The sequence below is a fragment of the Onthophagus taurus genome, chromosome 6 (assembly GCF_036711975.1).
Source record: "Onthophagus taurus isolate NC chromosome 6, IU_Otau_3.0, whole genome shotgun sequence".
Lineage (NCBI taxonomy): Eukaryota > Metazoa > Arthropoda > Insecta > Coleoptera > Scarabaeidae > Onthophagus > Onthophagus taurus.
This window is the reverse complement of record NC_091971.1, coordinates 30,169,397-30,313,575: the sequence shown is the minus strand read 5'-3', so window position 1 is coordinate 30,313,575 and position 144,179 is coordinate 30,169,397. Positions and strand designations below refer to the sequence as shown.

At 33.2% G+C, this 144,179-nt stretch overlaps 1 protein-coding gene across 1 annotated transcript; it reads left to right on the top strand.

The window, feature by feature from the left end:
- Window positions 1-23,921: 23,921 nt before the first annotated feature.
- On the top strand, window positions 23,922-142,273 carry LOC111415508 (insulin-like growth factor-binding protein complex acid labile subunit). The gene is made up of 3 exons (XM_023047231.2): window positions 23,922-24,260; window positions 100,240-100,855; window positions 140,712-142,273. Exons 2-3 carry the CDS (start codon window positions 100,241-100,243, stop codon window positions 141,894-141,896), a joined length of 1,800 nt encoding a protein of 599 aa, XP_022902999.1. The 5' UTR covers window positions 23,922-24,260; window position 100,240; the 3' UTR covers window positions 141,897-142,273.
- The last annotated feature ends 1,906 nt before the right edge of the window (window positions 142,274-144,179 follow it).

The window sequence follows — 144,179 nt, the reverse complement described above, 5'->3', positions numbered from 1 at the left end:
AACAGACGTGGTATTATATGACTCTTCAAAACCTGGAACTTTTGGTCTGGCTTTAAAGGGGCTTTTTGTCAACCATTTAACAAGGTTGAATATAGTAGGCTTAGCTGATTCTGATATGGAAATATCTGCAGCTGATATCGCGGATATTGAAGAACATTTCGCTAGATTTAGTTGCATACCACGCGCATCGAAATATCTACTGATAAAGACGACGGATTCTGGGATATCTAAGTCTCGGTCTTCAAGGAGTAGTAAGTCGTCAGCGAAGGCCACAACTCGGACCTCGCAGTTGTCAGTAATTGAGCCGCCTTTAGCGTCATCGATGTTCACGACTTTAACTAGCTCGTCCAGGACGGCATTGAAGAGTATAGACTTAAGGGGTTGCTTTGTTTGCCACTCTACGGAAAAATATTTTCCCTGTATTGTTTCTGCCGACGAAGATAGGACTGTGCGCTCTGTCTAGTGTACTGCGGATATAATCGACCAAAGCCGGGTTGACACCGAGGAGATTCAATGCTCGAAAGATGGAGTGAAAGATGAATCAAAGGTCTTTCAACGTCAAGAGCTATGATAAGGTGTAAGATTTCCCTTGAAGTCTTCTCATCTTTATGTAGTGGTCGAGGAGTAAATAATTGCCTAAAGCCTGCGCCATTGCACTGCGCTGTGTGGATTCGTCTGTAATGTCGGGATTTAAAATAAAGTTCCTTTTGACAGCGTGAACAATGAAATTATTGAGGTTAATCACATGGTGTTCGTTCAACGTTCGGATGACAATTATATATTTTTTCTGCAATTCAAACGTTTATTAACCTTCGGTGCAACGACGTTCAATTCGCAATACGAAGCGTTGAAAACATCTGAATTTGCATTAATTGCAATACTTACACTATCAATACTTAATATTAACTTATTTTACCACTACACGTCCATAGATGCACGACACCGGACCAGAGTGCGTAAGAAGGCTCTATCATGTTCGTCTTGTGCCGTAGACTCAAGGCATCGCCAAGTTGGTTCAACTTGCACTTAACTGGGCGGCGCACTGGAGCAAAGCCGTCGTTAGAATTTGCGGCGACGAATTGGCACGCTGTAACGAGGACCCTCTCTGGTGTTCTGCGGTCGGCGCCGGTAGGGCCGGTAGTTCCAGCCGCGAAGCAGGACCCCGCTCGAGCGTGAGGGTCGGAGTAAGCTCTCCCCGCTTCCTCTTTGGGTTGGGTAGGGGTCGTTCCACAGGTGTTAGTGACGAAGCGACCTTAGGGCGGCTTGATGGTTTGTAGCTGCGGAGGTGAAGAGAGTCTTCTGTTGCCTGTGGGTAAACTGGAGTAGAGACATTCTGAGATTGCAGACAATGTTGGTAACTCAGAAAGTGGCTGAGATGTTGCAGCTAAGTTTGCGTGAGTGGTCGGCTTTTTGGAATCGGCTGGGACGGAGCTGCTTGCGGTTACTCCGTCGTTTTGTTTCTGGGAGCGGTCGACAGAGGTAGAGAAGCCCGCGTCCTTGGATGCGGTATCATCGCTGGACTTCCTCAACTCTCTTCGAGCTCGCTCCAGGAACACGGCATATTCGAGTTTAGGCTATCAAAGTCATGGTTTCGGCATCGGAGGGAGTAACGCTACTTTCGATGTCTTCACGAAATTGCTCAGGGTGATCTCGTTTTTCATGGAGTCGTACTCCAGTAAATGCCTCGAAAGTTAAAGACGCCAACTGTTGCATTCTGTGTCGCTTCATATTTCTCACTATTCAACATCTTATTATTGTATTGTTTGTTGTCTACTTACAAGGGAAGTATCAGAACTGTCCCTCACCGATTTTGTTGAAATTTGGTACAGCGATAGTATGGCCAAAAATAAGGTTTACGTTTTTTTTTATACCTGCTAATAAAGCCTCAGGCGAGTTATAAGGGTTATAAGGGAAATATATATATTCGCTTATAGGCTGAAAACGAAAATAGCTATTGAAATGTGGTAAATGTAAACTGATATTCATTTTCAAAGAGCTTTCCATTGATATATCACACATATATCTGAGGGCTTCAGGGGGTAAACTACCCCTAGTTTTTTGGAATATTTTAAAAACTACCCTGTCGATTTTGGCGATATTATGTGTCCTTATAGTACATTTAAAAATATTAATGACGTGTTTTTTCTTATTTGCCTCTGACCATCCCCTGCAAAATTACGGGGTATGATAGATAACCCCTTTCCTTAAGAATAATGTGATAAACTGTAACACTTTTGAATAATATTTTGAAGAAAACCATAAATTAGTTGTAAATTAAGATTTACGCAGTGAAATAAACCCTATACGCCATTAAGTGGTTGCTGGGGTTAACTACCCTAACCACCCCAAAAATTATATTTTTTTCCGAAAATTGTTTGTCGATTTTGGTGCAATTTCCCACGATGATTTTATTTATTGTGTTCTATTGTAAGAACTTACAAGGATTACAAGTTTGGGGTAGAAAATATATTTTCGCTAATAGCTTTCATACTCCTACAGAAAAATGTTTTTTATCCTTATTCTATTTAAATAACACAAAAGTTAGGATAATTATATAAATATTTATTAATAATGAGTTAAAAAGTAAGTGACAAAAGAATGGTTGACTATCACAAATTGTATTCTACATTATTAATTTAATTTCTTTTTTTTACTTTTTTTATTCAATATATTGTTGGCAATAATGAAAATCATGGAAAAAATGTTTTAAACACAACGATTGTTTACACCATGCACAAGTTATAACAGCTATATCTCCACAGATATCGCACGTAGGTTTTTCATTGGAAAGGCAAACCTCCACGGGATTTTCAAACTGTTCTGGTCTCTCCTCTATATATCCAGATGCAAGCCAGGCGTATTTAAAAACATTAATAAATCGTGGGGAAGACAACTGGTTATGCGTTAAGGAATGGAATTTTAAAATATTATCGCGCTAATGCAAATTGACATCGTACTTGTAGAAAATAACTTCTAATGAAATTTTTCCATATTCTAAAACCAAATACATCCAGGGGTTGAATTTGACCTGCAGTTGTCCCTGCAGGTATAGACAAATATTTAAACTTAACATCCCATTGAGTTACTTCACTAATAATTTCAGGGCAGTGGCCACTCCAAGAATCCAGTAATAGTAATGATTTGGGTCCGGTGTTTGGGAAATAGACATTTTGTAGCCAATTTTTCATATGAGTAGAAGTCAGTTTACCAGACATTGATGCCAATATTTGTTTTGGCGTTTTAGTTATACTTTGAACATTGTACTTATTACCCTCAGATTTAACACAACTGATAGAAACAATAATTATCAACAATACATTAAATAAAAATAAATTAAAAAAAAACTAAACTAACAATGTAGAATACAATTTGTGATATTTAACCATTTTTTTTCAGTTGCTTTTTAACTCATTATTAATAAATATTTATATAATTATCCTAACTTTTGTGTTATTTAAATAGAGTAAGGATAAAAAAGCTTTTTCTGTATGAGTATGAAAGTTATTAGCGAAAATATATTTTCTAACCCTTGTAAGTTCTTACAATAGTACTACCTAACATATCAAAAAATCATCCTGGTAAATTGCACCAAAATCGACAAACAATTTTCGAAAAAAAAAAAAAAATTTTTGGGGTGGTTAGGGTAGTTAACCCCAGCCACCCCTTAATTTCGTATAGGGTTTATTTTACTGCGTAAATCTTAATTTACATCTAATTAATGCTTTTCTTCAAAATATTGTTCAAAAGTGTAACAGTTTATCACGTTATTCTTAAGGAACGGGGTTATCTATCATACCCCGTAACTTTGCAGGGGATGGTCAGAAGCAAATAAGAAAAAACACGTCATTAACATTTTTAAACGTACTATAAGGATACATAATATCGCCAAAATCGACAGAGTAGTTTTTAATATATTCCAAAAAACTAGGGGTAGTTTACCCCCTGAAGCCCTCAGATATATGTGTGATATATCAATGGAAAGCTCTTTGAAAATGAATGTTAGTTTACATTTGCCACATTTCGATAGCTATTTTTGTTTTCAGCCTATAAGCGAATATATATATTTCGCCTCGATTTCCAACCCTTATAACTCGCCCCAAGGGCTTTATTAGCACGTGTAAAAAAATACGTAAACCTTATTTTTGGCCATACTATCGCTGTACCAAATTTCAACAAAATCGGTGAGGGACAGTTCTGATACTTCCCTTGTTAGTTTATTCATCATCATATTCTGAATATATTACTAAAAACTTTACAGGTACTATGATACTGTGCAGTCGCTATTTTTGTTTTGTTTACATAAAATTTTACTTTATGTTATTTTATTAAACAAATTCTTCGCTATGTTAAGTGTCCCCTCGGACACCTGTTTTAAGTTACGTTCATTGCTGTGTTCATTAAAGAACGATACATTATCTCCGTGTTGTGCTATTTAATACCCGGCACGTTTGTTGGTAAATCATTTGTGTGCAAAGTAAACATCAATGAACCTACTATTAACCTCTGTGGCACTCCAATCTCGACTGGCATTCTCGTTGATTGAAACATGATGACAGATAAAATATTGCCGCTACCAGATTTTTTAGTCTGTTTTGGAGCTTTACGTAAGTACGTCTGGCTCCAGCTTCATCATCATTTAATAACAATGTCATGTGTTTATCGGTTAAACGAATGGGGTATACAAATTTTATAATATTCTTTTATAAAACTTGCATCTCTAGCTTTTTCTATGTGGCGTGTATCTGAAAATATCAGGAATACTTTAGTTTTGTTTAAAGAGACGTGATATGAAATTTCAATATGTTTATAAAAATAGATAATCATAAAGGTCCTTTCTTATGTTTTTCAATTCGTTATAATCTTCATTTATTATATTGTTTAATAATTAATGTTTTTACTTTTAAAGTCGGATGTTTTAAAACCTTTTGTATTTAGTTAAAATAATAAAGCTAAATTATTTCTACTTATCTATTTATATATTTTGATTTATATTTTCTTGCAAAGCCAAACTAATTCTATTTAAATAATACATATATTAAGAAAATTTAATCAATGCCACTTTTTCAGTACCATTTTCGTTCTTGAGTGTTTGGGTGCTACTAATCTAAGATTATATATAAATAATATATTATGTGTACAAATCTTCGATATAATACCGAAACTTTTTCACAATAAATAATGAGTTGGATTTGGGTGTATAAGATGGAGTGTAAGATGAAATGAAATTGAAAGTATAGTTTTTTATCAAAGAAAAATTATAATTTTAAGGCTTATATGTATGAACGGTAAGAGATTACAAATTGAAATGATTAGATAAATACTCTCACCTCTAGGAGTTGTCACCCATAGGTCACTATAAAAAAATCACAAACTGAATAATATGATGATGATTTTAGAAAGATAATGAAAATAAGGAATGCTGCAAGAAGAAAACGTCTACAATAAAATACAACATTGAACGGAACTAAGTATGAAGAATATCGAAGAGAGATCAACATAACCTGCAGTAGAAACAAAATAGAAACCCTAAAACAGAAATTAAAACAAATTACTGAACATAACGGCAAACAAGAAAGTAGAAAGTTTTACAAGACGATCAAAGAACTTAACAATAATTATCGTCGGTCTCACCCACATCGTACGGCGGCAGTGATCCCTGCCAAACACTAACCTCACTTGTTTCCTCGAATCGCCACTCGAATGAACCCAACCCCACCCCCAGTATAATGTTTAAAATAATTTATGTATTAGATATGTAAAACTTCTTTTAAAAAATTCAGTATTACGTATAGGTGGGGTGAAGGTCTTGGACAACGTACCGGAACGGTAGTGCCAACCTTCTTAACTGCATGTTTAACCAGTTTATTTCCGACAATTTACCATTAACATGATCTTTTCGCCTTAACCCAAACAACAATCTTATACAAGAATTTTATATTTTTTTGAAGTTTGCACTTTAGTGCATGTGATGAAAACGAGTAATACAGACAATCAGCAATGTTGAAGTGCGACAGTACTATGCTATCGCATAGTAAACGTTTTGTTGTTTTATTTATGAATTATCTACTCTAATAAATAAGTTTTAATGCCGCATATGCTCTCTGTAAGCATTTGTAAATCGAAATATAAATTTTCATCCAATATTATCCCCAAATTATTGACCGATTTCTTAAATAATAGTTGCTCATTATATAGCCTGATATTAATTTTATCTTTTAATTTACCTCGAAGTGTTTTTGGACCACATAAAATTAACTCCGTTTTGTTTAGGTTGATGCAAAGACCATGTCCATCGGAAAGCTTAACCAATCGATCTAAGTCCTCATTGATTTTGGCACATGCAACGTCTACATCCGACTCAGAGAAGGAATAATATATTCGTGTATCGTCAGCGTACCAATGTGCAGAGCAATGCCTCATTGTATTCTTGAATTGACTTGTGTGTATGCTATATAAGCGGGGAGATAGTGTATATCTTTGTGGACATTTTTTTTACCAGTGCACGATCAGAATAACAACCGTTCACTGCAACCTGCTGTATTCTGTTTGATAAGTAGTCGATCAGCAGACATACTGCCGATTGACTTAATCCAATATGGATTAAAATTGAAGATGAACCAGTGCTGGATCAGAATAACAACCGTTCACTGCAACCTGCTGTATTCTGTTTGATAAGTAGTCGATCAGCAGACATACTGCCGATTGACTTAATCCAATATGGATTAAAATTGAAGATAAAAGTTTATGATTTATTCACGGTTACTTTACGGGCATCAGATGCCCTCAGGATATCATCTACGATATTCAGCAATGAAGTGGTGCAGGTAACAATTCGTTTTTGTAAATATATTCCTTTAATTGTTCACACATAACTTTTTCCAAAAAAAAAAATGCTAATCGGTCTTAAATCTGCGAAAGAGTTCTGATTTTTATTTTTGGGACGCGGTATTATCCTTGCCTTTTTCCATATGGAAGGGAAATAAATTGCAGTTCAATATGCAACAATTAACAATATCCTTTATGTGAGGAATCACGCGAGGACAACTGTTAATCATTTTGATATTAAGTCCATCTAGTCCAGTAGCATTGCTTTTTATGGAATTGACAATCCTTTCTATATCGTGACTTGTTACCAATTCAAAGTTAAACACATTTTCGGTGAGTGCATTATTAGCATAGAATTGATTTAAGCAACTACGTTTACCAAGTAATCATTAATTTGATTAGCTGTTGAGGAATTCTATTGGTGGAATGAGTTAGAATGCCACATTTACGCAATCTTAATTTGATTGTGATTTCATACAATAATTGAAATACGTTTTTCTTTCTCCGGTTATGGCTCCTTTCACGTCATCATCACATTTATCGGTCAACGCACTATTTGTTTTCGTCAGTTGTCTGATCCGGTCTTCTAGGAACTTGATTTTCTCGGAGAAAACCCGTCCCACCTCCATTGATATAGTATCTCGTAAAATATTTAAGAAATCCACATCTTTAACAATATCAATCACACACGCTTTAACGAAATCTTTCCTTTCTGCTGCAGCAGAAAAGCAGATCTTTTCTTTTACACATATTAATTCTGCGGAGCGAAACAACACGCGTTTTCACTCTGCCGCCATATAAAGTCCAAAAGAGTGGAAGTTAACTGGCCTCCAGTTTATATATAAAAAGTGAGACAACTAACCTGTACCAACCACTGAGGTATCACACTGCTAAACGCCAGCTCCAAAGTGTTAAGAACCAGATCAAGAGACCCAGAAAGTCAACATATGAAAATATACATTTGAACGAATATTAAGCTTCATATACTGTTATCTCGGAAGTTAGATGAGGTATAACGTTGGCAACATTATTTGATTGCTTGCATAATACTACATCGCTTTTGTTTTGCGATATTTCTCAAATCTGTCATAATAAGGGAGAGGAGGCCGAGGCGAGGAATTATACTACAGATGGTCGACTTCCCAATCTTATATGAATAGTGTAGTTCAGCCATTGGAAAACCGCTTGCAACATATAAGGAATAATTAATATTTACTGGTTTATTTAAATGTACTTCATATACTTCAATTTATTTACAATTTATTTTTTACAAAGTGGAAAAGTTTGATAGATATCAATTTTCTTACAAAAATTTTTATTATTTTCAACAGTCTGTACGAACCACCTAGAAAAAGTTAGTATTTTATCTTCTGGTCATAAATTTTGTACAGGTTGAAAACGATAGGGTTTCTTTAATAAATATGAACAACAACACTGTTATGTTACACGTGGAGTAGAAAATGTCTATTTACTTCCACCAAAAACGCGGTATACTATGATACAAAAAAGTACTGTTCATTTTTGTATTAAGGTCTTCAGCCATCTACCTAATAATTTGAAAATAAAGCCATCCACGGGATTCAAAAGCTATCTCAAACAACATCTTTTAGAACGAAACTTGTATTCGATAAATGATTTTTTTTCAGGAACCATTACAGTAGATTAAATCTGACTGTTTGAATATTATTTGACGTTTTCTGTGCATTTTTGTGAAGATGGAAATAAAGCTTATTATTATTATTATTATTAATAAACTATGCTTCTTTAATGTGCGTAAAGTTCTGCTTCTTGATACTCTTAAATTTTAAGCTTGAAGTAGCCTAACGACTGTTTAATGTGGTATCACGATACTGATTATTTGGTACGTCTTCTGATAGGAAACCTTCTAGCGTATTCTCTGAATGCAGCTTCTGCATTTCCATCACAAAAATCATGGCACGATATTTTATTTTTTTATGTGAAAACTATTATTTTCAAGGAAAAAACTAGCGAAATAAAAAAATAACCATGAAAGAATAAGCTTTATAACTCATATCAATAAGAATAGTTGGATCATATTAAGTTATATTTTAGGGAGGGAATAATGTGTTAGGATAAGAACTCCTCGTAGTCTTTCGATGAATTCTTTTTATAAAACCAAGATAGACGATGCCATCGAACATGACGCCTAGGTATTTTTAAGAGAACAGTGAGATTTTAACTTTATTCGTGCATTAGTAATAAATGTCCATTCAAACGACAGCAGAACATATCGATTTTAGTTTCATTAATTTTGGTTCCAAACAAATTATATAACAATTTCAACAAAAATGCGTCTATCCTGGATTTAAGCTACGATTAATAGATCAATAATACTATTTAAATCTAAATTTAAACTATTAAAAATGCGTCTAAAAGAGATGAAATAATAGATTAAAATAATGAAGAAAATAACAACAAAATGAATAAAAAACGAAATATAAAAGGTAGCCAACATAATTTAGATAATCCTATGCAAAATTGATGGGATATCGTCCTCAGCGAAGTAGAACGTCAACCAGTTCTGTTTATTATCTCGAACCCGCATATAAACTATCATTTAGCCATTTACCAGTTGACGTTGTTTGCGACCCAATTAATACAACTCTCAACTTTGTTGTTTAATTATTCTGACGAATATGGGCCGCATATGAATAACTGTATTCATTTATTATTATAACCATTTTCGAGAGCAATAAAACCTATAAAAATACTTCCAAAATTAGTCTTCTAAAATTGTTCTTCATATTGAAGAATTATTCTCAAGTGTTCTTAAATTATTCTTGTTTTGTTAATCGCATTAATGTAGTAGAAATGGAGTGTGAGTCAGCACCGAATTTCTGCCCGTTCAATTTACTCGGTATTTTAAGTGTGTTTCCATGCTGGCCGAGTACAAATTCCCAAGGTAAAACTGGCTCGGTTAATGGCTGATGGTGTTTTTTGAAATGCCCTAATTGTAGAGACGGTGCAAATTGCTCAATTATTCTGAATGATGATCCTACTCAATCCTCGTCTTCATCCGAGCCTACGAAGCCTGAACTGCTTTGTATTTTGAAATCAATCCAGTTGGATATTAATGATATGGACGCAAAGCATAATGAAATGTTAAAGTCTCTTCCTTTTTATAACGTTAAATTTCTGATTTTGGAGGTACTATTAAAAACTTTAGGGATAGGATTAACCAGGACAAGTGGTTATCTCGGATACTTAGAGCAGGATTCCAGGCTGAATAAGTTAATTTTGTTGGACACTCCCGAGAAAACAGACGAATATTTCTATTATCCTGTATTGGTGAGGTTATAAGCTGTCCGATAACCGAGAGTAATATCGAAGCTGTCCACCGAGACCCTCATCGGATTGCTTCTGGAAAGAATGTAGGTATCGGTAGTAGTAAATGTTTCAGCTGCAAATGTTTTCCGATTAAACAATAGTACGGGGCCAACGGACATCTGCACCCCGAATCCGACTGACAAATTGCTTGTAAATAAGCATCTTGCACCTTGTAATGCAGAGCTTTTTAGAATCACTAAAAAGGAAGTGTCGTGAAAAAGGCTACAAAAACTCTTGGCTTCGAGACTGCGTTATCCATGTACGTCGTGAGGACGAATCCGGTGTGATTGTTATCAGATCTGATGCCAACCTACCTATTACGGACCACTTGCCAACCGACCTAAGGAAGCTTTAGGTCTCTTGACTTTTTTTATAACATTCGAATCGGGTATTTCGATCGCTGCAATGTTTTTCACGATATATTACAAGAATGTGCGCAGATTACGCGCAAGAACTGAAATTAGCTGTTCAAACTCACAATATTTTACTTACGACTTTCTATGCCTTACTGAAACGTATTTGAATGATTCGATTTACGATCGGGAAATCCCCTGTAATGAGTACAACATGTATTGTTGTGACGGATGCTCGATGTATTCTGAAACATTGGATGGTGGAGGTGTTCTTATTACGGCACGTAGAGGGATTTCTGTTACCCCACTGTTTGTGTTTGCGATGAGAGCTGAGCATTGTGGTAATGCGCGGATGACTTTGTGCTGTGTTTATCATCTGCCAAGTGATCCTGCCCAATTCAGTGATTTTCTTTGGCAACGTCAAAATGCGCGCGATCGGTTTCCTCTAACGTCTGCCTTCTGGTTGTTGGTGATTTTAATATCCCAAGCGTTTCCTAGTTCTATGACCATTCAGAATCAAATCAGGGTCATTCTTTTTATGAAATAATATGTGATATTCCTCATATACATCCATATTTTTGGATTTTTTCATATGTTTTAAAAGGTAAATATTACAGATATCAGATGAGTGATTTTTAGCTGAAAGATGTTTGTTAAAAACTGAATCATTTTTAGTAATATGTTCTTTATATCTACATAGTTTCGATAGTACGCCCCGTTTGACCGACATAGAAACAATTGCATTCATTACATTTAAGTTTATAAATACCGCTTTTTTGATTTTGGCAATATTTATTATTGATTAGAACATAACCATCTTATGAAATCATGTCACTAGGGTTTTTTGGGATTTCTTGATCCCACAAAATGGGAGGCGCATTTTTAAAAAATTGTACACCCTTGTTAAAACTTGCGAAAAATTCTAAAAAATGTAAGAAATGAGGATAATTTTAAGGCGGATATCTAGAAAAACGGTTCATACCAAAAACTACCCCTAATAGTAATGAATCATGGAAACTCATCACTACAAGTAGTGATGCATGTAACAATCAAACCTTTCTTATTGTTTGCACTACCCAGGATGAACGACGTGAACGTGGTAGAGTTCTCATCCCATTGGGGTGCTTTTTGAACGTGAGTTCCCTTGCCCCTCACAAATCGGGGTGCTTTTGACCTATACTTTAAAATTAATACAGTAATGTGAAGAGTGGTCGTTTGTTACCGCCTCTTTTAATTATTGCAATATCATTGCAGAGTTCACACAAGTTATTGTAGTTTTTGAAACAGAAATCTGCAGGAGTTTCGCATTTGTCGGATTTTTCTGCAATATACCCCCACATCCACCAAGCGTATAGAAATTTATTCTTAAATCTCGTAGAGGAAAACCGTTTTGTATGTTAAAGACTGTATATTGAGGATGTTGTTGAGGTTGTTCCGTAAATGTAAATTTACATCATAATTATAGAGCATAACAATATCAGAAAATTTTCTAAAAAAATCCTTCCAAGGCCTAAAAGTATAAATGTGCAGCGGCTGAATGAATGTTTGTTTTGAATTGCTGAAAAACATTCTAAAATGTTAATTAACTATGTGACTGGTGAATTTTATGTACAAAAGCTTTAATCGATATATTTTGAGGAAAACATATGTAGACCATCGGTGTCGGGTCTAACTGTAGCGGACGACACGGCCTTATGGTGCGGTATGCCTAGAGCGGGCTATTTGTTTCTCATTTCAATCGCTAAGCTCACTTATTCGCTATTTCGCTACCGTCCACTGCTCTTGTTATAAGTTGAACTTTTGTGTTTTAACAATTGCTGCTGTTTTTGCTGCTTTCGATTTACGGACTTAAAGAATCCGTAAAGAAAATGTCGATGAACCCAAGAAACATGGTTCTTTTATTACAAAGAAGTTTTAATTCTCCTGAATATGATGTTGATTCAGTTATTACAGAAGAGGAAAAGTCTGTTTGCAACTAATTTAAGAAATTTGATTAATGATGCTATAGGTGCAGAGATATTTGTTGAAAGCATTGATACTTTAAATTTTAATGAAGAAAATGTATGTCCTGAAACAACATACATTTTGTTTCTTGTGTTGATGTTTCTGAAAGTGATTTCGAAGAATCACTAAAGGATTGGGAAAAAAAGGCTCTACAATTTTGGCGTTCCGGTAAGACAAAAGCTTTACCTTTAAAGTCAATTCAGCACAGATTTAGGAAAGTTCCTGATTTGAAATCATTGTATAGGTGGGAGGAGCAAATTAGAAAATGTGGCTCCAGAAATGAAAAATTATTACAAATTTCGAAATTGTGGATGTTTTGGATCAATTTAAAATGTTCTCTGAGAGATTACTTCCTGTTCATGATATTGATAAAAAATATGGGCTTTACGGGCTAGAGAAGAAGTCAATTTGCAACCGACATTATTCACTGCTTCCACATTTTGGTTACATAATTTTAAAGTGAATCATGGAGTTGTAACACGAAAAATAAATAAATTTGTGACTAAAAAACAAATGTCATCAAAGGAACAATTACTACAAGCATCAAGCGAATTTGTTTCTGTTTTCTGTTGAGAAAACTTTGTACAAAGTAGACAATATTGCCGTATTTGCAACAAAATCAGATAAATTAACATCTGATCTTGCCATTAATTGGATCAAACACGTTTTTTTACCAAACACCCGGGAAAACTTTGTTCTTTCGTTAGATTCTTGGACTGGCCAGACTGAAAAAAAATTTGACAACATTGATAAAGGCTATAAAAACTGATACAAGTGAGCAACAAGGAAATGCAACTATTCGGGGTGTACGGTCCAGGTATTAAGAAAGAACTTTTTAAAAAGCTAACATTTCGGTTATTTATTGTAACCTTCCTCAGAGCATTTTTTAGAGGTACAAGAGATTAACAAAAGTTAAAGTTAAAAATGTTCTTAATGTAATTAATACTTACTTGTCTATTTGAAACTAACAATTGTAGAATAACCGAAAACCATTATCAAAGTTAAGGGATCATAAAGGATCAAAAACTGAGCGAAACCATTAACAAAACTGGATGAATCAACGTGCGTACAAGATGTCTGACAGGTAAAACCTCCTTAATATAAAAATAATATGTGTTGTTTAAGACTTGAAAAAACTTTTTTAAGCATTGATACCAACCTAAAATTGTGAGCAATGACTGAACTGCGCAAGCGTCATATCTTTTGCGGTGAAGCCGCCTAAATTTAAACTTAAGATTTAAAATTATAGAAAATTGAATCGATTAATTAAAATTAATAAAAAATTATATTGCATGACACATCAATTCTTAACACAATTTTTAATCCTCTTCAATCATAATTCAACAAAATTTTCTGTGCAGTTCAATAGTACAAATATAAAAAGAAATACCAAATGACTCATTCTATAGGACACTTTTGTAACAAAATGACGTAATCTCCTGAAGATGCTGTAAATATATAGCGAAACCGGTTGAGAGAAAAATTTAAATAAAAATCCATTTAAGTGCAAAAACGAATTTTATTTATTAGACATAAAATGGAAAGAATATCATCAAACAAAATTAAAATTAAGACAAGAATAGATTGACAAACAGTTTAAAATCATAAATCAGTGGCTAAAACATTAGTGATCGGGTGACATCTGCATTAATTTTCTTATTTTTCTTATGAACTTTGTCGTTAGCGAACAGTAAAGGGTATATATTATTAAGGTTTTGAGTATCAGTTTTAAAATTAATAGAATCATCCGTATAATTAATATGTACCATGTCTAAAAACAGTCTATTGAAATAGTTAAGTTCAGTATCTAGTATTTTAACATCATCAAAATCAAAACGATGACCCGTGTCTGTAGCATATTGGGATAAATCACAAGTAGACTTTCTTAAATTGCAACCACTTTTATGTTTGGAGACCCTATGTTTTAGCTACTGATCCGTCTGACCAATGTATTTGCCATTACATGCACCACAAGGAATGCAGTAAATAACACCAGATTTTAATTGGTGTTCTGTCTTGTCCTTAACATTCGTGAAAAACCTTTGTAGTTTGTTATCGTAACAGTCAACAATCAACGTTTTATTTTTTTTACTTAAATTAGTGACAAAACGGACTTTTTTATACTTAACTAGTGTGTTTTGTTCATTCATCCTGCTGTTGTTAAGGTGATTATGTATATTTGATGAAAACAAAAATTTGTTAAGCAGATTGGACGGATAACCGTTGTTAATAAATGTGTCTCTTAAGAAAGTTAGGTTTTCTTTAAGAAATATAGCATCACATATCTGTGTCACTCTGTGCTTCATCGCTAAAATAGTTGAAACTTTACGTCCAAAATTATGATTTGATTGAAAATACAAATACCTTCCCGAATAAGTTGGTTTAACATACCAATTGAAAAGAATGACTATCTTCATTACGTATTAATTTAGTATCAAGAAAAGGGATACAATTGTCTTTCTCGACCTCTATGGTAAATTGAATGCTCGGATGAAAGTTGTTAAATGATTCTAAAATTATGTCGATATCATCCCTGTGTGCACCCAAAATTAAGTCATCAACATTTTTCATAATGAAATCAATTCTAAAAGTTGTGTTATTTAATTTTAAAACTTCATCAATTATCGCCGTTTGACTTGCGACGTTAATTCTGTTTTTGATTGATTTTTTTTTCAATATTTTTGATTATTAGTTTTGCTTAAGTTTCACTTTTTTGTAAAATTTTATTTCTATTGCTATTTTTTTTTGTTACTTATTGCTAAATTCTTGTTTTTAGTTTATAATATTGTATATTTTTAGTGGATGCTTCGCTGGGCTTGTCCCGTTTGCATCCCAAATAAAAAATAAAATAAAATAAAATTACAAAATCCATAACCAGTACGGCTAAGATCGGAGAAATTTTTAAGTCCATCGGGGTACCTTCAACTTGGTGATATACTACGTTATTATAAGTGAAAATGAAGGTATCAAAAATCAATTTTAAACCCGACAAAAATGTGTCCTCATTCCAACTACAATGTTGTGCAATTAACTCCCATTTATCCTTGACAATCTTATTGACCAAATCCAACGGAATAACCGTAAAAAGGCTCACGACATCAAGTGAAGTCAAAATGTGATCCTGCGGAAGTTTGTAACCCTTAAAGTCTCTAACAAAATTAAAAGTATAACTGATATCGTAGTTGAATGATAGGTCTTAATGGTATTTCGTCCTTATGGATTTTAGGTAAGAAGTAAGCCTTAGCCAGAATAGAATTGTGTTTTGTTAACCCTCTTATGTTCACCATCATTGATGAATTTCTGTTCTGGCAGATGTTTAATTAAGTTGTTAATTTTGTTTTGTATGTTATTAAGAGGGTTTTTGTTGAGGATCTTATATACTTTTGTGTCTCCCAACATTTCTGTGGCACCTCTTAGATAAGAATCTCTATCCATAAGAACTGTAGTAGCCCCCTTATCAGCTTTGGTTATTATAACTGAAGAGTTTCCTTTAATAAATTTTTTTGTGTTGATTAACATTTTATTTAGTCTACCGTGCAACCCATCACACGCTTCGCGGGAACATTGGTAATTAGTAATAATATTCGTTAATTTAGCCCTTACTAAATTACGATGTGACGGATTTACATTGTAAATAATATTTTCTAAGAACATCAGCAAACGTTTTAAATTAAAGTTAAAGCTATTTGTAGGTAGATGAAATTTAGAACCTAAAGACACATCAGCAGGAACATTAACATTAGTTAAATTAACTAACCATTTTTTATTATTAATACAAATAAATGGTTAGGTAAATAACACATTTATTAACAACGGTTATCCGTCCAATCTGCTTAACAAACTTTTGTTTTCATCAAATATACATAATCACCTTAACAATAGCAGGATCAATGAACAAAACACACTAGTTAAATATAAAAAAGTACCTTTTGACACTAATTTAAGTAAATAAATAAAACGGGTACTGAATCCCCTTGAGGATATGCAGATTGTTGACTGTTACTATAACAAATTACAAAAGCTTTTCACGAATGTTAAGGACAAGACAGAACACCAACTAAAGTCTGGTGTTATTTACTGCATTCCTGGTGGTGCATGTAATGGTAAATACGTTGGTCAGACGGATCAGTGGCTAAAACGTAGGGTCTCCAAACACAAAAGTGATTGCAATTTAGGAAAGTCTATTTGTGCTTTATCCCAACATGCTACAGACACGGGTCATCGTTTTGATTTTGATGATGTTAAAATACTAGATAATGAACCTAACTATTTCAATAGACTCTTTTTAAAAATGGTACATATTAATTATACGGATGATTCTATTAATTTTAAAACTGATACTCAACTCTACTAATTATGATGTAAATTTACATTTACGGATCAAGATCCTCAAAATACAGTCGTTAATACACAACCAGTTTTCCTCTCCGAGATTTAAGAATATATTTCGATACGCTTGGTGGAAGTGTGGGTATCAGAGATCTGCAACGAATGGCTCACATAGTGAATCAAATTCACTGATTCGTTGCTTGAGTGTTGCCTTCATTCGTCAATGGTTACTGTGAATCATGAATCATTCGTCATTGTCGACTACGAGACCTGCACCGAATGGCTGTCATGTCGAATCATATTAATCAATTCGCTGTTGCTATGGTTTATTCATTCGTCAACAGAAGTGTGAATCATGTAGTGTTGTGCTCATTCAAAAGCAGCGAATGGACATTTGAGAAGTTCCGTATAATGTAATGAAATTTAAAATTTTGCTGAAAAAGTACAAAAGTGGTAAAAAACTGTTTAAAAATTATCAAAAATATTCAAAATGAGTAAAATTATTTAAAATCACAAAATTTGTCCAAAATCACTTAATGTTGACTATGTAATGTAAACTTAACTAATTATTTAAAATCGCAAAAATTTGTAAAAACTAACTACGTAAAAACGTGTTTAATTATCTTTCATAATCTTTTACATTTTAAGATTTTTATGTTTTAATTCAAAAATTGTTAAGGGTTTTTTCGAGATGAAATTAGTAAAGTCATTTTCGATACACCATCACATTGGAAAACAAGGATTATCCAAACAAAAAAAAATATATATTTAATGAAAAAAATGTTTATTTACATTAAAAATTGTTACACAATAGAACAAGGATAAAAAATAGATTTATTAAGTAACCAAACTATTATAAACTATTTTATCAAAACTTCATAAAATCTAACCAAAAAATAGAAAATAATAGAAAAATATTCAAAAACTAAATTTATAATGTTGAATTAATTTTATATTTACATAATGAATTTACAAATAGTAAATTGTTAACATTATTTGACACCAAACGATTTCTTTTCTCGGTTATTAAATTTCCCGCCATAGAAAATACCCGTTCAGAAGCAGCACCGCTCGCAGAAATAGACAAAATTTTAATTGCAATTCTAAATAAATTGGGATATTCCGTTGAATGGTTATTGCTCCATTTCAGGACATCAAAATTTACATCTACACTAATTTTTGATGTACTATAACGTTGTACTTAAACTATTCATTGAAAGGTATACATAATTAATGGTTACATAATTTACTCCTTGCAGTTTCCTATTAATTATGTCAAATTTATCAAAAAGTTCAACCAAAATGTTTAACATTGAGAAAAGTATTTCATTTATTTTGAACCAATTTTTTAAAATTGACTTGAGACTTGAATAAATTGTAGTAAGAATTCCAACGTGTAGAGCAATAGTTCTTTAATGATGTGTTTAAGAAATGCTGCAAATTTGATTTTTTTTAAACATTTAACCAAGTTTTTACAGGCCTCAAACATTGGATGTAGCTCTTTTGTATTTTGGAGTGCAGCTTCCAATACATTGTTAAACAAATGATTAGCACAGTTAACATAATTAGATTAGCACATAATGTTGGAACCCCGATCACTTACAAATATCACATTCCTCATATCTTTAATTTCAAAATCCGATAAAAGTAATTTGATTTTTTAGAAATATTTTCCGCGGTACGGAAACGGTACGGAAAATGTAAAGTGGCGCATAGAGTTGCTTAGAGAGAATCAAGGTTTCAGAAACTGGTATATTAGTATATAAATTTGTTACGTCAAAGGAAAGTAAAGTGAAATTGCTTGGTAATTGTGTGTTTTGAATTATGTTAATTAAATCATACCTATTATTTATAGTGACAATTACAACCACTCACACAAAATAATAATTTAATATATAGATCAATTAATTTCCCTGGTAATGTTGCTTATAATATCCAGAAGATTTTCCGTAAATACGATATTAATATTTCCTATAAAAACATAAACACTTTACAGAAAAAACTATTCAACGCCAAAGATAAAATCAATTTGTTAGATCAAAATGGTGTTTATAAATTGGAATGTAGTACGTGTGGAGCTACTTATATTGGTGAAACAGGTAGATCTATCAAAACTAGAATTAAAGAACACCAACATAATGACAATTCCAATTTTGGTAGACATATGTTAATGTTTAGACATGATCTTGACATACAAGAAGGTGTTACGTTGCTACATAAACAGAACAAAGGTTTTAAACTTAGTTTATTAGAACAATATGAAATAGATAAATTTAAATATAACAACACAGAATTAGAATGCCTTAATGATCAGGTACTTTCTTTAAAAATCCCACTTTACAAATATTTAACCTTTCCTTTCCCCCAAAATGCAGAGGACTAATGCATCTGGTCCGCGTGCATTTTTCGCACTTTTTGGGGTCCCAGCGGCCAATCCCCCATTTCCTTTCTCGAACCCTAATCCTTGTACACTTCTTCCTATTTACATAATTTAAAGTTCCCATTTTAAATTCCAACATCCTTACTATCCCACTATAATATTTCAAAAATGTTTGAAATATTATATAAAATTATAAAATGTTTTAAAAACATTTTAATTACATTTAATTATATTGAACCTCGATGATTTGCTTGATATAAGTTTTCAAAATACTTTTCCAGTTTAAATTTAGAATTGAAATACGTCACCAAATATTTTGTACATGCGCATTATTTATTGTTCTCTTACGAAGAAGAAAAACCTGAATTCAAACCATCTTGTAACATCTACCACAAAAGATGTCCATGCGGAGTTGAATCTTTAAAGTTTTATAATAGAATTTTTACATGTATTTTAAGTAAATTTGTGACAGTAATAATTTTAATTCGTTCACCGCTTTATATTTTCGATGTTAATTTCCTGTAAGATATAATGACCTGTAAGTATTTTTTAAAAAACTTTTTATAAAAAACTTATTGTTAATTCACATATTTAAATTTCACTTATTGATTAAAATTGTTAATTCTTGTAGTTGTCTCTGATGATGGCTTCTGCCGAAACTAGTTAGACAACAAAAATATAAATAAACCAGTAAAAGTACAACAAAATTCGAAATTTTTTCTACCACGTTAAACAAACTGGTATAATGGATATTAACTTCAATTTCAACTCAAAAAACTTCAATTTTAAATTTAAATTGTGTCTTAAATTCAACTTAACATTAATTTATTTATGTTCGGTAGTAAAATAACAACGATTGTGTACAAAAGCACTATTGAGTAGGTGAGGCAATGAATCATTTGAAATGATTCGCTGTTTTTCGTTGCATATGAGATAGACGCCTACTGCTTGATGTTGTAGAACGACACTACACCATATTGAGAGAATCGTGTGATACATTGCAGCGCTCTCTTGATGTCTTAGTGTTGATTCACCATTCGTTTTTTTGTGAATGTTTCATTCGGGCGAATGAAACCATTCATGCAGGTCTCTGGTGGGTATATTGCAGAAAAACCCGACAAATGCGAAACACCTGCAGACTTATGTTTCAAAAACTGTAATAACTCTGCAATGATATTGCAATAATTAAATGTGCTTGGTGTTTGACATTAATGTGCATGCAGCACTTCTTTGCGGTAACAAACGACCACTCTCCACATTACTGTACTAATTTTAAACTATAGATCAAAAGCGCCCCAATTAGTGAGAGTCCCCTTGCCTCTCACGTTCAAAAAGCACCCCAATGGAATGAGAACCCTATCACGTTCACGTCGTTCATCCTGGATAGTGCAAACAATAAGAAAGGTTTGTTTGTTATCTACATCACTACTTGTAGTGATTCGTTTCCATGATTCGTTACTGTTAGGGGTAGTTTTTGATATGAACCGTTTTTCTAGAAATCCGCCTTAAAATTATCCTCATTTCTTACATTTTTTAAAGTTTTTCGCAAGAATCGAAAAAATAAAACGAAAAAAATAACAAAAATAAAATTAAAACGGCGATCGGGCGGATATGACGATAAGTTTCAAAAAAATCGACGTATGGCACTTCCCTAGTGTTACTTGTAAGATTTTGAATTAAAAAAAACAGTAAAAGGACTCTGAGAGAAAAAGTGACGTATATACAACGAATTTCTTCGTTGTAACAATGAAAATAACGATAAAATCCATCCGATGAAGAACTACGTTGACAAGGATGAACTCGTTCATGGATTAATGTAAATTTATTGCAGGAATGAATGGCGTACATGGGTTTTTACAACGAATTTTTGTTAATTATTCAATAACTACAAGAAATATACCCCACAAACTATATATATTTGTTATCAGAAGAAAATAGCAAATTATTTTAAGTCATAGCCAACTATGGTTTCCATTTAAAAAAATAAAGTTACGTCTAAAATCTCGAAAATAAAAGATGGGAAAAAAATTCTACCTACGCCACTGAATTCTTCGTAAAAAGTTGCCCATATAATGTTTTATTTATAATACTCCATCTTTGACCTGTGCGACGATAGCAACAAACCTCCCAGCAACAAACTTTTACCAGTAATTTCTTATCTACTTTCTTAGCTGATATCTTCCTTATTGTTAGAGATAGCAAAAAACTAAACGCACCACATGAAAGCTTGAATCTTTCTCTATCTAAAACCTGAAATGGGTCTAAAGATTTAACTTCTGTGCAATTTTTTGGTGTATATTTCAAATTTGTTCACCCATTTTTAACCCTTTAAAGGTTAGTGGCTTTTATAGAGACCACTTGTCAATAAGGTCAAATAGTTGCATTACCATAACTAAATCGTTTCTATCATACCTATATCTTAACCTATATCTTACCATATCTTACCTTTATCATAACTATATCTTATGACGCAATCGATGTTTTTTTCAAATGGCAATCCCCCATTTTTATTACGGAATATGAAAGAAGACTTTTTTCTGAATCTAGTACATTCAATATTAATGTTGGTTACATAAGAAAATGTTCGAGAAAAATTACTTTAAAGTTTAATTACTTCAAATTTATACAGGGTGTATCTGAATGACTGCAACAAACTTCAAGGGGTGATTCTTTAGTGAATTTTAAGGGCACTTTGATATATGAACCATGGGCGACTTCGGCTCCTCTAAGGAGCTACACCCTTCCAAAAATGGCGGAAAAGTTTACTTTAATTTTTTTTTTCTCAAAAACCATAGACGCTATGAAAATGAAATTTGGGGAATATGTTTAACTTATAATAGGGCATGTTTTGACCCTATTTGTACTTTCAACCTACCCTTCTAAATTATTAAACTACTACTGTACTAGATTCAAAAAAAAATCCTCTTTCATATTCCGTAATAAAAATGGGATTGCCATTTGAAAAAAATATGAATGACGTCATAACTCGTTTAAAAATAGCGGAAAAAATTTAAAGTCTACTATTATGTCTACTAGTAACTCTACTAGTATGGGATGTAATCACAAAGTCTCCTGATTTTTCAGCATATAATACGGTGGTGAGGGAAAAAAGTGGAGTTGCCATTTAAAAAAATAAACTTTTCCTGTATAACTTTAAAAAAAATTTTCAAATATTATGTAAGCTATCGATTATTAATAATTGTTGTTAAATTAAAGTGTATAATAGTTATTAAAAAACACCATTAGAAAGAGCAGAAAACTTTCAATAAGATAGATATAGTTCTAGTTTTGTCCTGGTCATATAAGAAAGTTATCAACCCGAACAAGGTTTAAAAATCGCAAAAACGTATAAATTTAGCAGTTTTTGGCCAAAAATGTACGTGTGCAAGCACGTGATCGCCGCGTATTATACATCACTAGAAAGAGCAGGAAATTTTCGATAAGATAGATATGGTTCTAGAGTTTTCTCCTGGTCATATAAGAAAGTTATCGACCCGAACAAGGTTTAAAAATCGCTAAATCGTATAAATTTAGCAGTTTTTGGCCAAAAATGTACGTGTGCAAGCACGTGATCGCCTAGTATTATACATCACTAGAAAGAGCAGGAAATTTTCGATAAGATAGATATGGTTCTAGAGTTTTCTCCTGGTCATATAAGAACGTTATCGACCCGAACAAGGTTTAAAAATTGCTAAAACGTATACATTTAGCAGTTTTTGGCCAAAAATGTACGTGTGCAAGCACGTGATCGCCGCGTGTTATACACCACTAGAAAGAGCAGGAAATTTTCGATAAGATAGATATGGTTCTAGAGTTTTCTCCCTATCAAATAAGAAAGTTGTTTAGAGGAAGATTATTTAAGCGTTTCTGCGTGTAGGGATGGACATTAAGGGTGATTTAAGCATGACGCCGATAGATATCGACGGACGAAAACCCGGATTAAGATAGCTGAAGGAGCGCCCTTTCTGACTGTGATAACAGTTTTTTAAAATTCGGTTTCATAACAATTGCACAAGGCCTTGAAGTTTGGTAATTTTGAGCTATTTTAAGGACAGCGCGGTGTTCTTCATTTTTTATTGATCTTAATATCAACTTATCGGCAGACGAAAACCGGTTTTAGATAGAGAAAGATTCAAGCTTTCATGTGATGCGTTTAGTTTTTCGCTATCTCTAATAATAAGGAAGATATCAGCTAAGAAAGTAGATAGGAAATTACGGGTAAAAGTTTGTTGCTCTGAGGTTTGTTGCTATCGTCGCACGGGTCCATCTTTGATAATAAATGAGATATTCGCGATTGTCGTTTTCGCAAAATTTTCAGTTTTTGCCGATAGGGCGAAAACAAAAGACGATAGCTGTTCGGAGTTTTCGGCATTTTCTCGAAAAACGAGATCATGACATGTAAGCTACTTTTTTTCTATCTCTTTTAGTTTCGGAGATGGCCTATGCGGACATCGAAATTGGGACACCCTGTACAGATTACAACTTTTCATTTTGTTACTATAAATGTTTGCTACCCTTTGTTTTATTTTAACAATTGTGATAACAAACATTTCGATTTGACCTATATTATTTGATATTTATTCATAAATTCATCGTGATTTATTTGACCGCCACGTCATATTAACCCCCATTTTTTTCATTGCATATAGGTAAATTTATAGGGGATTAATTAAGATTATATATAGAAGGTTTCCGCGCATCCGTGCCGTTTCAATTGGTGGGCTGCGCGCCACTCGCATCAAGCGCCACTTTTCAGTGAACCGCTGAGACGGCCGCGGAACGCTTCGTAATCGGAAAGCGTTAGTTCTATGTAAGCCGCGTCGCGACGCCGCACTCGAGATGCTGTTGCGCTCCGTGAGACGTAAAAGAGCGTGAGTTATCGGGTGCGGTGGGCACATGGGGAAACGTGATATGTGTGAAACTTTAGTGTCGTTGACGACCAAGGTGCGAACATCGTCCATGGAAGACATGTAACGGATCCAGAGGAATTTCATTCTTCTCTAAAAGTTGGGGCGTTCGAGGTTAGTGCATTTTCACTATTTCTTCTTTTTTCGATTTTGTTTCTAGTTTAAGTTTTTAGAGTTTCGTCTCGAATTGCACGAAAACCCGTAAAAAGTTTATTGAAAGGTAACAAACTTTATATGTCGGATGATATTTTATTTACATGGTAGCATAAAGTTGTCGTTTTTTCGACCTAGAAAATAAATTGGTACTAAAGTTTTTTTCTTTAACAAGTTTCTTTTTTAAATCCATTATCGTTAAGGCTATTTTGTGCATCATTATGTCTCTAACGAAAGGTTTAGAGTTTGACGGAAGCTCAAGTTTGTGTCGTGTTTACGGGGAACTGGCGGTCTCGAAAACACCACATAAATTATGTTAAAAGCGGCATATTGAAATATTTAGGGTACTAAACTGCAGAAGCGCCTTCGACTCGCCCCAACTCTTGGATAGTTTCTGGTTTGATAATTTATTGTTGGATGGTATATATCATGTGGCTATAGCGATAGGCGGCACCATATTGAAATAAATTGCCTTAGATTACGTTCTGTTCGATACTATATACACCCTTATTTTTACTATAACTTACCCTACCCTTATTCTTTAACAAAACTTATTTGTCTCCGGTATGTAAACTTTGTATTGAATTGAAAAATTAATTTTATCGTCGTCAAAATAAACATTCTCGATGTCATAGGTGCGGCTATAAATTATTATGTGTAACGTCGAGGAGAATTTAGGTCTCAGTTTCAGGACATATCGTTCGGGTTAGAAAATTGGGAATAGCTTCCTGCTTTAGTAATTTATGACCGTTGGTCGTGTATCACGCCTTTGGACAGGTCAGTGTACCGTTGAATTGAAAGTAAATTGACTTCGATTATGTGTCGATAGGCTGTATATGTAGTCAAGAAATTAATTATGGATTCCATAACCTGACTGTTCTTTTCGGTAAAATAAGAAATTTATTTCAGTACCCTATCGTACCATTCCTTTGATATATTAACATTGAAATCATTCAGTATTGATTTTCTACTAAAATGTGGAACTTAAAATTTTCTACGTGAAAATACGAACCGAGATTTTATGCAACTCAAATTCTATTACCCTAATGCAGTTTTGGTTTCGAAAAAACCTCCGCAACTCCAGTAACTTTTACCCGGTGTGGAACAGCTGCGTCTAACACCTTTACTGCGGAAGCAAAGCTGGACTTTAAAATCTCTGAATGTTCTCCGTTGGGATATATTAAGTATTAATCAAAACTCGATTTCCTTTCGATGTAGTTTAGTTGCAATTTATGTCTAGTGGTAGTAGGGTCTCGTACAATATTGTTTAGTCGAAATTTACGACAAAACTTGTTTTGCCAAGTGTACAATCGTTGTAATTGTATGGCAATAAAGCCGTGAGAGCAAGTCGAGGCATAACTCCATAATATCCCAGAGCGTTCACGCGGTTTACTATTGTTATGTAACAATTATATTTAATCGCAAGAGTTTCTAGCTTTACTGGTCAACCGGGATCCGGCACGCCCAACGTAAAACGAAATTAATTGCTTAAAATAATATTGCCGAAGTTAACTAATTTGCAGAAACCTTCTCTCCAAATGAACCTATACACCTCCACCGTGCTATGTTTCAATTATATTAATATTCAAACGTGTATCGTTGATAATTGTGCCGATAACAAACAACGACTTAAAATTTTATAGGATTTTGTAACTTGCATCCTAATCAAGTGTATGCGAAGACTACAACGTTGCAAAGCCAACCTCACACTTGCATAAGTAATAAGATTGGACACAGCGCCAGCGGGGCGAACAAGTACGGCATGGCATGTAGGAAAATTTATATCGGCACCTTCAAGTAAAGGTTTGAAAATTAGTGGATACGACATCACTACGTGTATAGCGATACCGCACCAACCTAATTATAGTGGGTGTAACGATTATTTTACGATCCACCGCTTATATCGTCAACCCTTAACCCATTTATTCTGGAATATTCATCGCTTCCATATACTACATTGTAACGCAATAATAACGTCATTTAAAGTATTAGGAAGAAACCACAAATTATAATTACTTGGCTTCACGTTAGAATAAACATTTCTTAAGTTTTTCGTTTCATAATTCAATTTTTTACAGTTTTACAACTTACAATTTAACAATGTATAATGATAGGCTTTGCGCCACACGCTATCGACTCATTCTTTGTTCAAGTTCCCCTTTGTTTACGTTTTGCTAGTTCTTAGTGCTTTTTTAAAGTAGCAGTTTGTGTCTTATGTTGAAGCTTTAGACTAATGTTAAGCTTAATTATCTTGCCGCGTAAGTAATATCATTGTACACGTGGGATGTCATTTATATGATCTGCAAATTACTATTTAATAGTTTGGTCTATTAATCATCGATTTCCTTTTTTGTCGCGTTCTAAAACTTTATACAGTATGTATTTTCTTTAAAAGAACTTTAAATGCTTTCTCTTTTTCCTCATTATTTATTTTACGGTAACAAGATTGGTTTTGTTTGATAAGTGTTAGTATTAGTACACTGTGATGTATATTTAATGACTGTTGATATCCATGTTGCAAGAAGACTTCTCTTCACTTCTCAAGAAGAGAAGTCTTCTTGCAACATGGATATCAATGGATATCAATTAATTTCTTAATTATAACAGGACCGGTTTCGACTAGTTATATCTAATCATCTTCAGCCGAATCTACAATTATGTGTTAATTACTTTTAATAGTTAAAAATTCTTTAGAACTTACGGTCAATAGAAGAATACATTAGAATATAAAGTTACACTTTAAAATAAAATATAACAAACTGTAAAAAGATAACTACACAAACTACATTCAAAAACAAGGATATACATTTAACCTTAAGACGTACGATCGTATGACTTATTGAACTTGTATGAAAGGCTCCTACCAAGACAAAAACAAGTGAACGAAAACGAAAAGGCGACGAACTTGAAAATTTAATAAAACTAAATGGTTTTTAGACATTGAAAAATGGTGTAAATTTTGTATCCAGTTGATCATTTAACATGATATAGTTTTTATTTTTATTGTGTTTTGCAATTTCTAATGTTTCTAAAAGATCTAAACGGAATCCTTTATCACATTTATGAATAAGTTTTATATTTTTATACTCTATTTTGTGTCCAGTTTGTACTATATGTTTATATACATTGGAATTGCATTTGTTTTTGTGTTTTATTATTCTGTTTTCGAGTTTTCGGCCTGTTTGTCCCACATATATGCTATTACAATTACAACAATTGACAGAATATTCTTTAAGTATGTTGTATTCGTTGAAATGATAATTAGATAACAGATTCAAAATGGTGTTATTATTGGAAAAGGTTAAGTTTACATTATACTCTAAAAAGAATTTTTTTAAGTGAAAAACTGATGTGACTGAAAGGAAGTGATTTGTAAATATTATTATTTGTAGATTGTTGGTGGTTCTTGTCGGATAATTATTAAATTTAGCCAATACAAAAATGAAATTGATTACTTTATTTTGATTTTCTGTGGAAAGGGGATAACTAAAGAGTCTATTGATAAAAAATCTGGAGCTTGCCATTTATTCGAAAAGGGATGATTTGATGGAATGGAAATGGATGATGATGGAATGGGATAAGTTGTAGCTAAATCTAAAAAGTTCAAAATGTTATCTCTTTCTAATTCCATAGTAAACTTTAAATTGTCGTGAAGTTGATTAATATAATTATGAAAATGTTTTAGCATGGCTAGATCTCCTTGCCAAACATAGGAAATATCATCAACATGTGTTAACCATTTGACTATATGTTTTTTATATGGATTCAAGTTGTTCAATATAATATGAGCCGTTTATTTTGAAAGTAGCCTAAGTCCAAGGACAGTAGAATCTAACAGGACTGCTACATCCATTGTTGTGACAACCTGCCCGCAAACTACGTCACACCATTTTCCACGCCCAGCTGTTGTTATGGTCTATGCGTTTGCTGTTTATTTTTAGGGGTTATATCGTAGACGTATTCATATTATTTTTGAAATTTTATGTTTTTATACGTATTAATGTCTATCATATAACCTCTAAAAACACAGACAGTTGCCAGGCGTGGCAAATAGTGTGACGTAGAGTGCGGGCAACCAACCCGTAGTGGACTACAAAAATACAATGGATGTAGCAGTCCTTTTAGATTCTACTGTCCTTGGCCTAAGTCCATTTATCTTTAATTTGACATATTTAAGGTTTTGCGATTCTACAAAATTAAAAATATATGTAGGGTATGTGGTTGACTCGCAATGCTAAATCGTATTTAAGGGAGTTAATTTTATAATTCCTATTAAAAAATTGCTATTATTAAGTGTATAATATGTCCTTGCTTACCTTGAAAGGACTTAGGTCACTTTCAAAATAAAAATTTGTTGTTATTAAATGTGAAACAGCTTAAGTCTGTTACATATAGCTTAAAAAATTAAAAAAACCATTTTATATACTTTATATTTTTAGAAGAAAAAAATTAAATTTAATATCAAGTTATTCGTTAACATTCGCAGTATGCGGAAGGGATTTAAAGTAGTTATGGTGTTCCGGAGGTATATATTGCAGTAAGTCCATCATGTGTCGCTATTTTAGTGATGTGATGCTTCTTATACTTTTGTATAATGATGGCAATACAATATTTCCAAATTTTTTAGGTCTACCCTGACGTGGCAATAAATCAAGAATTTTAAACTCTGAATGCTCATCTATGGTTGTTTTATATAAAATTTTATATGGTTCATTTCTTAAAAATCGCATCCAGCATATTTGCAGCCAGTTTATTTTTTCCCCGTTGATATTTTTAGATCTTCTGTAAACTGCTTCTTCTAAGGGTCTTGTTGATATAAAATCCTCTTGTTTCATTAAATTTAGTATGAAAGTCTTACCTTTTTTACATTTTATTATTATATTATAATAATCTTGTGGCGCATACAGTAAATGATTTCTTTTTAACGACATTTCCATAACGCCAAAATCTCTGTCATTAGGTAAAAATGAATGACCTGATATTAAAAATTTGTGGTCTATGATTTCCACATAATTTTCCATCGATTGAACAATTTTTAACCACGTTAAAGATATTTTAATGTTTCTATTTTGTCCTCCACACATGTCACTATATGCAATGATATGTTTTTCACTCTTTAGAGTTTTAAGGTGTCTGAAGAGGCATGAAACCACTTCTTGGGAACCTCTAGAAGCTTTTGTTTCATTCCAAGCGTACATTATACATTATCGTTGTGGAAATTGTGTATGCCTAAATTTAAAATGTACATGTTGCATTTATAATAAGCTACTGAAGTAGTTAGCTTTGGGAATGGCAACGCTTTCTGTAAATCGAAAGAAAAGCCAAAATAATGAGATGGATTACTTGATACTAGTTCTTGATCTTGTTTTAACGCATTTCTAGCTGATTCTGCTAGTTTTAAATGAATATCATGTTCTTCCATAAGTTTTTTCTCTTCTTCATGGTTTTCTGATGCTTTAACTTTAATGTTTAATAGATCACATTTTTGGCATGTGTCTTTGCGTGGTTGGTGGAAGTGTAGAGTAAAATTTCTTTTGAATATTTTTCTATAAGTCCATTCATTAACTGCTTTTAAATTATTTTCTATACAGTGAAACTCGTACAAATCAAACATTTTTTTTATAGTCAGTTCAGGATGCAGATATTTTCTATTGGGATTATGATCCCTCGTATAATGGGATTCAAATTTCGGGAAACTGTTAATATGGTTTTGAACAACCATATTTGCTTCATCGCATATTTTTCTCGACGATCCAGGCAAACGCCCACGTAAATCGTTGCCTACATTTTTAGATTTTAACACACGTTTCAATCGTCCTTCGCTTATTTGAAAAGTGTGTAAAAAGAATTTTTTACAAACAGAAACTTTGCCTGTTTTAGAATTTAACCAGTACGTAAAACTCTCATTTCTATATGAACCTTTTCCGTTTCTCCGACGTCTTCTTTTTACAGTACAGCGTTCGGTCTCCTAAGTTCCAAAACATTTCAAAAATACGTTTTCTTTCTGTTTCATTTAAATTTTTTAAGCAGTCTTTTCGACATTGGCAATCTTTATTTTGAAAAACTTTGGCAGGTATAATATTTCCTGCTTGTGTATCGTATCTTTTCCCCGAATTTCGTTTAATTTTACGAAGTTTCTGAATATAAGTATCACTTCTGTTTTCTCTGAATCCTTCTCTGAAGCTGTTGTTTTGTAAATTTTTATTCTCAATTAGTTCCTCTTCCTCTGTTGAAGAATGAAGTTCTAAAATTCTCTTTCTTTTTCTATATTTGTTGTATGATTCTAATTCTTCTTTATTTTCAGAATCAAGGACTCTTGTGATTTTATCCTTTCCCATGGGTTTAATAATTTCTTTAATTGGATATTATTCTTTAAAATTTAATTCAATATTATAATATAATTTAAATTACCTTCATCACTGCACTCAAGATTTTGGCCCGCACTTTTTGACATTATCAATAAAAAGTGGACAGGTCACTTTCAAAATTATGATTTTCAATATTTATATTATTATGAAAATGTACGTGTTACAAAATTTTCAAATGTATTAAATATATTTCAATGTCGATTTATTTTTTTGACAGTTCAATATAAATTATAAATGCCACCACAGTTAACTTGAAAAAAGATATAAATGGACTTGGGCCACTTTCAAAATAAACGGCTCATATATTCATTTTCAAAATGATCGACGAATATATCTGCGAGTATACCCGATAAGGACATACCCATAGGTAAACTTTATTTTATAGTTTTTATTATTGAAAGAACAATAGTTCTGGGTCACAATATGATTGAGGATTTTATTCAGGTTATTGACATTTTCTATGTCATCTATTTATGTAATTTTCAAAGATTTCAATTATTACGTTTAAAGTTAAATGTATAGGAATAAAGATCAACTATATCAAATGAAAGTAAATATTTACCTTTAGGATTTATATCTTGTATTTCATTAATAAATTGTTTGGTATTATGAATTGTATATTTCCGTCGTAAGTTTAAGGTTTTGAAAAAATGAAGCATAAAATTGGCTAGTTCTGTAGTAGCTGAATTGTTGAAAGAGTTAATTGGCCTGATGGACATATTTTGTTTATGTAATTTAGGAAGGGCGTACAGTTTCGGAATTTTAGGATTCGTATGTATAAATAGAGTACTGAAGAAAGGGAAGGAGACTATTTTACCATTAGGATCAATGTGCGAGGAATATTCAATCAAGGTATTTCTACATATGTTTATAATTTCACGGGTCTTTCTAATAACTTGTAACGGTTTATTTTTCCCTTATAACCCTTCCTCTTCCTATATAATTTTCTTTATCGAACAGTATTGATTTTTGCTTAATTTTTATTTTCCTAATATTTGCGATTAAGATTTCTGTTCTAGGTCTACAGGAGAGGCGTAATTTAGTCCTTGTCCCATAAATGTCTTGTTCCTTAATCATTTCCCCCTTCCACTAAGTTTTTGAACCCTTTATTTTCATTAATTAAGTTTAAATTTTAATTATTTTATTGTTTCCTACATATTTTGAGCCCTTTTATTTAATTTAATTGTATAATTTTCAAAATTTCAAGTTCAGTTATTGAGTTATTCCCGAGGCTGTATTTTGATACGCCTTTTTAAACAAGGGTTTTTTTAAAATTCCGCATATTATTTAAGTGAGGTTCAACCCGATTTAGCTCTCTTTTGCTGCGATTAAATTACTGATAAAAGACGTTAGTGGTATTCAGATTTTGGTAACCATTTTGGAAAGTTATATTAAATTTTGATTTTCCGTAGTTTTGAGTATTAATCTGAATATCCTTTGAATTTTATTGTTTAAAATTCGTTGGTTTTTTTTGCCGTTCAAAAGAACATTTTTTGGTACAATGGCGAACATTTAAAGCCGCATTTCAACTTAGGTATATTTTTCTTGATCAATTAACTTTCAATAAATGATGAAATTAGTCTTAGACGTATTTTTTTGTTCAGGCTTTTTATTTTGGAGTTCTAATTTTTGGCAATAATTTTTGGGCATTAACTTGTGGACAATATTTATACATTTCTTTCGACTTCAACCCGTTAAAGGAATTATCCCACTTTATCCCCGTCTGTGGATTGAAACCATAGCTTCTGAGGTTCAGGAATAAAGTCAGAAAAATTATTCTGAATCTATTCTTCATACGATTGAAGATGGCCTAAGTACCCACGTTGTGGAAAAATTTCAACCTATTGATTATTCGTTTCAATTTAAAAACAAAAATATTATTAATTCGATTTAATTTAAAAACAACAATTTAATACTTCTAAAATTTATCATTTCATTTTTTTTTAATCATCTTTTTTTCTTTGACGTTCATTTTCATTTACATCCTGTATAGGATCATTTTTTTTCTCCTTTTGAATTACTAAATAAAGAGAAGTGCATACCATTATTATTTTTTTGTATATGTGTTTATTCTTACCTTTCTGCTGCTAGCTCGCATTTTTTTGTATATATATATTTTTATATTTTATTTTTTTATTAACCCCTCACATTTCACCATTAGTGGAGTTCTTATTATTAAATGGTGTGACGCCCTTTTTCAACGAACCCAGCCGTCTCCACTGAACTGTAGGCAAAATAGGGGCTCAAGGGGGGGAATTGTCTTTTTGGTGTAATCATTATTTGAAATTTATTTTGATACGTCACAAACTGATTCTAAGGGATTCCTTCAAGCTCAACATAATGGATTTCTAACATAAATTGTTTAGTTTTGTTAATATATGTTTCTTTATTTAATATAACAATGCCGGCCTTTTTGTCAGCTTTAGTAAATATGGCGTTATTTGCTTTTAATTTACTTTTGCTGTTGTTCAGAGTTTTCCATTGTTGAGCCTAAGATAAATCAAACGTTTTTATACTTATTTACGTGTGCTATTAGGTCGTTCTCTATTTAAAAAATTTGTTTCTTCTTCCGTGAAGTTAATATCTATTAAATTCTGGAACTGGACATTGTTCTTTGGTTAGTCTGTTTGATTGGTTTTTATTATGGCCTTTGTGTTTTGATTCTTTTTCAAAATTTGTAGTTTCAGATTCTTTCGTCTTTTATCTTCTCGCTTTATGTGTAGTGCTTGTGTTATCACAAGATTTAAAACTTCCCCAATTTCTAAGAACTGCATTCGTTCTTTTAAACAACTTGATTTTTTGATTGATTTTAGCAAGTTTATCGATAAACTCACTAACTGAAGTACTGCCGTGTTTTCAAGTTACACATATACTATGGTGAGGTGTTTGACACCCCACAATTCAATTTTACTTTTTTTGCTACTATAATTTTTTTTTTAATTTTAGTTGTAGTAGGTTTTAAAGCAATCATTTATCTTACATCTTAATTAAGTAAAAATTGAACTTTATTAAAAGTTTAAAATAAAATAAAAAAAGGTATGTTCATAAAAGTGTTCAAAAAGTACAGATAAACAAAAAATAAGAGTATAAAAATATTAAAATCATGCTTCTACAAAGTTGTCGTCTGTTTCGAAGTTTTCAAAACTCTGTTCTTAAGACCTGTAAGAGAAAATTTCAGTCAGCATTACGTATAAAAATTCTTACAGGCATGTTTTCTCACAACATTTTAAAAATGCTATTTTTCAAATTAAATACTTTAGACTCTATAAATTATATATACTTCACCTTTCTAAACATGCATAGCATTTAATGATTGCTTTTTTTTGAGTGCTCTTTGCAGATGTTTTGGCAGCAGTCACTACAGACAGTTTTTACCTTATGATCATTTTTCGGTCACACATGTGGCATCTTTTGTATGTTGTAGTAGGTCCTGGTTCCCACCTTGCGTTAATGAATCAATTCTCTATAAGTTTTCTAGAATGGAACGGAGATTTCTTGACAGTGATTTTATATGATATCATCTTTCATCATGGACGTTGATAAGTTCTTTTCCTAGTTTAATAGAAAATTCTCTTCGAGTTATTTTGAACAATTCTTCTGCCGAGGCTAGTAGAAGGATGTAACTGTTCACACGTAAAATATCTAATAGTTCTCCAAATACGGCCTTTTACCATTGCTTGTTGTTCTTTGGCACGAATATGTTAAGCATTTCTGATTCAGTGCGTCGACTCCCCCTTTGTTGTTATTATAAAAATTAATTGTTTCTGTTTTTCCATTTTCTTCTATATTGCCATTATGATGCATCGAAGACACCAACAGAACACATTTATTTTTTTTCAAACACATATGAAATAAATCCAAACTTACAGGAGTTAACTGATGAGTTCTTAGATTGTGCAAAAGTCGCTTATTCTTGCGTAAGGTTCCAACATATGTCAGTAAAACTCGTTTTAGTTCATCTCTATTGAAGTGAACCAATTCTCTCCTGTGACGTTCCTGTTAGTGTTTTGAATTGGTGAAACTAACTTTAGTACACTGTGTGTTGGCACTGACAGTTTTCTAGGATTAAGTTCCGTTGTTTTCCCTGTGTCTACGAATGAGTTTAGTAAATAGTGTGTTTTTGCTTTATAATTTATTAGGTTTGCTTTTAATGTACTGCCGAAATCTGCACCGGCCCCTAAAACCAACGGCAAGTCTATCGCCATTTTGTCAATTCTATCACTCCTTGTTGTTTGATCATCAAATCTGAGTGTTGACATAAGAAACAAAAAACGGTCTTCGGACATTGTAGCTCTAAAGGTATCTTTTCCAGTATCATCTTTTGCATAAAGGTTTCTTGTATCTTTATGATTTGATTTGGACACACCAGCCAAAATTAAAAGTCCCAGAAATGCTTTCAGTTCAATTATATTCAAATGTCCTACGTAAGTAGATGTTGGTCTTGCGTCAGTGATTTTTGCATTAAACTGTACGTAATAAATTTCATTCAGAATATCTTCGGTAAACAGAACAGACCAACCATCAAAGGGTAATGTTACCGAAGCACTTGCTGCTGGACCTTTTATTCCTGACAGATAAAGAATTGTATTTGACGATCTAGTCCTTAAAGAAGCAGAGCAATTTTTAAACCACTTGTAATGATTGCGACCATAACAGTATTGTGGAGTAGTTTCACTGTCATCAACTTGACTCTGACTTTCTTCATTTGATTCAACTTTAAACTCTGAAGACGTTTCGTGATCACTATGTTCACTTGCTCCATCGCTCAAATCGTCATCATTTTCACGAGGCAACTCATCATCAGAAATGTCTAAAAATGTATGTATAAACATTTTTTGCTAAATTTGCAAGCTGTTGTTCAGTTAAAAACTTTGTCATTTTGTAAGGAATATATAACGTAATAATAATCACGAACGAAATTATGAAGACAAACGAGACGACGAGGAGAAAGATTTGAGAATAACTGACTGAGCAAAACCTTAGGATTGCTTTATATAAAGTGTAAAAGTTAGGGGAAGTACAAAATTATGAATTCCCTTACTAAAAATAAATCCGACATGCAGGGCACATGAGTAAATCCCAGACGCATAACGCTCAAATAATACCACATATAACACGCTGTGGTTCACTAAGTATGAGTAAATATTGCACTCACTTTGAATAGTCCAACACAACTACTATCGTGGGGGTACAGAGACTGCCATTTTTTTTCGAAAACGGTTAAAACCGTATTTATCTTGTATGAGAATAGCTAGAACCAATAAACTGCAAAAAAATAGTTTAATAGATATAAGGCAAAAACTAGTGTTTGGGGTGCGAAAATACCCTTTCTGAAACTTTAATAATACAAACCGCTGTTGTATTTAATTTCTTTTGTTTCTTTCCATTTTGTTTTATTAGGTTTCTTAATCCTTTTAGTTTCTTTAATATCTCCTAGTTGGCTACCATTATCTAGTCCACCATTTCATACCTAATCTAAATCGACCCTATTCTAGGGTCTAGGGTCGATTTAGATGGTAATGATTCTAATGCATAAACTGAGAAAGGTTATAAGATTATTTCACACTATGTATCTGTCGCTCAAAGTATGTAAGTATACTTGCGTTCAACTATTATCCGTACCAAAAGTCAAGGCCACTCACTTTAGAGATCAATATGGATAAAGTTGAACGCACCATCAAAAATCCGGTACTTTTTTCAAAAACCGCGGAACCGAAAATTTTCAAATTTTTTTTTATCGAGCTGTCGCGAAGATATCGATCTCTGAAGTGAGGGGCCTTGACTTGAAGTGGCACAGATGGTAGTAGTAAAATATTAATTCATACTGTTGAATTGCAGTAATTTATTATTATAATTATCTAAAATTTAAACTGGTCATTTGTAAGATTATGGCGAGACAGTTACAGGATTTGATTTTCTGTATGTTCAAGTTCCGTGTATCGCCACGTGTTCCATTATATCTCAGAGTTCACCGTTAGCACAGTAGTACACCAACCAGTTCATCCTGCCCAATGTAGTAAAAATGCTATTTTAGAAACATTTCATAATGGCATAAAATACAATGTTTGTCTTCTTGGCTTATCCGTCACACATTGAGACGTAGGACAATTGTCATACAATTGTTCGTTTTGAAGTTCAGGGGTAAACTTCACTTGTACCGTCATTCTTTGTAATCACCTTACTGATCTCAAACGAAACGTATTTTGCAAGAATATAGCATCGAGATACCAAAAAGATAGATCTTTATCGCTAATTCTTTAAATCCTTTTATGTACCGTCGATCATTGTCTTTTACACTACACACCCGTATTTGCAGTTTTACAAATTCGGTATTCAAATATTTATCACAACATGTGTCAAATATTTCTAATGTTTGCTCATGTGTATCAGCTATTTGGTGGTTAAGATTAATTAACAAAGGTCTCCTTAGTTTTTTTGGGACTCTTTGATTACATAGAATTTGGTGTTTGAGTAGTGATTTAATCTATAAAAATTATTCTTTTACGGCAAGTATTTTTAAGAACCTGAAGTCCACATACCTGATGTTCTTTTGGCATTTCTATGAATGTAACTGATGGATCTGATGCTATGTCTTGTAATTTATCTTGTGAATTTTAAATTTAATAATAAATTTAACCACATATTACCTTTAAAAGTATGGAAAAGTGTGTATAATCTGATATAATCTTTATTTTTTTGTTGGGCACTGCACAGGTTGCGTTATCCGCTGTTTTCATAATAAAGTAATGTACTAAAACTGGTTTTTATTCTAAAAGACGAGTTTTTATTGACTAAATTATATAAATAAATGATATTATAGCCTGATTAGTTTCGTCTAAGTAGGCATCTTTAGAGACTAATCTTATTTTAAGAATTTAACATTGCAGAAATTGCATTGTTGTATAAAAACATAAAAAAAATTTGACCGAAACAAACAAATATTTAGAAATATATATAGCAAATTAAAACAAGAAACACAGAAGATTTGAATCAAGTTAGCTACACCTGGGACCAAGAAACCTAAATAAGTTTGGATACGATAGAGCCCTCCTTATCACTTGGGGAATCAGTCATAGACTAATCTAAGCTTCAAAAGTTTTCCGTAGAAAAAGGACCTTACTGACATGTGAATCCTGCCAGGAACCCATTGTTACATATGAACTTAGACAGAATCCTAAGGTAATAATATTGATTAACATTGCATATGCATTGGTCTGATTTTCTGATCACTAAGAAATCTAGGAAGGCCACACCATTCTTGGATTCAATCTCAATGGTGAACCCTATATGGGGAATACTGGAATTAAATTCTCTTTGTATAAACAATAACTTCATTTCAATCAACGATAATTAGTAAATGATATAATCTATATATTTGTGGATGAAACGTAATTGAAAAAGAATACTAGATATTTAGCTAAATTGAGACGACCTTATAATTCATAAACCATCAATTTTACTTTCAACATATGATGGGGGAAAATATTTGATATCTTTAGCTGCTTCTCCATAAACAGAAACATTTCCATTCTTTTCAACAATCTTATATCTTTCCAAGCTTAATTAATAAAACGTAACTAATGAATTTGTAACTAATGGAAATTTTGACACATGAGAGTACTAAAACAACTGCCATTTGTTATGGCCGCCTTAATATTTCCAGCCTACTTGATGTTAATTGTGGTGTTCCCCTAATTTCACTTTTAACAAAGATGTCGTAGTGCTGTGTCCCTGACGAAATCCCGACTGACATTCTGGTAATATTTCATTTACTTGGACGTATTCATATAGTTGCTTAAAGATAACTTTTTCAAAAATTATAGGCAAAATGGGCAGTAAGCGAAATGGTCTAAGGTCCTTCGCCTCTACAGGGTTTGATATCTTAGCAGGAAAACATCTCTTAAGGAAAACAGAATGTTCTATATAAACATTAACTAAATGAACAATGTACGGCAACATGTGGGATAAACACAACCCCACTATCAATGTCATCACAATCAGCTACCTTGAATTATATACACAGTACTTCATTTAGCACATCAATGTCACGTTAAAATTATTGTCGGAGAATAGTCCGTGTGGTAAAGCATCATATGAGAAAGGCGGACCAGAGTAAACAACAGGGATCGAGTTAACAAAATAAACGTTTAATGTATTGGGATCGTTTAAGTGTATAATTAACTGTGACGTAGAGTGGATACCTTCCCTCTCGAGTTGCCTCCATACTATTCGCGAATTGCCTGTAGAGGTAATATGTTGGAAATAGGCTCTTCTCTCATTACGAATAACTGCTGTAGTAAAATTGCGAAGCTCCTTGTAATACCGCCAGTCCGAGTCTAGTTTCTTTCTCTTGTATTTCAGTTTAGCACTATCTCTTAGCCTTATTAGATATTTGGTGTTACTAGTAATCCAAGATTTAAATGGTTTCGTTACCCTTCTTAAGACTAAAGGAGCATGCTTTTCAAATAACTGTTGAATCATATTGTGAAAATAGACTAATTTATCATTTAAATCAGCTATTTTGAAGATAAAATGAAGTGATAAATGCTGGAAATCTAAGTCAACGAGCCGCCCATAACCATTTAAAAAAAACTTAACAATTGAAAGACACAGCTGGCGCTTCTAAAGTGCAACGAAAACCATACAGAATATTTATTTTATAAGTTTCATCTGAAACTTTGTTCCATAAAATTGATGGTTTATGAGTTATATGGGTTTGGAAATTTCAAAAAAATCGTTTTTTTATAATTTTTTTATTTGAGAGTACAATGTGTCTAGAACATTTTCCGTCGTTTCAAGTCAATCGGAGTAAAATGACCGAGTGACGCAGATCTCCCTTCTTCTCTAAGGGTCTAAGGCTATTTAAAATATTTAAAATTTCTTCGAAATATTTCTTATTCAAGAGTATAATAGGTATGTTTGGAATATTTTGTTAAAGTTTCAAGTCAGTCGGAGTAAAAGTCTGGGAGATAGAACCTTTGAAAGTTCACCTTGTTAGGCTGACTGAACGACGCAGAAACTAATGCAATGATCTTATTAAAATTTTGTACACTTATTGAAACTAAGATGAGCTAGATATTAACCGAAGGAATATTTTTTTTTATTACAACTCATTTTATAGGTCTTTACATAGTAAAGTATAGGTTTTGGCAGAGTTCTATTTAGAACTCTGCCAAAAATTTAACTTTTAATATTTGCCACAAGTCACTTTTTTTGAGGGGTCTTCGAAAACTCACTGGCTGAGTTTTGAAAAATTTACAATTAAAATTTTCTAAAATATTGTCTAAATGTTGCTCTATTCTATGCATAACATTTTTAATATCATAACTTATTTAGTATATAAAAAAGAGAAAACATGCTTTTTAAGCCTCCGAAACCCAACCCAACCCCTTAAATGCCTCACCCAGTATATTAAAAATAAGTGAGCACTGGTTGTAAATAACAAAACCTTTACAAACACGTATTTATATATAACATCATTGTACATAATACAAATTATAATGGTATTAAAACGCATAATTTTAAACATCATCCATTTCCATAATAAGTGCTTCAGATATTGTCCAGTGTCTACTGTCGTTATGTTTTTCTACTCCTTTTAGACAAATATTCAACAATGTACACCATTGTACTTTTTATTGATAAATTTCTTCGTCGTGGCTTTAGTCGTATTAGTTTTAATCTGTTCGAGTTTATAGAGGATTTGTAGGGTGTCAGACTACTAATTTATTTTAATTTGATATTATATTACTATTGTATTCGTAATACTATGTGGCTACGAATGCGCATCGTTTAGAATTATGGGCTACTTATGTATTTCATTTGTGCTAATAATTCTATTGCTCAGTGTTGTTGTAACCACGCGCCGATTGCCACAGTGCAACTTAACACTCCCGCTGGCGAGGTGCATTGGACTTTACTTAAACTCGGTGACTTAATAAAAGCTATTTAATTTGCAGTTTATATAATAATAATTTATGTTACATTGCACAATTCCATTTGATAAGGACGAAATTCACATCTTTTTAGTATACATTCATCCACATCAACCTCTGGAAAAAAAACATTTTCACAATACAGATACGTCATTATAATAGGCGACTTTAACATGAATCCAGCGAAACAAAATCAACTAAAATTATTCCTGGACAATTCCAGACTTATAAGAAGAAAAACAGAACCTACATTCCTCATGTCAAAAACAATGACTCGACGCCGGATGTAATATTACACACTAAAAATCTTCGAGATAGCATCACGAATATACATTTAAGAGGTGAGCTGTGCTCTGATCACTTTAGCATTCGTTTTAAAATAGAAACAAATATTACTCCCGTGACCAACGAATTTCCCACAAAATACGACCTAACCCGAAGCGATTTATTAAAAATAAACAGCGACATTGAAAATTTCCTAGTAAACGAAACTCAAACCCAAATGTGCATAGATCTAATTAACAGATTCCAACAACTCCTGACTCAATCCATATCTTTGCACACTCCAGTGATTCAGCGTTCTCTTTTATATATATCCTACCCAAACATATAGTAGACTTGTTGCACACAAAAAGAAAAACGTATATACCAAAAAGACAGAATATAATAATCTAAACAAAAAAATTCATGAAGCAGTAAAATAATACAGAATCAATGAGTGGTTAAAAGTTTGCAAAGAAATCGAAAACGATGAAGGCAGAACATTTTGGCAAAAAATAAAGAGAGTTACTTCTTACAAAAAAACATGGAACACACCAACTTTAAAATTCAATGATCTGGAACATGCAACAACAGACGATCAAAAAAGCGAAGCATTTGCCCAACACTTTCAAGAAGCCTTTACCCCTAAAACCGATCCAACATTTGACGACGACAATCTAGCAAAAGTAGAAGACGAATATATACAACAAGTGAAAAAAGGGAAAAGCTCAGCTACTGGAAAAGATCTAATTACTAAGCATATATTACGAAATCTAAATCCCATTGCGCACAAATTTATTCGTCAAGCTTACAACTACTGCTTAAAGTGAAGAAAATTCCCTGAAATATGGAAATATGGTTCCATTATAACAGACCAAAATCAGACCAATAACCCCCCTTCCAGTGATAGGCAAAATCTTCGAAAGTATCATTAATCAACGAATCCTCAAAGCTACACAAGAAATCATACCAACATACCAGTTTGGATTTAAACCACAAAACTCTACAGCCCATCCGTTAATAACACTAGTGATTAACATACAAGCAAATCACAAACAAAAAAGAAAATCTATCGCCCTTTGACACGGTATGGCATAAGGGTTTACTATACAAAATGGAAAAACCAGGCGTCAATCATAGACGAGTACCTAAAAAGTCAACTTCAAGTAAAGGTAGGAGCGAAATTCTCTTTCCCAGTTTCGCCAGCGCAAGGTGTCCCACAGGGATCTCCTCTGTCTCCAACTTTATACAATATATTTTGCTACGATATCTATGCAGAAACCCCGACCAGCTTTGACCCAAAACTGTACATCATACAGTATGCAGATGACACAACATTGGCCTCACACAACACTACATTAGACAAAGGAACCGAAAACCTTCAAATGCTGTACGATACAACGCTAAAATGGTTTCAAAATTGGAGATTTGTACCCAATTCCTCCAAGTTCCAACTTATGCTTCCCAACCACCGCATCCGCGAAAGATCTCCTAAAATTAATACTGGCGCGGTGAAACCTTCTAACGTTATTAAATATCTTGGTATAGATTTAGACAACTACATAAAACTATTCAAACACTTCAAATTTAAAGGAGTTGAAGCGGCCAAACGAGGAAAATATTTCAGAGCTCTGACATACATGAACGTTGAAGGCATTTCAACAAAAACTGCTACGAAGATCTATAACGCTATATGCAGACCGGTTTTAAACTACGGTCAAATTCTCACAGCCAATACATCAAAGAAAACAAAAGAAAGAATAATAAAAGCAGAAAGAATATGCCTGAGAATTATAACGAAGATACGCAATCCTCAAAATCCACTGCACAACATTAGTAACGAAAATCTATACGGATACCCATGCAGCCTAAGACATGCAGAAATCAGTAAAAAATTCATCAAAAAAACACATAATAGACGATTGCTTGACAAAATGTGCCAGAGACGAACGGTGGTAGAAAATGATAGGAACAATTGGACCCTATATGAAACTCTGACACACAACACAGAAGAAAGAACATAAAATTATTTAAGTAAAACAAAATGTATTACATAATACTGTAAGGTGGAAAGATCAGGGCTTTCAAAGCTCCTGATCGGTAGCCAATAAAGATTATTTCTCTCTCTCTCTCTAATTTATGTAATTTTGTATATTAAAATATGTCCATCACAAATTGTTAGTATGCATACATAAACATTAATAAAAACTAATTTTATCTAAAAAGACGGCAGTAATTTCATTAAAACCACATAGCTATGATATGTCCAAGTGAGTTTTCTCTTTTTATGAGACCAACCATATTAATGTTACTAATAACACTCCCTAATCAACATTAATTGATAATGATTCTTTATCTCTGCCGAGTATGTGTTAAGTTCTTGTGTATGAGATTAATTTTTCGTCGATTAATTAAATAAATCAATTTTCGAAATCTTTGATATTCCGTACAGGAAAAGCAAGTTTTTAACAGCAATTTTATAATTGATACAAACCGTATTGAAGCGAATAAATATTATGACTCGATATTGTTGAATTCATTTAGCTTGTTTAGTTACCAACTGTAAATTATAGCTTCGCAGTTGGGAAATTTAGAAGTTTATTTTGAGTTTATCTTTTTGCTGTGACTTCACTACAAAACATCCCCTACATGAAGTTGTAAAATCATGTATTTCAACGATCGTATAAGCAAAAAAATAAAAAAAGAAACACTACTGCTTGCAGCTTTGTAGTGTTCAGTTGACATATGGACTACAGCTCCCCAGTGGTTTTTGTTGCAGCGATAAATCACTTTTTCCATTATGCCCGCTTGGAAACTTCCATTAGCCTTTCGTAATAAGGCCAGGAGAGATCTTTCGTTGCAAGTATTAATGCAGGTTTTGCGTGTACTCTCCTTCCGTTTTAAATCTATTTTTGCTCATACATTTAATATCGAACATAATTCACATTGCTAAAATATATTTTTTATATTCTTTTAGCACATCCAGTAAGATAGCTATTTATCATCAATCGGGAATAGTACATAATAAATCTATCATTATAAAAGGAGTAATAGGAATCGTAAATTCTCATTGATATTCGGGTTCTATTATGTTACTCTTGTTGATGTCGAGCTCGTTTTCTTAGACTTGTACCGTACATAATATAATTCAATTTGATGGGAGTTTCGAGCGATCGTTAAAATCTCGCCGGTGGCAAGACAAAATTATATAATAAATGAGAAACGGGGTTCAGTTGCTTTGTTAAATTTTATTTGTTATTCGAATGCACCTTCTTATGGTTCGTTTCGTACCTGTCGTATTACTCTTTTCACGAGTTTAATGATGTTGTGGAAACTATTACGTATTTCTTTAATTTGTAAAATTTGCCGTATATTCTCATTTTAGGTATAAGATTTGACGTTTAGATATATACCATACACTCATCTGCATGATTGGACTATTAGTGGGTTTATAAATTTCGAGCAACCCCTTTTACGAACGACTCCGCGTTCTGGTGCCAAATCCGTTTATAATTGCTTATTTATGAGAATCAGGGAAGGTAATTTCGGAGAGTGCGGAAGCTGCGAGTAGCGAAACTGTGTCAGTTTATTGTCTGTAGGTAGTAAAATTTGTTTATTTAGAACCATTTTACGGTTGGCGTTGGATGATAAAATTTAACGGCATAGTTTAGTACCCAATTTTATATTATTATAACCAACGTAAATCTATATTATATCGTAATAAAAATATATGATTGTAAAACGTTTTATTTTTGAAGGTAATTTAAACCAAGAAGAACCATAATAGAACTAGTTTTAGTCTCATTTATAGCATCGGTAATTAAAGACGAGAATCGTTACAAGAGTTACGGTTAATTGATTCTAGATAGTAGGCGCTAACGACCTCTGGCAGTAGTAATTATCTAGAGAAGTTCGATGTAATCCGGTTCGATAAGTGGTTGCTGGAGAGGACGGCAGTAAACAGGCGAAGCTGAGCACTTCAAAAAGTACAAGTGAAGTTCACGTATAAAGCCTACCGATCGATGGTGAACAAATTTAAGGGGTTTAACGGATTATTTTTGGTTATTCTTGCTGAAAATTCATTTCTGTACCTCTTAACCGAACACAAAGTTTTATCGAAATAACACAAAATTATAATACAAAATTCTCTACAAAGTTATTCTGAACATCACATAACGAGAGGCGGCACGTAACACCACGTGTACGAAAGAGGAATTTAACTTCTTCGTATCCCTCCTTGAATATGCAGCTCCCGTCGATGCAATATCGAATTTTTCCGTTAACGTTTACATTTAAATTTAAATTCGTCGAAGTCTCGCGCGTCCTCTTGGTTTTCTTTACTACCCCTTCCCTCTTTATAAAATACTTCCTTATTCACCCTTGGGAAAGTCGAGCGACGTAGTGGAGCTATATTTCGTATTCGCCAGGTTCATTTGATGTTCCATCAAGTGATACCGGTACATATTAAGACGAAGGAATAGCATCGAGGAACCTCTCACATTAAAGTAATTACCTCTTGAAACAGTGGTAATTACTACTGTTTCAAGACGACATTGAGTCAAATTGAGAGCAATTTTTAACTATTAAGACCTTTCTTCTTTATTACAAAAAGGCCTTAAATACATTTAGAGTTTTAGGCATAAAATATTAAGTTTACTTTTTTTAAATCACTTCATTTTTTTTATTTATGTTTACTAATGTCGATGATTAAAATTGTGAATTGGCCACTTATGTCAAATTATAAAGATAAAAGGGTTTAATAATTCAACAATTACCAAAACGTATAACCAAAAAACCTTTCTATGTTCATCTTATATTTAACCCTTAACCACAGACGTTCATTTACCGAAACGCGGTCGCAGATAACCGGTATTTTTTACCTGGACTTTTAAATTATTAAAAGGTATGTGACAAAAACAATAAATGTCACTATGCTCTATAGGAGATTGTGTGATAGTTACATCTTTGATATTTTAGACAGCCCAAAACAAAATATTATTGACATTTCATTTAAAAAAAATTAAATAGTGCGCTTTTAAGCATATTCTAACATAAAATTGGAAAAGTAAAAATATTTTGCAATCAACGTAAATTAAACGCTTTTTCAAACATTAGCTTAGGAAAGGGGAGTCTTAGGAACAAAATAAAACTATTTCCAATGAATATAATACATATGAGTCTATTTCAACAAGGGTTCATTACAGCCATGAAAAAAACAAAAAATAAATAAAAAATTTTCGTATTAAGCAGCACAATCTCTACATATTCGATCAGTACATTGTAAACATATAGGTGTCTTACATATGATACAAATATGTACCGTTTTGCGTTCCTTTTTAGCTGGACATCTTCTACATGTTGTTCTTTTAACCGTTTGGCCTCTATCAGAAGGTGGATCTTCTAATTTAAGTATTCGCTTTATAGACATTTTAATTTCACGACCAATACGTGCATTCTGATATCTGCGTGTCATTTCAGAAGTTATTAACTGCATTCCCAATTTTTTACCGAAGTCGAAACGATTCATTTTTGGATTGTCTTTGTACGCTTGATGAGCAATGTATGAGTTGACAGATGGTATATCTAAAAGCCTAAAAAATATTGCCATAGTTCTTCGTCCTGAAGAGTAGACGCTACATTTTTGACCTATGCTGTCCACGCCTCCTTTTGTAAGATTGTAGTACTCTATAATTTCTGGTTTGCTACTATTATAATCATTGTTTGGGTTATGATGCATAGAGGAGATCAATAACACAGCCTTATTTTTTTTGGAACATATGATAGTAGAGTCATATCGCTGGTAAAGCCGTATAAACTACTTCCGGGATTTCTGTTTTTCTTTGGCAAAAAATCGGGTGGAATTGCTGCTTTATTTTTTTTAGGTGTTCCCACGTATGTGAGTTTTTTGGCTTTCTAAAGATTTACTAGTTTAATTGAAGAGAACCAATTATCAGCCGTTATATTTCTGTTTGTGTTCGAAATTGGCTGTACAAGTCTTAGAATCGCCTGTGTTGATTTAGAATGCTTACATTGTTGTTTGGTCAAATGGTTACCATCAGAGTTTTTTCCAGCGTATATGTAAGCATTGTAAAGGTACCCAGTTCTGGCATCTGTTAAAGCCATAAGCTTTAAGCCATACTTAGCCGGTTTATTTGGCATGAACATTTTAAATTTGCAACGACCACGGAAAGCAATCAGCATCTCATCGATACAGGCATTGGTTCCAATAGTAGCTTAAGGTTTAAGCTGTTTGACAATTGATTATGAAAGCATTAAATATCTCAGATATAGCAGCCAATGGATCTTCTTTCCATCGTTCTTGTCTTGTATCAGTATTATCAAATCTTAGACAGCAGAGAATTATTGCAAATCGATTTACATTCATCACCGATCTAAAAATATCTCGACCAGACCCATCTGTTGCAAAGATCGATCGCAAATCTTCGTGATTCGATTTGAAAATTGACGTAAGTATTAACAAACCTAGAAAACCTTTTAATTGTACTATATCTAAATCTCGAAGATCTGAGTTATTTGGGTTTTTGTATTTTTGTCGAATCTTTCCAAGTCGCATGTTAGATGATTCCAAAATAATTTTTAGAATATTGTCATCAAAGAAAAGATCCCATACCTTTTCAGGATCGGCGTTGCAAACATCTCTTGTTTTCAGACCTGGGCATTTTACAACAATATTATGTTGTAGTGTTCGCGTGTTCTTACGTATTAAAGGTTTTTTCGGCCATTTAAAATTTAAAACGGTTTTTACCATAAAAGTAATTACTTCTTACATTCGCATTGCAATCTTCATTATTTAATCCTTCATCTTCAGTAGAGTAGTTACCCTCTTCACTGATTTGTTTAATTTCAGACTCACTATCGTCATCTGATTCTATAATATAATCTTCATCAGATTCTACTTCGCTATCACACGAATCTACTTCATCGGCCCATTTTCTTAAAGTTTCTTCAAAATTCTTATCTCCGTATCGTACACTCTTTGAAGTTCCGGGAATTTCCTTCCTATTCATTTTCACAGCTATTATTATTATTATTGCTGCCGGGCAGAGGAGGGCGGCCCCTCTCGTTACCGCGACCTATAAGATCTATTGTAACTTTAGCCCTCCAAAGGTTTAGGGCAAATGTAGGTCCTTAATGAACCTTAGTATTGTCCTGAGGTCTTGAACCTTTATGTCGGTAGGTAACAGGGGAGTTTTACCGAAGACGTTGTGCCTTAGACGTCCTCTGGCGACGCAATTGCACAGTATATGTTCAGCAGTTTCTGACTCGTCGTTGCATAGTCGACAAGTTTGATCCTCAGCTTGTCCAATGTGGAAGAGGTGGTATTTTAGGGGCACATGGCCGGTTAGGTAGCCTGAGAGCGTTCTTAGATCCCCTTTGCTGAGGCCTAAAACCTCTTTGGATTTGTTTTGCGACGGAGTTATCATACTCTTCGCTTGTCTGTGACCTGGAAGTTCTTTCCAGCGTAAGGCTATCTTTGAAGCCTCCCAGTTGTTGATTATTTGTTTTAGGTGGCTTTTTTGTAGTCCACATCCAGGTTGGGGTCCAATGAAGGGCGTGTTTGCTGCCTCTTTGGCCAGCTTGTCGGCCTTCTCATTGCCCTCAATGTTGCTGTGACCTGGAACCCACCATAGGGTAACATCATTGCCCCTAGCGAGTTCTCTCAGGTTGTTGGTGCACTCTTTGATCAGTGCAGAGCCACACGTGTAGGCCTGAATTGCCTTTAAGGCGGCCCGACTGTCTGTGAAAATGTTTATGGATGCACCTTTTTGTCCCTTCTGTAGGTTCAAAGCGGTGCAGAAGTTTATAGCAAGAACTTCTGCTTGGAAAATTGTTAAGTCCGAGCTGAGGGGCAATTTGATGTGGCTATTTGGTCCACTGATGCCCATGCCTACTCCAGATCTTACTGTCTTTGAAGCATCGGTGTACCAGGCTAGGGCTGGCATTTTCACAGCTAAATATGTATGTACAAAAATCTATAAATTAATAATTCAAACAATATTTCATAAATACAGACCTCCGGTAATTTTTACCGGTAGAAATGTTTGGATTACGATATTTAGGTTATTTTTCACTAACTAAACGGTGCACACTTTAGCGTATAAAATTTACCGGGCATCTGTAATTAAAGTTAAAATCATCAACAACGATGTACTAAGGAGGTTACAAAAATAAATAAGTTTCATCTTGTACACAAATTAATACTTTTCCTCTTGACAGCATCCAAGAAAAATAGACAAGGAAGACTAAACAATGGTTTAAAATCGTCATGTAATAAGACACAAATATATGAAGATATGCTTAAACTACTAGATGATGAAAAACCTATAGAAATCAGTAAACTTTATTCTCGTATTTAGTGGTGCTAAAGAAGGCATTCGACAGAGTCCGTCTGAAGAACGTTACTCTGATTCTATAAGAACACTTGTAATACACATTGAAATACGAGATAAATACGAACAATAAAACACGCATTAAGACAAAAGAGGGTCTTGCAGCGAATGCTATACCGATTTCAAACCACAGCGGAAGAACTAAACATGGAGACATCTGAGGAGAAAACTGAAGCAATGGTTATATCGAAAGAGCTTGTCAGGTCTTGCACTGTAGGTATCTGGGCGTTGACATTTCTAGATACAGAAAATTTCATCAAGAAGTTAAGGTACAAATCAACAAATGTGCCAGAATATTTGGATATCTGAAAGACATTGCAAATACACGTGCAAGGAAAGTAAAGTGGGATTCTACAAATCGACAGTGAGGCCGGTACTGACTTATGGATTGGAAACTAGGGCGGATATGTCAAAATCCAAGGGTTACTCTGTGAGATCAGATAAGAAGCTTAATAATACGGGAGGAACTGAAGGTGCATCCGATAAGGTTTACCGATATGAAGTGGTGCGATTTGTGCGGGCGAAGCGTAGATATTGGAGAGATCACGTAGATAGGATGAACGACGAGTATTAGGCGTCTTGGGAATTATTATTGTTGGTGAGTTGGTACTAATCTAACTTACGAATGTAGCCAACCCGGGCGTGACATTCGTTTTTACATTTGTTATAGAAAGAGTTGTAGTTGTAGCATATTTAATAAAAGAAATAAAATAACTAATTTAACTTCAAAGACTTCAACCATTACTTACTGACTTAACAAGAATTTATGGGCACAGACACGGAGTCATAGAAGGAATCGAAAATAGTGAATTTGACAAAACCAAGGGTCGTTTACCGTTTATTCGATGGAAATAATTTCGATAATTGGAAATTTCGGGTAAAAATTCCATTGGAAGAAAAAGAACGTATAGAAAACTTACAAGAAATGGAAAACGGAGAAAAGCTGATAATAAATGTATGTAACTTTGAACGTAAAGGCATTGCCAATCAATTATTACTTCGAAAACAACTGCTTACTATGAAGTTGGATGGAAGTAAGGGATAAATGGAAGAACATTTCAATCAATTTGGCAAACTAATAAAGGAATTAAAATCTACAGGTGCAACTTTGAAGGAGATGGACGTTGTGTGTCATCTATTATTAACGATGCCTCCGGAGTATAACATGGTAGTGACAGCATTGGAAACAATTTCTCCTGCAAACATAACGTTAAATTTTGTAAAAGCAAGGTTTAAGGATGAAGAAAATAAGCAAAAGTCAACAAAAGAATGTAGACTGGAAATACAACAAATAGCTTTTTCAACATCCTGGATAGAACAAAACAGATAACTTAGCGAGCACAAACGATGAAGCATCATACAGTTTTTACATACAGCTTTGGAAGATGGGTTTGATACAAATCTGGAATGGTGTCTAGATTCGGGAGCAGAACATTTGGTGAGAAATGGAAATGGTTTATACAGTATCAGAAAATTTGAAAAGGTAATAAAAATTAAAGTAGCTTAAACTGGTGAACTGCTGACAGCAGAAAGAATTGGGAGTCTGAATGTAATTTCGATTGTAGATAATAAAAAATATAAAATAGAGTAAAAAGATTGTTTTATAGCTCCAAATTTTCTGTATTGTTTAAAAATGGTTATGGAAAAATAATTAAAAATAACACAGTACTAGCTAAAGCTACACGTAACAATAATTAATTTGGTCAAATAAGTAGAGTAATTGATGAGACTGAGTTGTGGCATAAGAGGACACATAAGTGAAAGTAATTTACAAAAACTGACTAGTTTTTCGACGAAAACAAAAGGAAAAATATGTGAAATATGTATAAGTGGAAAACAAATAAAAATTCCACGTAATCAGGAGTCAGTGTAGCTGAGCGAATGAATAGAACTATCATAGAATAAGCAAGATGCACATTATTAAGCACAAAACTTCCGAAAAATTTATGGACATTGGTACCAGCGGATTTATGGTTTAAGAAGAAGTCGGATCTTAAAAAATTAAGGGTATTTGGTTGCATTGGTTTTTTGAAGATTTAAAATGAATTAATCAGTGATAAATTCGGATATTGTCCTAACGGATATCGATTATACAGCACAGAAGAAAATAAAATATATAAAGGAAGAAACGTTGTATTTAATGAATGAAAATTCGATTTTGAGACATAAATACAGCGAACATTTATTGAAGATTCAACAGAGGATGAATGTCAAGAGGATATTAACACTGAAGAAATATATGAAGGGGAAACAGAAGATCAATTTAAGGAAGTTACTATTAAGGAGAAAAACAAAAAAGTGGAAACGAAAGATAAAAGACAAAGAAAACTACCACAGCACTTAAAAGATTTCGAAGTATATTGTGCTTATTGCACATTAATAAATGGAAATGATGAACCAGAATCGTACAGTGGGGCAGTAAAAGTAAAGGAATAGCAAGAAGCAATAAAGAAGGTGAGTATTATTTACTAAATTCACAAAAAATGGGGAAATGGGCTAAGAGTGAGATACAGAGTTCGAGGAGATCTATCGGACGAGCTTTGAAAAGGTGGCACGATAGTTGGACTTCAGCATCAGAAGAGATCGGATGAAGCAGAAAAGCAAGCAGTCTTTATTTGGACATCAATATGAGTAAAAATGGGCATCCATAAAGAAAGAAGATAAATTGTCCAACAGAGAATCTAGGAAGTTATAAAAATCAATACAAGACTTGTGTATAATATATGTGGACGATACTGTTACCAAGAAAGGCTACAAAATCTTATTAACACAAGTTAAGGTGGTGCTTTTGGCCTCAGGAGAAACAGAAAAAAAAACATATGTTATACGAATATAACTGCTTACAACAAACGAATAGAACAGGTTGACAAATTCAGATATCTGGAACAGTGCATAACAAGTAATTTCAATCCGGAAGTAGAAGTGCGATGTCCCATAGAAAATACAAGAAGCACATTCTTCAGAATGAAGAAAATGTTAACAAATCCCACACTATCGTTGAACATCAGATTCAGATTTGTGAAAGCTCATATTGCGAGTAATGCGAAGAATACTTAAAACATCGTGGTAATAACATTTATAAGATGAAGGAATATAGATAAATTCTTACAATTGTTAAATCTTTCGTTATATTTACAGATGCAGAAAATACAAATTCTTAAGACTTGTAGTGGAAGAAAAAGTTGAGGATAGAAGAGGTGTGTTTGGAAAATAGTGTTTATGGCTAAAGAACATAGGGGATTAAATTCACAATCACGATACAGAAAAAAGAATGATTTGCGGAAGTTGCAAACAACATTCATAAAATTTAAAAGCCTCTTTAAAAGTTTTAAAAAATTTTATAAATCCTTTTAAGGGTGATGTTAATTATTATGAATTAATTATTAATAATATTTATTATTAATGAATGGTGCGCAGATTACTTTAACAATGCTTTTTAACTGTATTTTGTGCAACTTTGTACTTTACCACGCGGATTCATAAAATCAATATCGTTGATGTCAAGAAACTGTCTAGAGATCTAATATGTGTAATTAAATATATACTGGACGATTCTATCTGAAATTAAGAAACATAAAGGAAATCAAGTTAAATTTAAATAACAAATTTAATGAATTAAAATCAAACGAAAACAATAGCAAAAAAAAAATACAATCTAAAATTAATAAACAGAATTAAAGTTGAAATAAATTGGAACAAACAAAGTTTAGCTACAAAAATAACTCGAAAACTTTATATTGATCAACAACAAAAGAAATTTTAATCTAGTAATTTTCCTGACTTTACTTGAAAATCTTTATAAGCAAATTTAATTAAAAACATTAAAAAATATCTAAGTTTAACAATGACAAAATGATCAAATTTAATAAAAATAACAATTCAAAAGAATATCGAATTTTACGTAGGTTCATACCAAATCAGAAAAAGCTAAAGCAATTAGTTACAATCTTTACAAGTTAATACGTAAAATAAATCATTAACGACTTACCAAGGGTTAAAGTGTTCATATTGAGAGGAGTAATCCGTTATAAAGTGTAACACTTTAACTTAATCCGATCAAACAAAAGTTAATTAATAATTATTAATTAAACTTAAATCAAACTAAAGAATTACCGGAGTCTCACTCGGACTTTCTACTAAGACCCTTAACCGAAACCGAATAGGGTGCTTCGCCGAAGAAATTAATTTACATCCAAACCGAAAAACTGACTAAAAATGCGCTCCTCCTCAATACTTAAACCTTTACCCCCTGGACGCTCTTTGCTCAGGTCAGAATTGCGACCAATCAACTAATACAATTGAATTCATTACGTTTCTTCTTAATATGCTCTTCTCACATGACGCACATGACACACATGATGCTGTTATCGAGCGTCATACCATGATATTTCGCTGTGTTGGCATATGGTAATTACAAGCCATTAATATAGATTGGTTGTTGTGCAATTATCTTATTTGTGAAGTCTCCACTGCCTTTCCCACTGTCATGATTGCCCTAATGTTGTATAATGTTGTTAGAACATCATAAATGTATATTAGATACAAGACTGGCCCCAGCACACTCTCCTGTAGTACTTCAGCCTTATTTTTGCTTAAATTGTTAGACAGGTAAGATTTTAGAAGTTACTAAAAGTAACAACTTTATTTTCGAGTGTTTTTTCTATGATTTTAGTAATTCGATGTACTTGATGGTCATTATGATTTCAGCCGTTTTCCTTCATCTGAAACATACTTTAGTCGAACATAAACATTGATCAAAGTAGTTAGAGTGACCAGAGTTTTCCTTTGGAATCTTTTCAGAATTTCGCCGATGCTCAAATCACTGTACTTTTTTCGCATTAACATTTTTAATTTTCTCAGCACCTTCTTTAGGAGTAACCAGTGAGATCGCATCAATGATGTCACTGAGGTTGAGACTCGGCAATTCATAAGCTCCCTCCAAAAGATGAAATCTTGTTTCAAGATGTTCTGCCACAGTATTTGCTTCTTCCAAATGGTTACGATCCCAAAAACCTTCGACTTTTCTAATAGGCATTTTTGTTACTTGTGAATGTTCAGTACTGCTATCTACTTTAAGTTCTATGAGAAACTTGTTGATTGATGTTTGCCTGATATTTTTTATTGTAATGATTGAGTTGTTGGGTTGGGTTTGCTCCGATGAATAGACCTTTACCCTGGGGCTTCTTGATTGATAAAGCTCTCTAATTTCCTTAGAAAAATATAAGTTTTTCTGGTAATAGAGTTTAGTTCTTCTTCCAATTGCTTCGTTAATTTAAGGGATATTAAGAGGTTGATCTCATTTTCCTATAGGTAATTGAAATAATTCCAATCTACATGTTTGTTGGTTATCGTGGGGTTTTGAACTTTCATAATAATTTTATCGCTAATTATCTAATATATTGAAGGCTACTTCTATACGGATTCATAACAACAAAGATGTGTATCAAGTCGAGAGTCTTATTTGGATCACTTCCAGTACATTGTCTTCCAGCAATCATATATTCGCACACATTACTAGCAGCAGCTTAAAATAATTTATGTCTCTTAGTGGTAATGAGTCCCACTAATGTAAATGAAAATTAAAACTTTAACATTTTTACTGGTTATTATCTTACATGCTTCGGCTTACGCCATCATGGGAGACGTTATAATTGTTAAAATTAAAAGCATCTGTTCTTCTCCCTTTCTCCTTTTGCAAAATACGTATTGGTGTATTTTATCAACAGAGAGAATGATTAATCAAAAGCAGACATTGTCTGCACAAGCATTTTAGTTTCGTGTTCGACTTGTGCCGTCGAAGTCGGCCGTCGACTAAATTCAAAACTAACAATTACCAGGAACATTCGTCAACATTTCGCAATGCGCCCTTCACAGCATTTTATTGTCGATTTCTGAGTGATACGTTATCGGAGTTGGTATTTCGAGGAAAACTCGTCGGAACTGTTTTATTATTCAGGGGATACGTCAGCAATGGCCGTGGCATAGGGAACTTATCCGTGGTTTTCACTCGACCGATGTCGTCACGACATAGCAGGAAAAAAGGAGAAGTAGGGAAAACAAATTTGATGGAAAACAAACAAATCTTTGTAGACGTCGTAAACTTTCACCAGCAATTTCGGTTTTAGGTATATCTTTCGGTTTGTATTAAACTTATCTTAAAATATATGGTAGATTTGTTTGTGAAGATCACAAATCAATTCGATTACTAATTATGACATTTTAGGATAGTTTGAACATTACTTTTTTAAGTTTCGAGTTACGTTCAATATATGCGTCATTCAGCATATTCGGTTGAATACCAACCCTCTCATATCCTTTTAATGGGGTCATCCATCAAATGTTTCCCCTCGATCCGTTTAGCAGCCAGAAGGTTTCTACGGAGGTTTCCAGTTCGCGCTATTTAAATTATATATTGCCAAAAATAAAAGGAAACCTCAAGGATGAAAGTGCCTTTATATAACCTTGCCAATCTTTTCAACTCATTTATTTCATTTTTGGCAAAACGGGTTTAGCGCAAAAAAATAAAGAGACAACTTTATTATGACCCATTTATACTGTTGCTCTGACCCAAACCCATTAATATTAAACAGTCCTCCAAGATGCCCCGTTTCCAAGATTTAAAGCGAATCGCAAGGATGAAAAGGGAACACTTGATTGCATAATTTTTGGCAACAGTTTTCACCGCCGCCGCCACTTTGACACCATAAGGAAGTTAATATTAACAGTTTATATCAAGTTTATCGTCGCTCCTTTAACAGCACCAAATTTTATTTAAAAGTAACGGGATCGGCTTAGAAAAGCGATAATGGAAAAACCGAACCGAGCGAAGTATTCATTGTGATTGACCAATTCGGTCTCGGTTTGTTTCAACTGTTGTTTGTCTCGTTGAAATCAGTGACAATTGATTTTCGACCGCCACACAAGGGGCAAGCCCTGCGAAACACGGTCCCTCGAATCGCTTCCGCTTTACCGCCACTGTACCTGTGCAAACAGGACGTCCAAATACGGCCGTTTAAATAGATTTGCGGTTCTCAAACATGGCGCTATCGATTAAACGAAGAACCGCACACACGGAAAGGTAATAGGACCCACTGTAGATCACTGGATACGAATCGTTTTGGGATTTAACGTCGCTGGAATTAGTTTTTTTTTATTCTATGTTTGATGTCCATTACATACGTTCATAATCGTTCGAAATAAACAACTGGGTAAAAAAAGTATATGTATATTAGATTCTAGGTAATAAAACTTGATGGTTTTTAAAAATTTTTTAAAAATGGTTTGGAATTATCAAGCATCAGGAATTGTATTAAAAAGTCTGCAAATCTGAAAATGGAAAATATGAGCGACATATTCATGGGAATGTAAATGATAGCCAGACATGTGGAATAAATGCCAGATAATTGAAAATAGTAAGCGAAGTGGCGGAAAATAAAACAGCATGAAAAATGTATCTGCTTTCAACTCACGAAGAGTTAAACCTTGATAAAGAAAATAAGGGAAACGCTAGAAGAACAAGTAAAACTCCACGGATGTCATAAAATAGATGTGTACAAGATTAATTATTAAAATATTAACGAAGAAAAGAAGAAAGGAAAGATGAACAGGAAAAATTGGGAAAGAAGGCCAATAAGGTAATGGAAGTAGAAAAAATGTGTTAAAAAAGAAGGATACTACATGAAGACAAGACGAGATAGGATGTTCTCAAAATTCTTACTAAAGTTGACCACCTCGGAAACCCCAAAGTCTAATAGTTTCAGTTTGAGGTTTCTTCATGAATCCCTCACATGTATTAAATCTAATTCCCTATCCGCAGCATAGGGCCTCGACAAACATCCACCATCGGCCACTATTTCGTGCCATGACCTTTACTTCTCCTCATGTTTTCTCCATTCACCCAACTACTTCATCATAGTCCTCATCCATGTTGTCCTAGACATTCCTCTTCGCCGACTGCTCTGTTGATTACAGTCTTGTGCCTGTTTCACGACATTATTGTGCTCTGTTCTTAGTATATGTCCAACCCACTCCCATATCCGTTTCCTTATCTCTAGTTTCATTATCCTCTTGCTTCGCTTGTCATAGCAGATCTTCAAATGGTACAAAATCTGATCATGTTATTCGTAATATCTTTCTAAAACTTTTTGATCACGAATACTTTTATCTTGTTTTCTAAACTTTGGATCATCTTTCATGTTCCTGACTTGTTGGGACGAAAACGCTTAGCTTTAACTACATGACTGATTCTTATCTATTTGGTATGTTTTGGGGCAGTACCGTCAAACGGGGTAAAGCGGATCAAAATTTTCAGTTTTTCAGGTATTTTGCAATGAAGGTTACGTAATAAAATTTTGAAAAAAATATACATATGTTATTTCTACATTGTTTTTCCATCAGATAGTCTTATTGTCTTTACACCGTATGTTTTGGTAAAGTGAATCAGACATTTATTTCTTCGTAAAAACCACTTGATACAGATTTGAGGTAAAGCGGATAAAAAAATTTGTTTTTTAAAAGGGACAAAAATTCGTTTGTCGAAAAATTACTGAAATAAGTGTAATCAGTGCTTTTTTGACGGTTTAATATGGATGAAGATGAATAAAAGATTAAATTCTTTTTAAAAACCTTTATAAAGATGAAAATAAAAAATGCATTCTTTGGCAAAATAAAACACGAACATCAATTATTCTTTGGCACAATGGTAAAATATTTTAGACCTGTTGAGAGAATGGGGCTACTCTAGAGAATATTTGCAAATATTTCTAAAAATAAACTGCCCCCTTCGTCCAGCATTTCCCAATACCTTTTTTTATTATTTTCCATTTTTGTATTAAGGCAATTTTCTGACTCGATTTTAGCAATATAAAGTCTGTTTCTCTTATTGGCTTTAAATTTCACAATGACAAAGTCTCCACAAATAAAGCTAGTCTCTAGGTGCTCTTTTTCCTTTGGTGTGGAAGGCCTATTTTTTAAACTGAAATCTCCATTTAAATCCTGTTGTGTGTCTTCTCCTTTAGTGGTATTATCTTCTTCTTCCTCAAGTTCATTATTATCATCATCGGCCTCGTCTTCTACTCTTTCATTCCCGTCTCTTTCTGAACTTTGTTTTAAATGGTTAGCCTCCTCGCATTCGACTTGTTCTGGTTCAATTAGTATTGGTAAAACATCAGCTGCCAAAATGGTTTTTCCTGCAGCCACATTAATTTTTCTCCCTCTTTTTTGACGTTTTTCCCCGCCAGATCGCATTTCACTGAGATATGTCAGAATAGTATCGGTGTTCGGCTGTATCTTTAACCTAGATTGGCTTTATACATCACATATGGTGGTAGTAACTATCCATCTCCTGATATGGCAAACATGACACTTGTGCTAGGCTTAGATGTGTCTATTACTCTATGGGCATGTTTCATTCTACGTTTACTACGACTTTTACAGCCTCCGGATCATCTGAAAAATTGGTTTCGTCGTAATTTAATATGTCTGCCGATGGCACATTTTTAAGCTGTCTTTCAATTCGGCAAAGTATTTTTGTGTAACATCATAAGGCTGCTCGAAATCTTTTGGTATTTTCGCAAAATTGAATAGTTAGTCTCGGATGCCTGAGCATAAAAGCTCATAAAATAAAATATCATGAAGTACCAGATATGAAACCCTCAACGGAAACAAGTTATCACATGGTGATCCTGCCAGTCGTATGAAAGAAAATCGAAAATTTCTGAAAAACTAATTATGGGATCCAATCAATCTAAGGAAGAGAAAGAAATCATAATATCGCAATCGGAAAACAGTGGTGGAACTACAGCATCTAGTGAAGCAGTTTTTATGTTATGGGAAATTGGTATGCCATTTCTGGTTTTCATAGTAATCTATATATTGGGATACCTCATATGGAAAAAATGTAATAGGAACATGGAAAGAAAAATCCGACGACAAGTTGGGAGAAGTTATGAACTCCTTTCGCTCAATATCGGAAGTGCCCGGTGTGACGATAAATAAACTGTGATTTATTTTACATTTCATAGTGTGAGTAAAAGACTTTATAATATTATGACAATTATAGAATTAAAATTGTTGCTAGTGGATTGAATCTATTAAATTCAATTGATTTGTACTCTGAATTGTTAAATGCAGACTTTTAATTAATTATGTTTTATCAAAAATGTTACAGACCATTGTGTTAAGGTTACAATTTGCTACAACTTTTGTTGTAAAAGTTTTTCTGTATCATGCTTCGGATACCGATTTTTTTTAACACTCTTCTAATTTTCATATTTTTGAAAAATTCTCCACATTGATGCTTCTGGGAACAAAAATGTTTCAAAACGCTTTTCTGTATGATGCTCCGTAGGCTCGGCCCCTACGGCGAATTTGAAGATGTGGGTGCGCTAAAAGGATACCAGAGGACCCAATGCAATAATCTAGATGAGTCCTAGGGTGCTAGAATCTCTAGTTATTGAGAAAATAATTTCTAAGTATGCCATTAAAAACGAGGAATATTCAAAAATGTTCCTCAAGGATTACAAGGGCACCGGAGGACCTAATAGAATAGTATAGACTAGTCCCAGGGTGTTGCAGTTCTTAGTTCTTGAGAAAATAATATACTTTGCTCTTAAAATCGATGAGTATCGAAATATTCACCACTTTGCCTCTACTTAAATTTGGGGGTGAGGGTAGACAGGGAACATACTAGAGGATTTATTAGAATTATCCAGGGTAGTCGCAGATTGCTACAACTTCTGTAGTTTCAGAAAACGATTTTTCAATTGATATGTTCAATACTTGTCTGGTCAACTGTAATTTTATGAATCTGAATCTGGTACAGATTCGAATATGAATCTAACTTCAGCCACATGTTTTTTCGCGTATAATTGTCCCAATGAAGTAATAATATAATCTCGTGGTATCTCAAATGAAAGCTTATCTTATAAGGATTATGGTGATGTGTCCACGTTTCCTATTTTCTCATACATTTGATGACAAAGTTTATCATTGCCACTTCAGGCGAACGATAAGCGCTATCGCAACCTAATTTTCAGTTAGGCGTGGAAACAAAAGAAAACAAGCCGTTGACGTTTTGTGTAACAAACTGTCACATTAGTTGTTTCCGTTTAGTCAACTTAACTTACATTGGTTTCCGTAAAACTCTATTGTTGAAAGGGTGGAAGTTATCTACATTTATGGTGAAGAGCAATGTGCTCGTGTAACAGCAAGGGTTTTTAATTAAAGATATCCAAATAAGGAGCCATAAACGGTGACGTGTACTTGAATATGTTGGAAAACATCATCGATCCTCTAATAACTAAGAAGTGGAAAACCAGCTTGATGAAGAAGGTAATCAAGTACTCGACGAACATCAATTGTTCTTCCAGCAGGATGGTGCTCCACCGCATTATGCTGCGAATGTTCGTAATTGGATTAACGGGAAATTTCCAAATCAGTGGATTGGTAGACAAGGAACAATCGAATGTCTCCACGACCACCGGACCTCACAAGTCTTAACTTCTTCCTTTGGGATCATTTCAAGTCAATAGTTTATAAGACTAAATCCATAGATTTAAATGGCTTGCGTCAACGAATTAGCAACGAGTGCCGAAACATTCCACGAGAAAGTTTTCAGAAAGTAAGGCAAGAATTTGAAAACCGGCTTTACTACTGCATGGAGACTAATGGTGCTCATTTTGCGCAGTTCTTGTGAATGTTCTTTTTTTAGTTTTGTTAAAATGTTATTTTTAACGCCTACTTAGATGTTTAAATTCTTATCCTAATGTAAAATGAATTGATCATTTTTCAATGCTAAATTTTACAAAAATGCTCAAGTGACATATCACCATAATTCTTATAAGATAAGCTTTCATTTGAGATACCACGCGATGGGTTATTCCATTTAAAATATTTGAGAAGGTATTCGTGGGTCAAACCGTTTCCCCCTTGAAATATAAATGAATCTGTTTTCGGAAATTTTTAATTATCTTTTAATTTCTGAAAAGTCCCAGGCGGATCGTTTTAAAAAAATCACCCTGTATAAGATAAATGGTAAGCATTATGTGCGAATGAGATATGGTACGGATGCTCTATTATTTCTTTTGAATACGGGTGCAACATTAAGTGTAATTTTTTCAAAATTTTTACAAAGTAATGAAATAATTGATACTACTAAACAAATAGGTATAAAAGGAATTGCAGTTTCAGTAAAATCAATGGGTTTAGTAAACTTTTCTTTAAATTTGATTAATGTTAACTTTAAATCTATTTTACTAGTAATAATATGAAATTTAGATTTGATTTTATTTTGATTTAAAGTCAATGATTAACTATTTCTAGTTTTGTACTGGCTTTATTATTAAATATTTCGCTTTACATGTTTCGACCTTATAAAGTCATCTTCAAAAGCGCTACAATTGACAATAAGAATGACAATAAAAATTCTTATAAATTATAAAATAAAGTTAATTTACTTGTCATAAATAAAGATATGGTGTTCAAAAAATCTCGCATAAATGTGGAAATTGGCACATCAAAACATATTGTTAAAGTGATATTTAAAAGGACAATTGCAAATCTTAAATTTAAAGTTATAAAACTAACACGTTAAATTGAAAAAATATAAAATTTCAAATTAAATACGACGTTATATGAAACATTACAAAAATAAAATGGTTGAAATTGCAAGAAGTAACACACTTTTTGTGAGTTCGACAAAACCAGAAATATCAAATAATAAATGCGTATATGTTAAATTTCAAAAATAATATATGTATATAGGATGTTTAGAAAAAATCACAAACTTAAGCTCTTGGAGAGCTATGAAATAGAAAAAATTATAAAAACTAATACAAGACTTGAGTGCCTTACTCTAAAACCACCCTTATACAAATGCCTTAATAACCCATTTCCCCAAAGTATCGAAGATCAGTGTACTTAGCCCTATACACTGATCGCAGATTTTGACGGCTACACCCAATTCCTTTCTACACCCTAATCGATGGGATGAGTGTTCTCAAAAATCGTTTGATATTCGAATAAACTCGTTAATAAACCCATCTATTTTACAATATCCTAATTTTTCAGAAACTAATAAGTTTATTCTTGGAACCGATGCTTCTGGTTATGCAATTGGCGCAGTACTCTCAAATTCTGACGATTCGCCTGTTGCATATGCTAGTAGGTCATTGAATAAAGTAGAAATTAATTATCCAGTCATTGAGAAATTAATTGTCCGTAAAGCACTTTAGACCAACTTATACGGTAGAAAATTTGAAATATTCATCAATCCTTCTTCGAGATTGACTAAATGTAGGTTGCTTTTAGAGGAATTTGATTTTACTGTGCACTATATAAAGGGAAAAGAGAATGCGGTAGCGGACGCGTTATCAAGAATTACTCTTGACTCTACAAATCTAAAAAAGGTTCAGTCGAATTAAGAAATTTGACCAATATTAAATTAGTGAAGTATAATGATGTGAATATAATTATTTACAATGAAATTTTATATGATAGAGGCATCAAATAATTTATATAAATTTAGAAGTTGAGACACTTTAGAAGCTATACAGGGTGCCCATTATGCATGGAATATAGTATATATCTCACAAGGGAAGTATTAGAACTGTTCCTCACCGATTTTGTTGAAATTTGGTACAGCGATAGTATGGCCAAAAATAATGTTTACGTATTTTTTTATACGTGCTAATAAAGCCCCTGGGGCGAGTTATAAGGGTTGGAAATCGGGGCAGAATATATATATTCGCTTATAGGCTGAAAACGAAAATAGCTATCGAAATGTGGTAAATGTAAACTGGTATTCATTTTCAAAGAGCTTTCCATTGATATATCACACATATATCTGAAGGCTTCAGGGGGTAAACTACCCCTAGTTTTTTGGAATATTTTAAAAACTACCCTGTCGATTTTGGCGATATTATGTATCCTTATAGTACGTTTAAAAATATTAATGACGTGTTTTTTCTTATTTGCCTGTGACCACCCCCTGCAAAGTTACGGGGTATGATAGATAACCCCTTTCCTTAAGAATAATGTGATAAACTGTTACACTTTTGAACAATATTTTGAAGAAAACCGTTAATTAGATGTAAATTGAGATTTATGCAGTAAAATATACCCTATACGACATTAATGGGTGGCTGGGGTTAACTACCCTAACCACCCTAAAAATTATTCTTTTTTGCGATAATTGTTTGTCGATTTTGATGCAATTTACCACGATGATTTTTTTATACGTTGGGTAGTACTATTGTAAGAACTAACAAGGGTTAGAAGTTTGGGGTAGAAAATATATTTTCGCTAATAACTTTTTTTTTACTTTTTTTATTCAATATATTGTTGGCAATTATGAAAATCATGGAAAAATGTTTTAAACACAACGATTGTTTACACCGTGCACAAGTTATAACAGCTATATCTCCACAGATATAGCACGTAGGTTTTTCATTGGAAAAGCAAACCTCCACTGGATTTTCAAACTGTTCTGGTCTCTTCTCTATATATCCAGATGCAAACTAGGCGTATTTAAAAACTTTAATAAATCGTGGGGGAGACAACTGTTTATGCGTTAAGGATTGCAATTTTAAAATGTTATCTCGCTGATGCAAATTGACATCGTAATTTGCATCAGCGAGATAACACAGCTCGTAATACAACTGGTAGTAGCACTGGTAGAGAATAACTTGATCAGAAAATCTTCTAATGAAATTTTTCCATATTCTAAAACCAAATACATCCAGGGGTTGAATTTGACCTGTTGTTCCTGCAGGTATAGACAAATATTTAAACTTAACATCCGATGGAGTTACTTCACTAATAATTTCAGGGCAGTGGCCACTCCAAGAATCCAGTAATAGTAATGATTTGGGTCCGGGGTTTGGGAAATAGACATTTCGAGCCAATTTTTCATATGAGCAGCAGTCAGTTTACCAGACTTCGATACCAAAACGAATATGTTATCTGCTTTGAACATTGTACTTATTACCCTCGGTCCAAACGTACCAGAGGATCCTTTTAAAAGAATGAAAAGAGGAGAAAGTAGCTTTCCATTTGCAGATATGATAAGCGTGTGCGACTAACCTCACACTATATAAGGACAGGGTTATCACTTTACTACATTCAGATTTAACACAACTGATGGAAACAATGATTATCAACAATACATTAAATAAAAATAAATTAAAAAAAAACTAAACTAACAATGTAGAATACAATTTGTGATACTTAACCATTTTTTTTCAGTTGCTTTTTAACTCATTATTAATAAATATTTATATAATTATCCTAACTTTTGTGTTATTTAAATAGAATAAGGATAAAAAAGCTTTTTCCGTGGGAGTATGAAAGTTATTAGCGAGAATATATTTTCTACCCCAAACTTGTAACCATTGTAAGTTCTTACAATAGTACTACCTAACGTATAAAAAAATCATCGTGGTAAATTGCACCAAAATCGACAAACAATTTTCGCAAAGAAAAATAATTTTTGGGGTGGTTAGGGTAGTTAACCCCAGCCACCCCTTAATGTCGTATAGGGTTTATTTTACTGCGTCAATCTTAATTTACATCTAATTAATGGTTTTCTTCAAAATATTGCTCAAAAGTGTAACAGTTTATCACATTATTCTTAAGGAAAGGGGTTATCTATCATACCCCGTAACTTTGCAGGGGATGGTCAGAGGCAAACGAGAAAAAACACGTCATTAATATTTTTAAACGTACTATAAGGATACATAATATCGCCAAAATCGACAGGGTAGTTTTTAAAATATTCCAAAAAACTAGGGGTAGTTTACCCCCTGACACCCTCCGATATATGTGTGATATATCAATGGAAAGCTCTTTGAAAATGAATATCAGTTTACATTTACCACATTTCGATAGCTATTTTCGTTTTCAACCTATAAGCGAATATATATTTTTCGCCCCGATTTCCAACCCTTATAACTCGCCCCAGGGGCTTTATTAGCATGTATAAAAAAATACGTAAACCTTATTTTTGGCCATACTATCGCTGTACCAAATTTCAGCAAAATCGGTGAGGGACAGTTCTGATACTTCCCTTGTCAGTAAATGTTGGCTTTATAAAAAACATTTTATACAAAAGTTGTTTAATATTTTATTTGCCATAATAAGACTGCATTCAATTGTTTTTAATTCAGAAAACAAATGAGTAACGAATAACACTTGAATTTTTTTAACTGGCAATGTACCCTTTCGTTAGGCTCATTTGATAGAGATTATTTTTCTCTTTACGATAACGTAAAATTTTTGTTCCCTTACATCAGAAAATTTTTAAAAAATTGTAAAAATTGTTTATTAATAAAAATTAATCATATTAGTTAAATTTTCTTAATAAATGGCAATGTACCATTTAAAAAATTTCAAGTGTTATTCGTTGCTCATTTGTTTTCTGAAATAAAAACAATTGAATGCTGCCTTATTATGGAAAATAATATATTAAACAACTTTTGAATAAAATGTTTTTCTATAAAGTTGATACCTACCAAGTATACATTAATAATGATATTTCACAGCTATGTATATTTAAATGTAAGGAAAATGATAATTTAATTCGCAATAGACGAATAATCAAAGAGTTACACGCAAAATTTAACATAATAAATAAGGGAACTTACATTGAATGTAAGTTCATTACGTCAATTAATTTGAAATGAATTTCATATTTTACCTATGGGAGGATATGAATCGTATATTTAACAATATTAAGCGTTCCTACTGTTGGAATAATTTAAAACATGATATAACGAGATTCGTAAATAAATGTGATGAGTGTCCACGGTACAAACACTCGAGATCTCATAAAGAATCGTTAACACTAACCACTACCGCACCATCAGCCTTTGCAAAAATTTTCTTAGATATAATAGGTCCTTTGAATCAAGATAATGAATATAACAGGTACATTTTAACCGTTCAATATGAATTTTCTAAATTCGTTGGGGCATATCCTACTAAAAACAAAGAGGCCGAAACTGTAGCAAAATATTTGTTCAAAATTTCATATTACAGTACGGTATTCCACAGGAAATTGTTACGGATGAGTTTTTGGCATTTGCTTTTAATAACACCGTGCATTCAGGAACAAAATACACTCCGTTTGAATTAGTATTTGGAAAAACATGTAAATTGTCAACTAGTTTGCTTAATAACAATCAGCCAGTATATAATTTTGACTATTATAACCATGAATTGAGATTTAGACTAAAATCTGCATTAAATGATGCTAGGACGAATTTAATTGAATCTAGAAATAAGAGAAAATGTAGGTTAGACAAAAATTGTAAGGAAATTAACTTTAAATTTAATGATAAAGTATTATTAAAAAGCGAAGCTAACAATAAATTAGAAGCTATTTATAAGGGTTCATACAAAGTAATTAAAGATGAATCTCTTAACATAATTATAAAAATTAACAATAATAATAATAATAATTTATTCCCAAAAAACATAAAGTTACAGGTCGTTACAGTATGTTTACAATTTCAATAAATGACAATTACAAAATGTACGGTGTATCCGCGAATTCATGTATGGAATAGTACGGGTTGTTGCTAAAATGTAATTTTAGGACGTGTTTAAATTGTTCTCGTGAAAGGGATTTTGTGTCGTCCCGCAATTTATTATAAAATCTTATTCTATGGTAATAAACAGATTGTTGGCATGTCGACAGCCTATGGTAAAGGATTTGTAACAATTTTTGATTTCTCGTACTGTAGTTATGTAACTTTTCTCGGCATAATATACCATTCAGATTTTCTTTAACGAACATCAAAAATTTATAAATGTACAACGAGTAAACGGACATTATTTTTGATTTTATAAAAAGTAGCCTACAACTTTCTAGTTGATTAGGTTTGAAAAGCGTTCTTACTGCTTTTTTCTGAGTAATATACCACCATCACTGTTTGCAAATCTATTAGACTTATAAGTTGTATTAACAAAACTAATTCGGATTTACCTGAATTTGAAACTGAACGATGGATTTAGCCGCTTTTGGAACTGATTTTGCATGTATAATTTAACTTTTCCTTATCAGAGCATACATTAATGTAGTTTCATTCAAATTAAGAATCAATAAAGTCATTGTTTGGCTTAGCAAACGAGTCTTTTATTGATTAACACAAAAAGATACAAAACTGAAAAAATATTATTGAACAATAGGAAATGTAATCGGTGAAAATAATACAGAATGTATTTCTGAAGATTAAATTTATTTAAAAAATTTTTGTTCTCAACGACCGGTTTCGATTATTCTATAATCGTCTTCAGGTTGTTCGCTACGAATTAAAACATGTATTGAAAATCTAAAAGAACATAATTAATTAATTAACAAGTATTTACCGTCAAAACGGAATTCAATTCTTGAAGAAAACTTGGAGGCATGTCAATTCTATTTATTACACAGGAAATGTAACATAATCCAAACGAATAAATTAAATACTGTTATCTTCCACAAAATCACCTGGGCTGCACAGTAGCTCTTCCGGTAAATCTTCATCTTCACCTTCATATTCAGTACCTCTAGCGTATTGTTGCTGACGTAATGTGGTTTTATAAAATTGTAAGTTAAGTTGCACATATTGTTCCATCCATTCTTGTCCGTAATGTTTTATTAATAGTTCATCAATATTTTTTACCTTTTTCGGCTTGAGTTTCACAAATTGATTTACTATGTTTTAAGGGTATAAAAAAGATAAATTTTTCTCTCGTTTGCATATTGTTTTTGGATTGTTAACATCGGAATTAAAATGCGGCTCTCCATGAGCTAGAATTTCATTCTTGATTCTCGAGCGTGTTAATACAATTCGTTTGCATGATTTAATCTTAAAATGGAGGGAGCCCGTTGATTTTATAACTGCTGTACTTTCTTTTTTCTAATCTTGGATATGCCAATCATAATTCAGCTTTTTTAATGTCCCATGTTTTTTGAAAATATCGTAATACTCATCAGGAAGTATTATTGTGTCAAGTTTTTGAACCTCTTTTTCTATTAAAGCGAATACACGATCAGCTGGTAGGAACGAATGTCCTGTTACTGGGAATACAAGTTGCACTTTTTTAATATTACGTGGTGCTTGCGACAACCACTTTGCAGCCATGGCCAAAGTAGTGCTATTTTTATTTTGCCCTGAACATCCATTTGCTATTAATTTAACTTCGTTGATGACTTCTGGAATTTCAATTTTATTTAACGTATCGTAAACTGCCGAGGCAATTTCATTGGAACCTTTGGAAGACTGATTCTAACCAGGAATGTATATAAACGTTTGAGTGGGTATGTTTGGTTTTTGAGGATCCAACAACAACACTAAAATTGTAGAGGTACAATTGCCGTTTATAATAAGTGACCTAATAAGTACACCTTCAACCCTGTGTTTTTTTAAATTCAAAATTCTCAAAAATGTTTCTTTGCAAACAGGAATCACACCCTTATTATCTTTTAAAATGTAGTATGTAGCAGCTAAGGCACGATGTGTTTTGGAATTTGGGTTTCGTACTCTCTGTATTGGACATGCAGAAACGTACTTCAAAATAAAGTTGTCTTGCACGGTTTTATCCGGGACCGAAATACCTCTTGGTTTTATGATTACACATTGGATATACAGGCTCTCCTTTTGATTCATACCTGCAGTTTAAATATAATACAGTTTAAAATAATTTTAAACTAAATAAATAGACCTAACGTCAATTTCTTGGCCACGTTTTTCTTCCACTTCTCAGAAGAGTATTTTCTTTTTCGCGATTTATCTGGAGGTGTTTCTGTCACCTCTTCCATCTTGAATTTTACCACCGTAACTACGTTTCTATTCACCAAAAATAATTTAATTGATAAACTCAACCATAAAACCATGCACATACACCGTCTACGATCAGGCAAAAACTGAACCCAGTTTGTACAATCAGTACGAGTACAGTAATCCGTAGAAATCAACGCAACGGATTTGTCCGGTTTTGATTATGAGCTTTACCAATATGAACATAAACTGCTTGGATTTAGCCGACTTTGTTTCTAATGTAGGGGATGACATTTAGTCGGTTTTGGAATTGAGAGTAGACATGCATTAGCCGGTTTTGGAAGTAAGTGGAATTGTTAACGTACGATTTCAATGGGTTTAGACGATTCTGGAACTGAAATATAACACACAATCAAACGGTATCTGTATTGCCTACAAAACAAGAACCTTTAACTCATTTTCTGATAAATATGGATTTAGCCGCTTTTAAAAGTAGGCGACACAAGTGTTCTAAGTTGGTAAACTACTGAGTTAAGTTTCTTTCCTATTACGTCCACTTGTAGATTCCATTTCAAAGAGTTTTCAAACTGCAACCCAGTAACTTAACTGCCGAAACGTTATTATTTGTTTTAGTACTAAAATCAATTTTTTGTGTCTTATTTTCATTCAGCTTAAGTTTGTTCGTTTTAAACCAAGCTGATGCATTGCTTCAACCATGCTTTTGACTGAGACCTTCATTTTCGTGTAGCTCTTCAACTGTACTAGATATATTTATCAATGATGTGTCATCTGCATACATTATCGTCTTACACATGTTCAGAGTTTCCCGAAGATCGTTCACATATAAAAGGAATAAAATTGGACCCAAGATGGATCCCTGCGGTACACCGATTTCCACCCTTTTTATGGTTGATCTATAATTACCAACTTGGACCATCTGTCTTTGATTTTCGAGGTACGATTGAAACATTGTTATCGTGGGGTGTTTGATGCCATAATATTCCCGTTTCTCTAATAGTATATTATGATTGACACAATCAAATGCCTTTGTAAGGTCCAACATTAGTGATACAATTTCCAACGGTGTACGCATGAAAAAGATGCTCAATTCTTCTGCGTTTACATCATCAATATACTTTTGTTTAGTTTTCATTAATTCATACCTGTATTCCGTTCTATACTTTGATAGATATCATATGATTCAGTTGTTTTTGCCGCTTTAGCAGTTGTATCAAGTATATCCAGTTTTTCCTTCATAGAATGTAGCCTTTTGTTAAACCACGGTAGTGACCTAGATGGATTCGCCTGTTATTTTAAAGGAAAGCATTCATTAAAATGGTATCTGTAAATATTGAAAAAACCAGTAAAAGCTTCTTATGCGGACTGTATTGTACTTAAATAATTCCAATCAGTTTTCTCTATTTTTTGGGCAAACGTCATTTTAGAGGAAGTATTGTAGCATCGCTTATACACTGACATTACAGCAGAATTATCATCCTCAAGAGCTGCTAATATAGCATGATGATCTGACAGATGGGGTTTAATACTGAAGTACTACTATTCTTTTCATGACTAGACGTCATAAATAAATTGTCAATACATGTTTGTGACGTAGCCGTTATACAAGTCGGCTGATTAACTTTTTGTTTCAAGTTAAAAGATTGCAATAAGTCTCTCAATCTTTTAGTTATATTATTATTTTCTAGAAAATTTACATTAAAGTCACCAAATAACATGATACTATTTTTGTTTCTTATGACAACAGTAAGAGCATTTTCCAATTAACAGATGAAATTGTTGAAATTGCCAGACGGTGATCTGTACATATTTAAAATCACAGTTCTTAAATTCGTCAATTTAATTCCTACTATTTCAATATCTTTTTCTTATTAAATTATCCAAGGAAATATAGTTTAAATCGTTATAAATGTATATTGCGACCCCATCCCTCTCAAAGAATGATCTACTAAACGATGTTGCAAGGGAGTAATTATTTAATGCTAGTAGATTAAGTTTATCTTTTCTTAACCAATGTTCACTTACACCTAAAATTTTTATATCATGTTGTTGTTATACAACTTCTAAGCTATCTATCTTTTTTTCGATACCTTGAATGTTTATACATAAAACATTGTGACGTGTTATGTCTCTTTAGTTGATTTCTGAATTTTCCAGAAAAAATGACTTATTAATGTACCAGTTGGCCAAATCATTTGACTTTTTAATTAATCAACCAAATGAAATGGAACGCCCACCTTAAAGAAGCTGTATATGTCGGGTGTCTTCGACTTCATTAAGTCATATTTGACGTCGTTAAATCCTTTCTCATTTAGGTATCGAGTAATATCATCCACCGAAGTGTCCTTATTTAATTTTGAAATATAGAAATAAGAGTACTTGATTATAGCTTTCAAATTTGATGTTTCAGCAGATGATGTACAAGTCTATTTTTTGTTTTTACTCGTTTTCCGTACCACTGTTTGAAAATTATCGTCTTCTTTCTTCTCGTCCTGTATGGGATTAGCTATTGTAGGTGTCGGATTCGTTTGTAAGGATCGCTTTATTGCATGTGCATATATATTACGAAATAGCGTAGAATTTACATTTTTCGGGCCTTTCTCAATATTAGTATCTTTTAAAATTATTATTTTATCTTATTTTTCTTTACTCGGTAGTTTTTTCTTTTCAAGTTCATTCCTCCCTTCAACTTGTTCTATTTTTTGAGGTAAGTTGTTGGATTTGTCTCCATCCTTATTTAACTTCTTGTTGACATTTCTACCATCTAATGCCGTAATAAATTAGTAACTGTGCATAAAACAGAGTGAAAGAATACAGCGCATAGAAAAGACACTGTTAGGTGTACTGTTGTGTAAATTTAATTATAATAGATTGTTATAGAAAATGTAGTGGAATAAATAAATTTAACATGAAAATTTAAAACATTAAGATGTTTAAAAAAGGGATATGTAGTGGAATAAATGAAATTAAAATTAGAAATTAATTAGAAATAAGTATAAATTATAAAAAATAGCATAAGTAGCATTAAGTAGAATACAAGGACCTGTGCCAAGTTTTGTGTTCTGCTGTCTGGTGCCGTCCAAGTTATTTTGTGTATGGTTTTATATGGGAAGAGTGGTCCCTCAAATGTTAAGTCGTTGACATGCAGAAGTGTACAAATAATTCACCATTGTCGTTTCTATTTCCGAGACCATCTTTTTCCAAGACATTGCAAGTCAAAATCCCTCTTTGTACTAAGAATAAGAAATAAATTAATATAGATTCTGAAAACCACGAGAACACATCTGAAAATAACAAATGTAATGAAATGTCTGGTAAAAAGGCGGAAAATACATTTGCTGTAACGGAAATTAACGCACATTTTGTCCAGCGCTACTCGCAGCGAAGTCGTTTCAGGAAACATGGAATTCTGCATTGGTAACAATGCATAGATGTATGCAATCTATGCATTGTATATTTAAGCCTTTCCTCGATTGACAAATGCAACGCATGGTTTTTGAAAATATGTTTAATGAAATATTGCATGCATTTCACTAACAAGGGAAGTGTCACAACTGTGTCTCACCGATTTCGATGCAATTTGGTACAGTCATAGAATGGGCCAAAATAAGGTTCGCACATTTTTTTATACGTGCGGTAAAAGCCCCTGGGGCGAGTTATAGGGGTTGAAAGTTTGGAGAAAAAGTACGTTTTCACTTATATTTTGAAAACGAAAAGTGCTATCAAAATTTGGTAAATTGTAACTGATATTCATTTTAAAAGAGCTTTCTTTTGATGTGTCACACATATAGCAGAGGGTTAAAAAGGGCGAACTACCCCTATTTTTTTGGAATTATTTAAAAACCACCCTATCGATTTTGGCGGCATTAAGTATACTTCTAGTGCGTTCAAAAATATTAGTTAAGGGTTTTTTCCCATTCGCCCTAGATCAACCCCAGCGAAGTTACGGGGGTTAACATGTAAGCACTTTTCGTAAGAATGATGTGATAAAATTGTCAGGTATTTTGAAAATACTTTAAACAAAACCGTAAATTAGTCGCACAATAAAATGTTTAGTGTAAAATAAGGCATAATACACCATATAGGGGTTGTTGGGGTTATCCACCCCCTTAAAAATTAATTCTATCCCGGGCGTTATTTGTCGATTACGGCGAAATTTGGTACTGTGTTTGTTTTATATTTGAAGTAAAAATTTTTGAAAATGGTTATAAGGGTTACAAATTAGGGGTAGTTTTTTGTTTATACCTCGAAGATGAAAACTGCCATCGTAACTGTGGTATTGTTTTTTAAAAATCTATCTATCGATGTTCCACGAGGTAAACTACCCTCATTTTCTTTAAATAATAAATATAAAACTACTAGATAAATAAGATATTTTATTTATTTATGAGTTAAAAAGCAACTGACAAAAAAAATAGTTCAATATACCAAAGAAGTTTATTCTACATTACTAATTGACGTTTTTTATGTATTATATTAATTTTCAATATTAAATTTATTTTTATTCTACGTAGTGTTGGCAAAAATGAAAGTCGTGGAAAAAATGTTTTAAACATAAGGATTTTTTACACCATGCACATGTTATGACCGCTATATCCCCACAGATATCACACGTTGGCTTCTCACTCGAAAAGCAAACTTCCACGGGATTTTCAAAATGGTCTGGTCTCTCCTCTATATAGCCACTTGCAAACCATGCGTATTTAAAAACATTTATAAACCGAGGGGAAGCCAACTGGTTATGCGTCAACGATTGCAATTTTAATATGTTATCCCTCTGATGTAAATTGACATCATACTGGTAAAGAATAATCTGATCAGAGAATCTTCTAATAAAATTTTTCCATATTCTGAAACCAAATACATCTAGGGGCTGTATTTGACCTGTTGTCCCTGCAGGTATAGATAAATGTTTAAAATTAGTACCTGATGGAGTTATTTCACTAATAACTTCAGGACAATGGCCACTCCAAGAATCTAATAATAATAATGATTTAGAACCAGTATTTGGAAAATATACATTTTGGAGCCAATTTTTCATGTGTTCTGAAGTTAACTTTCCAGATTTTGATGCCAAAACGTATATATTGTCTGCTTTAAACATTGTATTTGCTACCCTCGGTCCAAAGCTGCCAGAGGGTTCTTTTAAAACAATAAAAAGTGGAGAAAGAAGTTTCCCATCAGCAGATATTACGGGTTGAATTGTGTAACTGTGCGTTGTAGATGACACCGACTGGACCACACTTTCTACGGTTTTAACTCCTAAATCGCTTAATGTTCTTCCCGAATGGAATTCCAAGTTAAAACCGCTCTGATCCGAATTGTAGGTGTTTTCAGGTCCATATATTTGGATTTGTAGCTTTGCCTCTTTAACGAAATCTTTTGCTAAAGTTTTTACTCGATCAACATTTCCAATTTGTTTTTGGGATAGAAATTTTGTTATTTTTCGGCTTACTAACCGATTTGCTTTCTTAAAACGTTGCACCCAGCTATGAGATGCTTTGAACAGTTGAGGAGATAAATTCTTTTCATTTCTAGCTTGTATAGCCCATCTGCGTATATCAATATCATGTAGTGGCAATTTATTATCTACGGCGGCTCTCGCTTGATTAATTACAAATTCGGTAATTTCTGCTAATTTTTCTTTGTATGTCCCTCTTTCTTCAATATATTTAGACCATCTGTGCAATTGGGTCTTTGACGTTACTTTTCGGTATTTGTTTTTTACGGTTTCTAGTTTCAAATAACCTTTCTTCCCACTTGTCCAGTAATTTACCGCCTCTAATTTGTACTCGTAGTCGATGTCATCCTTCAATGGACAATGAGCATCAGTATCTTCTACAAACCTGTCAGTTGTATCCTGGTCTTCAATAATTTGCTGACCGTCATTGATGCCATTGGATGAATCGAAAATTAATACAGTTTCGTCTTCAATTTGCATATTGTAGTCTTCCATACTTTCCATTAAAATACGCTGTATATTTTCTTTTAAACTAACTTCTGCTTCATTTACAGGAGTCTGGGGAATATTCATAACAGTAAAAACTGTCATTAGCAAATTTAAAACGTTTATTGGGTTTATTGTAACCATTGCTTCTGTCAGTTGCTCTGAAACTAAAATCTACCCACTGGGCACACGTTCTTTTATACTAGAAAAAACTATTTTGAGAAATGACCTTTAGCAAGCGGCACTAAAAAAACAAATATTGTGCCAAAATTTTTTTGGTAGGTGTATTTTTGGCAACATTATGTAGAATAAAAATAAACTAATAAACTATATAAAACAAACACAGTACCAAATTTCGCCGTAATCAACAAGTAATGCCCGGGATAGAATTAATTTTTAAGGGGGTGGTTAACCCCAACCACCCCTAAATGGTGTATTATGCCTTATTTTACATTAAACATTTTATTGTGCGACTAATTTACGGTTTTGTTAAAGTATTTTCAAAATACCTGACAATTTTATCACATCATTCTTACGAAAAGTGGTTACATGTTAACCCCCGTAACTTCGCTGGGGATGATCTAGAGCGAATGGGAAAAAACCCTTAACTAATATTTTTGAACGTGCTGGAAGTATACTTAATGCCGCCAAAATCGATAGGGTGGTTTTTAAATAATTCCAAAAAAATAGGGGTAGTTCGCCCTTCTTAACCCTCTGGTATATGTGTGATACATCAAAAGAAAGCTCTTTTAAAATGAATATCAGTTACAATTTACCAAATTTTGATAGCACTTTTCATTTTTAAAATATAAGTGAAAACGTACTTTTTCTCCAAACTTTCAACCCCTATAACTCGCCCCAGGGGCTTTTACCGCACGTATAAAAAAATGTACGAACCTTATTTTGGCCCATTCTATGACTGTACCAAATTGCATCGAAATCGGTGAGACACAGTTGTGACACTTCCCTTGTAAGTCAGCCTGCTGCATCCATCCCGAATCGTATGCGGAATTCATGTTCAATTTATAATGATGTAGGGGTCACCTCGCCACGTATTCCACAAACGTAAACTTTCATCATAAATCTACAAAAAACTCAAATAGTTTTTTTTTGTGAAAGCAATCAATTTAATTGCATTAAGCAATTTTTGGCGGGTTTTTCTTGGTACACTCGCTGTCATACAAAAATATCATTACGATTACATGTCATAAAATAATGTTAAAAAGAGTGAGATTTTATGAAAACTTAACAAATACTAAAAGTGTTTTCCTTACTTCGCACTATGAATGATTCTCTCAAAAAACATCTCCAAACCACTTTTCTAGAAGTGCTGTTTCACATTTTCAACGATACTACGTTCCACGTAGCACGTCGTTGGTCGCAGTAATAAAGCAGTCAATAGAGACGTCTCGTTCGTTAATTCTCTTAACTAGCTAACGGACCATTCAGCCAGCTTAAGATACACCGTGTTCAGCGAAACGTGAACTCTGCACGAAGCATAGCTGTTAGAGCGGTGCCGTCAGCTACCGGGAAGTCCCGACGTTGGTGCTACAGTCTGCATTGTCCCAGTTAGCGAACGCTGTAGATCTATTATTCAACAACTACTAGTACTTGTAATAGATTTATTCTCCGAAGCAGTGCATGCACGAACAAATTGGTTTTTCTGTGTGATTTCGGCATATGGAATTAAATGAAGAAAACTTATTAATAGTAAATAATTATTAACAAAAGATTAGCTGCTTTTAACGTTTTATAGTTTTAAATGCAACTGCATGATGTTGTAGCTTCCTTAACGTTGTCGTTTATTATTAACAAACTACCCTTATAACCGTATGACCAAATTTAACATTGAATCGTGACGGCATAATTTACGTTCGCGTGCGAAAATCGATTCAACAAAAACAATGCCAGACAACGTTGTAATGATGAACGATAAGTTTCAACAATTGATCACGGGAATGATGGATTTACTACGTGCTGATATATTACAACCGTAGGCGAAAAATTTTTCTAGGTGCAAAAGCAAATTTGCTGATTTAAAAAATTAGGTGTAGTGATTTTCGACAATCAAGGGATTGGCTATGACGATGGACAGGCATTAATATGGTAGTTACGAGTGAAAAGTGAGACCAGTTGATACAAGTAAACCAAATCACAAAATATTCAAAGAACTGTTTAGTAAAGGACTAGGTTCGGACTTTGATTCATTGATCAAGAGATTAATTTTTGATTTCATTTTGACTCCATTTTGATTTTGATGATTTGTATTTCTGATTGCATTCATTTCAGATAGAAAAATAGCAGAAGCCATGCGTAACCATGGCAACCAATTGTTTCAGTCAACTGTTGAGTTGCTATATTAGCAGTCGCGGCTGAACGATACGTTAAGTAAGCGCTGTTACGCAGCAGTTTAGTAAATATCTCAGCGTAAGTAATCTGCGCTTAGTTTGTCAGCGGTTGTGAAATTCTAAGTTAGGATTAACATTTTTTGTTTCTCCCCTTTAATTTTGAAAACTGACAGAACTGTATAAAATGAAATGAGCCTTAAAATCAAGATCATCATCTACTATCTCTTGTAATAACACAACATTTTCAAAAATATTATTGTTGGCCATAGTTTTAGGTTATGCAGAACCGCTAATTCTCAACTGCTTGTTCAGCCGATTTCGTTCCGCTGTATTAAAGCTTATACAACTAGCTAACTGATTTAATTAAACTGTTGACACCTGCTGAACGTACCCAATGATTAATTTTTGATATCTGAAACAGTTGGTACGTCTCAGCGACTTTTCCATAAACTATTACAATGTTATGGTTCATCCATTAAAAATGACCAAAATTATTTGCAATGAGTGATATCTTCCTGAAGTTTCACCAAACCTCGGTGGTACTAAGCCGATTCTGCTGGATACCTCTTCTACCATTAAATAATCTGTGTAATAAAAGAGTTAGCTTTGCCAATATGTGCTGCTTCAAATCATGTTGTCTTACACTGACAGAATCGTTAGACAAGGAAAAGTCCTTGAAAGTGTGGTTGATGTTACTATTGGTGGTCGCTGATGTACTAACCGATAATTGTACATTATTGACTTCTTGAAGAGAGCTGGTGTTGTCCTAAATCTACTAAAGAAATGTTGATACTTCCATGATGCCACAGTCACGGAGTCTCCTTTTGTGGATGTAGCTCGTCTATCACTCATGCCGAAAGTGCATCAGGTAAACAATGTTAGTCCACCGTATATTAACAAACAATCACCCACCTATTAACATCAAGTCCTGTCATTCTCGTACCTAAGAAAGATGATACCTTCCGGATATGCGTTAAATATTGTATATTAATTAGGGAGACAGTATGGTACTAAAAGTTCACCATACATAACAACAATCTTCAATTAGTAATTTGGTATATTTACAGTAGAACCTATCTCTTAATTTAAACTCATGTTTTACAATTCCTCATCCAATTTTTGCATTATCAATCGAGATAACGACCCCACTGACGTAAATAACAATAATAACGAATTAAATAATTTTGCCAGGTAGAAAATCAGAACAAATATACTACTCAAAACGGTATAGTACATTTTAATACTAACATCATCGATTTCAATTACATTAGTTTTGATAGTTAATTATAATATTTCAAAATTAAGAGTATGGTCTGCCGCGTCCGCGAAAGGCTTCTTTAACATCAACCACGACATCAATACATGTAATGGCAGCCAGAGTTGTGCGAGTGGGTTCAATAATCGGATTAAGATCCGAACCGGATATACATCTAAAAGATTTATATTGATCATAGTAAACATCAAAAACAAGTCCTCGGACAACGGAAGAGGATGCCATCAATATTGTAGGAAACTATTCGGTTGTAGCCCATATTTCTAACTCTCTCCACCCTTCCTCCATTTGTTTGATTATAAATAACTTTATGTGTTCTATCTTTTTTATTCATTTCGCTCACACACGATTATCGATCTTCTTTCTCCCCATTTTCTATCCGTTAATGATAAGTTCATTACGAGATTTTCCAAATGCTTGCAAGATTGTGGGTAGTAGGTACACTTTCTCTGAATCTAATCGCCTTTCCGATAGATTCTCCAATCTCTTCCACATCGCTTTATTTCATTCTTATCTCAATACTTTACTTTCTAAATGTTACACCAACTTTATTCGTTGAGCAAATTTTACATAATGGCCAAATTAATGGCTCTAATTATGACATAGTTAGTGAAATTATCTACATACATAATTAAATGTGTTGTCCCTGTCGAGTTCTTTGGCAATGGTCCAAGGTGACCTATATGAATTGTATGAAACGGTATCGGTTTCCTCTCGATATTATGTAATTGTCCCGCCTTCTTACCACCAGGTATTTTCCGATAAGCACATTCTACGCATGACGTGATATAATATTACGACTCTTATTCTCGTCGATGTTAATAATCAGAAAATTGAACGACTTCTTCAAAATGATATTGTTTATTAACAGTTTTATTATACACAACATATAATTTACCCTTTTCCTCATTCTTGGGAACCAAAAGTATTATTTCAAACGTTTCAATGTTTTCTCCTCTCCATTATGTCCAACTTCATCATGACAACTGTGTATAACTTTCCATAGTATTGCCTTAGGTACTACCCACAATCTTTCAGCTTCAACCTTTCTAAACAGACGTTCATTAATAAGGTCATAATCAGTATGTACTCGCCTGTCAATATTATTATTAGATTTCATTGTTAGTATCGTACAAGTCTCCTTCATCTTTACATTCTGTAAACTTGCCACATCTGTTTCTTTCGATTTTTCAAACGGATTTCGACTAAGCGCATCCACGTGTTTCATTTGTAATCCACTTTCAACACATAGTCATATTCATGCAATTTTAGACACCACCTAGCGATTCTTGATGATAGTTCTTTCTTCTTTAAACCGCACGGGGTCGCAATTAATAATACTTTTAATTCTTTTTCCTAGAACGTATACTCGGATTTTTCCAAACGCTTCTACAACAGCCAATGCTTCTAATTCGAAACCATGATATTTCGCTTCATTTTCTGATGTCTGACTGCTAAAATAGCACACCAGGTTCCATTCTTTTTCAAATTTCTGCATTAAAATGCCAGTTAGACCAATCTTACTGTCATCGGTATGATGGTACATAATTAGTTTTGGTAAAAAGCCACGTAACAATGTTTTCGATCCTTCCGGTCAAATCACATTTCACTACAGCGTAAAACGTTCTTAAATCTTATGCTCACTTTACAAAAGGACTTTTCACAACTTCCCACTTATGAAATGTTAACTGTATTAAAAGTCACTGTTCGCTTTAATAAATTTATTTCTACAAAATCTTCTTTTTAATAGACTCTCTATACAATGTTTTTAGTCTCTAGATTATGATGTTTTAAAGATTTTTACTCCATATGTTATCTGCGGTGTTATTATCTTTTTGGCAATGCATATCCTTTTAACTGCTAGCTTTCCGGCAGTTAGTTACCCGGTAAATGTTGCTCTCAGGTATGTGATTTATTTCTTCACCTCTATCCTCTTTGGAATATCTAGAGAGTTTTTCTTTTTCCTTTTCTCGTTAAAGCCTTATATTTCGGTCTTGTTTTGGTCTCGTATTCAATCCAATCCTATATCGCTTGCAGTATCAGTTCAGCATTCGGAGAACAGCTTCCCTTCTATATCGCACTACTGTGAGACTTTCTTTCAGTTCGGTCACTATCCCGAAATCAAATATCATTTGCAAATTGAAAAACTTCTGTCTTTGTTTTCACCATAGTAGCCTGAATATCGTGTATTGTATACCAGAGGGGAAAGGAAGTGGATATTTTTTCATTTTCCATATTGTTCCATTTTATTACACCGTTAACTATGTTCGTGAGTTACAAACTTGCATTTTTGGGACACATCTTCAGTGTCTTTTTTGGAATACCATCCATTAGTATGTCGAATCTCTTGCTAATCGCTTCCTTGGTAATCTAAAAAGAGCTTCTGGATTTCCCTCAGAGATATTGTTCAGCGCTATGGTTACTTCTTCCTGAATTTTATCATCAATTTCTGTCTTGTTATCAAACTGATATTCTAATATTCTATTTCTTGGTCGTCCAATATACATTGGCCTGCCGGACATTTTAGTGGCGTTTTGAATTCTGGCTTCCTTCTTATCTTCTTCAGAAGTTTTCATGAGGGCTAATTTAGGTCTCTTCTATCGAGGAGGGACATGTCCCACAGTTTCTCCTTGTACTTATCCAGCATTTTTTTGTAATGAATATGTCGATTACATCCCCACGTCCCCTAATTGTGGGTACCATGGTCACATCTTGTGATCTCATGATTTCGACCGCACTATTCTTCATGGCAGTATTATTTGCTGTTTCTTTCTCTTTTGAATTATTGTTTATATTATTATGTTTTGGTTGTATTATTATTATTATTTTTTGGTATTATTTTCGTTATTATATTACGTATCTATTTTTTCGCTCTCTTTAAGTTAAGTTGAAAATCAGTATTATACTGAACTTCGCCTTTTCGTTCACCTTTTTATTAATATATACAAATTAATTAATTTGTATAATGTATATAGGTGTAAGTGAACGAATAAAGTCATTTATTATTATTATTATTTCCGTGGTTAAAGGGACCTCTCTTCTCGGGTATCTGCAACGGACGTGGATTGCAACGCCTCCCCTGGTTATTTCTTTTTGTGTTTTCTCAAGCATTAGAATCTAGATATTCTACCGGATTGAAGTGGCTCCAGATGAGTTTCGCTTATCATTATTACCGGGATCTATTATTTGTTTATAAATTCTAAAAGAACTATAAGTGATGGAAGTTTAACCTTAGTAGGTTTTTCGACTCCTCTAAACTTCGCTTCTTAGACGTCTTTCTCTTCTAAATCAGATGCTGGTAATACCAGGTCGTCCACATTTGTTGTTTTTTCGTTTCTCTTCCTTTTAATATTCTTCTTACCCCGCACTGGAATGCAATTCTTTTTACTTTCGCTGGCTTTAATTTTTTTTCTTGAGTTTGCTTTCCTCTCTTTATTCTATATATTCTTCGTTCTCTATGAACTTTGTGAAGTCACAAAACTTGACTCTATGCTTTGCCAACTTGTTAATCAAGACCTTGAGCTACTCCAAACGGCTTGAAAAAATTGCTTTCTACTGAAGGAGTCAATATTATCCTGCTGATCATTCGCTGTGTAAACATTGACAATCAAATGCCTGCTACATTTATAAGGGTATCAAAAATTATGAGATCAATCAAGCTTCTCATCGATGGTAAAGAAGTTTCTTATGGGTGTAAATTTGTCAGACAACCTTCTTTAATCTCTGGTATCCAAGTCATCAAATCGAAAATATCTGAATAGAAAAAGAAACCTCTATTGAGACATTGTCTATCAAAAAATATCAATTCCACTTCTTTGCCCCACAACTGACCGGTTTTCAATCTATGACTCTGCCAGCATACAGTTAAATAAAGTAAACCCAAAAGTACCTTTATTTCAATAAAGGCGGTGCTTTTTACACACCGTTCCCTGGTGTAGTTTCCTTCCATTTAACTTATTCTTGGTGGCGCCTTGGACCTGAAGGACCAGCTGTCACTGCTCCAGGATAAATGCGAAATACAACTTCTCTAAACGATTTTACCTTATTATTCCATGACACAAAGTTTTAAAAACCAAACTTTCAAACACTTTTTTGCCGAAAATAGTGTAAATTAACAAGAAATCATCTCCCAAGTTCGCTCTTATCTTATCACTATATCTAACTAATTTTTGAGATATAATATTTGAAAATCACGAATAATGAAAAAAAATCATCTTCATTAAACTATTTAATCTTATTTCATGCTTTAATCTGTATAAGATGTTAAAGATAAAGTTTCAAATTTGAAAATTTTATAAAATCAATTGTTAAAATAGTTTCGAAACATTTAGTTTAGATGCTATCTAGATTAAAATATAATTATATTGTCGTAATTATAGAGTTGATATAAATTTATTGTTATGTACTATTTTCTTATTATAATTATAATAGTTAAGATCATAACTTATTCCCCTGTTCATTGAAATACATCCATCCGTCATTATAATGGTAGCAATTTAGCAAGAAAGAGAGCAACAGCGCTGTAAATTACTGCACCTGTAGTGCAAACAGCTTTCACCGGAAAATTAATAGTTCTTTATCTAGCGACAAAATGAGACGATTTTGAGAGAGAATTTGAACATTATCGAAAACGTATTATCGAAGAAGGTCAACAACAGCCGATACTTTTTCAGATCTAAATTTTAAATTACATTAAAGCAGTCGTGGTAGCTCAGTGGCGATTTGTCACCGGTTTGGATTGGTCCAAACCACGTGACCTATTTCTGGCCAACGTGCCTTGCACAAACGCGTCCCGTTCACTATATCACCCCAAACACATACATACTGGCGGCGATGGTTATTCTGTTTATTTCCGACGTCACAAGGCATTACAGCGGCTTTGGGTCGTAAAAGAAATAAAACGGAATTATCTCACTTTAGTCGCTTAACACTTCCCAGTCTGTGACGACAGAATTAGTGTTGTTAACGTTGCAAACGTGGCACACATATTGCCGTCTGGGTGTTTATTGTACGAGACAAGTGCACGCGCGTGTGTCCTTTCCGGAAACTGATATGCAACGTTTATGATTTATGGCTTGGACCCGATGTGTGTACGTATGCTAAGTAATCCCATAAGGTCTTGAAAGGAAGTGCACATATTTGCAGCTGAAATTGGATAAAGCTCCTTCCAGAATATTTTACATCCAAAACCATAAAACCTTGTAAAATAAATTACATCAGTTACACGTTTACAGCTTATTCAGTTTATATACGTAGATCTATCTTAATTTAGCGCGAAGTATTCCAGTTTCAAGTTAGTTAAATTGCATTTTTTTTATTTTATTAAATTCTAAAATAAAAGCAGCACCACAATCACAAGCCAGCCATATACAGTAATCGTTCCTGAATTAAAACACAACGAATGCAAAAGAATTGCTTTTTTATACCTCAGGCGTCACGATGCTCATGCGCCGGCAATAAATCTATTCTAGGATGTAAGCACGGAAAATAGAGGGCCCGCGGTAATTCCATGGCAAACATTCTACGACGTAATCACATAGATTGCGTCGTCAAAGATTTATACGACGAACACGAGGCGCGTAGCATTTTTATTGCTAACGTCCGTTCAATTCTAGCCGTTTTTATTCCAACCGCCTCTTATTGTTGCATCGGCTGTGCCAAACTACGTCATTTGTCTTCATAATCCACCATCGTGTCTTTCTCGTCGAACTTTACAAATGCACACTGAAACAACCCCTTTAGCGATGAGCAAAATCGATTTATACAGGATGTCCTAAAGCGAATAAGTTATGTTGCGGAAATAAACAAACTGGATGAATTCCGAATGAAATATGCTATTTACTTTAGAAATCAATGTTGTCACATATATTTGTAACTGGCATCAGAGATAATTTTTAAATCAAATATATCGCTAATTTTCATACAATATCTAAACTAAATTCTGGTCTATAATCTCAGAAATATATTTTGCAAGAATTATAGCTTGAGAAAAGAAATAAGAAACGAAGGAAAATGATAAAGTAAAGCAATTAGTTTATGAATGTAAACTACGCACTTCTAAGTCACAAAGCCATCCCTGTCTTACACAATCCTAAAGAAATCCGTCCGGTTTAGCATGTTACCACACAGCTATATAAATAGGAGACAAGAGGATGAAGAATAAAAAGAGAGTGGTAAGAGAAGCACCAACCTGAAGTGAATCTGAAAAGAGTGGAAAGAGATTTTACAGAAACTGTAAAGGTCAGAATGTACCATACAGACACTGAACAGAGAAGGAAAAAAGAAAGTAAAACTAGAGATTGAGCAGGAACTGCAAGGAGAGAAAAGAAGTTGGAATGAGACTTTAATGGTATGAAAGATACTAGACAAAGAACAAGAATACTGAAAAGAGATAGAAGAAAAGACTGGATATACAAGAAAGAGACTGGTCGAGATAGTCGTGAGATTGAAAAGATTGGTGATATAAGAAAGGGGCTGCAAAGTAACCAAAGAGACAGTGGAGAAACTGAGACGAGATAAAAATAAAGGAATAGAGAGGAATAACACTGTAAAGGCAAGAAAACGACTGAAAAGAGATTGAAGATGGTATATCTAAAGACTGAGAAAATAGAAAAATGAAACTGAACAAAAAGGCGTGATAGTGGAAACGCACTGATAGTAGAAAAAATGAACTGAACAGAGACTGTAAAGAGGTCACAGAGATTGATCAAAAACGAAAAAGCATAAACTGGGAACAGATGAATAATAAATGAGATTGACTAAACAGAGATTGAAAGACGAGACAAAGGTTAGTAATGGGAGAAGAAGTATGGAAACAGATTGTGTAGATAAGAAAGGAACTAAAGAGATAACAGGAACACTGTAAAAATACTTCAAACGCTAGAAAGATGCAGAAAAACAATGTCTATAATTGCTTCTAAAAGCGTCGTGTAACATATTCTGATAAAACGCGCTTGAGAGCGACGGTATAAGCATAATTATTCTGCGACGTGCCTACCCCTGTTTGGTACTGAGATAAGGCGTTTAATTCTTCAAACGGATAAACGATCATCAAAACCGCTAGGATTTGCATAAAACGTGATGCCGCTCTTGATACGCTATAGTGGGAAATCTGGCCACTTATAATATCTTCGATTATATACAAGGTTTTTAAATAGCAGGATTTTTTAAATGGCACCCTATATATTTTATTGTAAAATCTGGATGTGTGGATAAAAGTAATTCAAAGAAAAAATTAAAAAAATTTACTGTGTGCTTTTGCTATTACAACGGCAAAACTACTTTTGAAAAAAATTGAAACTTCTTCAAAAACAATTAACTAACGTTTATAATCTAGCAAGAGCAAATAATATTTATGAATTTTTAAACATTTTCCTACCCACTTCGACACATTGTCTTTAGTTCTTAATTCTTAGAATACTATTTAAGAATGCTCAATAAAAAAAATCCAGAAAAGGTACATCGGGTGACCTGGCTCGTCGGAAATAACTTTGGAAAGACGTCTAAGAGGTTCCGACATTTCTCCGCCTTTGTCAATTTGATAGTAGAATAACGCATACAAAACCAAAAGTTCGTGGAACAGCTTATGTCGGCATTTTCAGAATATCGCTTTCAGAGACTTAATTGGTTGAATTGTTTTAAAATGTAACAGGTAAAACTAAATTTGCATAAGAACTGCTTGGTAACAAATTCTGAATTCAATCCATCGTTTTACATTAAGGCAAAGTGAATAAACTAAGTCATTAAATCATGGATACTCTAAGTGTGGCAGAAAACGTAGAAATGATTTTTATTTATGGAGACAATGGCAGAAAAGTTGCTGATAGTATAGCTTTATATCTAGAACGTTTTCCTGATCGAAATACGCCTTCGAGAAGTACCTTTTACAGAGTTGTGAATGGTTTCACTAACACTGGAAATGTGGAATCAAGAAAAAGAACTTGGCGAGCAACTGTAACTACGGAAGAAAAGAAAATTGCGGTATTAGCTAGCGTTGAGGTAAATCCTCAAGTGAGCGCTAACTTGCACTTGACGCCTGAATATCAAAGACCAGCATTTTAAGAATATTAAAGCGCAACAAGTATCAACCACACCATATTTCATTGCATCAACAGCTTTATGGAGGTGATTTTGAAAATCGATTAATATTTTGTCAATGGACACCAGAGACCTGCATGAATGGTTTCATTCGCCCGAATGAAACATTCACAAAAAACGAATGGTGAACACTAAGACATCAAGAGCGCGCTGCAATGTAACACACGATTCGCTCAATATGGTGTAGTTAGAGCTTGCAATACCAGGATCCCGGACAATTTTCGTCCGGTATTAAAAACCGGTCTTAATAGCAAAATATCGGTATTTCGGTATTATTTTTATTTAGCACCCTCGATGTCTTCGAAAACGGCCGTGCTAGTTTGAAGTTGTGCTGGAAAATGACGTAGAGGATTCGTGTTTGTTATCTATTTTCTGTCCATTCTAAGTTTACATTTTCAATTGAAATTTTTTAACGTTTCATTAAAAAATGCTAGCCGGAAACGACCGATTGAAAACGGCCGTGTTTGTTTAAAGCTATGCCGGAAAATGATGTTGACCAAACAGAAATTTGTTATCTATCTTATGTCCGTACTAACCTCATTTTTTCAAGTGACATTTTTTAATCAGTGCAAATACCATCTACAAGAAATATCATTTTGCACTCTGACAGAATGTTGAAGATAACGAAGATTCAACCTTTGATGACGACAACTTAATTTCGTGTTCAATAAATTTGTCATACCAACATGCTAACAATAAAATACTCTCTGCATACAACAGCAGCATACAACATATTTCAGGTCAGTTTGATTCGTGTAATGCCCCACCAAATATAACAGTAATATTATAAGTCTGACAAACTACCAAGAGCCATTATGTTAAAGTTTCTTCCTTGAATCTGCACCTTTCCAGAAAATTCCAAAGCAGGAATTCGAAAGAATTCCACAGAGCTTCTAATGATGAAGTGTAATTTCATTTTTTGACGCGGCAGTGAAGTTGAACCTTTGGACCAAGTGAAAAACAACAAAACAATAATAGTATTCAGACCTTTAAGTTTATTGGTACTTTGTACAGATTCCTAATATCTTTCCATTTTTTGATTATCTTCTCAGATTTTGTATCTTATACTTTGTTGCCAATCTAAAAATATAGTAGGAATTAACCTGTTGTTAGTAGAGGTGACGCCGCAGACGGGAAAAATTCTTACAAATAGATATATTTAGTGATTGTAATTTAGTGAGTAAACTTTTTTATAGTAATACCGATATTAATACCGGTATCTAGGTTTTAAAAATTTTGAATACCGAATACCGGTATTGAGATTTTGGTCCGGTATTGCAAGCCCTAGGTGTAGTGCCGTTCTACAACATCAAGCAGTAGGCGTCTCTTTCATATGTAACGAAAAACAGCGAATCGTCAAAAGTATTCGAGAATCATTTCAAATGATTAATCGTTGTTATTTTACTACCGAACATAAATAAATTACTGTTAAATTGAATTTAAGACACAATTTAAATTTATGCAAAGTTATCTAAATTTGGCTAAACTTATACAAAATTGTCTAAAATATTCAAAACGTATTTAAAATTATCAAAATTTCACAAAATAGTGCAAAATGTTACTGAAATTATGTAAGCTTGTACAAAATTATTTAAATGCGTTCAATCTGTCTAAACTTGTTCAAACTCGTCTATTTTAGATGATTAAAATGTGGCTAATATTATCAAAACTTGGCCAAACTTGTACAAAATTGTCTAAATTATTTATATCTAAAATTATCAAAATTTTACAAAATACCAGTGAAAAATAATCAAAACATTACTGAAATTATGTATACTTGTTCAAAATTATTTAAAAGCGCAAAATTTATCTAAAATTGTTTAAACTTGTCTAAAGTTGTTCAAAACTGAAAAATTTTATGAAATAGCCTGAAATGATTAAATTGTATCTAAATTTGGCTAAACATGCACAAAAATGTCTAAAATTGTTGTGTCTAAAATTATCTAAATTCGGAAAACTTTACAAAATTATCTACAATTATCTAAACTTGCCCAAAATTTAAAAGCGCAAAATATCTATAGTTATTTAAACTTGTCTAACCACGTGCAATATTATCTGAAATTGTTTAAAATTATTCAAAGTTAACCAAAAACAGTGTTAAAAATCGTTTTCAAGAAAACGGAACTTAAAAGGTATGTATATCTAATAGGTGACACTACTAGAAGGCTATGATATTAACAAATCTAGTTACTTTTGTTACAAATTTGTGTGGTTTATTTTATTAATTTAAATCAAAGAGTGTCAATCAGTACGCTGTGAAATGTGAATTGGTAGTGACCAGTAGTGACTTTACTAAGTTCCTTAAATTCTCATCGAAAATTGTCATAACGAAGAAGTTTTTTTCAAGAAACGAGTGTGTTGTGAATCAATATGGATCTGGCAAATGTTGAAATAATTACAAAAATTAATAAGAGTGATTATCATATAATAGCAAAACCAAATAGTGTGAGTAAAATTTGGAATTTATTTGGTCTTATTAAAAAACAAGATGACAGTATAATAGATGGAATTGTTTATTGCCGAAAGTGCAACAAAATTTTAAAATATAATGGCAAGCAAACCTCAAACCTCGTTCATCATAGATGTTATATTGAAAATAATAATATTGGCGAACGAGAAATAACACATGTAAATAGTGAAGACACAGAGAATGTACTGCATGCCTGTTCTCAATGAGTGATTGAAGATTTCGTCGGCCTTTTTCATCGGTAGATGGAAAGCCTGAAATATTAACATTGATGAGCTGATTCCGAATTCGACAACAGTATCACGTTGTGTAAACGACATGGCAACGGAAAGAAAACAACAAATAACTCGTGATTTGCGCCCGAATTTATTGCCGAAAGAGTATCAATAACTTGGGACCAATGGACCGACAATTTTGTTAAAAGAAACTTTTTATGCGCCACTTTACATTTTCACGAAAATAGCATCCTCAAAGAGTTAGTTCTAGGAACCAAAACAATGGATATGGAAAAAATCGAATTACTTTTATCGGATTTTGAAATTAAAGATATGAGGAATGTGATATTTGTAAGTGATCGGGGTTCCAACATTGTATAGGTTAACAGATATACATTTCTCAATGTTAAATATTTTGGTTGAACTTTTTGATAAATTTGACATAACTAATAGGAAACTGCAAGGAGTAAATTATGTATACCTTTCAATGAATAGTTTAAGACAAACATGTACCTACACAAGTAAATGAAGACACCCCACCTATACGAAAACTAAAAGAAAGTATTTTGAACCAGATTGAAAGTAAGTGGCTTCCAAATTTAAGCATCTACCACAAAGCAGCTTGCTTCCTGTATCCCCCAACGAATTCTTTCTTAGAACCAAATATAATTAACAGTGTGAAAGATTTCTGCATTGACACAATTTTATGTAATGACAACATTATACATACAAACTCTTCAATTTCTGAAAACAATACTAAAAGACAAGATGAGGATTTCAATTTTTTCTTCTTAAGTGTAATTGAAAATCGTCAACTGTCCAGTAGAGAAATTTGATGACAAATTTAAAATACTCCTCCTGGTTTAAAAACCGAGTATAATAATGGTTACTTAATAAATCTATTTGTGGTGACCTTCACGACCTTGATAATAGGGTCAAGGTCAAAAAATGTTGTAGTCATATGGTTTCCCCATTCGCACAGAACAACTTTCATTTGGTTCATTTTTATATAAAATGAACCGTTTTCGAGATAATCGCTTGTCTCACGTTAAATAGACCACCCTGTCCTAGATATAGGACTTTCATAAACTCGATCGTTATTCATCTACCACTCAGTTTTTTTATTAGGGACAATGTAACAGGGAATAAAAGTTTCGATCTCGACTGCTATTAATGCATTCTTTTTGATACTTGTTTTACCTCCTGTTTTCCTAGCGAGCCCTTGCTTCCCCCGCATTTGTCAATAGAGATCTCACATTTGTTTTTTAGTGTACTTGATCTTGTTTCAATCGACATACAGTTGTTTTCCAGATTGTGTGACTTTGCGCACCAGCTATTCTGGTTGCCTTATTGATCAATTTATTGTTTTACAGTATTGCTTATAAATCCCGAAGACCGAAATAATAGTTCCTAGATCATTAAATTTCGATACTTGGTCGATGATAGTTTAATGTTAACTACTATTTTGTGCCTACGGGATTCCTTTGCTATCGTCATGGTTATGGTCTTGCTTATCGAAACTTGCATATTTAATTCTTTAGCTACAATGTTAAATGCCCGCGTTAGTCACTATAGCAGGCCATCCTCAGTATCAGCCAGTAGGACGACATCAGCTGCTAAATATACGATCTCGATATTTTGTCCATCTATATGCACATCTACTTGCTCAGATGTTTGTGTATTGATTATAATTGTTGTTGTGTTACAAATGTTAAGTTATGCTGTTGTCTCAATGATGTTGAGACAACATGTAGGGTGTTGTCTTGTAATTCTTTTATCACGTCTGCCATCCGCACTGTGTAGCTCGCTTTGATTAAAGCAATGAAATAGAGGAATTTGATACACTTTGATACAATTTGATACACAGATTTGTTACACTCTATTGCTTTTTCTACAAACTGTCTGACTACAAAAATGGCATCAATGGTAGAGCCCTTGTAGAGCGACATTTCCTAAAACCTTGTTCTTCACTCATTTACATATTATTAGGGATATGTTGACTCAACAATCGGGCGAAGTGCTTCCGAATTAAGCTTTATACAAGAGTAATTCCGCGATACTTCTCTATATCAGTTGCGCAATCCTTTTTGGTGTAGTGGTATACTTTCCAAAACGGTATTAAAAAGTTTAGTTAGTTTTCTGCTCAACTTTCGCCACCATGATTTAATAACTCCTTAGTTATATCAAGCAACGATTGTCATCATTGCTCCCATCTCTTCGGTGGCCTTTCTACTGTCCTTCGAAAGTCCTAGGAGTCCTAAGGACTTCACCTCTACCGCTCCTAGTTTCTACATTCTTGTACTTAGTTTCATATTCTCTACATCCTTGTCTTTGTTTCTCCAAAATACTTGACAAATGAAGAGAAATTTTTTCTTTTTTCTTTCAATAGTTCTATCTACTGATTTTGTTCATATATACACTGATGTTAACGGATTCAGTGATATTTTCGCCACTATTTACACTGTTTTGGGACAAAAATTAAATTTTTCCATGATGAAAATCCACGGATGATATTTATTGACAGAGATCGATGCGGCCTCGGATTATTCAGTTAAGCTTTTTCAGTGATTAAAATCGACCTTTGACAGTTTAATTATTAAAAACTGATTGACTAAATTTTAGAAACAAATTCCAATTGAATTGTGGTTTGCAAAACCACTTTTCTAATTGACGGAAATGAATTTAGATATTTAAATTCGGCACAAAATGTTGAAAATATTTTGGACACTAATTAACCGGTATTTGTCTTGAAACCGTATTTGGACCTTGTATTTTTGAAAAATGACCAAGGTAGAAGGACTAACTAACTAAATACGGTCAAATACGGGTAAATCGCTCTGAAAATACGACCGTGTAGTTATTTCTCCTTTTTATTCAAATATAGTTGCGTTGTTCCAAGTGTATGTTCTTGTACGGTGAAGTAGTTTTGACAGGACTCAAAGCTTTACACGCAGTTTTGTATGTCCTGAAATATTCGGGGGTAAATACACAAGAGCGTGACTTTTAATCGGATAATTTTATTTTTACACGAACGTTTTGTTGCCAAGAAAATAACTCGAAATTAAAAGCATTTTGATTGAGTATATTATTGGAGTGTATTAATCGGCCAATACTAATTTTATGTGATTTTTAAGGATTTTAAGAAAGTAAAATGTAAATGCGATAAAAAAACTAGGATCAGAAGAACAGGATCAGCGAAAAGAGATTTCAAAGAGAACTTGAAAGAGAATAAAGTGATAAGGCAGATAAAAGAGGGAAGGTAGAAAGAAATTGTAAAAGCAAGAAAAGAATTAGACAGAGTACAAAAATACTGACAAAAGATAGTTAATATAAGAAAAAGGCATAGTACATATGAACATAAACAAGGAAGAGAAGTAATAATTAATTGAAAAGAAACTGGAAAGAGAAGAACGAGCCTGAATAAATACTTTAAAAACAATATAAAAACAGGGCAAAGAAAGAGAGATATTGAAAAAAACGCTTTAAGGACAAAAAATTAAATAGACAAAGGAAAAGAAGATTGGAAAGAGACTGTTAATAGATTGAAGACGGAACAGAAGTTAGAAAGAGAAGGACACGGAGCAGATGGAGCAAAATTGGAAATCACTGTAAATGCAAGAGAGATACGGTTTGTTTTCCACGTTAGATTGGAATATTTATTTCGCGTGAGGATACTTATGCCACAAACCATTTGAACATTTGATTCTATTGTGGATGAGATTTTCTGTATTGTTACTGTAAGCGTAACAGGAATAAGTCCTGACTTTAATTTGAGTCAAGATTTTTTGGATAATTTTATATCATTACATAATATATGTCTCGAAGAGCTCATGACTGATATTTCCAATTACTACCTAGAAAAGTTTAGCAATTGCCCTTTGGCAAAAATGCTCAAACTAGACAATTTTAAATTTTGATTTGTGATTTTTTTACGTACAGTACAACCAAATATTACTTACGGTTTGAGCGGAAGTAATAGTAGCTTTTTTATATCAAATACAACATCCTGTATATTTTCATGGATTTGGATAGAGGATTAAATAAGCTTTTCAGTAAACCCCCCATTATCAGGTTTATTATTATAATTATTAGGTTAATTACCAAAAATACAAAAATTAAATAAAACAAATGAAAACAAATAATAACTAACGTGGAAAATAAACTCAATTTAAAGCAAATGCTCAAACTGTCGCCTATCTGCTTCATGACATTTACGAAGTCGAACAATTATTGACTCTTGGCCATTCCCCAACATTGCGGAAGAAATTAAACGAATCTCGTTACGTATCCGCTCTTTTAGGCAATTTAAATTATTCGGCCTGTTGAAATAGATCTTCGATTTTAAATAGCCCCACAAGAAAAAGTTTAATGGGGTTATATCGGGTGATCTAGGAGGCCAAACGATACTTCCCCTCCTTCCGATTCATCTGTGAAAGTCGCATCTAAACATCATCAAACATTGAGTGAAAGTGTGGAAGCGCACCATCTTATTGGAACCAAATTCGATTGTCTGGTAAGTCACGATCCTCTTGCTTGGGATAGATGGCAACTACAGCGGGAATCAATTCTAACTGAAGAAACTCCAAATAGCGTTCCCCGGTCAACGTTTCTTCAAAAAAAATAAAGTCCCAGAATTCGGGTATCAACAATTCCCGCCCACACATTAACTTTCTGTGAATACTGAGTATGTTCTGAGTATTTCTGTAATACTATGTCCTAGCATCCAATGTGGATTTTTTGTTGCCCAGTACCTACAATTTTGCTTATTAACAGAACTATTACGTATGAACGTGGCCTCGTCAGAAAAGATTGATATTTGAACATATCATTGAAATATCACAAAATTAACATTGTCTTCTAATTATTTTTTGCAGAATTGGACTCTTCGGTCAAAGTCGTCTTCTAGTAATTTCTGGATCAAGTGTTCCACATTTCTGGCATCCAGAAAACTACTTCCACCTTAAGTAAACATTTGTCAATGTTAGTTTTTTAAAGTTACTAGTAATTTCTATATAATTTGGTATACAATGATTATAATATGCAGTAGTCCGTAAACAGATTTTAATATTCTTTTTTGTTACCGGTTGTCGAAATTCTGTTATTGCAGCTATCTTTGCTTCAGATAAAGCGAATATAACTTTGCCCAATTTTATGTCCTACATAAATAATTTGAGTTTTTCCTCACTCACATTACTTTGCTTTTATTGTAACACCGATGTAATGCATAGCTGTTAACATAAGTCGCAAAAGATTCAAATGATATTTCCTTATTATGAGATGAACTATTGTATCACCCAAATATGGTTCGGCAAGTTTATTAATAATAATAATAATAATAAGTTTATTGCCACATAGCTAATACAAGAGAAAAATAATATATATGTATACATAAATGAATAAGTAATGCATGTTGACAAAAGGTCAGTTTATCGCCAAAGGCGATGTCTTCCAAAAGACCCAACCAGCAACGTATACGAAAAAAAAAATCAATATGGCTATATAAATAATTCAACATTTAAGCAAAAAGAAGAAAAAGAGCAAAGAGGAAAAACAACACAACGAGTACAGTTGATAGAGAGGAAGAGAAAGAAAAAGAGGAGAGAAGCAGGCGATATCAATAGTTAGATTCCGATAATTGTAATGATAATAGATAATCCCTTAAGCAGACCTTAAATGTCAGAAAACTACGAGTGTTGCGTATTTCCATGGGTAAACTATTCCAAAGCTTTATAGCCTGCACCGTGAAGGATCCATGATATCTCTCGGTGCGATGAATGGGAAATATAAGTAACGTATCAGACTGTGCTCTAGTAGGCAGACCGCAAGACGACATGAATTGAAAGTTCGTGTACAAGTATCCTGGGGTCCGAGAAGAAAGTATCTTATACAGCGTTGTCAGTATACGGAATGATCTGCGCTTTTCGACAGTCAACATTTGAAGGTGATTACGATATTGCGTAACATGGTCGTACTTACCCAAGTCAAAAATAAAGCGTAGACAGTTGTTCTGCAATCTTTCTAATTTGTTACGGAGGGTAATTGCCAGGTCGGGATACACAACATCAGCATAATCTATGTGGGGCAGTATTAATGAGTAACAGAGATTACGACGGACAGCAAGGGGAAGAAAGCAACCAAGTTTACGCAAAGAATGAAAACAAAAATAGACCTTCCTACAAACAGACTGAATCTGATACCGTCAAGACAGCGCTGAGTCCATCGTCACCCCCAAGTTTTTGACCGTATTGGTGAATGTTATACATAACATTGTCACCGAGTATCAGTTGCGTATCATTGGAAGAATAAAATTTTGCAAGTAAAGGTTTTGAGCCGAATGCTATAGCTTGCGTCTTGGCAATATTTAAACTCAGGCCAAAACATTTAGACCAGTCAAGTATCCTGGACAGATCATCATTAAGCCGCGCCATGGATACCGGAAGCTCATTCACAGTTGCTGAATTTGGTAACACTGTTTATAAAAATTGAAAAGAGTAATGGACCCAATACACTTCCCTGAGGCACATCACTACGACTTTGAAACACAGAAGAAGAAGATGAATTATCACGCACACAAAAGGAACGTTGAGAAAGGTATGATCTAAACCAAGTAACGCACTCAGGGGCAAAGCCCATAGCAGACAGAGACGACACCAGTAAGCTATGATCCACAGCATCAAATGCTTTGCTGAAGTCCAGCAAAACTAACAAGGTTATTCGTTGATCGTCACAGCTACGCTTAATATCATCAGTAACCTTGATGAGTGCCGATGTGGTACTGTGGCCCGGTCGGAAACCAGATTGATAGTCTGTAAGTAGTTTATGCTCATCAAGGTAATCCTGCACTTGATTGTACACCAAGCGTTCAAGTGCCTTAGATAATACGGAAAGTATCGATATTGGCCGAAAATCACTCAATCGAGTAGGGCACTTAATCTTAGGAATGGACACAACGCAGGCCTGTTTCCAAATTGTAGGAAAGGTCGAAGACTCTATGGAGAAATTAAAGATATGAAGCAATGGTGGAGTAATTACGTCCAAGATGGGAAGGAGTTGCCTAACACTAACATCGTCAGCACCGACACTTGTAGAGCGCGTTTTTGCAAGAGCGTCCCGAACCTGAGACTCCTCAAACATGGTGAAAGAAAACCGAGAGACCGATTTTATTATAACCTTTCAGAATTTTATACATCAATCTTTGGAAAGATTACGGAGCAGGTTAAACGTCAAAGTTGGTGGTTGCAATACTCTGGTGTGTTGTTCAGGTATCGTAATGGCGCTTAAAGATCGACACTATTAGCGGTGTTGATTCGTTACCGTCTTACTGCTATCTTCATCCTTGGCGAAGAACATGAAATAACACTTGTCCTACTTGTCCTAATTGCTTTTAAGTCAAGCTATTTCTTCGTATTAAATTTTTCGTACTCTTGGAAATTGTGACGGAGGCTTGGTACGGAGATCTAATCTATTGCTTTCCATAGCCTAATTCCGCAGGACTAAAACCATTAGCTGCATGTGGCGCACTTCCTCTCATAATTCTTGATCAATATGCTTTGAGTATTCTTTTAAACACGACAGAAATCTATTTACCACATTTGATTAAAATGGTGTGTTGAGCTCCTCCTGCATTGTTCTTTTATAATTGGAACTGGACTCACAAGCGGTTTCACGTTGTCTGTGCTTTTTCTTACTTGCAATATTTTATTTTGTTCTTGATGTCTTTGTTAAGTCGACATCCTAAATAGCCCCTCTAGATATTATAACAATATCTATTATCATAATTCGTAGATTTCTTTTTTGTTTAGATTTTCTTCCTCTATTAATTTATTTTATTTTTCTTTCCGTTTAGATTCTTTTTGCTCTTAATTTCTTTTACTTTGTTCTACCTGAATCCTTTACTGATGTACTTTAATTGTCTTGTTTTTAATTTGGTTAATGCAAATATATTCTGTCCATTAACTACATCACTGCATAATTTTCACGTTTTATTTGACAATACGAGTACCTGTTTGGTAAACTGCAGCTTCTGTTTTGTCTTCACTATCTTTCAAAATGTTTACTTCCTTGCTATATGGAGCAAATAATTCTATAACTACTACTTCCTTATTTCCTCTTGCTTTGATTTGATCAAATATTTTTTGATTTCTTAAAATGACCTATCCTTTGCTAGTATAACACTTCTTCCTTTCCCATCTTCTTTCCTTTCGTTTTTGTTTCCGTATTAGAAGCATTGTTCTGATTTGTTTCTGTTTGTATTGTTGTTTTATGTTCTCGCTCAAATTTATTGTCTACATTTGTCCCCTTTTCAAAATATAAACATCCGCATGTTCCGCTGTTTCTTCACTTGTATTCATTTTGTTGTGATCTTCAACCCAATATCTCCTTTGAGGTATTCATTATTCCATTACTATTGAAAAATGACTAATATTTTTTAATTGATAAACAAACTCCGCACAACTTTGGTTAAACTGCTTTTGGCCATATTTAAATTTGGCCGTAAAGATATCAGAGATTAACTAATACTTTTTAATAAACTGGTCCTGGCTTTATCATAATCATTTGAATCTTCTTCCCTTAATCTAGCGACAACTTCATTTGCGGCCGTTGACAAAACACTGGCCAGTCTCAGTAACTCATATTACCGTCATCTTCAAATGGTTGTAAATACTTCGTCATATTAAAATTTATGATACTAAAGTTACCAACATTATCTAGTAATTGTCACAAGTTCCATGCGCCCTAAACTGCACAACAATAGCTGGGTACGAACACTTAAAATGTACGTAATTTAGTAAATTGTACCGGAATAGCTATTTCTTTGACGAAAAAAATCACACCAAAGTCTCTTGTAATTCGTTGTTTTAATTAATGGATTCCTGTTCTGCAGACTGAGTAAACGACTTAACATTCCGAAAATTCTTTGCATTTTGTCGAATAATAGAGAACCTAAATCTACTTGGAGTTTTATTACTATTTCGTAATAATGCAAAGTAATTCTCCCATACGATTTATATCCCAATATAATTCCCATCCAATCGACATAATCTGTATGTTTGAAATCATGTCATGCAATGATCATTTCACCATTTCAGCTTCTACTGGCGAAAGTTCGGGTGGAATTAAGTAGAAGAAGGTAATTCAATTTATGCCCCTCGGACATATTTAGGTTTATTTAAATCAGAAATGCCGTAAAATGTGACCGTTATCTGGATTCCAATTCCAACATATTGTAACCAATTCGGTGACTAAACTTACTATGTTCCAAAACAACTCCCTATAAATGGACAATGTAGTTGTGATTAATATTTACTAGCAAACCTTATTTTCCCAACTGTTCATAAAAATAACCTAAGTTATTATAAAAATTATGAAATCATTATTTGTGTCATAGAATAAATAGTAATAAATGTAATGAATAAACAATGTATAAAATTTTCACTCACAACAAAACACAATATCATAACTCGAATCTCAGAAGCCCGAATGATGTGAATACCCCTATTTTAAGGGGTATTTTATTATATTTTATGGGCGTTAAAAAAATTTCCTATTAAAGAATGCTTCTTGGAATAAAAAAGTTTTAATCAAATTTTTTATATTTATGTATAAACTCGAACATAACCTCATTTTTCTAGAAGACAAAACGAATGAATTTGAGGTCATGTTACTATTAGTGCGTTGTACTCGTTTACTGCATTTAATAACTGTTATGGCTGTTATGCAAATAAGCGTGTGGAATCGTTATAGTCGTTGCCAAATCCACATAATAGTGGGACTATTTATTTCTGATCAATACTAGTAATTGTTCAAAATGGTTTTAGCTCTAATAAAAAAAATAATGTTTTTTGTGTAAAACAACTTAATCATTGTACGAATTTTATCTGCCGCATGTCCCGTAAAAATTTTAGTTACAGCAAAGTTAGTCTACGTGGTTGTCAAAAAGTTGCGAATTATAAATCACGACACTAATTGCTTCGACTGCCCACGGTGGTAAAATTTTAACGGAACATTTTCCAGACTTTGCAACTAGTTTTCGAAATAGTTTTAATTAACTACCTTTAGGACATTTTTAAAATTAATCTAAACTTATTCTGGATTTTAGTAAATTATGCGAAAATAAACATCACCACCAAAGTAACTACGTTATAATTTTCTATGATCCTGTAAGAATCTTAAGAGGAATTCAAATTCCGCATTTTCTAGTCTCACAATTAAAATTAAATTTGCATGGTAATCACGCAACGTGATATTATCTGAAGTCTTGGAATTAGAAGAAGAGAATTGCCAGCGTTGGTCGGTTCTTATGAATATTTAACGTGAACCGCATTAAATCAGTCGAAATTGGTTTCCGTTTTCCATACGTTTTCACGTGGTCCGTACCTAACCTAGGCGACGATGGACGTAGTTTCTCCTCCATAATGGCAAAATTTATTTGTATGGTTTGCCTGCGACACTAAAGAGAAAATAAAGCCATAATAAGGAATATATGCGAGAAATTGTTTCCCCAGCGAGGCAATAACAATGCTATCGTCGCGTAAAATAAAGCGAACGGAACGAATTTCGCTGTAGTAGTAGGTTGGTTGTGCCGGCATGTGATGGATGTGATTTCCCAAACGGCCTCCGGCACTGTGTTATTGTGGCACTTTTCCTGTCATGTCGATGCTACTGCGTTTTAACTCGGATTGCTACGTCCTAGAGCTTTTTGATGTTTTATTATTTAAAGGTACATGGTAAAATTATTAAAATTATTCACATCAAACGTTATTACATTTTAATTCTTTAAACCGTAATATAGTAGAATTTAATTAAATCCAATTTAACAGTTTTTTTTTTGTAATTTCAGAATGCTCTTGCGTTGGCATGTAATCTCTCCATGTCTAATTCTTCTTTGGCTCTACCCAGCATATACAATGTGTCCCATTGACTGTCTCTGCAGAGTGGATGAAGCAGGAAAACGTCGCATCGCCTGCACTAAAGGTGGAATGATCGATCCAATACCAACATTTAATATGGACCCGGATATGGAAATACTCGAGATCAGCGCACCAGACCGTGAATGGAACATCTTAACGGTCAATTCGATTTTTCAAGGTTTTAAAATGCTCGAAGAAGTGCATATAACTCGATCGAACATCGTTCAAATCGGTCAACACGCGTTCTGGGGCGTACCTTCCATACGCGTGTTAAATTTGACCCACAATAACTTAACGACGTTGTTCGATCACAACTTTCGAGGCTTGGTGAATTTGGTGGAACTGAATTTGGACGACAACGCTATCTCGAGAGTGCCATCAGGAGCCTTCCGGCACCTGTCGGAGTTAAGGATCTTGTCCTTGCGCCGCAACTACGTACGAGAACTTTCACCAAGACTGTTCATCAAACTTAGCAAACTGCAGGTGTTGAAAATTAGCGAGAATCCGTTGGTCGATCTTGATCCGGAAGTTTTCAAAGACGTTCCGGTAAGATTAATCTCCTCTTTTAAGCTTTCCTTTGTTCACTAAATGGGGACGGGTTTAACTCTTGAATCTTGTTCCGAGAAAATGGGAATGTTTAACTTTGTTTGAATTGCCTTTATATTTGATAGAATTTAAAATGGTAAATTAAAAAAGACATTATTATAAAAAATTTACCACTACAAATACCGACTTCATAACATTACAGGTAATACTATTATTGTAAGTTTAAGAAAATTCGGCTTTTAGTTGGAATTATATCCAGTTTATCATTGACAAAGGAATAACTTTAATTAATTAATTTATAACTCTAAACTTTCGAGAAAGCAAAATCTTTACACGAAAAGCTGTAATGAAATTTTTTTGAAAACGCGTGGTGCTATTAAGATGGTGAATTTTATTCATAAAATCAATTCATAGATTTCACACTTTGAATTTGATAAAAATCAAAGTCAACGTTTTTAGTACCTGATTACATTATGAGTGAAAATGAAGTTACAGATCTGAAAGTTATCTTTCTGATTTTATTGATAGTTACTTTGTTATTATTATAATCATGATTCCAGTTTGGTACTTTAAGTAAACCACTGGTAGAAAATAAGTATGGTTTCGTCTTATTTACATTTTTTAAAGTATTTAATGTAATGTTTGTGATTTTAAATCCTGTAAGTTTATTGACTACATCTTTGTGATGCGATATAAACAATTATTGTTGACTTTTGAATGAAACAAAGCCCATAGGCATATAAATATGTTGCTCAGAAATTTGCATCCCTCAACATCTGCGAAAGACATTCATTACGAGTTAAAAGAAAGAAAGTTCAAGATTATAGAAGTAACTTACAAACTTCAAACAACTACCTCCAACGACAAAATGTAGCAAATTTTAGTCTTGCTATTGTATTTGCTAACATTTCACAGATCAGAGGATATTAACAAAATCTACGATATCCAATATATTAACCACATGAAAGTGACGATAGCACCAGCTCATTCCAAAATGTAAATAATGCCAAAAGCCATATAATAAGATTCTGAAGAAGAACGCTATCCTCCGTGAAATGCGCATAAGACAATCTAACTAAAAACTGCACTAAAATCACACCGCCAAGTGCGTTAACTGTAAAAAAAGAGTACCCGGCTAGAGTTACAGTGGATACACAACAGCAATGAAGCTGGAGAAACAAGAGATAATAATAATACGAAAAAAGTTGCTACCCAAGCACAATAAGGTGTCTCTAATATAGAAAATGGCATATTTTATGGCTAGAGCATGCAAAAGAATCCAACAGAGTGAGCACCTGTTCCATCGACATCCGAAATATCTCCAAAACTTGACAAATCAGATGCCAGAAATACTGGACTATACAAAAATAAAATAGTTATATACTAAAAGGTTATATTACTACCTGGAATGCTAATGACATTCTAACAAAAAACATGACCTTGAAGTCTTCTTGAATATCTAATTCACAGATGTCTGCCTCGTATCTGAGACACACATGACAAGTTAAGCATACCTTAAAATAAGTGGTTATCAAGTCATTTTAAAAGAATCGATTGACCACTCCGAAGAATGCCATCGGCAAAGAAAGAACATCCAAGTAATAGTAATCGGAATTAAGTCATCAATACAAAGTTGAGTATTGGTGTAGTTTACCGCCCGTCAAGTTTATTATGTCATTTATATAACTTAATAAAAAAAATACTTAACTCTCCAGATACATTTACGCGAAAGATTTATTGCTGGACGAACTTGTGGATTGGTTCAGGGTAACCACGACCAAAGGAAGAGACCTAAGGAAAAGCTTTAGGACGAAATAAAGAATCAAAGAGAAGAAGTATTCTCTTCTTTATCACCAGGAAGGTATTTTTCAACTTCATAGGAGTTGAAGCGAACTTTGACATGGACTCCGATCACTCAACTGTCATATTAATATTAAATACAAGAATAATGAAAAAAGTAGCAAGACCTACCCTTACTAATGAAACTACTGATTAGGAAAGCTTTCACAGGTGTGATTTATCCACTTGAGATTAGAGAACGTCTTAAAAGATAACGAAGAATTAGAAAAAGATGGTGGCGCAATCGAGGGATCCCTCAGAATAAGCCATGTTTAACAACAAAACTCCGAGGTGAAATTCAAAAGTTTAAAGGAGAATCGAAAGCTATTAAAAGAATACTAATCTAGAAGAACTATCAGCCTATGAAGTGATCAATTGCTCACTGTGGATTGCAATCAGGATCAAAAGAAATGTTATTTCTGTTACTCCTTTTCGAAACAACAATGGATCATAGGCCAATCACAATAAGCAAAATTTAACGCTGTTCTCTGAAAATCTGGCTGAGTTCTTCACTCTCATCGCTGGGCTGAATCAGGAGTTATAAACTGGGATACTACAAACAGCCTGAAATACAATAATCGCTTGGACGAAAAAATAGAGGATGAAGTTGCCTCATTTTGCAGTTTCTTGTCATTTACGGCAACTTTGCCCTCGTAGACCTGCCCTACAGGCAAAACAATATTATCCTTCTTGCTCAAACTGGAGATATTAAATAGTCAATGAAACCTCTCATAGTCAATGACAAAAGAAATCTTGTTAGAGTATCATTTTTATTTTGTCCAGAGCAACTATCTCTGTAGACACGGACAGTTATACTTGTTGAGGTATTATGGTTTTAATAAACTCGGCATAATAGTCTCAATGGTAGTGCAAACTTCGTTTATACCTTTGTTTGCTTCTCGTTAAGTTTATGAAGAGAAGATGGAGCTTCCAAGATCAATATCATCTTATTTTTTTTCAACACTACTTGGCATGCTTCACAATACGTTACCAATAAAATCTATCGAACGCCACTCGCTTCAATTATGTAAACCAAGCGTCCTAATACCCACCATCACATCATCCTTCCCTCCTTTCTTTAGTTTTTCATCAGTCTGATGTTCCTGTGGTATCATTCCATAATTCACTTCACTCCATTGTCTCTATGCATCATTTCCAGGTGTCCCAGTCATGCTATTTTCTATGCTTTTATGTGTCGTGCTATATCTACACCGTCCATGAGCTGGTACAATTTGTGGTTCATTCCAGCACCATTTTGTATCCGTCTGTTAATTTGGTGTTAAATCGATGTAAATATATATAGGTTTATTTATATTTGAAGACTTTTATATATTGCATACTCCGCAGAATGTGGGTTCGTTCGGAGTAAGGTTTAAGACGAGAAGAGTGTTTAGCAGTTTAATACATCTGTAGTTGCCATCGTTTAGATTGTCTCCCTTCTTGTAGATGAGCTGGATGATAGCTACCTTCCACAATTCTGGAATTTATTAATTCTCCATATTTTCTGGATTATTATGATATACATATTATTATGATATTTGGCTATCCACATATTCTCTCCAGATGCTTCATTAGTAATTCTTTAACATCTTGATTGTTTGTCTATCTCTTCTGATCTTACAAGTTTTTCTAATTATTCCGTTGTCATCCTTGCATATTACTATTTTCTGTTTGAGATTTTCTTTTTCCTTTCTACGGGAAATTCCGTTAGGTTGGGTTAATAAACGTTACGATGATAATTCCTTATTTCTTTGTATGCAGTTTCGAAATCTTGTGATTTGTTGTAGGTATTTTTATCCTGCAATATTCGTTTTTTCCATTATCTTTCTATGTATGATCAGTAATCATCATTACCTCATTTATAGATGAAGCCCATTTCTGAGGATTAACCTGTGATCGATCTGGTTGCATTTAACCCTACTTGGGAATAGCCATGTTCCCTTGTGGATTTTGAGTGCTGACGATTTTAAAGTTATTGGCTAATTTATACTAGTCTCATACTATTGTGATTAGTTTTATGGTGGAAGTTTTGTTTATTAATCATATCTTGTTATTTCCGAGTATAGCATTAGCATTACCCACAATAATAATGCAGTTACTCCATGATATGGCATCATAAACAGTTTAAAGCTCTTCAACATATTGTATATTTGTAAATGTTATGATGTCAAATTTGCCATAATTTTCTTGCTATTCCGCACCACTATACAAAACCGTGTAATTTCTTTTTTTTAATTAAGCCACTTCCTTTCTATCTATATCATATTTAATCAGTTCTTCTCACATTTTATATTTTACTTGCCTGCAATAATGTCCATACATTCTATGTTTCAAATCACAATGTCATTCGCTTAGTTCTTTTTCTTAGCATGAAGGGCCAGGGATTCGTCCGGCGAGTTTACCATAGCTTATCCGTGGTAGTCCAGTTTTAAGGCGGAGTTGTTAATCCTACTTTAATCCATTTTTAATTGCGTAATAAATAAAAGATGGCGGAAATTATGTCTGGTAACGTCTTTCCTGTTTTCAACATTTCTTACGGCAAGTACCGCATCCAGCAGACGGGTTCTTTTTTTTTGCTTATACTAAAACTCCTTATGGGTGACAAACATTTCTGCTTCTCGTCTTGCAAGTTTCTTCCCTTTTTTTAACATGATTCGCCTTATTCAATACACGCTTCTTTCTTTTTGATTTATTGTATTCATTCGTAGATGATTCAGATTTTGTATTGACGAAAGCTCATGGTGTGTTACCGACTGCTAAATGTCCACTAATAGTCGAGACGATTCGTGTATTTTCTCTCATCACATCGCGTATCTTTGTGGTTTCGAAATGCACATTTCTCAGGGAGATGACATTTCCATTTCGGCATAATCTATTTAATCCCAAAAATGTCAATAAAGCTTCCCGTCTTTAATATAGTAATCTGGGTTACTTCCTTCGAATCTATTCTTGAACAAGGATTGTCATGGGAACTGTGTCTCTTAACAACACATTAACAAATATGATGAGATCTCCTTTCGACAACAAACGTCAACCCCGCATCGTTGCAAATATGTAGCGATTATACTTATTACATCTAGAATGCCGTTAATACTGTCTAAATCGTGTTTTATAATTAACAATCTAATATTTTTATTTTATTAATATCTCTATTAATAGATTTTATATCTATTCAAGATCTTTTAATATTCAAATTGAAATAGTTGTAGGACAAGGATCGTATCTATGATGGAGTTGCTTCAGCTGGATGGTGGAGTTTATGCAAAACAAAGAAAAATCGTTACCTCTTAAAATGATTTTAAGGAAATTGATTTTGTTAACTTTAGATCCGTAGTTGATAGCAAAATAAATAAGCCGATGAATACAAATTCCTTCGTCAGTTTTTAAAGGGGACGACTTGAAGCGGATAATAGTTCAATGAGTGTTTGCGAAATCGAAGATTTGAATCAAATAAGTTCATTCAGGGATAGAGGGGATTTCGTGGCAGTTAAAAGCAAATTAAAAGAAAGTGCTTCCTTAATAGACATATTTCAGAATAGGTACGCAAAGCACGTCGGAGCCAAACTTTGGTATTTTTCCGGTCGATTGAATAGAATGAATGGCTCGTGCAAAAGACCTTTTTACAGAAATCATGTTAGAATAAAAAGAAAATATTTAAATTTGTGGTTAATAATTTTCTACTAGTTGAGGGAAAGGTTTTGAATATTGCTTAATTTAAGTTGTAATGTAGGTGATTATCAACTAAATTAATTCTAATTTATAAATATATTGTTAGGTTTTATTCCTCGAGAGATAGTACTTTACAGCGTCGAATCGCTTTTAAACTAAACTTTAGCTTATTCTCAGCTTATAATACAGAAGGCTGACGGTAACAAAAATGATTTCTTCTAAACAGTAATATTTGTAAACACCTAAATTAAAAACAGCAAATCTGAGAAAAATATACCCACAAATTAGCAGAAGAAGGAATCGTTTAGAGGAAAATTACCACCAAAGCAACCAAAAATACCAAACCCTGCGTTTACGAAGTAGTTAGGAATCTGGCAGTACTAAAACAGAAAAGCTATTTTTCCGACAAAAGCACATCAACAACCAGTTCCTTAGCTGAATATATAGACTTATATACTCGTGTAAACAGAACTAACTGAAAACCTGAACCAGCTAGTTAACAGAGGGTTGTGCCAATCAGAAATACCAGTGGAATGGCATAACAATCTTCATATTCAAAAAATGCTGGTAGAAAATACAGGGAAAATTATAGAAGAAAACTATTTAAAACACATCAATAAAATTGTTTACAAGTATAATAAACAATAAGTTTGACAAGATAATATTATTACCAATGCCGAAGAACAGCACATTGTAAAAGACACCACGACAGACTCGATATCAAACATTACATCACCGAATTCACTTCTGATGTTGGATTTATAAAAGGTGATGCAAATGTCGTGGCAGATACTCTCTCGAGAATCAATATTGACGGCCTTGATTATTCTTATCCCGATTTAAAAGCAATTCGAGACGCTCAATCAAAAAATATACAAATTACAGTATTTAGTTACTAAATAATCGAAAGGCATCGTTTGCAAATTGTCAAAAATAACTTCATTTTCAAATTTATCCCTCTGGTGCGAGACTTCTTATTCTCATCCAAGACTATATATTCCACAAAATTTTCGTTATGTCGTGTTCAAAAAATTTCATAATTTATCTCATTCAGGATTTCGCGCCTACTCTCATATGTCGAAAAATATACAAATTTGGACCAAAACTTTTTTGTCAAAAAAACAAAGGTTAACAAACACACTAAATCTCTTATTCTGAAAATCCCTATTCCATAAGGCAGGTTTGATGCTAAAGGTGTTCTTATGGTCTAACTATTATAGATAGATTTACTCGCTGGCCAGAAATATATCCCCTTAAAAAAGTAACTGCTTCTTCTATTGCACACGCTATATATCGTAATTACATTCCAAGATTTGGTGTTCCACACACCATTACGCAGAACCGAGGAAGACAATTTGAATCCCAACTTTTTTCGCATTTCAGCAAGCTTATTGGATCTTATCAGATTCACATATCTGCCTATCATGCTCAGGACAATGGAATTTTAGAGAGATTCCATAAATCTGTTAAAACATCCATTGTTCCCACATGAAGCATTAACAGGTGGAACAACGATATCCCGATGATTTTGTTGGGACTCAAATCTTCTCTCAAAGGAGATCTGGGATGTTGTTCTGCTGAACTAGTTTATGGTCAGCCTTTCCGTTTACCTGGAGAATTTTCGATTAATTCACATTTTTCTCTTGAGACCATTAGTTTACGAGAAATATTTTCAACTATTAAGCCAATTCCTACATCTCATCAATCTTCAAAAAACCTTTTCTTAGTAAAGAACTTTTTCATTCTGATTTTGTATTCTTTAAAACTGAAGGTCTTAAATCTAAATTGTCTCCTCAATACGAAGGACCATATAAAGTTGTTAAAAAGTTTGAGAAAAATTTTGTTATTTCACGCAACAACAAACAAATTTTGTTGAACAATAATTGTCGTGACACGTAAGTAAAAAGAAAAAAGTTCATTTCAATTTAAAAACAGTTTTTGCTGTTGATTCGTTTGTTTCTTTGTGAGTGGGGAACTATATGCAGCAGTTTAGATCAACCTCTACATAGAAATTAATTATTCTTTATAAGATCAAGTAATGTTGAGATCTCTAAAACAATATACTTGTTTATTGTCACAGTTAATTCATTGATTCAAAATTTATATCTCTTTCCAAAATAAAATAATTTATATTTAAAAATACTTAACCTGTTAGGAATTTAACAATATATGTGCGTGGAATAAATATTACCATCACACTAATCTACGTAAAGAGGTGGGAAGCTGATTTCCTATCGCTTAGAATAGATACATAGGGTAAACATACCAGTTATTGGACAGTTAAGCTTTTTTTCAATTTCAGGTCGCTACCACTGGATTATTTTTCAACGGACTTTATTCTGCCTATGCCAGATCTTAGTACATATATCCTATTTTAAGCTAACGGGTTTTAAATATTTCTAATATTACAGTTCTTTCTGAAAATTTTAAAAAACTTGAAAGGGTTCCAAAAAGTTAGTTATTGGACAAAAAATTCAATTACTAGACACAATATTTTCAGTTATTGGACACTGGCAAAGTAATGATTAAAAGCAAATAAAAAATTGAAATCAGTGTTCAAAACTTTTATTAATTTAAAACTAATCACTTAGGTGTACCTATTTTTCATTTCATTTTGGTTAGTTATAGTTCTTCGACTTCCAAGTCGTCATGTTCTGTTCCATAGTCTTCCGAATCTCCTTCACTTCCCATTTTTGGTTCCTCACACATTTTGCTGTCAGGTTTTATTTGATCGTCTGTTTTGATTCCTTCTTCACTTTCTATTTCTGAAATATCATCATCATCAGTTTCCTCAGTGAAACACATGTGACACAAGAATAAAGCCTCATCACCTTCTTCAGGAACATGTTCATTATATTTTTTCGGAACACATCGTCGGTGAATTTTTTTCTTGCAGCTATCACATGTTAGGTAATTATTTTTTATTGTACGAACTTAACATACAAAACATAAATTATTATTTTTGTCACTATCTCGCGCAGTCTTTTTTAAAGCTTTAGCTGCTGCACTCTCTTCTCTTTTTCGTTTTCTCTCCAATTTTTTATTTTCTAATTCTAACTTTATAGCACGTTTCTTTTCAAAACTCTCTTGATACTCTCTAGATGTTATAGCAAAGGAAACTCTTTCGATATTTCGTTTATTCTTTCTTGATGGTTTTTCTGGAACTACTAAGTAGTCACCCATATTTTTACTAGTAGAAGGCAAACTGTGGATACTGTCTTTGCCAGGTTTTATGACAATGTTTTGTGTTATATTAATTTTTGGCTCCTTTGAAAGTTGATCCTCAGATGAATTCAATTCAGCATCCAAATTTATTTTAATTTGTGGCGCACTTGATGGTTGGTTTTCAGATGTATCTGTTGGAGGCAGATGACGAATTCGGCCCGTGGCCGATTTATTTAGACATATCGGCATATGTCTAAAGCTGTTAGGTCACATGACGAAAAAATGATACAATCGGGATCTGACCATATCAGTTTGAACACGTCCCGATATGTACATTTGCACAATGCGCCGATCCGATCGGAAGTACACATAACCTCTTTTGGGATGTTTATGAGGGACATCACTTACGTGCAGTCTGTTTATTAGTACGTTTTACTGTTTTTAGCAGTTAAACATATCCCGAAATGTTAATTGTTGCTTTGGTCATATGAGAAACAAATGCAATGTAGGAACTAACATAATATTTATTTTATTACTTATTGCGACATGAAGTACTTGAATGACATTTACTGTTACATTTCAAGTTCTTTAATAAGCATTTGCACTTTTTATTACTGCACTGTTTACGACAGTTGCATCTTACAAACCCCTGGGAAGAATTTGATTCTTTCGCCGTCACCGTTCGCAAACTGACTTTATTTTCGATGGGTACATCTGAAGATGTCAATGAGTTCGTTTGAGAAGGCTGAAAAGAAAAAACTTATTACCGTTTAAATATATAAAATATTAGTTAAGTACATACCCGGAACTCATTCCTTGCATATAGTTTTCCGAAGACGCCAGTTGATGTACCAAGTTGGTATAAATCATTTTTCTCGGACAATACAACAGCCAAAATGTTACGAGGAGCTAAGCGTCCTCTGTCGACATCAGGAATCTTAACTAAAACGTTCTGCCCAATTTCAATTTTTGTAAATTTGGAACAACTTTGCTGTAACATACTATGAGATCGATGTTGATTTATTGATTTTAATCGGACTTCGTTGTTCCTAAAATGAAACATATAATAATAATAAGCAATGTAAATTCTCTGCGTTTTTTTAGGTTACCTCAACAATTCTTCCTCAACATCATGATTTTTGGAATAATTTATGGGAAAGCTTTCTTGTACATCTTTTTCATTTCCTCCATCACTGTTTTGAAATTCTGAATCTGATTTTTCAGATACTACCTGTTCTATGTTTCTACCAACACTGTTTTCTAATCTATAAATGTCGTCCTCATCGTGTAACATCTCTACAATTTCAAGCGGAAGATTTGAATCTTTTAAGCCATTAACAAGTGGGATGCCAAACATAGCCTCGTATGGAGTACGTTGGATGCCTCGGTGAAATCTATTCTTTTTTAATTGCACAAATCTTAGACCTTCTGCCCACTTAGTGGGCAAGACCACCTCACAAATTTTGTGAGGTGGTCTTGGTAATTCATGATAAACTTATAAGTGCCATCCGGTTCTGTTTGCATATCAATAAGATCAATTTGTCCCCTTTTATTAAATCCTGTAGAAATTATTGGTTTTACTACTAATCCTTTCTGCTTCGATTTTTTCTTTAATTGACACATAGCACATAATTTCAAATACTCTTCAATGACACTTCTGGGAATATTACAATATTTCTTAGCAATTTCTTTTTCTATTCCTAATCTTCTTTTATGGCCAGTATCTTTATGAACTTTTTCTAAAATGCCGTGTACCTCCGTAACATCGCAATAATACCTAATAGAAACCACATCATCATTCTTTCGTTTTGCAATAGTTTTCTCTTTATCACCAATTCTTAGAATTTCAAATCTATTCAAACGCCTATAATCTTGACAACTTAGTTTTTCCTTCGTCTCTTTCTTTGACATGCTGTTCTTTACTTGATTTAAAATACTTAAATAATGCTCAACAGTTAGTACGGTGGTAAAATTATTAGCGCCACTATTTTCAATTAATTTAAAAAGCTTAGTTTCCAAAATTTGTTTTTCAACTAAATATTTTTCACTTTCCATATTTAAAGTCAACCACTTTATATTTAAAACTTTATAACTTCGGTAACTGCTAAAAACAGTAAAACGTACTAATAAACACACTGCACGTAAGTGATGTCCCTCATAAACATCCCAAAAGAGGTTATGTGTAGTTCCGATCGGATCGGCGCATTGTGCAAATGTACATATCGGGACGTGTTCAAACTGATATGGTCAGATCCCGATTGTATCATTTTTTCGTCATGTGACCTAACAGCTTTAGACATATGCCGATATGTCTAAATAAATCGGCCACGGAACGAATTCGTCATCTGCCTCCAACATATCTAATTCAGGTTCAGCCTCAGTCAATTTCAATACCTGATTATTAAATGATCCTGGTACGTCTATCATATCCAAGTCATCTTTTTTATCATTTGGCAACGAATCTGGTTTTTCAAAATAACTCTATATTTTGTACAAGGTCAAAAATTCTTCGGTAATGCCTTCCTTAATCAAAAGATCGTCGAAAGATTTAAATCTTTTGATTAAATCTTCTCCAGTCAAATTGACAAAAGTTCTATGGTCCATGCACGGGGGTGGCATTTTGTATCTAAAAAAATGTGATAAGCTGGTATTAACTTATAGGTAAATGAGAAAGTTTTTAAAATATTACGTCAGGACGCTCATTTTTGTTTCCCAAACATTTCGTGTAATCAATAGCATCTGGGTTGAAAGGGAATAAACCACACGCACGAAATCCATTAATTAAAGTGTCCCTCTTAATATTATTGGCCAGTACTTTTCCAATAGAGGAGCAAACGTCATTTTATTCAGAACTTCTCCAGGATTTTGTTCATAAAATTCCCTGACGGCCTTTTTCCATCCCATTTTTATGGGCCTAAATACTGCAACATCACATGGTTGAAGAATTCGGGTTGCATTAGAATATAGGGCGATAACTTCTATGTTTAATTCATTACAAAGTAAACTTAACTCATAAGTTAAATGGGACTTATGGCCATCTAAAAATAATAATACAGGAAACTGTATATTATTTTTCACCAACAATCGATGGAACACATTTTTCACATAATCATAGAACGTCTCTGCCGTTATCGGATCGTCCAATGCCCCAATCAGGATCTTTGACCGTCTGGCTTATTTTTTCTGGAATTCGCTTATAAGGATAAATTATCAGTGGTGGACAAGTTAATCCAGAAGCAGAAAATGAAAACATGACAGTGATGCTTTCCTTAGGTGATCCCTTTTCAACAGAATAAACATTCTTCGCGCCTTTTCCAGCAAAAATCTTTCCAGTTTCTGGGCAAATCTGAAATCCGGATTCATCGCCATTGTAAATACTTGAAGGGTCATCAACGATTAAATTTTTGGAAGTAAGATAACTGTTTATATCTTTGAACCATTTTCGAATGTCTGCTTCCCAAACACAAGCACTGGCACCACTTACTGCTTCACTTGTTCGCTGCACAATTGTTGGATGTCTTTTCAAGAAAACCTTAAATAAAAAATGCTATTTTAGTAATCTCTATTTTCCAAATATCCTATTTTACTTAATTACCTTAAACCAACTATCAGCAGGTCTGTTGTTTTTAAAGGGATTAGGCCGTGGATTTTCAGTTGTTGGACAGGCGTCCAATAACTGGTTACACTGTGAATATTGACACCAAAATCGAAATGCTGGAAACAGAGAAGACGCACTACGATATCACGCAAAAAGTGTACAAACTTGGCAAAATGCAATTATTGGACAGGTGTCCGACAAATGAAAATAATCATATTTTGGACACCTCTCTAAAACATAACCTAACACAAATATATTGATTTAAACCTTAAAAATACTTCACTTTACTGCATTAGTACCTTGTAAATTTATACGGAGCACTAGGGTAAAATTCCACCACTAATTATAACAATAAACTTCACCTAAGATTTCTTAAGATAGGCTCAAGAAAACCGGCTTTTGTGCATGATTAAAGAATCTCAAATTGGCGCCAAAACAGAAACGTTAATAAAATGTTATTTATGGCAATATCGATACTAATAGTACAATGGGACCATCTCAACAAAACTAAGCAAACTACTGAATACAGAATTCTTATTTTTAGTTGAAATAATTTTGATGTCCAATAGCTCGCAGGTGTCCAACAACTGGTAGGTTTACCCTATTTAACTTAATTATATTATAACTTCCTGCACCTCATCAATATCATTTACCACAAAGGACGTTGTCAGCACACGAATCTATACATCCATCGCGGAGAGGTTAAAGAGAAAATAGTTTGTCCGCAAGTTGACGAGTGCACTAAATTGCGAAATTAGGTGTGCAAACTCCGTTAGAAACTCCATGAGTTCATTCTTCTCGAAATCGCAGCTAACTTGTTTTGCAGTTTCAGTCCCAAATTAACATAATAAATTCTCGTTGATATCAGTTGCGACCGATTAGAACACATCCATAATTGCATTGTCTACTTATCCCACGAATAAGTCCATAATGAGGAGAATAATATAATTTAAAGTATTGTTGTTAGAAACATGTCGTATCCTAATGGAATATTCGTGTATAAATTCATTGTATTTGAAATTATCCTATTATTTGGCCCACTGTTTAGTGAGAGCTGCGTTTAGTAGAACTGAGATATTACATGTCACAAACCAAAAACTATCTTCCGGAAAATACACGGTAGCGAAATATTGAATTTTATACTGAATTAATTGTTTATGGATGCGAAAAAATTGATTCCAAGTTATTTCTAGTCGGTCGAGTCTGCTTTGAAGATTTCTAATTGTCCAATTATCTCTCCCTATTTTTTTATATTTTCCACTACGAGGGAAATAGTACTACAAAAATCATTTTAAAAATAATCTCAGAAATTGTTTTTTCTGTACATGTACAGTAGACTCCGGGATCAAAAAGTGCGTATATTATGTCAGTGAGTACGTTGAAATAAAATATCATTTTTAAGTAGGTATTGTTGTAATTATTTATGCTCAGAGAGCAAGAACCTTTTTATGTTATATTATTTTATTAAAATATTTTGTTTTATAATATTGTACATAACAACTGTAACTAACATTATATTATTAACATCAACTATCTTTATAAACTAAATTCAACATTCTCCCTCGATTACAATCGTATGGATTATAAGTAACGATTGTAATCGTTAATATTAAAAAATTTTGGTTCTATGTTTAATAAATAAATTTCTTGGTAGAGGTTGGTGCATGTTAATAGCTCTATTATTTATTAATTCTTTAAGATAATAATTTCTGATATGTTTATACCTCTGCGAATTTTCAAAGAAATTTGCCATAAAAATTGTGCTTTTGTTGTCGCAGTACATAATTCCATTTGTTTGTACATCAAAATCCTCTAATATTCCTTTTAAATTAATTATTTCTTGTGCTGTTACGGCAGCAGCCATGAATTCGGATTTGGCAGTTGATAAACCTACACATTTCTGTTTTCTTGAAAACCAATGCACTAAATTATTTCCATAAAATAAGAATCCGCCACCGATACTCTTTCTATCTGATTTATCAGATGCCCAATCAGAATCAGTATAAGCAATGAAGCTAGTGCTTGTTTTATGTAACTTATAAGTAAGACCTAAATTCTTGGTTCCTTTTAAATATCAAAGAATTCTCTTCGCTGCTTTCCATGTTCGGTTTGTTACCCTGTTTAAATATCTGCTAACAAAAGACACTGAGAACATAATATCTGGTCGTGTGATCACTGCAAGGTGCATCAAACTTCCTATAAGTTTTCTATAAGGAACATTTTTAATTTCTCTAAGACAAATGTTTTGAGAATTTTATCTACCATATTTGTTTGATTTATATTTAAACTTTTATCTGTATGCACTATATTCACTCCTAAAAATGTCTTCACATTTCTTAAATCTTTAGCATTAAATTCTAATTTTAATTTATTTACCATTTCTTCCTTATTTCTGTCTTCTCCAATTATCAATAAATCATCAACATAAACTAAGAGCCATATTTTCTTATCAAAATATAAACAACAATCATAAAGTGATCGTTTCAAATAGTACTTTAAAACAACTTTGTTAAATTTTGTATTCTATGCTTTTGGAGATTCCCTCAGTCCATATAAGGCTCGATTCAGTTTCAGGTACTACTTTGACGTTGATTCATAACCTTCTAGTTTGTATACAGGGTGTTCTGTGACTCGACCGACAAACTTATACCATATATTCCGGGGGTCATTACGATCAAAAAATGGTGTATCACCTACAGGTGAATTCCTCTTTATTTCGGAGATATTGAAGCAATTAAAAAAGTTAACAGTTAGTCTTGACGATTTAACGTTTGACAAATTAATGGTTTTTGTACAGTCTTATTAATTTAAGCCATTATGTCGCATTTTACTAATGCAGAATATGGTTTTCGTATCTGGTTTTTGCAATTTGTAGTGTACGTGCTGCAGCAACGGAGTACCTCAGGCGATACCCCGATCGCATTGTGCCTCACGACAAAACATTTTCAAACGTTTTTCATTGCTTGAGAGAGACGGGACCCACGTCGTCCTGTAGAAAGAGATGGAAATTGGCACGCTGAAGCAGTTTTAAATGCAGTTGAACGAACTCCTTCTACCAGTATTCGTAGAATCTCATACCAATCTCATACCATCTGGTACAACGGGAATCCCTCAAACCAACGTAAGGAGAATTCTGCACTATGATGGCCTTTATCCCTCCCTATCATTTACAAAAAGTCCAATGGTAAGCCAATGGTTACAAAATAATTTAGAAGTTATTTCATACATACTTTTTACGGATGAGGACCAGTTTACAAGGAATGGTATTAACAACATACGTAATTCTCACATCTGGACGGATCAAAACCCACACGAAACAATCGTTGCTAACCATCAATATCGTTTTTCCGTCAACGTGTGGTGCAGCTTGTTAAATAATCATCTTATTGGGCCTCATTTTTTTTGAAGGAAGCTGTAGTGCGGAAACTTACCTTCACTTTTTGGAAGAAGAATTGCCGAATTACATGGAAGATATTTCTCTAGAAACTCGTCGTGGCATGTGGTTCCAATAACATGGGGCATTACCACATTTTGGGAGACAAGTGACGGTATTTCTTAATGAAAATTTTCCGGAAATGTGGGTAGGACGAGGTGGTCTTCTACATTGGCCAGCTCGGTCACCTGACTTGTCGCCTCTAGATTTTTTTCTGTGGGGTTGCCTCAAATCTCGTATGTATAGTAGTAATCGTAAACCAGATACACGCGAAGAGTTGATTGACAGAATAGTTGAAGCCACTAATTCGCTAAAGAATAAATTGGCAGTAATTAACTGGCAATATTCTATGACACGAAGGATAGCTTAATAAATTTTCTTTTATCATTTTTATTTTTTTTGTTTTCTTTTTATTTTTATTACGATATCTCCTAAACATATACCATTTTTTGATCGTAATGACCCCATGAATATATGGTATAAGTTTGTCGGTCGAGTCACGGAACACCTGTATATAAACCTCACTTTCGAGTATTCCGTTCAGGAAAGCTGTGGGTATATCCAATTGTCTGATATTCCATTCTTTTCTTATTGCATGAGCCAACGTTACTCTTATTGTACTTGTTCTTGCCACTGGGGCATATATAGATTTATAAATATCTTCTTCTTTTTGTTGAAATCCTCTGGCCACTAATCTTGCTTTATTTGTGCCATCTTCTTTTGTCTTAAATATCCATTTTATTTCTATAGCTTTCTTTCCTTCAGGTAGGTTGGTTTCTTCCCATGTTTTTAGTTTTTCTAGTGAATTTAATTTCTTTTCTATTGCTTCTTTCCATTTTTGTTTTTTTACAGCTTCTTGAAATGTTTCAGGATCTTCAGTGTTTACATTTAAACAATAAATATTGTATAATTCGTAATCTGAAAAATGTTTAGGTATTTTAACTTGTCGACCAGATTTAGTGCGTTTACCTTCTGTAACGTTCTCTTCTATACATTCTTCTCTGTCGTCTATCGTAGTTTCATTATCTTCATATTCAGTCAGGTTTTCTTCACTTTCCCTTTTTATTGTCTGTACTTTTTCCCTTGTAACATCTAATTCTTCAATTTGTTCATTATTACGAATTTTCTTAAAATCTACTAAGATTTCATCAAATATCACATTTCTGGCATTAATTATTTCATTTGTTCGGAAATTCCATAATCTATAACCACCATTACAATATCTTATCATTATACAGGGTGAGTCGGGAGGAACGGACCAAACTTTAGGAGTGTATTGTACACTTAAAAATAATGTAAAAAAACTCATATGTTATTATTCGATTTTCTTTTATTTTCTTTTTTTATTGCATAACTCTTACTGCATAACTGCAATTAAACAAAATCTTATACATTAACATTCAATATTGATCATCAGCTTTATTTTAATAATTGTTCGAAAATATCGCCATTAACTTCTAAACATTTCCGGCTTCGTTTACTAAGAGCTCCTGTTGCTTTCCTAATTGCTGCATGATTTTCTTTAATATTAACTGCAACATTTAGAATGCGCCTAAAAAGTGCATCCCTAGTGTCAACTTTGACTTTGTATACTTCATTTTTGAACCAGCCCCACAAACAATAATCAAGTGCTGTGAGGTCTGGAGATCTTGGAGGCCAACTAATAGGACCACCACGACCAATCCAACGCCCTGGAAACCTTTCGTCCAAATGTTACTTGACCTGACGAGCGAAATGCGCCGGAGCTCCATTGCGTTGAAAGTACCTTCTAATGTTTAGAGTAACATCCTGCAGTAAATCATTTAATTCATTTTGTAAAAACTCTAGGTAGTGGTTTCCTGTGAGGCGATTCTCCAAAATGAAAGGGCCTAATTCGTATGGATACAAGTATTGCTTGTGGAGTGTGTTTATTACTCCTTTTGTGGAATGTCTAGTTGAACAGCAATTCTTCGTGAGTTGCATCTTCATTTACTAGATTCAAAATATTTTCTACTTCATTTAAACATTGACGCGTAGCTCGTTCAGATGTTATTTTAACGCTGGGAAGTGTACCGGTTTCGCGCAATTTATTGAAAACCCTAATAAAAACGTTATCTATAAAACGTTCATCTGCAGCAGCTGTAGCACTCCCGTTGCAAAAACTATATACAAATATTGTACTTGGCATTTTGTACCACTTAATTCAAATCAAAATGTCAAATCTACGTTAAATGTTTAACGGTAGTTATGCAATCAATTGAAAACAAATGAAAATCGCATAACAACATATGAGTTTTTTTACATTATTTTTAAGCGTACAATACACACCTAACATTTGGTCCGTTCCTCTCGACTCACCCTGTATAAGGATTTGCACGTTTATTTAATTTATTTGCTTTTAGTAATTTAACAGCCCAACACATTTTTTTAAATTACTATTTCCATGTCGAATAGCAACTGGAGAAGAATTATATTTATTTGCTTTAGTTGGCGACCGATTTAATTCATACATAGAATTGTCGAGTCTCTTTATTGAATCTCGCGAATGCTTTTCTTGTCGATTCCTTCTATACATATTCTGCATCTTTCTTCACTTACTGGTAAATTGAATAACTTTAACCCAATTTTATTTATATGTCCTAATCTTCTATGCCACACATCTTCATTTTGTATAATATTACAACACATTTTTAAGTTTAATTTTAATATAAATAACCCTTTTACGCCCACTTTTACCACCTCTTGAGAAATTTATCCGATTGATAAATTGGCGCTATTTGCCAAGGAGGCCGCTTAAAACCACTGTAAACATGGTAATTAATTATTGGTTAAATTTATCAAGAGGTGGTAAAAGTGGGTTTTAATATCTTACATTGAATTTCGAATCCATTTGAATATAACTTTATAAAATTTCTTGTAAACGTTACCTTTATTCCTTTTTTAATTATTTGTGAAACTGATAACAAGTTATGTTTTAATCATTCTACTATTAATGCATTAATTATAATTTGTCTTTCTTTATAATATGCATTTAGAGTTGCTTTCTTTTTTGCCAACATATAATTACTATTTGCTATTTGTATTTTTACAAAGGTTTCCACATGTTCAACTTCTGTTGCATAGGACAACATTTCGTCGGACAATAAATGTTGAGTTGCCCCGGAATCGAGTATAAAATACTTTCTTACATTTTCTTCTATAAATATATTCAATATTCAATGAAGGTGATATTATTTGTATGTGCTTCATTTGCAGTTTCGACATTATATCCTCTTCCTCGTCCACGATACTTAAAATCTCTTCTTCTTCCTTTGAAATTGAATTGTGCTCGTTGTTTATATTCATTACTTTTACCACACGAATAACATGAAAAAGGAAATGCTTTGAAAGTTACTTCTTCAATATTTCTTGATTCACCTTTACTTTTCTGTTTTAATTCCTCATCTAACAGTCTTGATTTTACAAGATCCATACTGATTTCTGTATTTAATGTTTCTATAGCTGTAATAACTTGATCATAATCTTCGTTTAATTACAGTAATAAATGACATCAGATTCGTCAATTTTTGTTCCTATACTTTCCAATTCTCTAATATTACTATCAAATTTTTATAAATAATCTTCCAATTTTTCTTGTTTCTTTAATTTTAATGTCGATAATTTCCTTTTAAGTGTTAACTTTGTAAATACACTTTTTCTTTGAAAAACATCTTCTAAAGATTTCAACATTTCCTTTGCTGTTTTCGAATCCTTTATTAAATCTAAGTGCGATCTGTTATGCACTGTATTATTATAGATTTCGCACGAGCATCTTTAATTTTAAATTCAGATTTTTCTTTATCATCTTTTATATTTTCTATATCTTTCTCTAAAGTATTTTCCAATAATCTTTCTTTAAGTAATGCTACTAGACGAAATTTCCAGTTATTAAAGTTTTCAGAATTTAGTTGTAGTAGGTTTTGCATATTTTGACTCATTTTTATTTTATATCTTTTTAACACTTTCTTTATTTAATTGTTTACTACTCTAAGCTCTGGGCCCATAACCTGTTGTAATTATTGATGCTCAGAGAGCAAGAACCTTTTTATGTTATATTATTTTATTGAAATAGTTTGTTTTATAATATTGTACATAACAACTGTAACTTACATTATATTATTATTAACATCAACTATCTTGATAAACTAAATTCAACAGGTATGGTTAATCAAGTGAATAAATTCGTGTTCAAAAGTATTAAAAATAAAATTGAAAATTTTTATAATTGATCTGATTGTTTGAAGCAATTTCTAATTACTTCTTGACTAACTGTATTCCAAGCTTGCGTCACCGTAAACATTACAACCGATGTACTTACTTATGTTATAGCTGAGTACGCTCTATCAGGTAGAGATTATACTATAAACAAGGGAACTTTCAACGGTCTGAAAAAAACATACGTTATATCCGATTAAACGGTATAAGCGGACTCTACTGTATGTATATTAATATGATAATTTCTAGAAATTTTTTCTAACAGCAATGAAGTTATAGTTGTTATCGGCTACATAGGTTTTACTTTCAATTAACATTGGAACAAGATGTAAAGTATAAAGTTGGTACTGTACAGTTTCGACAATAGGAACTTGAATAATAAAATTGTATGTGCTATGGTACCGACAGGCCTTAATTTGAATTAAGCTTTCAATTGCAAGTGTGTTTCTACTAAAACTTCAAATGGAAATCTATGTTGTGTGTCTAAATGAAATTGCTCAATAGCTTTGATTAATTCTTTTTTCTCTATTAACAATTAGCAATTTCTATTGTCGTTCGATCTTGAAATATTTGTACATATTTAGCAAATTTATCAATTAAAGTTAAAAAGTGAAAGTTATCTCTTTTATAAATGTCTTTATTTCTTTAACAGATTTTCTAATCTACAAATAGCTACTTTACATAAATAGCTATTTATATAAAGTAGCTATTTAAAGTAGCTATCTAAAGTAGCTGTTAATAAAGTACCCTTGCTCTGGGTGATAACTGTATGATAGTATTATTTAATTTAATTTATTTGTTTTCGAGTCAAACCATCATATTCAGAATGAAATTCAATGACATTAAATAAGAGTGTCATTAGGATTCTTATGCTTTTTAGCTGGATGCTTTAATTTTACAGTCGCTTTTTGTAACACTGTCTATAATTTTTATATAAGTGGATAATGAATTAAATAATGACGAAAATAACGAAAATTTACATTATCTGTCGTCGAGTCTTTATCTTTTGTGTAGATAAAATAATAATATATCCAGTCCGCATCAAAAGTGATCCCTACAGGAAATATGAGTCAACACGTCGATTTATATTTTTTATTATCCCAGATATTTTAGCATAAAAATACATATCACTAGAACTTGTAGATCTTTTAACTAATTAAGCCAAGGTAGCTTGGGGCAGAGGTTCAGTAATTAAGGTTGTAATTTAGTTTAAAGTTGTAATTTTTGTAACAAAATGCCAATACTGGATATAAAAAGTTGAACTCGGATATCATAACACAACTATAGGCAAACATTTAAGTGTACTTTGAATATTATATTACCATTATTGTTGGATTTAGAGAGGATTCTCCAAGTGCTTTATTTTGTCCAAAGTTACCTCGGTGGTGGAGACACGGGATGGAGATAGTTACATAACACATAACAATGTTGATATTTATTGCTATATACTCACAAACGTATCGTCGGCTTAAGATGTAACTGGCTTAACTCCAAAATCGAAAATTATTCACGAGATACAAAAAACAACTCGGAAAGTGAAAACATAATAATATCGTTTGGGAAGTAATTTTATCGTTTTGTTACTGGATTACAAAAAATAATAGTTATTGTCAAAAATGGATTGTATTTATGAAAATCCGGGAGTTAGGTCGTTTGCGATATACATTTATTTTATCCGAAGGAGATAGGCAGCTAGTATCTATTTCCTTTTTAACTTACATAAAAATAAACTTAGAAAACATAAAAAATAGTAACATTCTAATAATATACACTATTCGTTCTGTGACGAAAACAAGAGCAGATTTACAAATGTGGTAAGCTGTCATCAAATAAATGAAAGCCCTTAGAAATAGAAGCTTTAAGATCCATTAAATGTTTAAACTTATCTTGTTTAATTAGTATAGGAGTTGGATACATCAACGGCAACTCCTCTAGATTTCAAATTATTTTATCCTTTTAGTCGATCTTTAAGGCAAAGGTGCCCACTCCTCTGAATGTCTCATTTTAAAGTGAATTCCGTTTTCATTATATTGAAGTACTCTGATGTTAGTGACAGTCGGGTCACCTGCTGTTCTGCCTGGACGTATGGAACTGATGTATTGGATACCTTGAAAATTTTAAAATAGTTATGATCTAAGTACTTCACCTTGTACAGTTTAGGATTTATGAGAGCAGTTTCACAAACATTAAAATAGTCTGCTGGGACATTAATAATTCTGGTTTTTAGTTTTCGCTCAATAGTGGAGTGCATTGAATCGCATTCCATTTGAGTATGCCCTTTTTCTAAAAACTTTTGGTCAATTATAATTTTATTCGTTCGTGCAAGGTTCAAAAGTGCGTTGGAAAGAATTGCGTTTCGGTTTTGTAACGTACATCCATCACTATAAAATTACTTTTTCAAAAGAGTCTTTTTCCGGCATAAAGTATGTCTTCAATAACTTGTAAATAATAGTAGCAAATGTGTTGGCCGCTAGTCCAGCATTGCCCTCATGCCAGAGGAAACAATATCCATCCAAGGATTGAATATCCATAATTGTAAAGTTATGCACAATTAACTTTGTCTTATAGTAAAGAGCACTAACATTAGATTTTGGGTTCATTAGGACCGATTGCAAATCCATCGTAAAAACTCTTACATGTTCTTTCTTTTTATCAACTTCTTCTTCCTTTCGCGCCTCCTCCTTTTTGTCCTGATGTTCTCGATAGGTAGCTTCATCAACATTACCAGTTTTGTATCCTACACACGTGTCGCATTCATCCTTTTTGGGTGAAAGAGTGCTAAATTGAAATCGTCAAAACTATTGTTAAAAGTTGCAACTGATACTGGTGTTGATTCATTTTTTTTTGCTCCAATCATTTTTGTAAAATCGATATAACTCTATTTTTGTTTGCCAATTTCTCTCAAGGTACAATTTCTTGGTTGATAATCGACAATAATGTGATTCTAGATTTGGCAGAGTATTAAAGAAATTTGATAGATATTCTTTCTATTCATTTATTTTTGCCGTTCTGGGATTAAGTTTATTGGAGGAATTTTTATGTGTGCCATCGTATGTTTTATTCTTTTCAATCACCCAACGTGCGACAGTTCTAGGTGGAATAGCTACTGTGTTGCAAAACATCGTTTTACATACTCTTACTTTTGATGTTATTTCAAGGAAATAAACAAAGGAGAATTCCCTTCTTGATTCGTTCTCCGTTTTTCTGTCCCTAGCTCTGGAAGTAGTTTTCTTTTCAACCAGCATCCTTAGAAATAGTTGTTTTTCGTTCCACGGAAAATTCCAAAACTTTGTAAAAATAATTGCTGATCTGTTAAACTCGTTACTCCCGATCAGTTATCAGTTCGACAACCTGCCCTTTCAAAAACCGGGCATTAAAGTAAAAAGGATACTTACGTATTATTAATTTTATGTCAACAGGCAAAATCTAAGCAATAAATTTTCCTAAAAAAATATTAGGTTTTGCACTTTAAATTACAGAGACGAATATTTACGCAGCACTGTCATAACGATAATGGGAGTTATGCCAATGGCGTATTAGTGTAGAATAGGCAGGAGATAGGCCAGTTTCGAGTCGTGTTTTGTCGCGGCAATTTTGACATTTCGGGAGTTAAGCGTGTTTCAGTCGATGCGCATCATTTTTATACATGCAATCAATTCAAACTGTCATTTTGAGATAAAAGTGAAGTTAGGCCGTTTGCATCTTAAGCCAACGATATAATTAATGAATACTTGAGTCAGTTAAATCAAAATTGAAATAGATCATATCAAGAAATCAGGTTCTCGTGTCTTTTAGTGGTAGTGGTAACCGAAGCACTACTTTATTAAAAGAATGCAGGCTCTTCTTTTGTCTCAACAAAATCATAGGATAAAGCATACCTTTTGAAAAACTTAATTTCGTATCCATCTCTTAATTATTCAGTTACTTGAGCGACATACTGCCTCATTGAAGCCTTACCGCAAACATTGGCAATGATAAAATTACCCACGTCAATGATTTCTCTATCGTCCTCAGATTCATTGTAATCAGAACTGCCAGATTTTCATTCTTCACACTGCTCATCAGACGATTCATCATCCAAAACTTGTCACCTCATCATCAGTAATTCGCTTTTTTGCCTCTTCGACTTTTAGTTTTAATATCTTACGCAACTTCTTCTCTTTTCAACAAGCTATTTCATATTTTTCGGGCGTGTCAGTGACGATAATACTTTTCCTTTTTTGGGGTCCACGTCTCGTGATTTTTCTTTCACCTGCTTTGGGAAATGGACAAATATCTTCAGGGGAGACAAATAGTGTAGCTTGAGATGTTGCAGGTACTGGTTGAAGGTGTTGAGCCTGTTGCTGGAAGATTTTCATCATTCTTGTTTTGTTCGTCAGTTTTTCCAACAGGCAAAGGTCTATCCGTTGCATAAGACGACAAATAGTCTTCCTCTATAAAAACTGCTTTATCAAAAGGCAAAATAGCGGTGCATTTTAAACCAGATTTTATATTTGTAAAAGTTGCTGCATGATCCCATGCCATACAGCAGATTACTGGGAGATCATAAATTGTTAGCGTTTGACCTGGATGGGATAACATCTAAGAATCTGCACCCTGATTAAAAAAAGTTTTAAATGGTCCGAATGCTGTGCGATCAAGGTTCACAAAAAATTACAATTTTTTGAAGTATGTAGTGAAGTTAAGATCACTATACCATTGGCCTTACTAGTGCTTCAATTACACACTTTCACACTTTCTTTTCTATGGAACAACGAGTGTGTTCTACATTTTCTAATACTTTCATAAAATTGTCACTGGTCATCCAGCCTGATTTATGTATCAGTCCAATAGCGCCGGTCGTATCAGAAACACCTTGCATCATTTTTTTTTTGATAATTTTAACAAAAACCTCAAAGTCATTAAGGTTGCCCGTCAATGGTAGTGATTATTTACCCTTTGTTGTTAAAATTGAATAATAAGAATTTGGTGGACTTTTACGAAATGTAAGGTTCATGTGGGTTAAAGTTACTTTTAAATAATGAGTGAATTTGTGGGAAAATTTTGGTTTTCTGCAATTCAATCCAATTGACAGACCATTTATAGTAATTGTGATAGGCTTGAGAAGAGTGCAACGGTATTGTTGAAAATCTACCGGGCATTGCGCAACGATCATAACATTTTTCAACATTTCTTACTTGGGGATCTGGTAAACAAAACTAACCATACCAAACATTCTCTTCCAGGATGATTCATATTTTAAAAATAAACTAACCTTACTCAACATTCTGTCCCGGGATGATTGGTATTTCTAAAGAAACCTAAGCTCACCCAACATTCTATCTTGGATTGATTGATATTTCTAAAAAAACTAACCCTACTCAACATTCTTTTCCGGGATGATTGAAATTTTTAAAGCAACAATTTTCGCAATTTTCTGAAATAGGTTGTAAATATCTACAGTGTGATACATTTAAAAGCAGAACACCCTCTTCAAATTTGCATTTATTGTATTATGTATTGTAAAGCGTAAAATACTGTACTTTATGACAAAGTGTATTATTTCTTCGTACAAACCAAGGTCTACTGTGTAAATTGTTATTGTTAAAATTACAAAGAGATATGATTACTTTTTTTCTTCAAAAAAATTATGTGCACCAACGCCTTTCAAAATGGGTGTATTTAAAACCATTTTAAAACCAATTTAGAAAATACAAAAACGATGGCATTAATAATTTTGCAGCTATATTAAAAACATCAGGTCTAGTAAATCGTGCCATAAAATGTACAAAATTGCAAACAATAACTTTATAACAACAATAACAAAATTTATATTCGTTGTATAATAACTTATCAAATTCTACAAATTCACGAATATCCACCGATTATTACAATGCATCTATGAAACATTTTTTGTTAGTGTGTAGTTACATTCAATTTCATTTTAAATGCAAGCAAACCAGAAATTGTAAGTTATGTAGAATGTCATAAACTAATTTCTTAGAAAATAAAAAAAAATGTGTTCCATTTAAATTACTAAGATAAAAGATCCGATCAGGTAAAGATCCAAATGCAGTATCACCATTTACATTTACTTTTTCTGAATGCTGTCTCTTTACGTTTATAATCAACTCACGATATTTAGTAAAAGAAGAAAAGATACCGGTGTTGCACAACTAGGATGTCCAGTCTCGGTATTTGGTATCGGTATGTTATTGTACAAGGCTGATTGTGGAAAACAGGTGAAATAGGTCTACTTGGGTTGATATTGTTCTGGAGGTTAATCTGAAAGCTTTTGTTAGTAAGATTAGTTCTGGCTCCTCTTTTCATTATCCTAGTAACCTTAGTATGATATGTGGAAAAGAATCTTAGTCGTTACAATATAGTAAATGTGGAAATCCTGGGAATCGACCATACAAGAGAATTAAAACAAAGTTGTCCTTTTTTCCTCTAACTGAGCTTTCGGAATAATTTTATTTCTTCTTCAGGGCAAAACTAATCAATTAAAACAAAACAAAGGCCACCAAGACTTACAATTAAAGAAAAATTAAAATTGAACAATACTTACAAATGGAAGCATAAAAATCCAAATACATAACTTAAGCCTCAAAGTCAGTTTACTACTCAGTTTATCACTTCTATACTCAAAAATATGATAGCAAACAAATACATTATCAAAGTTACAAAAATTAAGTACAAAATAACGTTAAACTATTATTTAAAATTATAAACGTCTAAATTATAATGCACGAGCCACGTTAAAAGTTGAAAAAACCAGATTTACAAAAGGGAAAAAAACGATCGTTATTTCAGAAAAATAACAAAAGGTGTCGTCGAAAATATGAAACATTACATTTAGGAATTCCACATTTACTTAGTATGATACATATGTAATCAGAGTCCATGTCAAAATTCCCTTCAAGTTCTATGAAGTTGTAACATACTTTGCTGATGATAAAAAAGTTTAGTAACTGATTTTCTCGGTATCAGTAGGCAAGTTGGTCCTGTTAAGTTTCCTGTCAATTGGGATTTGCATATAGCATCAAATCCGACAGAACACAACCTTCCGTTAGTTCATCGGAATAATTTAAGTTTAATTAAGTTTTTATATTTTTAAGTTAATTATAATTTTTTTAATTATTTATACATTTCTTGCTTTTTTATTTAAATATCCTCCTGATTCTTAAAATTGGAATCAAATAGTACACAATTTAAAATTATGTGTCATGCTCTTAAAAATAATGTTGAAATATTAAAATAAGACAAAAACTCCTAATATAAGACGTAGAATCAAACGACAGAGACAATAATTGTATAGTGTTATTTTCTCATCGGAAAAATATTTCTCTAACACATATTCTTATTTTTTTAACATCTCAGGTTTTTTGTTCTCTGCTACAAGTGCTTTTTAATTTTTAATTTTATTCAATGCTCTCTTTATTTAGAAATTTAGAAAAAAATTATTTATTAGAAATGTTGTATGAAATTTTCTATTACCCTACCCTTACTGTAAGCTCACTGTGAATTTCTCCCTCCAATGATTCATTGTAGTATTCGAGCCATTTTCGTTTTAGCTACTCCATCAACGTAAATATCGCCCCGATCTTGTGTTTGATGTATCTCTGGTTTGAGTTCTTACCTTTCTTTAAGGTAAGTAGTTTCGAGTTTCCTTTGCATTCTGTGTCCAAAACTCTCTCACATCTGACTTTTAGCTTCCTTGCTTGATGATCTTGTTTTTCCTCTGCTCTTTTTGGTTATACATTTCGTAGTCTTCATTCTCGTATAGACATTCCCAGATATTTTTTCCATAGTAACTTATTTCTATAAGTACGAAGGCTTTCACGCCGGTGTTAATTGAACTAAAAGTAGAACTAACACTAGACACTTTCGGATTTTGCCGTGCGTCTTTTAAGAGAAGCTTTGACGTTTCGGATGCCATGTTACAACCTTCTTCAGAAACTAGTTCGAAGTAACTTTTTTCTTTTTGTTAGCGTCTTTGTTTCCGTACTTCACCACGGTATGTGCTTTTTGTTACCTATGTACCTTGTCAAACCACATGCTTTACTGGTGGACTTAATTAACTAGTTAAAATACAATTCATAGATGGTGTTTGACAAAATAATTTAGACATTATGAATGTAAATTGGGAACTAAACGATAGCGATAAACTCTCGAAAGTACATTCAATCATCAATTCTTTCGGAAAGCGATGTGAAGAAATGGTAATCGAACAAAATTTATCTATATAATCAATAATTTCATTCAAAGAACAAGTTGTATTGAAGCAGTATACAGGGTGATTCATTAGCTCTATGACAAACTTTGGCAAATGAAAGGTGATACGATTCTAAGGAAAAAATGTTATATGAATATGGGTCCGATTCATTTTGGTTAAAGAGTTACAAGCCCCCATTTATCACCCATACACGTAGCAAAGAATTGTTAAAAATGCCACCCCAAACGTTTACACTAAACCGTTGCTGAAATCTTCCTGGTCTAATTGCATGTGGATTTTGCAAGGACCACACATGTTCGTTATGATAATTATTTATGCCGTCCCTAGTGAAACACGCTTCATCAGACCACAGAACTTGGGAAATGAAGTTATTATTTTGAGCATGTTGCTGAATAATCCAGTGGCAAAATGCTAAGCGTTGCTCAGTATCTCCAGGATGTAATGCTTGAACATTTTGGCGATGAAACGGATGTAACATTTCTCGATTCAATACACGCCATACAAAACTTTGGGATATTTGTAACATGCTCGCTATACGCCGAGTACTAATTGAAGGGTCGTCAAGTACTAAATCAATAACACGTTCTTCATTTTGTACATTCACATCATGGGGACGAACGGAATGTAGTGGAGCGGGGTTACCTGTTTCTCTCAGTCTGCGAAATGATGCACTACACACTGTATGGGCAGGTTGATGTCTATTTGGAAACCTACGAAGGTATTCTCTTGCTGCTTGCCGAGCGTTTCCGTTACAAAGCCCGTATACAAAAATAATATCTGCATATTCTTCAGTCGTAAATACATGCATTTTCGTTTTCGATCAAAACTCTGACAATTATAAACTTTGAAACACACAGAATAGAGTAAATTGAAATGTTTGACATAAAGAACTCAGTTTTGTTATCACAGCCAACTCTGTATTTGTGTTTCATAATTATTGTTGCGATTGTTGCAAATCTTTACTTCGTCGATGTGAAGCGTGCATTCAAGCTGAAGGCGGACATTTCGAACAATTTTTGTAATTTTTAAACTTATTTTTTATGTTACATTTTCATTAGCCTATTAAACTGTGTAAAATTTTCAAAGGCTTGTAACTCTTTAACCAAAACGAATCGGACCCATATTCATATAACATTTTTTCCTTAGAATCGCATCACCTTTCATCTGCCAAAGTTTGTCATAGAGCTAATGAATCACCCTGTATAAAAGGAAAAGCAATTCAGTGGAGGAGAAAAATGTATTCGACTACCAATAGACTGGTAATTCATCTAAAAAGTAGAATTCCGAAGCACGAATGCCCCAAACTCATGTTGAGAATGCTCATCTGAAAATGAGCTAATGAAAAGTGGACGTGGTATCAACAATTCATTTGTACAGATGATGAAAAAATAGCAGTAGTTCCATGATATGATAATAAAAGCGTAAACATGGCATCGAATTTCGTTGGACATAAAGAATTGGTGAAATGGCTAGCAATTATACGATTGTATATTTCCATGGGGGTAGATAATAGTGATTTTTTAATTGCACTGTATCGTACCTTCATAAGATCACGAAAATGGGCCACTGGTGAGAAGTTATGCATAAATCCCTGCCATAAACTTAAAAAAATCATAATTCCGTAACCAATACGATTTGGGTCACCAAATCTCACATACGGGACACTCTTACCCTCAAGAATAGCTTACAACCCCCATTTGGTAAGAAAAAAATTTTCAATCCCCAACCCCGAAAAAGGGATATTTTCACCCTGATGGACACCTTTGAATTATGACAAATTCCATAACATAATAGAACACAGTTCTAAGTATGTTTATCAATTTTCAAAACACCGTAACCCTTAACGATTTTCGAGAAAAAAAATTAACATAAACCGTGGATGGGATTTTAGGAGTGAATTTGACCCCGATGGGTATTTCTGAAATTGATGAAATTTTAGGATGATTTAGAGGGTGCCTTTAGCGATTTAAGCCGATCGTCAAAACACCGTAACCCTTAATGGTTTTCGAGAAAAAAAAATTGTTAGATTCTATACGTATAAGCGCGACGTGAACTTTGGGGTGAGTTTGCCCCGATGGGACTTTTGAAAATGATGAAATTTTACGATAATTTAAAGAGTGGCTTTAGCGATTTAAATTGACCGTCAAAACACCGTAACCCTTCACGGATTTAGGGAAAAAAATTTGTTGGTGGATTCTATACGTATATAGCGCGACGCGGACTTTGGGGGTGAGTTTGATCCTGATGGGCACTTCTGAAAATGATGAAATTTTAGGATGCCTTTAGCTATTTAAATCGACCGTCAAAACAACGCGCACCGTAATTCTTAACAGCTAGATAAAATATATGTTGTTAATTTGATTAAACTTAAATATTGTTTTTTAGAGGAAGAAATTGATTATATTAATTGTCTGTATTGCATATAACAAAATTATGTCGTCAAAATTATACGTTCCACACCGTTTCCAATCCTTGCTCATTTAAGTGAATGTCATCCCTGTATAGAAATTTGTATTACATATACATATAAAAAAGTAAACAATTTTACGTTATGTTACCTTTCCATTATGTTTTTGTTAACAATTCTTTCAATGTCAATACAATTGATGTGTTTTTCAGTACAAAACTGTCGAATATAACGCATGACACAGAAATTATAACATCTTACGTTCACAGACTCGAAGTTTTTGCAGGGAACAATTGTACAAATTTGTATTCCTTTACACTGAGAGAAATAGATTGTACGAATCGTATTATAGAAAAAATATTATACATGCAGCAATTCATTGTATTGTAATGTCTTTACTTTATAGTTTATCAGATTTTTATTTAAACACAAAGTGTTAATTTTAAAACATATTTTATTTCCCTTATAATACAATTACACCGGTCGCGAGTTTAATCGATGAGAGCTTGCTTAAGACTTCTAATACTATTCTATTCTACTTATTCCTATTACCTACGTCGACGGCCGAATTGCTGTCGTCAACAATATATGATATTTCCTTTCTCTAGCGTAAGATTGCACATGGTTTAATTTATAGAATCTATTAAGGTATTTTTCCATTACAGTATTATATTCATTATATTTATATGCTTCAGTACAATCTCGTCTCGCTCTCACTAACGTATTAAATATTATATTACCTTATAGTATATTTTTAGTGCATAGTACAATCCATTTCTCTCAGTGTAGGATTTAAGGAAAGAAAGGAGCGGGAGAGGTGAGAATATTGCAACTTCAGTTGGGATAGTGATGTTTTGTGGAGTATATCGTTAGTACCTATCGTTATAAAGATATGTCGTTCAACAATATCTCCACAAAACCAAGCGAAACATGTTTTTGGAATAAACTTTACGTGCCGCAAAAGTTTTAATATTGCATGACCGCCTGCTGCTAAGGCGAGGAAATATTCTCCGTTGTTTGTCCGTTTTGGTTGTTCACAAAAGTTGAGAACAAAATTGTTATTGGCTTTCTTATATTTAGCAAGCACTTTACCATCTGAGCGCCATTACTTATTTCGTCAATTAAAAGAAACGCAAGTACATGCAACAGGTACTATCTGCGAAAAGCGGACTGCAAAATGTCCATTGCGACCAATCAAAGACACAGAAATGTTACCTCCAGAATGCTGTTATCATTTGATAGAGAAGACAAAATATTACTGGTAAAATGGAATGATAACAAATGTTTTTTGGCCACAAATTTTGATACCATAATACCAGTAGCATCAGTTTTAAGATGGAGCATAGAACAAAACTTAAAAGTGTAAGTTGCTCAGCCAAGACTGATTCACCATTGACATATACATGAGTGGGGTAGACCATCATGATTAACTCCAAGAAAAACATTCTATAACGATAAGGGGTAAAAAATGGTACTGTTGTCTTAAATTCACAAGGATAATTGATATGGCAGTTGAATATATGGCAGTTGTGTATATGGCAGTTGTATGACATTTTCTTGCTATACAGAAGAATTCATGGAACGAAGACGATATCCATCAAAGATTTTAGGAGACAGATCGTAGTGACACATTTAAAAATTGGTCACGGAACAGTGTTTTGAAGGGTAGACCACTTAGCGTTCCATCTTTCCAAAATCCAAAGTTTTGGACAGTGTAAGACTCGATAAAAAAGTACATTTCATCGAAAGGAGAGCAAATCAACGTCGGTGTCAAAAAATATGATGTTACCTTATGTGCTACTTGTTTTAGCATGTTTCATTACAAAAACTTTAAATCATCCTAAAATTTCATCAATTTCAGATGTGCCAATTGGGATTAAACTCACTCCCAAAATCATACAAAAAATGTATCTAAAAATATATCTGTATAGAATCTTACAACAAATTTGTTGGAGTTTGGTATGTCAATAGCAAAAGAGTTGGCACTTTCTGATAGCCTAGTCATTACACCGAAACGAGGTGAACGTAGGTGACGAGGTGACGAATTTAATGCATTTATGGACAAAACTATTATTTTAATAGAATAAAGATAAGTTTTCGTTATTAGTACTTTTTACCACTAACAATTTTTATCTCTAAACATTTTACTGTGCGATTAATTTACTAGAAAAGTGGTTACATGTTGAAAACTCCTGTAACTTCACTAGGTTTGATATAGAACGCATGAGAATAAAACACATAAATAATGTTTTTGAACGTACTACAAGTACCTACATATATATTCCGTGGCGTTCTAATAAAAAAACATTTTCTGGCATTCTGTGCATGTTTTGATAAATTTCCCAATATCAGGGAAACTACAATAAATAGGTAATAATGTTTATGGATGATTTGTAGAAATTATATTCTCTCTCTAGTAGGTTACAAAAATATGGGGCGTTCCATTTAAAATTTTCGACTTTCTTGCCATTGAATATGGATAAACGATAAATCAATTTTTGCCCATTCTGTATAAAATACTCTAATACAACAAATGACAATTTATTTGTTATTATCTGAAGAGTAATCGAACCAAGTTACAACTTGCTTGAATGAATATTGGCCCAAAAAAACTTAAAATGAAAATAACTCGAAAACGGAAAATGCTAGGTATGCTAGCTTTTATCAAAGTCTACATATTTTCTCGCATATCATTAAAAGGTGCAATAAAAACTATAGCATTCCATTTATAATAACGAAGTTGTAGTCTACTTCCGGTGGTCTGCCCCCTGAAATCCTCAGATATATGTGTGATATATCAATCAAAAAGATTAAAAATGAATATACATATGTTTACATTTACTACATTTCGATAGCTGTTTTCGTCTTCAAGCAATAAGCGAATATACAGGTTGTTAGAAATTGGCGGATAATGTATACGAAACGACATTCTTCGATCGACTCTGAATCGAAAATCTTAATGTTGAAATGCTGTATCATGCTTCGTATGGTTTCAGGAAGCACTTAAAAGAAATGCAAATATGTTGCAACATTGTATTAGTATACTACTGTGTAGTAGGTACCGTAATATTTTCTGAATTTCAATCTACGAAAACATTTCGTAGTATTGTAATATCAGATAAATGATTATTGCCAAAATTACAAACTTATTCTACTATGTTGCCAACTTTTTCATGAAGATATGATAATGAAAAAATGTTAAAAACGAACTTAAAGAAGCTAAACAAAACTAGTTTCCAAAATTCCTTTTATTCTATATTACAGCTCATTTATCAACACATATTGAATATTAACGTCACCACAATCGATTTAAATAATTCCGAAAAAAATAAGGGTTGTTCGCCCCCGTTTTCACCCTGTGGTATATTTAACCTTGAAAATAAAATATGAGTTTGAATTTACCTAATTATGAATTTTGATAACACTTTTCGTTTTCAAAATATAAGCGAAAACGTACTTTTTCCCTAACATTTAACTCCTAAAACTCGCCTGAGGGGTCTTTACCGCACGTATCAAAAAGACGTAAGGGTTATTTTGGTCCATTCTATGCCTATACCAAATTTTATCGAAATCGTTGAGACACAGTTGTGACACTTCCCTTGTAATACTTACTGGTCACATGTGCCACAACTGATTAAGTCCTACACCTATGAAGCAAACCAATTCAAATTTAGTTTCGAAGTTCTTGAAAAGGTTCAAGAAATTTAATATTTTCAAATTTAAAAGTTCAAGGCTGAAAGGGTTAATGTTTCTTTGAAAAACCATTTGTTTCTTAATCTTTCGTTTTTATATTTGTTCCAACTAGATTTTGTTTCCACTTCAATTTTATTCTGATATTTTAGCCTGTTGTTATTTTGTAGCAATTTGAAGCTCTTTATGTTGTTTATTATTCCGTCTTTGACATCTTGACGTTTATTTTCAATACAGTTTTGACAGTCTCTTAACATTAACGTCGTTTACTTTGCCCAACCTCGTTCACTAGGACTAGATCTGTAATAGATTTTTCATTTCTTGATTTCATTTTTATCGTGAATTTATGTGTACTTTTAAGTTAAAACAAACGTGTTTACTACCACTAGGTCATTTGTATTTCCATATGTATTTTTAGTTTCTTCTTGTAGACTATATCAACATTCGTTCAGAAATCAGGTTCCAACTGCTTCAACATTCTTCTTCAACATTCTTCATGCAGCAGTGTCTAATTGAAGGGTTTGGTGCAATAACCGGCTAAGCGCCATTTTTGATTAAAATGATATTTTGCTTGTGTCCGTCTATTTTAGGTAAACGATATGCTCTACAGGTTTACATAGCCTGATCTTGCAACCAAGAACCTTCCCCTATAAAAATTTATTTTGTTTTCTTTGGTGGCAATAACAGACCATGTGTGTCCTATGTTCTAATTGTTACTAAAAAAATGGAGTATTTAGATCCATTTCGTTATTCGGATAATAGCGACATTGAGGCAGACTACATTGAAGAAAGTGTAAACAGTGATAGCAGGGACAGTTCTGTACAAAATGGCAACATTTTTATGACAAGTGAGGTTACTGAAACAGGTGATTCGTCCAAAGGAAGAAAGCGGATTAGGGTTCCTAGTAAATGGAAACGGAATGTAAGGAAGACAGCAAGAAATAGTGGAAAAGCATATATAAATAGTGTTAAGAAACAAATTTAAGCAAAAAGGCAGGGTTGCAGATGTCAATGCAAAAAGCAGTGCTATGAGAAATTTACAGAGTTAGAGCGTTCTAAAATATTTGAAGGATTTTATAAGAACGCTGATAAAAATGTTCAGGATGCTTATTTAAGCGGTCTTGTAATCGCTTCTGAAGTAAAAAGAAGAAGATAGGGAATAGAAAACAAGGAATCTTACAATCGAAATTATACTTTTATGTACAGTATTACAATAGGAACCAAAAAGGAACAGGTTTGTCGCACAGTGTTTTGTAATCTGCATTCAATTCATAAATCTCGAATTCAACGAATAGCGGAAGAGTGCTGTTCAGGAAAATCCTTACCAGCTACCGACGGCCATAGAAAACATTCAAACTGTCCTAATAAATTAAGTGATGACCTATTAAAGTCTATTTCGCAGCATATCGATAGTTTTCTTCTTCGAGAATCTCATTAATCGCGAAGTCAAAAAAAATATTTGCCTGTTGAATTAAATGTGAAAATAATGCATGAAATGTATCTGAAGAAATACGAGCCAGAAAATTATAAACTGTTGAAGGAAAATAAGCCTATAAAGCCTAAAGTTACTATAATATAATATATATATAATATTTCATTTGGTGCACCCTGAACTGATATATGCTCTGTATGCGATAATCTAAAAATGAAGATCGACCAAACTACTGATGAGAATTTATGGAAAGTACTACTGGTTTAGAAAGAACTCCATTTAAGGAAAATTCAAGCATTCTATGATGATTTGAAAGAAAACACTAAATTGGCGGGGACAAATTCAACTATTGAAACAATATGCCTTGACTATCAGCAAAATTTGCCTGTTGCGGTGATAACATCCTCGAATATATTTTATGCCAGTCAGGTTTGAGTCTTGAATCATGGATTTCACTCATGTAAAACAAATAGTGCCGTTATGTATATGTTTAATGAAATCATTGGTAAAAAAGGTTCCAATGAAAGCATTTCCTTTTTGAAGCACTACATTGATAACTACATATGTAATGATGTTAGATTGTAGTATACTTTTACGGACAACTGTGGCGGCCAGAATAAGAACTCCGCAATGATTCACTTTTTAATGGCTCTTGTTCGAACTGGTAGATTCTCTACAATCATTCATCATCTTCCGGAACTTGGCCATAGTTTTCTACCGGCTGACAGGGACTTTGCAAATTAATAAAAAGAAACGCAAGAATTACTTTATCTGTCAGAAGAATGGTACAAACCAGTTAAATCGTGTGGTAAAAATTTCAAAGTCGAATGTGTCACCCAATCAATGATACACGATTATAAATCTTAGGTTGTTAAGAAGAAGACATTTATGTTATCAATGTATCGGATTTCCTAATATGATCAAGTCTATTCCGATAAGGTTTACGTAAGCCCATGTTATAATGACACAATGTTGGAGGGATACGCGCTTATAAAAGACAAAACAATTTCCATTAACTTAAGTGACGTACCATTGGCATATGGTGCACCGTTCCACCGTAGTCATCCAAATACGACAGCATCATGCCTATTGTACAACGATTTGTGCCCAAGGAATTTCTCCATTTTTATGAAAATCTTAAACAGACTGAGGACTTAGCTGGTGGTAGTGATTCAGAATAGAATTTATGAAATACTTATCTGCTGTTATTAAAAGGAGTTAAGTTTTACCTTGTGGTCAGTGATGGGCGCTGGGTAAATACCCGGCGGGTAGGTATTTCTAAAATGGGTATTTATCCGGGTATATACCCCGGCCCAAGGTAAAAATAAAATAAAACAGATTCCAAAAAAAATGAAGTGGAAGATGATGAGGACGTTGAAGACGAGGAATTGTCAACAATCAAAGATGTATTATCATTAAACGAATCTGTCGTAATTTAGATTAGATCAAGTTATTATGGTTATTTTCATCATGCAGCCCTCTGCGTCCATTGTTGGACATAGACCTCCCCTATTCTGTTTCATTCGGTTCTATTCTGTGCTGTCTGAATCCAATCGTTGCTCATTATTTTGACGTCTACTTAGTCTGTTCGCTCGCGGTCTCCACTCAAGCAACCGTTTTGTCCACTGCTCATTCTTCATTCGCGCGACAAAAAGCTTTGTCACAATGTTGATCACATCAGTTACGCCAGTTCTTCTTCAAAGGTCTTCATTTCGTATGTAGTTTCTCAGAGTTAGAACCAGGATCGACCTCTCCATCTATCTTTGCGTTACTTGGATCCTCCTGGCTGTGGCTGCCGTTAATGTTTAAGTTTTGGAGCCTTATGTCATAATCGGAAATAAGCATTAATTGAAAGCCTTTCTTGGCCTTTTCTCTTGAAGATGTCTCTAAGTTTCCCGTAGGCTGCCCATACGAGAGTGATCCTTCTGTTTAGTTCGCTTGTTTGATTATCTCTCGATACACGAACCTCATAGCCAAGATATACATAACTGTCAACCGTCTCAATCGCATTATCTCCAATGTTGATGCTGGGAACAAGTTATCATAAATTTTGATTCGCCTCGTTGATATTTAGTCCGACTCTTGCACACACCTCCTTTAAGTCGTTCAGAATTAGTTTAATCTCTCCAAGGTTATCATATCTTATTATATAAGAACTATATCCTCGCGTAGCGCAAATTACTTAAGCATTTGCAATCAATGTTTATGCCTTTTTGGGTTCAATCCAGTTGTTTAAATGCACTCTGAGGACTGAGATGAACAATTTGGGTTCAACAGTGTATCGCGTTGTTTTACTCACAATCAGTACTTTACTACTTCTATTCTCTTCAGTACTTTCATGCAATTTTACCGTCATTGTAGCATTTTTGTAGATGTTATAAATAAGTTTGGTATATCGATAATCGACTCTGTATTCTTATATCCTGGAAATTTACCCTTGAAAATAAATACCCGGGTATTTAACAACACTGCTTGTGGTGATAGATTTCACAGACAATATCTGTTCATAATATAATTACGAAGGCTTTCACGGCCGAAATGAGATTAAAACTAGAACTAACACTAGAAACTTTCGGGTTTTGCCGTGCGTCTTTTAAGAAAAGGTTTGACGTTTCGGATGCCATGTTGCAACCTTCTTCAGAAACTGGTTCGAAGTGACCACTTTTCTTAAAAGACGCACTGCAAAACCCGAAAGTTTCTAGTGATAGTTCTAGTTTTAGTTCTAATTTTAGTTCACATATCTGTTCATTTTATTTTTAGTTTTTTTATTAAAGCAGTTTCCCTTTTGTATTCTTTTTTTATTTTTTGGGTTTGGTAGTAATACTACATTGCCGTTGCAATTTTTTTACGTGTAACTGATTGTCATTTGCGCCCTCCATCCTACTTTCGTAGGCCGTCAACTGAATCATAAAAATGCAGCATGAATCGCTACTTTTTATCAATCTGTACCAGAACCGGCGGCTATAAGAGGCCATGTGCATTCTTTTTTTATATATAACCAAAGCCAGAAACAAAAAAAAGAAGATATTTTTATAGTAAGTAATTGTTATTACAGTTAGTTATAAAACAAAAGGACAAAAATAACTACTATGGAAGGCATATGCCAAACAAACGTTTTTCTTTGTTTTCTCAAAACTATACTTTGTGAACATAGCTAGTTATTCCACAACTGTTTTGCGCCCCACTGAATTTTCATTTTTAAATAATATTTTATATTTAATCGTTTTCCGGTTAACATAATTGCAAAAGAATCTTTTTATTTTGTTTATTTTGGTAGAACGAAAATATTAAATAAATCACGTGTAAAAACATTGAAGTTATTGCGATTGAAACAGCCGATATTTGTTTAGTTGTGATTTTGTTAATTTTGAATTTTCGAAATCATTAACTTGAAATTGTTCTCTAGATTAAAAATAATTTGATAAACATGATTTTTTTAACATTACGAAAATCAATGTTGATATTATTAGGGTTGGAATAATCGATACCTCAATTTTGAACTATCAACTCCCTTAAGTTATCCATTGATTAAATTGTAAGTTGCATTACAAATTTGAATAGGTTTTTTTGTGAAAAATCGATTTCGGTAATAAAACTATTAACCTGTCGAATCTGATTTATCATGATAATGCGACAATAGTGATTCAACATCGGTTCGAGTTTGTTCCGGAAAGCATTCGTTTATTCGACGGGAGACAGGTCTTTTCCTTCGGAAGGATAACAAGCTAGATTTATCGCGCCCTTTTCATTCCGCGACGAATCGTAGAATTTATGGGCACCGACCGGAGACTACGCGGTTTTAACAAGTATAATTAGAGTTTTCCATGCGGAATTAGGACTTTTGATCGAATATCGCGTCGCTTTGTTTGCGGCGACTTTACCTTTTCACGACAATAAATTACAGAGTGAGGATGAGAAGATTACGAGAGGAACGTAGTTATCGATGAATTATCGAATTTCGCGAAACTCAACGCGAACGTAATCCTCCTATCGACATAATCGATGGCGGGACGACGCTGCCAGTTGTAATAACAGGGTTAGGTTCTATTGTTTCGAACGACATAAACTATGTGATTTCTGACAACCCAAGAAATCGTTCTCGCTCCAATAATAATTAATTACTTTAATTTTACGATTTTGTATCAATTATAATTATTTTATTTTCTTTGTTATAGGAACTCCGTGTGTTAGAGTGCAGAGCGTGTGGAATATCCCGTATCAACACACAAATTTACCATCTTCTGCCTTACCTAACTCATTTGGATTTAGGTGATAATCGCATTCAATTTTTGGACACCGACGAATTTATCGATTTAAGACGATTAAAATCGCTTTATTTGGATGGAAATATGTTACCCGTCGTTTTAGAGAAAGCATTCGTTCATCAAATACGTTTAAGAACGCTGTGTTTGGCTAGAAATCGACTGGCAAAAGTGACATCAACCGCTTTTTTCAATTTATCAACACTAATCGACCTAGACATCAGCTACAACAAACTGAGCAAATTCGACGTGGAATCGTTGAATCCGGTGGCGAATTCGTTGCAGAGGTTCAGTATCAGCGGTAATCAGTTTTCGGCGTCGATGGTTAAATCGATTTTGCAAGTGATGTATAAAGTGCGTGATTTATCGATCGCCGATTTGAAACTGGAAGAATTTCCTCATAACTTTATCTCCGGCATTCAGGTGCAAAAATTAAATATTTCCGGGAATCTGATTAAAAATTTAACCGTGCAATCATTACCAACACATTTAAGTTTACTTGACGCTTCGCGAAATAGAATTGTAAAAATTTCGGAAAAGCTACTAAAATCGTTAATAAAAATCGAAACCGTTTATTTAAACAACAACTCGTTTTCATGTAGACTTTGTGACGTATTGCCCGTGTTAAACTTTTTGAATAAAACACGAACTAATATAACAAACATAAAGGGTTTAAATTGTGTTACACCGTTAACTTTAAAAAATAATCCAATCGATCTAACATTAAAGCAGCGTGTATTACCAAAGTGTCCTACACCGTACTCAGAACTGAGTTTCGTAGAAAAAATGAAACAAAACGTTGGATTAGTCATTGGAATTGTTAGTTTGATAGTGTTTCTAACAGCTTGCGTTCTATTCGTTGTTCTTTCGTGTTTGAGACGTCACAGAAATCACGGTGAAAATAAAGAAAGAAGAAGAAGGAAAAGGACCCCGGGCATCGAAATGTCTGAGGATCCATCGGTAGCTTTTGGTAGCAAACCAGAAATCAGCTTTAAATTTCCGCTCGATTTGACCGAGAGGAGAGCTTCTATTTCAACGATTGACGATATGAAAAAAGAGTCGGAACTAAGCGGATTGCCTAACGGGACTGTGCTTTGAAGAGTTTTCGAATCCCCATGTTTGTAATCATACATATCGTTATGTAAAGCTGACTAAACGTTAATTTAAAATTTAAAAAACTTACATATCTGAACTGAAAAGTAAACAATATTAAATGAAGTACTTAATAAAAATGTTAGTGCCTCGCAATATCGAACTCAATAACTGGCTAAAAAAGTAATAAACTAATAATGTGTTTAAGGTTGTGTTTAAATGCACAATTCGTTTTTTATATATTTGTACAGTGTATATAAACCGAAAAACGTTTTTTATAAAAACCTTTCGTTATAAAAAACGACGGCCGACTAATTGTAAGTAAATCGATCTGTGTAAAATGATTATGTACTGTTATAAATTTTATTAAAGATTTAAATAAATCTCTTTGTTTTGTCTTTTTACATGATTTTAACTTTTTAATTTGTTCAGTAAAACAATTCTCCAATGTCATGTTGGAATGGATAATACAGCGCATTATTCAAATCTCCAATTCTTGATCATTATCTCAAATACTTAACTTGTAACCAGCAGTCGAGTTACAATAGGGCCGTTAAGGTTAATCGATTAGAACGACCGTCTTTAAAAAAATCGATAATCTAAATTAAATTAGACGGATTAGTAACGTTTGCACGTTCAAAAATTGATTAATTTTTGCAATAATTAATGTAAAAGTTTAAAATTCTCCACCCCCCGACTCCAGATGACGTTTTAAGTAAGAAGAAAGAAATTCACAGACGTTACGCTCGCTCCCGTTTTTTTCTGTTTTCTTCTAGCGCATAAGATTCGTAGCATTGTCTCTCTCCAGGAATTTTATTGATTTTTATACGCTCCAATCGTACGAGTGACGTACTTTGGAGTTCGCACCCTGTAGTTTCAACTTTTTTTATTATTATTGGAAAAACTAAGCCTCAGAATCAAAAAGTAAAACATATAGGGTCAATCAATTTTAAAAAACTTAACCTATCTATTTAAACCTATTTAAAACCTATCGCTATAAATATTTATCATTTAAATGAAAAGCGCCTGTCTCGATCCAACGTGCAAAAAAGAAAACAGTTGCAGATAACGAATATACTAGATGCAACAAACATACTAAAAAGAACGAACAAAACATCTCTGTCACTCTTCTTGTTCACTTACAGCAATGAAATACAAGTTGATATCGAAGAAAATCTAAATTAGTGCTCCAGTGTAAAAGGTGTTAATTGTTAATCCTTTGGATGTATATGTTACAGTTAAAGCATTAATTCCGTGAATGTACACACGGTCTAGTCAATGCATACATTAACTAATTTACCTAGTTAATGTGTATATAAAATACGAAATGTAAACCTTTTACTAGTTGATGTGTACAATTACTAATGACGCCTAGTTAAAGTTTAAAGTACGTTTAATAATATATCACATAACGAAAGTGATAGGAATGATTCTGTTAAAATAAAAGTACCAACAGTAAAATACAATAACAGTTATTCTTAGGAAGTTTCAAAATAAGTCTTTATCTTTTGGTTAACTTGTTAAGTTAGTAAAATGGATAAAAATGAAATGAAAATTAAATTTCATAATTGTATTGAAGAAATCCCACAAAACAGTGCTTGCTTTCGAATGAGTTTATCAAAATATCGCAATTTAGTAGATGAAGTAAAAATTGCAAAAATCTCATCTCGGAAGGCAAACCCTCATTTTTGGTTGCTAAGGCATTACGACATTGTTACGGTTAAAAATGTGGAAAAGCTGTTGTAACAATTACAAATTATTTGATGTATTATATAAAATTCGCGAATCAATTGGCCATGGTGGACATTACCGAATTAAGAAGGAAATTCAAAAAGGTACAAAAATATTACAGCTCAAGAAATACAAATATTTTTTAATTTATATGAATTATGTATGAAAAAGCGAAACAACGAAAAGAGAGGGTTAGTGATTAAGCCGATAATATTTTCACATTTTAACTTAGATGCCAAGCCAACTTAATAGATTTTCAATCACAATCTGATGAATTTAAATTTATATTAGTGTATCAAGATCACCTGACTAAATTTGTGATACTTAGAGCTCTTAAAAGTAAACATGGATTGGAAGTAGCAGATCAACTACTTAGCTATTTAGAAAGATATAAAAAAATTATGGTCTGAGTTTTTCATCACTCAGAAAAGTATCACAAAGTCGCCGGATTAAAAAAAATTTTAAAGAAATCACTATTTCAAAAAATGGTTACTACTATACTTACTAACATACTGTACATCACATGCAATCCCTTCCATTAAAAAATTATACCGTAAA

Bases quoted from the DNA above. Each gene is read 5' to 3' on its own strand.
- LOC111415508 (XM_023047231.2), top strand. From the start codon at position 100,241: ATGCTCTTGCGTTGGCATGTAATCTCTCCATGTCTAATTCTTCTTTGG. The intron at 100,856-140,711 runs GTAAGATTAATC...TCTTTGTTATAG, and splicing joins AAGTTTTCAAAGACGTTCCG to GAACTCCGTGTGTTAGAGTG.